Source organism: Akebia trifoliata, chromosome 8 (assembly GCF_017979445.1).
Source record: "Akebia trifoliata isolate Shusen 1 chromosome 8, ASM1797944v1, whole genome shotgun sequence".
Taxonomy (NCBI): domain Eukaryota; kingdom Viridiplantae; phylum Streptophyta; class Magnoliopsida; order Ranunculales; family Lardizabalaceae; genus Akebia; species Akebia trifoliata.
This window is the reverse complement of record NC_141382.1, coordinates 126,908-248,803: the sequence shown is the minus strand read 5'-3', so window position 1 is coordinate 248,803 and position 121,896 is coordinate 126,908. Positions and strand designations below refer to the sequence as shown.

Here is a 121,896-nt window from a genome sequence, read left to right as displayed (position 1 = left end):
ACAAGCGTTAGATGATGAAATTATAAGATCTTTGACAAAAGAATTTAAAAATACATATTAATTTTCATTATTAAATTTTAATTTTAGGTTTTGAGAGTTTTGGGAGTTTAGTAGCATTCCATTTTCAATACCTTGAATGATAAGTTCAATTTTTATTTTTAATTTTTGAAATTTTTTCCTTATATATTTAAGTTTTTCTTTGAAATTTAGAAGATTATGTTGGATTGCCAAAGTGGTAATCCATGTAGGCCCAACGACCCTTAATACGATTTATTTATTTATTTAATTTAAATTTTTTTTGCAAAGTAAGCAAGTATAAGTACATCAAAGAAATGGGAAAAAAATATTACAACCGCCTCGGATTTGGAATTCTTTTTTAGATAATAGTATATATATTAACAAATAGTTTTAGAGAACTACTAGGTTTTACTTATTATTCTCCAATTTCTTAAATTATCTATCATAACCTAATTAAATAGTACAACACATTCTTCAAACATAACTAGAGTTTGGCTCAAATTACAATCTCAACATTATAAAATGTTATAACACTCGTTCAATCAATGTCGACTATTGTTTATAATTATGATTTAGCTCATATAAAATCCTAAATCCAAAAAAATAAAGTAATCTAGCTTAATAGAAAGTGTGTAGGAACCATAGATGCTTTTCATAGAAATATAAGTTAGATCTCAATGAAAAGTATGTATGATTCCTACACACTTCTACGTTAGAAATGTCCCTCATGATATCTATCCACAATGTTACTTTTACATTATCCTATATTTTAATTAAGTTGTAATAAGTAGAAGGTGGAGGATTCAATACAACTAATTTTTTTAAAATAATATTGATTTTTGAATTCAACTTGACAGGAAAATTCAAAAATTCACTGATGTGACATGGACAAAGAATCGTAGATTCTATCCTTTGGGATACACAATCGACTTGATCAACCTAACATCTTTAGTTGTGTATCCCAAAGATACAATTGTGTATTTGAAGCAAAAGAATCAATGATTTTTTGCACATGACACGAGGGTGAGTTTTGAGTCCGATTGACCGGTTGAGTTAAAAAATCATTAGTCTTTTTTTAAAATTGATATAGATGATTTTGCTAGTTGAATCTTAAAAGACGAGACTTAAGGCTCAAATCGATTTTGAAAGGGGCTAATATGCAAATACAAGTCGAGATACTGGGTGGGTTTGAAAAAAGCATGATTGGAGATAGTGAGGTAGGAGTAGGGTAACATGCGCGTGAGGTGGGGAAGTGGGAAAACGTCACTGTCGCGAGTCCCGACACGAAATCGAATTCCTAGGTCTATAAAATATTTAAAATAATCGCTTTCTCTACTCTCTAGCGAATATATTCCCAAATTGTCCTCTCCATCCCCCTTTTATCACCGATGATGGGCCTCAAAGGTTTGTTAGGTAGGATCTAAAGCAGGGGAAGACTGCCTACACCTTCCTAGGGAGGATGGTAACACCACCCTAAAAATGTCTCCGTCCTATTGCCTCTGTTAACCCCAATTGATTAACATTAATCATCCATTATTGCTCTTGTTTTTTGTCGTGTACCTTTGCTTTGTCTTATCGGTTGACTGTTTTAGCGGTTGTTGGACGCAAAGCGTCCACCCAAGTTGAACCAAAACAACTTGAAATTATTTTATTTCTTTATTACTAATTTTACGATTTTTTTTTTTTTTTTTATACTTAAACTTGAAATTTTCCGTTTCAAACTTGAAAAATATTATCAATTTACTTTTTACCATCTCAAAATTTACAGCATTGCAAATATTAAGAAATTTTTGGGGGTCAAGCAAATATCCGACATTAATTAGAGATATGCATGTATAGTAAAAGAAATTATTGTAGTGCCTTGGGTTTGGTTTTGATGTTTCGATCAACTAATTCTCACCTCGATTTGAGTTCTCTGGGCGACAATGGTTACACCTACAAATCACTCAAAACTCCATTATTTTCCATGTCATTGGTTTTTAGGGCCATAATTCCATTAAGGGTATGTTTGATTGCATGGAAAGTGACTTTCCATGGAATTTGAAATCCATGAAAAAATAGTAGTGGAAAATAGGTAAGGTTGAAAAATCAAATTCCATTGTTTGATTTTACTTGGATAAAATCATGAAAAAAATATGAGAAAAAAGAAGAGAAGATAAGGAGGAAAAGGGAGGGGGGAGGATGTGGCGGTGGCGACAACGACGGAGATGGTGGTGGTGACGGCGACGGCGGCGATGGTGGCGGTGGAGGTAAGTAAGGAAGAAGAAGGAAGAAGGTGATGGTGATGGTGGCGGCGGCGGAGGTAAGTGAGGAAAAAGATGCGGGGAAAACGTGGTGGTGGAGGGGATGAGGGATGGAGAAGAAGAGAGAGAGAAGGTGGCCGGAGATGATGATGATAGAGACGGCAACGACAACGGCGCCGGTGACGGTGACGGCGACGATGGTGATGACGATGACGATGACGATGAGGTTAGTGTAATGGTGGTGATGGTGGTGGTAGGGAAGAAGAAGATATGAGTGGAGAAGAATTGGGGATGAAAAATATGGGTGGATTTCACTTTCTCACCCATATGGGTGGGAAAGTGAAATCCATGTTTTGGTGGACTTTTTGATTAGGGTGGAAAATGAATTTCCATTTCCATGTGCAATCAAACACTTGAAAAATGTCATTTTCCATGGAAATTGATTTTCCACCCTATTTTCCATGTGCAATCAAAATACCCTTATTGATCATTATCTCAAAATTCTAAATTCCTATCATGGTAGTGATTTCCCAGATTATGAAACTGGTGTGCAATTGCTTGCAAAAGTTTATAAATGACAAGAGTGGCCAGTAGTTTCATCAGTCTTAGACTTCGTTAATAATTCGGCGTGCCCATCTAATTGTATTTCTAACTTGAGCTTCGACTTGGGAAGGGTTGAGACTAAACATCATACTCAATTGTTAGCACACTCAGACTCCAAAGAAGGGCATCAGATTTTGACCTCCTACCTCATATCTTGAGATGACATGTGTTACATCACAAACGTGCAATAGTGAACCACACAAATAAGTACAACCGTCATCTCTAATTGGCTGAGAGGAAATGCAGAGATAACGACCTTATGGGAGAAAGTGCACAATTCTTTTGAACTTTTCTAGTTACCCTTCTGATTTTGAGTTGAATTGATTATTAGAGTCGATCGTTGGCAGTGACACCCAATTGATGTTCAGGAATGAGGTTAGATTCTATTGACCCATAATCTTGATGAGTGATTATATTGTTAATCATGTCTTACTAAAACAAGATATAAGGTTACAATTATCTTCGGCTAATAGGTCATGATCTAAATTTTATGAGTATCTCAAGGTGACACATAGCTTGTAACAAATACAAGAAAGCTGCATCCCCATGTATAATGTGGGGGAAATGGATTGGTTTTCAAAGATATGGTCATCCTATTAGAAACGTCATTGTGGGTTTGGATCATCAAACATATGATATCTTGCATGTGCCATTTAGCTTAATTGGTAGAGTCTTTTAGGTGATGATATTAGGGATCTGGATTCAAATCCCGTCAACACTGAATTACTAAACTCCTTGAAAACAGACTTGTTGATCTAAAAAACAATTGGATATCCTCGTGAATCTGTAAAAGAGAAAAAAAATAAAAAATGAACTAGTTCTTATTTTACTAGTGAACCTAAGGCCCCATCAACAAATAACAAAGAGTAACTTACCCTTTTGTGCTGGAATATGGAAAAATTCCAGTTTTGATACACTGTTCATTTTAATTTTCAGAACACGTTTCTCAATGTTAAAAATATCAAGGGTATTTGACTTTAACATTACCTGCGATCTCACTGATAATAAAAGTGACCATCTCCCTGGAAAACATGTTTTGGGAATTAAAATGATAGTGTATTGGAGCTGGAATTTTTCCATACGTTGCGCATGTCTACGAATATTTCTCAATTACTAATTCTTATTTATAACTCCAAAACACCTTTAAAAATCAACCGTTTTCCATGTTTGTACTGCTATTAATGAGTTTCAGTTGGGCTAGGCTGAACTTCGTCTAGCTATCCTGCTCAAGATAAGCTTAGATTAAGACACTATGTTCTTGTATTTGATCGGATCAGATTTTTTTATCTGATCCAATCCAATCCATTGACGTCTCAACCTTTAAGTCTAGAAGAAATTAAATAGGAGATGATTAATATTAAAATGTTGTTGCAGAAGAGGAAAGGCATATAAAACCAACCATGTTCGTCACATGGTCTCTGTAGCATTATTAAAAACAAGATTGCTTCCTCTATTGGACATGAAGGGAATCCGGCCGGGTCCACAAACAATGGGTCAACATTTCATATGATCTTGATTTTTGAACCGATGGCCCTACCTCTCTCTTAATCTTTAGAGGGTGTAGGGACGAGTAACTATCAAATGCCACTAACATTGTTGGGTGTATATTTTACTCCATTCAACCCATTGGTAATGAGTGAAAAGGCCTAGAAACTTATAAAGAGAGAAATAAGGCAATTTGTGTCCAATGTGTGGGACTGAACTCAACAAATAAACATCTTAGAATATCTGTAATTCGTTAGAAAATTTTGGGATTCAGAGTTGATTATTCTCTAAATCCTGCTATAAAGATGTTTGGATCACTACATTAGCAGAGATATTAAGCCATTCAGATCTAATAGAGGAATTAATTTTTTAATTATTATTTATAGATTTGAGGTTTAACATAAACTAATTCAAGATTGAATACAGTTGATCTTGTAACAAATTCAGGAAGAAATACAAGTAGAATTGGTGGGCTATTAAGAGTAGGCTGCCAATGGATTGATGAGAACCAATAACAACATTATTTGATTGGATATACAATTTTAAGTTTCGGAACCAATCTATTCAAATAATAAAATAAAACAGGGACTAAAGGTTCATTTGAATCACGAGTAGGGCTATCAATGGGCGAAAGCTTGGTTGAGAGCCCTAAAATATAAATCTGAAATTGATTTCTTATAAAGTAAAATACATCTATTTTATTTTAGTTTCTAGTGAGGTGTGCGCCCTGCCTTAACTACCGATGAAATATGATGTTTTGAAGACACTCTTGAACTAGAGCTATTTTTGAAATGTTACTCTGGTTCCCTATCCTGCATTTGTCTCTATAATACTCGAAATTAGGTTAATAGCTCACCAGAGTCGTGCAGCTGGTCATTCTTAGGTGAAATCCATGGTTGCACCTTAAGCGGAAGCCAAATTTGGGATACTCAATCTAAAAGAAAAGATGGCAACTCCTTTCCGCGGAAGAGAATAATAGAGAGCAAAACCAAACCAAACCAAACCAAAACTAAACTAGGATTTAGGTAGGGATGTACATTTTACCCAGATAGAAAAACAGGACCAAATCCACTCGGGTTAAAATCGAACGGAAACCAAAACTGAAAAAAATCGGTCCGAGTCTTGCTTTACCCCTCCAAAACCAGACCGAACATGAAATAAGGACCGAAAATCGAACCAAAACCTGATCTATTATAATATCTTTATTTTTAGTAGTTTTAGCACAAATTAACACTTGGCAAGTTAGTGACTTAGGGGATCTACCAAATCTAAGGTTCGACACCCCTAAAACTAATTTGTATAAAAGTATATAAATCAAAGTTCTACCCGAACCATAAAAATACCCGAAAATTTCGATTTGATCTGGGTTTGATTTAGACCTTTGGAACTTGAACTCGGATCGAACCCGAGATTTTAGAGTTGGTCTTGTTTTAGCCATACCTAGACCAAAGCCAAAAATTCAATTCGATCCAGTTCAAATTTACCTGAATGTACATCCCTTGATTTAGGTTTGAGAAAGGTTTAAAGAGAAACCCAAACAATAATCTTTTTACTCAAAGAATCAATTTGTTATTGTTGTGGACATAGACACACTGCCTAATAACATAAATGTGAAAAGTGTAATGTTCTCTGGTTGCTTTTATGATTTTATTTGACATGGTGAGTATCCTGTCCCTTAGGGTGGGATTGATCCCATGGTCATATGCACCACCCCTCGGAAAGTCATGTGTGTAACAGGTTGAGTCAAGGGTCAAGAGGACCGTGGAGGGTGGTCCCAAGAAATTCATAGCTTAGTGGGGTTTCAAACACTTGACCTTCAAATCATAAAAGTAAATGCCACGTCAGTCAGTGACTCTATATTTTTAACTTGTAATATTCAACTTCATAGGGCATAATTAGTCTTTATCAATTGTAAATCTCGAACATAGTAATATGAGAACAAATGTGAAGCTGAGTAAAGGCTACTTTCTTTTTGAATCAGGATCAGGTAAGGTGTCCCGTTCATATAAGATAGAAACGTACGTGGTACGTTTTAGTTGGAGTCTCAAACACATAGGGCTTGTCATATGGAAACTGTATGTTTCTTATAGGAACGGGACACAATTCTGATTGCTGACTCTTTTATTTTTTCGATTTTTTTTTACTAAATTAATTTGTAGCACAGTATTTACATTGAGGGTAGATGATTATTTGGTGGAGAAGATCAGTCTAACTCTAGGGTGGAGTAATAGTTTCCCAAGGATTGCACCTTCTGATTCTGACCTGTAGAACACTATCCATTCTCTTTCCCTCCTTACGGTTAACAATCTCGCAGCATTGTCTACGTGGTGCCTGTTAAATTTACCCATCCTGAATTATCAGACCAAAGATGAATTATAAACTACAACCAGAAAAACAGAGAAATGGGGTTGAAGTCTAAAATATTTTAAGGTAGCATTTGGAAACATGTTCGAAGGTTCAAACTATTGTTTAGCAACAATCTGAAAAACTACTTAGAAAAGTGCAATTGAGAAAAAATAGAATTTACCACCAATTTCTGAAAAGAAAATAAAAAAATCTCAATTTTCTGACTCTCCCCTCCGACATACTCCCCCTCTACTCTCCCAACGTGGCATGTGACAAAACCATTGATTTTCTTTCCATGGGATACACAACTGCACATCCCCATAAACATGTGCAGTTGTGTATCTTTAGGAAAAAAATCTATGATTCTGTTGCACGCCACGTTGGAAGAGTAGAGGGGGAGTATGGGGGCATCCCCAATTTACGATGTATTCATTTTCCTCAAGAAAAGGAGTCATGCTGAGTAACATTAAAATTGAAATTGTTTCACACATTGCCGATGGGGAGGTGCGCACAGATACATAGATGCTTTTAACCGGTATCTCAATGAAAAGCATCTATGAAAATTACTAATTGCTTGTTCGATGGAGAGATGGAAAACTGCATTTTGCTTTTTGAAAAGACTAGTTTTAGAGTGACCGTATTATATACAGTGTTTCACACTGCGTTGTGGTGGAGGGGTGCACAGAATCATCCATATTTTTTACTCGTATCTCAAGGAAAACATCAACGGTTCCTTGCACACCTCCACACAGTATGAAACAGTCACTCCAGCGTATTTTCTTTGAAAAACTAAAAACACACCTTAATTACAATATATAAAAAAACAACAAACTTAGCAAAAATGCTTCTACCCTCAAGAGTAGTAATTAATGGTGTCAAACATGGTGCGTGTGTGCTTGGGTCAAACTTGGTGTTTATAAAAAATATGGACTTCTCTAACCACAATCCAAGCAAACGATTGAGATCGAGACCAAAAAAATAGAAATATTTATGAAAATTTTTTTACGGACCCATTATGCTTGAAGAATCATGAATCGTCAATTTTTTTATCGTTAGTTTGTAAGCACTTTTCATGGGGTTAGAAGTTTTAGAATTGACTGATTTTTTGTGAGCATGATATTTTGTTATATATATATATATATGGGTAGCGTTCAATGGCTAACTTTTTAGCAAAACATTTTTCAAAACATGAGTTAGAAGTTTTGGAATGGGCTTATTTTTGGTGATGATGATCTCTACAGTGAGGAGATCATCATCACCAAAAATCAGCCCATTCCAAAACTTCTAACCCATGTTTACAAGTTGAAAAATCGTGGACCGTCCATTTTTTGTAAACTATTTTTGATGGGCTGATTTTTGGTGAGGATGATCTCTACGTGAACCATTTTTGTCCTACATGGGTTAGAGGTCTTGGAATGGGCTGATATTTGGTGAGGATGATCTCTACGGTATATATATATATGTATATGTATGGGTCCCGTTCAATGGCCAACATTTTGGCAAACACTTTTTCAAAACATGGGTTAGAGGTCTTGGAATGGGCTGATATTTGGTGAGGATGATCTCTACGGTGAGGAGATCATCAGCACCAAAAATCAGCCCATTCCAAAACTTCTAACCCCATCAATAATGGTTTACAAAAAATGGACGGTCCACGATTTTTCAACTTGTAAAGTGGGGTTAGAAGTTTTGGAATGGGCTGATTTTTGGTGAGGATGATCTCCTCACCGTAGAGATCATCCTCACCAAAAATCAGCCCATTCTAAAACCTCTAACCCATGTTTTGAAAAATGTTTGTTGCTGAACAAGACCCTGTATATATATACAGGGTCTCGTTCAGCAACAAACATTTTGGCAAAACATTTTTCAAAACATGGGTTAGAGGTTTTGGAATGGGCTGATTTTTGGTGAGGATGATCTCTACGGTGAGGAGATCATCCTCACCAAAAATCAGCCCATTCCAAAACTTCTAGCCCCACTTTACAAGTTGAAAAATCGTGGACCGTCCATTTTTTGTAAATCATTTTTGATGGGGTTAGAAGTTTTGGAATGGACTGATTTTTGGTGATGATGATCTCCTCACCGTAGAGATCATCCTCACCAAAAATCAGCCCATTCCAAAACCTCTAACCCATGTTTTGAAAAATGTTTTACCCATTTTGGAATTGGCTAATTTTTGGTGAGGATGATCTCTACAGTGAGGAGATCATCATCACTAAAAATCAGCCCATTCCAAAACTTCTAACCTCATAAAAAATGATTTACAAAAAATAGACGGTCCACGATTTTTCAAGTTGTAAACATGGGGCTAGAAGTCTTGGAATGGGCTGATTTTTGGTGAGGATGATCTCTACGTGTAGAGATCATCCTCACCAAAAATCAGCCCATTCCAAGACTTCTAACCCATGTAGGACAAAAATGATTCACGTAGAGATCATCCTCACCAAAAATCAGCCCATTCCAAGACTTCTAGCCCCATGTAGGACAAAAATGGTTTGGCAAAATGTTTGGTGTTAAATGCCCCCTTATATATATGGGGGCCGTTCAAGGGATATATGTAAAAACAATAGTTTTTCAAAATATGGGTTAGAGGTTTTGAATTGAGCTGATTTTTTGTAAGGATGGTCACTATGATGAGAAGATCATTCTCATAAAAAAGCAGCTCAATCTGAAACTTCTAAATATATCAAAAGTGATTTACAAATTATTTATAAAAATTAACAAAAAATCGACGGTCCACATTCTAAATCACTTTTAATGGGGTTAAAAGTTTCAGATTGGACTGATTTTTTTTTTCCAGATGATCTTCCCATCATAGAGATCATCCTCACAAAAAATCAGTTCAATCCAAAACTTCTAACCCATATTTTGAAAATTTATTAATGTTACATTGTTTTTACATATGTTTTTTCATATGTCCCTTGATCTTGACCCTATATGTATAGGGTCGGGTTCCGTAGACACATAAAGCTACAACGTTTTTGTCTTATATGGTTAAAAGGATTTGGAATAGGTTGACTTTTTGTGAGGATGATCTCTATGGTGAGGGGATCATCCTTGCAAAAAATTATCTCATTCCAAAACTTATATATATATATATACGGTTCAAGGGCCATATGTAAAAACATATGAAAAACAATGGTTTTTGAAAATATGGGTTAGAGATCTTGGATTGAGCTGATTTTTTGCGAGGATGGTCACTATGATGAGAAGATCATCCTCACAAAAAATCAGCTCAATTAGAAACTTCTACATTTATCAAAAGTGATTTACAAATTATTGATAAAAAATCGACGATCCACATTCTAAATTACTTTTAATGGGGTTAGAAGTTTCATATTAGATTGATTTTTTTTTCGGTTGATCTTACCATCATAGAGATCATCCTCACAAAAAATCAGCTTAATCAAAAACTTCTAACCTATATTTTGAAAATTTATTAATGTTACATATGTTTTCTCATATGTCCCTTGAACCTGACCCTATATATATATATATATATATATGGGAAATGTTCAGCACCAAACATTTTGATAAAACATTTTTCAAAACATGGGTTAGAAGTTTTGGAATGGGCTGATTTTTGATGAGGAAAACATGGGTTAGAAGTTTTGGAATGGGTTGATTTTTGATGAGGATGATCTCTACAGTGAGGAGATCATCCTCAATAAAAATCAACCCATTCCAAAACTTCTAACTTATGTTTTGAAAAATGTTTTGCCAAAATGTTTGGTGGTGAATATTTCCCTATATATATACAGGGGGGGCGTTCAATGACTAACTTTTTGGCAAAACATTTTTCAAAACATGGGCTAGAGGTTTTGGAATGGGGTGATTTTTGGTGAGGATGATCTCTACGGTGAGGAGATCATCATCACCAAAAATCAACCCATTCCAAAACTTCTAACCCCATAAAAAACAGTTTACTAAAAATGGACGGTCCACGAGTTTTCAGCTTGTAAACATGGGTTATAAGTTTTGGAATGGGCTGATTTTTGATGAGGATGATCTCCTCACCGTAGAGATCATCCTCACTAAAAATCAGCCCATTCCAAAACTTCTAACTCATGTTTTGAAAAATGTTTTGCCATTGAACGGGTCCCATTCAGCAACAAACATTTTGGTAAAACATTTTTCAAAACATGGGTTAGAGGTTTTTGAATAGGCTGATTTTTGGTGAGGAGATCATCTTCACCAAAAATCAGCCCATTCTAAAACTTCTAACCCATGTTTACAAGTTGAAAAATTGTGGACAGTCCATTTTTTGTAAACCATTTTTGATGGGGTTAGAAGTTTTGGAATGAGTTGATGTTTGGTGGTGATGATCTCTTCACCGTAGAGATCATCCTCACCAAAAATCAGTCCATTCCAAAACTTCTACTGATGTTTGGTGATGATAATCTCTTCACCGTAGAGGTCATCCTCACAAAAAATCAGCCACTCCAAAACTTCTAACTCATGTTTTAAAAAATGTTTTGCCAAAAAGTTAGCCACTCAACGGGACTCATATATATATTATATATATATATATATATATATATATATATTTTTTTTTTTTTGTATGGGTGGCGTTTAAGGCATTAAAGAGAGTCAAACATTGTGTTGAACATTTTTTATTTTTTAAATGTATATATAGATGCAAGAGAGACTAACCTTCAGCCACTCGTCAGGCTCCATCTTCGAAGAAGAGACACTAATGGTGTGCACCGCCAAAGCTGGTACGTACTCAGAACGGTTACAGTCGTTTCCGGATTCGGGCCCAAACCTCTTATAAGATGTGATTGTCTCACCCTCTCTAACGTCATCAACGCGGTCCAAGAAATAAACAAGCGGTCTCTCGCACGGTTCCTCACTCATGGGCCTCGTATTAAACGTGAAGGGCTTGTTACTCCAACTCCTCCATGTCTTGAAGGTCTGCAGTGGGGTACCAAGTTCCTTCGCTGTTAGTAACGATGGGTATATCTGGATTGTGTAACCCCACGACACCGAAACGGACCAATTACGCTTACGATCGTAACAGAAACTTTGCTGAATGGTTCGACCCGGATCTGTCTGGTACACACTCATCAGCATTTTCAACGATTCCAACTGGGTACCGTTAGGAAATAACGGCTTCACAGCGTCGAGATGGTGAAGCGAGACAAGTGGCGCCACCGGATGCGCCGCCAGTAGTCCGTACGCATCCCCTCTGATATCAACCTATGTTACAAGAGTATTCAACTTGAAATTCAAAATTTTACTGTCCCAAAGGCCACATGTACAATTAGTGGGGGTCCACATTAGCTATAAGCAATGTTGACGGCCATAAATTTTCAATGGTTTAATCAAATGACGACATTGTTGGCCCACCTCGCTAATGGTAAAGTTTGTGCTCATAAACAGGTGGCGATTTTTTAAAGATGACACAGTGTTTCTGGCAATTTAAACAATTCTTAGACAATCCTAATATACAGCCGTGCTGGACACAAAGCGTCAAACGAACGAATGAGATATGAACACGTCAGAAGAGAAACAGATTCCGTGGGAAACCTGCCAAAAATAGAAAAGGGCCCCCCTAGTCTTACTAAGGTAGTAAGGCATTTCACTTTACAAAGAGTCCTAGTAATTAACTCTTGGCACAAAAATAAAAAAAAATTGTAGTGTCAATGATCTGAAATATACCCGATATCCAAATCGATAAGATCCAAATATATATATATATTAAAAATTGGATTTTTGGATTGAAATTTTAGATTTGAAATAATTGCGGATTAGTTTCAGATCTGATTAAAAAAAAAAAAAAAAAAAATCCAATCCTCGAGATGCATAACTGTACATATTTATAGAGATGTGAGAATGTGTATCTAGAGGCAAAATCTACAATTCTAGCACATGCTGCACGGTAGAAGAGAGTATTTTGAGTATGCCACGTGGGGGAGTCTCTTTATGAGTATCTTCAACTCACGGCACTATCTCATCCGTTATTGGGCACCTCACCAAGGTCATAAAAAACGGGGCCCGGGGAGACGATTGCAAATAATCATAACATAGTGACGCGTGGCTCATATAAAAGCAGCTGATATTGATAAGCTCAAATTGTTGGTAAATGTTTGCTAGAAAGGAATCTCTAGAGACTATCCTCTCATCTCGGCTGTTCGTCAGAAGGACGTCCTACGAATAAGATAAGAACACATGTCTTACGCCAACTATTTCACCTGTTTAGTCGTCTTTCCAAACTGAAGTCAAGGGTAATCTTCGTTCCACACGTCACTATTTTCCTGGTCCACCACACGAGAAATTCCAACGCTACAACTTGTGATAGAGATGGAATCAATTCATTTGTCCACGTGGTGGGATGCATTACCAACGGAAGGTCTACGACATGAGTACTCTACTCTACAGAAGACTTGGATTTACATGAGTAGACTTACAGAAGACTTGGATTTACAAACTTTAATGCGGTCGAGATGGAAGGTTATTCTAATAACATAAAAAATAAAAAAAATCTATTTTTTTTTTCCTACCATCATCTCAGCCGTCCGTTTAAAAGAATGCGTCAGACGAAGTGTTTAAGGTTTAGGAAAGAAAACCACATACCTGATGGAAGCCAAGTTCTTTGGTGATTGTAACGCCAATCTCGTTCACACAAGCTTTGATCCTCTCATCTGAGCCGTAGAAATACGTATAGCGATCAATGCAACCGTCCAATACCTTAACAAGTTGAGCCACAAGAGGATAACTAATAGCGAATCCAGCACCACCAAATGCCATATCATACGAATGAATCATGTTCTGTTCGACACTCTCTGAATTTCCCCCTATATAATACATCTGATTGTAATCGTACTTCGATAGCACAGAAATTAAGTTATCTGTAAAAAAAACGGTATCATCGTCTCCCATCACGAACCATCTCACGTTCTGCAAACCGAGTCGATAACTCTCTAACACAACTCGAGCGATTCGAACCGCTGATGGCGATCCGTATTTATGTGTGTACTTGAACCTTGACGAGTCTTCCGATACTCGGTACGGAGGCGAATTTTCTGGCCATGGATCGTTCTCTTTTGGCTTCTCGTCCAACCAGACGAAGCCACGCGTCACTTGAGGTTTCCACCATAACTCGCTGTAGTGCCTCCGATTCTTCCACGTCTTCACAGAACCTCCGATTCCGAAGAGAATGTGAGAGATGTTGGTTTTATCGTACAACTCATCGGAATTATGACGAATTATACCGGAATTTCTGATGACACCATCGCAAACTGGACATCTAAACCATCGAGATTGGCTAGAAGAAACAGAGATGAAGAAGATGATAATGGAACCAAGAAGAAAAGCTGAAAGAATACCTTTCATCAGATGAGAGGTTTTTTCTTTTTCTACTGGAGGTTCAAAGAATTTCGAGCTTTCGAAGGATTCCTCATTTGTTTCTCGATTCTGAGACATCTCTATCTCTACTAAAGAGGAATTGAAACCCTAGAAAAAGGCGAAAATTTAGAAACTCTAGTTACGTAAAAAGGAGGGTCTTTCGTGGTAGAGCTCTAATAGATCATGTAATCAAGCTTTCTCTTCTCACCTGGAAATCTCCTTTTGTACCAGGAAGCGAAATTTTCTCTGTTTCCCCTTTTTTTCTTTTTTTAATTTGCCTTTTCTGAAGATCTCTCAGTTTCAACTCAACAAGAAAGACTCGAAAGGACGTATATTTGGGATTTAAAAATTTATATGATAATGGCAGCGTCTTTTTTCCCGAAAATCGTTAAAGAACTAGAAACCAAAGAAATCGGAGAATTCTGTAACTAATTTTGCAAGGCTGCGAAAGTTTCCCAATATAGATAGATTTACATTACAGAACAACCCCGATTTTATATTATAATTACGAACATACCCTTCATAGACATGATGCGAACTAACAACTGGATTGATGTGGTAGGTCGAAACAACATAAAGTCAAGAATACAAAAGGATCAAGGTTAGATGACTCGTTAATACACACATGACTTCGATCTTTCAAATAGGTAATCAACGGTCATTGGAATATGTCTTATTATCATCATAATAAGTTGGATTTTGTGTTTTAATTTAAGAGTCATGATAATTTGACTACCCCCACGTGTCAAACTCAGTGATCTACCCTCACATGAGTACATGACAAGTTAAGAAAGAGTAGATCAGCTCTCCTGGGGATACAAGATGCACTTCCCCATAAAACAATGGACCTCAAGAGAATCATGTAACCCCAAGAGTGTAGATCTACTATTTTCAAAGTTGTCACATCATGTAGTCGATTGAGTTTGTCACGTTGGATTGTTAGATTATCACAACTTTGAATTTAATGAATCATGATAATCTAGTCATCCCACGTGACATACTCAATTGACTCCCCTGACATGATAAATTTGAGAAACGTAACTTTTCAAGATACACAACTACACTTTCCCATAAAAAAAATATATCCCAAGGAGTATAAATATACTATTGCCAAACCTATCACATTAGGAGAATCAATTGAATATGCCACGTGGGATAGTCAAGTTATCACGGCTCTATTTTTAAATATGAGGAAGGCTGAAGAATATGGGTTTCTGAAAGGAAAATGTTGGAGTAACATTGAAATTAACATCATTTGGGACATTGCTGACATAATGTACTTATGGAACTATATATATTTTTCATCGAGATGCGAGTGAGAAGCATCTATGGTTCTATGCACATCAATGTCCCAAATGATGTCAATTTCAACATTAGTCTAGCACGACTCTTTTTGAAATTCTTTATCATTCTTATAAAAAATTAGTCTAGCAAAAGTTCTACCACTAGTGGCTAGTCCACTACCAAGTACCACTTCCATATATGAAATGGATTTGGGTGATTTAGATATGCCTAGGGGCAGAGCTAGTAAGGAGTTGGTGGGGCAAAGTGCCCTCACAAAACTTTGAGACACCCCTATATTTTCAGCTAATTACATGCCCCATTTGCCCTCACACACTCACCTCCCTCCAATTTTTTTGCCCCCCCCCCCCTGAACTTTTTGTTGATGACATTGCCTCTTGACTTGACCTTCTCATATACTAATTAGAAATGACCTAAATATCTTTTTCTTCAACTTCTAATAAAAAACCTCTAAATTTCTCCCTAAACCTATTCATCTCCAAGTTCTTCAACTATACAATTAACCATAATTTCCCCCCACTACAAGAAAATCCTGGCTCCCCCCCTGCATATGTCCCTCATTTTTAGGTGAATATTATAGATACCCCTATATTTTGAAACTTATGACATGCCTGTCATGACTTTAATCTTCATTATAGATTAATGGAAAATACCCTGGTCTTCTGATTCTATAAAAAAAAAAAAATCCTTGTTTTGTTTTCTTAAAAACAGTCATCTTCTAGCTCTTCAATCTCTATGATACATTTTTCTTATCTAACTCAATCATATATTCAATTTGTCATTTACAAGTTATCATTGAGCCCTTTATTTGAAATCTTGGAGTTTTCTAAAAAAAAATTCCATCGTTTTCATCTTTCCCAAAAAATACCATTTTATCATTCTTCATAGATCAGTCATCTTCAAACTCTTTGATAACTTCAATATATTCAACATTGTCTTCAATCCGAATTTTTCCACCGCGTCTTAAGCCATTGCATCGAAACCTAATTTTTGTTTACCCTAAATTCTATCAATTTACACTATAACAAATATCCTCTCTTTTTAAGGTTAGAAGGTTGAAGTAGATACAATCTCAAAGTTGAACATGATGGTTAAAAGTTTTATCCAAAGGGATTGAGGATGTCTGGTTTAAAGAAGAGAAAGCAACGAGCTTTTGGTTCACTAGAGTTTGAAGATGAGGGCATTTGAGTCTTTTCCTAATAGTTTATTAAGAAGACTGAGCTTAAAACATGTCATCAGTTTCAAAGCACAAGTGGTTATCTCTAAATCACGCAATAGATTTTGTTTCCTAACGGCTTTTTAGATGAGTCATTTTTCACGATCGTATTTATATTTGAACAATTGTAATTTTATTTATTTACATAAATTTGGAGATATTTAGAGTTGTCCTTACTTATCAGCACAAGGTTAAGTGGGTAGAAGAGGGAAGGTAGTATGTGTAGAAACATAGATTTTTTCCTCCAGATACAAGAGAAATAAAAATCAATGGTTCTTTCCACGTTACCATGTCAGTTGTGTCTTTTTTAACTAATTCAACGTTTTTCTTTTTCAAATGCATTATGAGATTAAATCTTATACCTCTCTTTATTTTCAAGATGATGATTGAGATGAATAGGACAATTTTTATTAAAATAATAATTAAAAATAATATATACGTTACTTGTAATTATATTATTTTATAGAAAATTATAATAATTTCATGTAAAAAATTGAAAACCAATTGTCTCAACCAACTGTTCTTTAAGTATAATGATGACCAGAGGAATGGTTGTGAATGTAAAAAAAAATGCAATTACCTTTAAAAAATGGAGTCGTGATAACTCGCCATGTGGCATACTCAATTGACTCCCTGACGTGGATAAGTTCGAGAACCATAGATTTGTATGCCTTGAGATACACTTTTTTATTTATTTATGGAGAAGCACAATCATGTATCTTGAGACATACATAGATACCAGCTCCCAAACTTGTCCATGTCAGGGAGTCGATGTAGAGGTAAAAATAAGAGGAATGAGGATAGAGGTAAAAATATGCAATCAATCTTGATTATATACATGTCTCCTCAAGATTCATTCTAACCAAGGTACAAGCACCACCTATGTTGCATAACACGAAGCAAGGGAGAATAAAATTGGTACCACAAGATGAGATGTAATATACCTACGAAGGCATTCTTATGCTCTGGGTAAGACCAATAAGTACTTATAAAGACAAAATAGAAAACAAGATGAATATGAATTCTCTTGATCTAGATGATCACAAAGAACATACCTGTTACCTGCTCGGATTGTAATGGTGAAAATGAATGAAAATGGACTTATGACATAACTAACAACAAAAATCTCGAATATTAATAATTATAGATCTTTTAGATTCTTGAAAGAATCATGAAGAAGAAACTAGTAAAATTTGAAAAATTGAAGGAATGATTGTAACAACAGTGGATTAATAAAATTGTCCTGGCACGATAGGTTCTTCCAATCATAGACATTAAATTTTAGACATTTTTCTAAAAATTCATAAGATTCTCTTAATAAAGAACCAAACGACCAAAACAACAATTTGATGATCGTTGAATATGGTAAATTTTATTTTTTTTAACATTCAAATCACAAAAAAGACTGTAAAGGTTTAAGGAACTTGAATATGTTGGATTTTGGGGGAAAACCCATTCCCCAAAATTTCCCAACTCTATTTTATGGAACTTTTACTAACTTATCCAACTGAGCAAACTCAACCCTTTGGAAGAATTACCGAAACTCTGTTACTAAGGTTCCAGTCAGACTAACTTAGAACAATCGAATCCAAAGACGATTCGAATAAATTTTTTTTAATAGATAATAGAAGTATTAATTAAGTTTTCTTTAATATTTGCTAGCCATAATACCTTCAAGCTCTCACGTCTTTTCTTATTATATATCGTACGAGTTTACAAAATGCTTGTCGTGCATTCCTCAACAAACTTTGAAGCCTTATAAAACTTATAAGCGCCAACATCTATATACATTGTGCCACATGGTGAGTGTGAAGACAACAAACCGGCCGACAGTTTGCAGGATCTGCAATCTGCACTCCATCCTAGATCATCATCAACCAAAGTGTTCGCTTACACCATCAAACAATCCTAGTAACTAGGGGTGCACATTGATTGGCCCAAACCGAGAACCTCAACCAAATTAAGATATTTCGGATTGGTTTGATTCGATTTTTTAGTTCATTGATTCAATTCTGATTTATATATTTGAAAAATCGATTGATTTTGATTCTCAATTTAGAAAATTCAAGAACCGAACAAAATTCATTATATATATAAATAATAAAAATGAACTCTCACTCTACTTTCTGTATTCTAACAAATTTAGTCATCAAACTCAATGGTACAGATGACATGGTCCTAATCATCTAATGAGTTTCAATTTTGAAAAAGTCATTCATATTATTAAGTAGATAATTTACAATATAGAGATATTAATATTATATTACCAATGTCATTCTCTTTGTTGTGTTTTTTGATTGAAATCATTGATCATGAGTTTTTTAACTTTAATATTTGATAATTGGTGTCTTGATATTTATGTTTATGAGACTTAAGAATCAGATCAAACCGAATTAAGGTTGGTTTGGGTTGATTTGATTCTAAGGATGGTCGGTTCGATTGCAATTTTGGATTTGTAGAGCCGATCAAATTGGTTCGGTTTCAATTTTACTCCCAACCCAAACCATGGGCATCCAAAATGCCACGTCACATATATTTTTGGCTCCACCAGCAGGCCAATGAATGTGAGGCCTGCATCCTCATTTGCAAATACTAAAGGCCCAAATTACGGAATGATTATTTAGAATTATGATGACCATGAGCCATTGAAAATTCAATACTATAGAAAGTAATTTGAAGTAACTTCAAGTGGTCCCAAACAGTGTCCGACATGAAATCCCAATTGATCCATTATCAAACACAATTTGAACTTCGCTATAATGACTTAATCTATAATAATAAAAAAATGATTAATTTATGATACTTTATAAGGGTAAAAAAAGTATATGCAATCCTCTATTAACACACATTGATGTGATTTTTGGCAAGTCATGCCTGATTTCAAAAGAAATAATTCGAAAATGGACAATGAGTCGAGTCCATCACCTCAAAGCCAGGAAGGCTACAAACACACGTTTCTAAGAGTGTTAATTTTCAAACATGCAAATCAACCTTAGAATCCGAAAAAGAGGTGCTGAGTCCAGTGAATTAAAATTAGCCACCAAAGCCATCTGAATGTATGTGGATACAAGTTAAAGCATATTCTTCTAACATAGCTGCAGAATAGGTGATAAACTCTTCCATGTGATCAGGGGTGGAGTCAGGATTTTCTTGTAATGGGGACAAACTATGGTTAGCTGTATGGTTGAAGAACTTGAAGATGAATGATTTTAGAGAGAAATTCAGGTTTTTGGTGGTTAGAATTTGTAAAAAAGGATATTTAGATCATTTCCCATTAGTATATGAGAAGGCACAATCAAGAGGCAATGTCATCAACAAAAAATTGAAACAAGATAGGGGGGTGCAAATGGGGAGAGAGGAGAGAGAGTGGAGACAAATGAGGCATGTAATTAGTTGAAAATATAGGGGTGTGTCGAAGTTCTGTGCGGGGACAATTGCCCCTCACCAACTCCTTACTAGCTCCGCCCCTGCATGTGACACTGAAAATGATACGATTGATGTGATAATTGTGGTCCATACCATCTCTTCCAAAACAATTATAAAAGGAGAGTTGATCAAGCTCTAGGTTCACAATTTTCACCTACTCCCAAATCCTATAATCTATTAAATGAAAAAAATTGACTTAAGTATTGGAGTGTAATTTGCAGTAACCCCCTATATCTTGTGAGTGAACTAAAGGTGATCAGAGAAGAAGATTAGTTCCCCATATGTTGTATTGGGAGGATTTTTACATCGAATCCATTAATGGATCCTCGTCTACCCAAGGGATATCGTATAACAAAACGGGCTAGCTTCAGGCTTGAATGAGTACTACACAAGCCCGACCATGAGTACTAGGCCCAAGTTAAAGCCCAACCCAGATCAAGAATAGATTTAACGGATTGGACAACATTTAACACCGAGTGCATCTCTAGAACAACCCCAATAAAATTATTTAGCAGATTTTAAAAATATGTCAAGGCCCATGGTCCAGCCATTTAGCTCTAACGCTTCTTGCTGTCCCATTAACAACCCTAATGCTCTTAGGCCATTAATCCGATTTGATTCTTATGTTTTGGTCTTTTTTCTAATAATTACATGACTTTGATAACATTTTCCACTAAGCTTATGTAATTGGACTCATTTTCTTGCACTAAATATAATGGTCAAATTCAACCATCTTAATCAACATTCCACTTGATCATTTTAAGTAAAATTTCCACCCATTATTAGTCCTCATTTGACTTTGAATTTCTCGCTATTCTACAAAGAGTCCCAAGAATTAAATTTCTCTACCATCACTAATTAGTAATTTTATTTTTCAAAAGAATGATGGGATTAGGCAGATCTTAATTGATAAACGATGATGACTTCGGGGGTTTAAGCAGCCGAAGACATTATGAAAGTCTTTTCTACGGTTCAACAATGGACACTATATGATGAATTGTGGGAAGAGAAATACAGGTTGGTAAGGCAATCATTTTCCCTTTTGGGAAACCATGACTCCATGAGAGGAAAAGATTGAATCGGAATCGATTTCCTAGGTAAACTGTATTTCTCTTCATAAATGTCCAAGAATGGAATCAACCATTGGCAATTGGCAAATGGGATTCATAAATTGAATGTAGCAAAGATGAGGTGGGTGGGATAAATAAATACAAAATGAAGAAAATTAAAGTTAGAAATGAACAATTTTCTTAAAATAAACGATTCAAAATAGATACCAACTGAACTGAGTGGGCAAGACTTGTGAGGGTAGAACGTGGATTTAGGTATTGAGAACAAGTATGAACACTTCAATTATGAATTTGTAAAGAATTGAATGGGAAAATTAAATATAATTTTTTTGATTGAACTCAAAAGTTTTGAGACTTTGACAATGATGATTTATGACATAATGACTGAACTCATAAGTCACAATCGACTTCATCCACAGATTTTTAGATCATAATGTCGAGGTTGGATCCCCTTCTCATTCCATATCCCACATGGATGATCATCTTTTAGTTCTTTCTAGTGTAAATTTGTATAGAAAGAAAAAAAAAAAAAAAACTCTAAACTTATTATCATTCACTCTTTGCTTACATACATCTCACATCTTGTGTGCTTTGAGAATTGAAGCTTCAATGTAGAATAAAACTGTTTTAACTTTCATACTAGAGCTTTTAAATTAATCTTTTTTTCATTTAACTCTATCTTGAGCAATATCTTCTATCACGGTGTGTCTGCAAAAAAGAAAAAAAAAATTCTATTATGTCTCAGTGTTTTCATGTGCACAATTATATATACCTACTTCCTGGAGATGAATATTATAAACCTACATAAACTTTAAAAATCAACATCCATAACCATGTGGAGGAGCTATGCAACATATTTTAACAGGTAAAATACTCTTTTTGATAACAAATTCCAAAATGAATGTTAGAACACATGCTCAATGGGTCCCATGCATCTAGCTCCCATGATGATTATGAACAAAATAATCAGTAATTAAACTGCCTTAACCAGCAATATGTTAAGGGTTCTAGTTGTAGAGATAGATGATGGCAAACTTCCTTCTCTTTTAGTATCAGGTTGATGTGTACCAAAACTACAAGGCACTAAGTTCTACAAAAGAATCAAAAGCAACTCATAAAAGTTAGGCATAAGGAGCATACCAAACACAAGAACTGCAATTCCAAGAAGAAAATTGAAATGCTAGAATCCCAACACCAAGAAGAAGAAAATTGAAATACATGATGTAAAATAACAAGAGAGAAAAATAATTATGATGTGCGGAATGACCTAGAACCTGATTTCACAGTGAGGTTATTAGGTGGCTAGTATTCACTTGATAACACAAACAATGGTTCTAATTGCAACAAAGTACCTATAATAACAGCTATAGATAAGCTTCTACTTATCATTCAGGAGGAGAGTATTTTCAATTAGTTTTCTTATTAGATGTTTGGAGTCCTTAACAAATCCTCCCCAAATTGCGTTTTGTATTGAGTTATTTTAATTTATAGCTTGTAACCTAACTAAAATCAACCTTCATTAATTTATCTATCCATGACAACACCTTGAATTTTTATTAAATATGAGTCAACCTAGTATATACTTTGCTCATCATCCATTTCGATCTAATGATAATTTGTCTGTCAAGTCTATACATCTAATGTATCTTGCCATTTTCAAATATGCTAACCATGTACAACAGGGTATTGCTTTATGATCCTGCCAGTGTCACCCACAACTTCACTTCTCAGCTCGGCGATTCGCATGAGACCACCAATTCTATATTTTGAACAAACCCCTTCACCTGTCTCTACTTTGAAACTTCTTCTCTACCTTCAGTTATGGAAATTTGTATGTCCTAAACCATTTTCTTCTGCATCATGCATGATAACGTCACCCACTTCATGCTACCACTCCCATGGTGGCTAACTAAATTCCCTTTCAAGTAGCTGAGAAAGCAAAGGGATTGAATAAATACAAAACACGAAAAATTCCAGGAAAAAAATGAATTAAAAGATCATCCTATACTTGACGGAAAACATTGAAAGAAAACAAAATCTGATAATGAGTTTCCACAAAAATGTCTAACCATAACACGAACCTATAAATTAGCAAAATGACTTGACATATCTAAGATGATTGTCTTCTCACTCTGGATTTTTTCCCAATTGGATTCATTAATAACTCGTCTTTAGCTCAGCATGAGCCTTCCTAGTAATGGGAGTCTTCTCAAGATCCTAATTAGAGACGAAATATAAATAATGGAGCTCATGTTCTTTAAAGGTATCATACTTGGGATCTGCCTCCTTCTCTATTGAATATATGACTACAAATTAAGGCCGCGTCTTGTGGTCAAAGGTACAAACACACCACAAGGTTATATGGAATTGTGGCATACAATTGGCCCTTACATAAGCTTGATGTTTGTAATGGTTTCCTTCATGGTGAGGACATCTGTCTAATTCCTCCTGATTTTTCTATTAAACTCGTACGAGTGTGCTAGCTTCAGAAAAACTTTATGGTTCAAAGCAATCCCCTAAAATAAGATTTTTCAAACTTTATGATGTCTTTGTACTAACTGAATTACAATAACTTTTATATACTACATTTTCTAGATAGTACATCAACCAATATATTGAAATTAACCTAGTATAAAGATCTTGATCAACCTTTTTTTCTTTGGCTAAGGAAGCGAGGATTGTATTAATAAAAGGAAAAAAGATCTTAGTCAACCTAAACCACTCCTACTATTTAAATATTAAACTAAAATATGCTAATCATTTTTCATAGGTAAGCTGGACTTGTACCCATGACCTCAAAGTTGCTTTGCAATGGGACCAACCAGCAGAGCTATGGGTCTAATCCCAAAAGAAATATGCCAATCATCAAGATATACTTGATAAAATAGAAGATATACTATTTCAAAAATACTAAATATATACTTATCCATTACAACCTGTCATCTGTGATAAGATATACATTGACAATGATACAATATATCTCATGCATCTTTATGTATTTCATGCATCTTATTCTCCGACACTTATGCACTTGGATGAACCTTGTCTTTCTTTTTGAAATTATAAGGAATTGTGTACACATGAAATATTAACTACAATATAATTTCGATATTAAAATTTTTGGACTACTGCCACAGTACTTTCTCGCAGTCTTTAATTCAATTGTTCTCTCCCAATATAGGCATTTTCCAATTTCAATGTGCTTTTTATCCCCTTTAACTTCCATCTATATATTTAGATTCTAGGACTGTCCTTTATGCTATTATTTATTTTTTCTAAGTCTATTACTGGAGATCTTTTGCAATGATCCAATTAAATATTGAAAACTTGTGAAAATCTTTAGTTAACTCACAATCACCCATTTACCTACTTTGCAGTTATTATTTTTTAATGATAAGCAATCAAGATGAATAAAATAGATAATAGAAAATATTGTACAGTGTGATAGAGGACATGCCCCTTAGATTACGTAACCCAAAAGCCCCAGAGCCCCATCAAGTCTCCTACACATATAACCTTCTTTTATATCATTTTAAGGTATGTCCTCCAAGTGCTTCTAGATCTAGAAGAACGAGTAACTAGCCACAGAATCCACAACTGAGTTCTCAGCGTTAGATGATTTAGTATTGGTTCATTCATTCCCATCCAGTCAAATGAGTTGATTTGTTTATGAATCGCAAGAAAAAGGAAGATTTTTCTTATAAATTTCATCCACTTTTAGTATTTTTATTATTGTTGTTTTTAGTATCCATATGGTCCAGTACTCACATCCACCTTATTTCTAAGACAAAAATTAAAAATTCTCCAACCAAAATATTTTCTATCAGGATTTTTATATTATATCAATATAGAATTTTCCCTTAAATAGTCACTTTTCTAAAGACATGGTGAACAGCCCAATGTGAATCTTTCAAGCAGTCCAAACAAATTATATCTCACCCATTCATAAATCACCCACAATTATTTATTTCGATGCATTCAGAGCCCTAATAAGGAGAATATATGGAAGATTTAATTCCCATATTCCAAGCAATGTAAAATTAGATGATTTAAGCCATTTTAACAAAGCACGAAACTCAAACACATTAGTAGAAGCTAGGTTGAAGGACATACTACAAATAAATCAAATAAAAATAATAGAAATAAAGTGAAAAAGAGAAAACAATATTTTACGTGGTTCGGAAAATTGTCTACATCCATGGGTTTCATGGGAACCATTCCACTATCTTCTGTATTCCAATATTTACCCTTTGACTAGCCACTTTCCATCTCTCATATTTATGCAAATCCCTCTTTTCAGTTTCCCTTTTACAATTGTATTACCCTTTTAATAAAAAAGAAATTCTAATCTAAAAAAGAAAGCATAATTTTTATCGGATTGTAACTGTCAAATTTGGTACATTTTTCCAAATATAGTAGTTATCCGAATATAATAATTATCCAAAGAGAAATAATATTTTTCTATTGGGATTATTTTCCGATTAGTTAGAATCAAATCTTGATAATATCATATGGCATGATTATATGTCTTGAGATGCGTGCGAAGTGATACAATATGGACGGTCTGGATGTGGGCATTTTTACCCCTCCACAATATTCAAGGGCCAATTCTTTGGGATTCAAAATTTCTAAGTGGCTTTCTCTTTTATATGACAATTCAATTTCTCTTTTATGTGATAATCACATATTATTCATATTTCTATGACAAATCATCTTGAAGTTTATTATAATTTCGAATGTGACAAAGTCCTTGATAGACTAGTGTACACAACATATGCCACGAGTAAAGATCAACTTTCTGATATCTTTACTAGAGTTCTTCCATCATGTCATCACAGTGTAACGTTTTCAAGCTTCCAAATTGGAAGCTAAATTAATCTTCATCACCTTTGCCAGTTTAACTTATATAGTACTGTTTAGTTTCATTAGATTTCTAAACTCTAAAGTAATATCAATTTAGTTTAGTACTATCTCTATATAATTAAGATACAATAAAGAGAATTATAAAAATGGGTTTATCTCTTTTTCTCATTTTTCTTTCTTTGTTATTATTATTTATCTATGTTTTTGCATAAGGAAAGAAAGGTACAAAGAAATCACAAACATAAATTCTTTGAAAAATAGAAAGAACTAGTGAAGAGATACTTCATTTTGCTACATAAATTTTATACTGTGTAAAAGCTAATCAAAAGTAAGAAAAAGGTGTATCCATTGAACAAAGAATTAGGTAGAAGGAAGAAAGAATCCAAACTATCGCATGAAATCCAAATTCAAAATAATTTTACCCATTGTGGTTGATTTGTCGTGAGGCTCGGGTCCTAGCCGAAGCTCTAGGTCCAATTCAACCCCATCAGACCCACGATTTCCTGATTTTCGATCTTCGATTCTTCTTGATGGTTCATCAACAAACAATGGAAGCTGCCGGAGTGCTTCTACGAGGCTTTGATCTTCAGCAGCAACAACGATATCATCATCATCAGGAGGAATAATCGATGGGCACTTAAGTTTGCAAATTTTTTCTTCACTACTAAACTCCAATTCCGATTTGGATTTGAATTGGTCCGGACGATTGGAGGGATTATTGTATGTGATATCCAAAGAAAGCTGGCAATCAGTGGAGTGTTGTTTTAGCTTTGCCTTATCTCTTCGATGGATGTTCATGTGACCACCAAGTGCCTGTGCGTTGGAGAAGCCTCTCCTACAGAAGGTGCATTCATAGGACCTAACCTGGCTTGGACCATGGTCTTCTGTGATCCAGACCACTTGGTCTGAATTTTTCAAGCTTGGAGTATCAGTCTCCATTGTCAACCTACAACCTACGATTGCATGAACCAGAGAGAGAGAGAGAGAGAGAGAGAAGTGTTAAAGGGGTAAGAAGGGTTGGTCAACTGGTCGGTGTGTGGATGTTTTTAATGAGATTGAGAATAAGAAATGGCCTGCTTGCGAATTCAAGGATTATGACCTTTCTATGTACAACGTACGAACTACGAAGATGATACAATTTATCGGCCTAAAATGACAAAATTAACCTTACACAGGCCTAATTGCAACAAACCCTTTTTGAGATTTTAAATGTTTAAAATTTCCCTTTTCATGTGGAAGCTAGGGTTTAAGGGACCCCACCCTTTTAGTTAAATGGTTAAAATTAGGCAATGTGAGCTCCTCTCTTTGGGTAATCTTCTTTACTCATGCCCCTCTTTTAAAGAAGGATATCAATATCTTATATATATATATATATATGTTTTAGTATTTTAATCTTCTATTTCATTATTATTGTTAATTGTAAATTTATCAGTTATTTTCGTCATTTCCTTTAAAAGAAATTTTTTAGTTGATTTTTATCACTTTTGATCCCCTTTTCCTCCCTTGAACCCAGATTGTTAGCATCAATGTTGCCTTATTTTTTTTTTTATCTTCCTTTTCAATAATAAATTCTATTTTCGGATTTTTAAGCTTATTCAACTTTTAAGATTCTTTTGTTTTTAAGATCATCCAAGATAAGAAGATAGCATACCCATTCACACGTAGGTATCCATTGTTTTATTTCATTCTTTTCGTATTCTATACAATATGTGATACGGTAAGACGAAGACTTATATTTCATAAGAAAATATATATAATAAAACACAATGGTGGGTCCTATCCTTTCCGTCTCAAGATTTATACCCATAAATAACGTATCTCGAGAATATATATATATATTTTTTTACCTTTTCTCTTCTCCTTCTTTCCCAAAATACACCTAACTTTTTTTTTTCTTCTACCTTTTTTCAATATTACCCATACAATTTTATTGTCTTTTCTCTTTCTCCTTAATTTTTTTTTTAATAATACATTTTCAATTTTGTTTTTCCTCTTTTAACCCATTAACCCCAAAGATTTTTTTAATAATTCTCGCCAATTTTATTATTTTTTCTCTTTTACCCCCTAACCCCAAAGAGGATGCCCTTGTCGTGTAGGCACAAGAAAACTCTAGTAATATAATAAGGAAGCTTAGTAGATGCATATTGTAGAAGATTTTCAAGATCCAGAATGATGAAAATAGATAAAAACATTAAAGTCATAATTATCACCTTAACCTCAACAAGATACAAACTTGTAATCTTAGTAGAAACCACCACCATATATTCTCAAATGTGTGTGTATGTATATATTCCCGAGCTCACTTCATTATTTTGGCAATCAAGTATGCAACCTCTGAAAATCAAGAAAGATGATCTTACATGACTTAGAAGCATGCCATGAAAACTATTGTATGTGGCAGGAGGGTAAATTCAAATATCACGTAATTTGGAAGTTGTAGTTTAAAAGAAAATTACAAATTGAGGGATAGATCGGATATAGGAAAAAATACGGAGGACTTTTTTTGGTAAATAGGGGATAAATCATGGTAAAGGTACACAATTTCATTTGAATACTCACATTATTACTTTACAAAATTCCTTATTAATTTGATTGTTAGAGTGTTTTCACAAAGCCCCCCATAGTATAGGAGTATTAATTCAAAGATTGAAGAAGAAGAGTTAAAGGATATTGAGATTTTATATCTCCCTTCAGATTATCTTTTATTAATAATAATGGGGGTAATTTCATCACTTACTTTAAATATTAAGTTATGTAGTGAGACTATAAGAGGGATAAAACCCTTATTTACGATAAGAAAAAAAATGTTCGAGTTCTTTCGATTCTGTGCTCAAAAATGTGCTAACTGACAGTATTCAAAGAACCATAAAAATTTTCCTTGAGATAAAAAGAAGGAAAAAAAAAAAAAAATCAATGGTTCCATGCACGGTACCACATAAAGGCAGTGTGGAAGGAAGTCAATTCAGCGTTATCCTAAGAAAAATACTAACACTTGAAGTAGCACTTAAAATGTACTTAAATGTGTAAAAAAATCATAGATACTTTTTCTTGAGATACAAGTGGTATATACTCGAGAAAATTGGATGGTTCTCTGCTTGAGTGATACTTTGAGACAATTTAACAAGGTATTTACATGGGCAAATTACTAAAACCATTCCCTTATTATATTTTATTTTAGTAACCTTAATAATCTAACATCAATCTAGGGGTAATTTGGTAAAGTTAGAATATCGATTATCATAGCCCTTTATTGGTGGACGCTGACCTAATCGTATTGTGGGCACGAGATGCCATTTGGCCTTTTTTTTCTTTGTAGTGATCGTAGAGATTCTAAAGAATGACCAGTTTTGACAATTTCCAACAAAGCCCTCGAATTATTTTCGGCCGCCCTCTCATCCCTTTCTTAAAGTCAACACTTGGCCTTCTTACAGACACTATGGTAATTGGACGGCATATTAATAAATAAATTAATGTAAAAATAACGAGTCGTGATAATCTGATTATCCCACGTGGCATAGTCAATCCATTATCTGACGTGATAAGTTTGAAAAGAGTAGATCTGTGATCCTCGAGATACACAGTTATCTTGAAATACATTTTTTATATGGGGGAAGTACAGCTATGTATCCCCCGAAGCACAGATCTATGATTTTAAAACTTGTCACGTCCGATAGTCACATTATCACGATTTAAAAATAACTGCGCTTGCAAAAGTTGGAAGCAAATCCGGGTGGGTTTGATTCACATATAGACACCTCACTAAAGGCGTTTATTTATTGCTAATCTTTTGAAACAAAAAAAGTCAATTTGATGTTCATTCCTAGAAAATGCCTTAATTTGGATACCCTCAACTCGGTCCTACACCCTTAAAGAGTGATCTCTTAGTGGAGTAATAGCAGTCTAAGTCAACTAGATCCGTGATTTTTAACTATTAATTAGATTATTTGATCATCTTTCATAAATATTGTTTAATAATTACTTTTATATTTTTGGTACTCAAATTTAATGCCTAAATTATGATAAATTTTAAGAGATTCTATTACCACACCAACTTTTGCTAAGAAAACCCTAATTTATATGAAATCACCAGAGAATAAGCACACATCTTGGGGTGCAATTAGTAAAAATTGGAGTGACAATAAAAGCTCTCTAATTTTTTATTTTTTTTAAATTTCTTCGTAAGTCAAAAAAGAGATTACTTATGGTTTTTGTAGGCACTTTTGGGTGAGACACAATACCATTTGAGAGAGAACATCAACCTTTAATTTTAACGAAAATAGTAAATTATGTGTAAGTTAATTAATTGTGTGGGTGTGCTAAAACGAGAGTCAGATTTGATGAAGAGTGCTAGCTAGGTTTTCTTTTATAGGTTATAAGATCAATTCTTTCCGTTCTTATAGGTGAGGGGGGTTGGGAGTATTGTGTATATTTTCCTCCACTATTGGATGTGTCATACCTATATTCATAATTCTCCTCCCTCCAAAAGTTCATTCTTTTGGAGTAGTTAGTTGGTTAACAAGATCCAATTTCAAATTCAAACTTGATTTACTTCTTGATTATTCTTTGTCCATCTTTTTTTATAAATACTCATATAATCAAAGTCAATTTCAAGTTAGACAAAATTTTGGCAAAAGAAAATGATGAAGATTTTATACCTTTCTTCACATTGAAATCTTATTTATGGATTTTTTTTTTAAATGCCTAATTGAATCATTTATATTCATGGTCATATAACATTATCTGATTATCCACTTGTTTTGGCATCTCATAATTGTTTGTTTACAAGTCTTGACACAAGTAGGTTCATGTCTTTCTAGTGGTTACGGTGGTGAATCTTTCAGGCGCATGTGCGCGCAGTTATGACCAAATGCATGGTGTTTATGTTAGTTCATGCACTTTGTTGTCGTAATCGTTTGAAGCCTTATCATGAGTTATGATATCATGTCTTGGGGTGACTTCCAAGTATATTACAACATTTATCAGATTCACATTAAAGAATTATCTCCTATAGTCTTGGGTACCAAAGAATTTTGACTCGGATTCAGATATGATTCAACTATAAAAAAATGTATCCCCTACGAAGATATGAGTTTTTTTTATGTGTCTCAGGGCTTGTGTTTTACTTGATATTTTTATGCGAACTTTATTGATAAGGGTATTTTTAAAGAGAGCTTCCATTACCACACCGATATTTACTTAGAATACCCCACTTCATTTGACACCATTAAAGTACTCTGACCATATTCTAAGAGTGCTGATAATATGACATCGTTTTTTGTGCATGCCCTTAACGCTAGAGGTTTCAATGGGTACCCATTTAACCAAAACTGAACCGGAATTGAAATCGAAAACCCCAATTTTGGATCCCTTTTTATTGGAACCAATTAGAACCAGGTTTAAAATGAAATCGAACCAATAGGCACCGGAACCATTAGGTTCTATCCAATGGGTACCTGCGGGTATCCATAATTGATTTATTTTGTCATTTCTTTCCATACTATAGATGATATAAGGTATTTTTTATTTTAAAATAACTGCATGTTATATAAAATTCTTCAATTTTTCATATAAATCATGGATTGAAGCTTAAAATGAGTTACTCTTCTAAAAATTTATTACTATTAACAAAGTTATATATTTTATTTTTGAAAAAAAAATCATTAATTTATATCATTAGTATAACAAATTATAAGTTTAATAATTTTATTGCTAATATGTTGATTTTTTAAAAGGAAAAAAGATTTGTAATAGTTTGAAATACTTTTTTTTTTTCTCATTTGACTCTTGAGAATGAAACCGATGCGATGGGTACATGTGATTTTTTGTGGTTCCGATTTCAGTTTCATTTATTTTGGAACCGGACCTGGAACCAACAAGAACCGAAATCGAATTAAATATAATTGTTATGGTTCTAAGTTCCTTAGGAACTGAACCGGAACCAACCCATTGACACCCCTACTTGATGCCCCCTACCGTGTTTGCTCACAGTCCAACAAATGTTTGACATGTGGTGCGAATGACATCAACAATAAGGAGAGCTTCTCTCTTGCTTGTTGCCCACAATTTTATACTTTTAGATTTCAAATTTTAAAAAAGGTCGTTGGGCCCACATTGATTATCGCATTGACAATCCAACAGCACAACCTTTTAGATTTAATGAAAATATTGATATTAAAAAAAATATATACTATTTTTCGAGCTTGATCCAAAGTGTTGAAAATGGACGGCCACTGAGCACTCAAATTTAAAAATAAAATTCAATGGTGAAAACAAACTAATTTTTTTAATTTTATTTTTTTTAAGTTCATATGATTTTTCCCTTTATAATTCCTTTGCATCGGATCATGTTTTTGAATGTCACAAGGCGATCAGATAGAAATTTTCTTTTTTTCACTATGGGTAGGAGAGAGAAAGGGGTGTGCACCAAAAATCACATCATATTACCAAAATTCATATTCTAATTAAGTACGTTGATTGTATTTTTGGGGTGCATCACTTTAATTGGTCTTGTTCACACTTGTACACCATATTCTTTCATAATAAAATCCTTTGGTTGTTTAGCCAAAAAAAAAATGTTATAAGTAAAAAAATTGGTGTGTCAATATAAGTTTTCTTTAAAAAATATGTTCATTTATTCTATTAATAATAATAATAATAATAGGGCTCCTAACTAAGTTGTACATGCAGCCCAACTTGTTTATTCTCCAACCGTAATAGTTAGATAGCAACTCTAATAATAAAAATAAACTGGAGATGACAAGGAGGTACATCGTGTGCCTGAAATTATGGCTCGTGGGAGAAGACCTAGTTGTTTATTTTCATTATTCTAAACTTTTAGATGACGAATTAGGTAATAGTGCATGCATGCACCTTCACCAGAACTGTTCAATTAATATCTTAATTACGTGGCTCGCAAAATGTATCAAATTAAGGGGTCGCAATCACATTTTTGGGAGGCATGACTTAAGTCGAAAGCAATGACGACCAAAGATGTCATAATGTGATATAAGTAAATATAAATTAATAAAGGAGTTACCGATGTCCTTTAATTTGTTTTCTAGTGCATCTTTAACCCAAACTCATGATCTGATGAAGACAGGAGACGCCCTGATATCATCCCCTAGCGTTGAATAGCGACTCTAACTATGGCATTAATACAACTGCGTATAATCCTCAAACGATGTTTGATTCGAGATGGATCAGGATATACATTTATCATCCCTAGGAAACTGATCTAATCCCTAGGCAATTTGTGTTTTTAATTTCTTCCGTCTTAGGGTGTATGTTTGATGCTTTTATCAAAAGTCACTTGAGGTTTGGATATATAGTCCTGTAGTTTGGAGAGTAGGGGAAGGTACTTACTATGGGAGCGGATCCTCTGTAGTGCGATTTGTAGTGATAGTAGATGATTAAAGGACAGTCATGTCACATAGCCACAAAATCTGTTTCGTTAAAAAATTGGAGGTTATGGACCATCTATCTTCAAGTCTTCATCAGATTCAAAGAATTCTATTTTTTTATATAAAAAAAATTAATTCTGATCTACACCATGCTCCATGCAAGGCTGAGTTGTCTGGTTTTGTGTTTAAGATGTCAATCTCTAGTAATTAAAAGGCACTACAAGGAACTCAGGGAAGACACACTACAAAGGATCCGCTCTCACTTACTATATATCTGTTTAAATTAGATTTTAGATTTTACTTTAAGAAAAAATCGCAGTTGAAGTGTTGTTTGATTGGTGTTTGGGAACCATTCAAGTATTGTTAGACTAGATTACTATTTGAGAACCATCATGGATTCTTAAAAAAAAAAAATTATTAGAATCTCTATGATAAAACACAATTGTTGTCTTCCCCCAATGTTTATCCCTCGTAAAAGGCGGTTTAGATTAAATTTCATGAATGAATAATTTTAACTTCATTTCTTTTCCTACTTTTTTTCCTCCTCTTTTAAGAATATCCCGTCAATTTTATTACCATTATTTTTTTCTCTTCTACCCAATAATACCTCTCCAAATCTATTCTCAATTCTCAATCTCATTTTTCAATAATACCCCTCCAACGTTATTACATTTACCCTTCTACCCATTTTCTAATAATACCCCTACAATTTATTGTATTTCTCCTTTTACCCCTAAACCCCAAAGAGAATGTTTGTGCCTAACACGAATAACTTTAGGAATCAAATAAATCATCGTTTATTATTTTTAACAATCTTAAGGAAATATTATGTTATGAAACTACATACTATGGGTCACACTAATAAATAACATAAAATATAATAAAAATTTTATATATAAATTAAGAAAACTTAAACAAAAATAGCATAGATCTTGATATGATTATTGGATCTAATCAATGACCAAGATCTATGATCGTTGAAGATTATCATGGTTTTCACTCCCCCCTCCCCCCTAACAAGAAAAAAATTCAATTCACAAACCTAGATCTTGGATGTCTGTGATGCTCAAGATTCATACGTTATCATGTTGGATAATCATAGTTTTCACACTCCGCTCACCAATCCCAAAAAAACCACAATCATAGATCTTGATCATCTGTGATGTTGATCAAGATCAAGATATACGATCATGGATTACCATAGCTTTCACAAGGTTTTCCAAAACAAAAAGAAAAAGGAGAACTTTAAATTCATGAGCGCATATCTTTGCACATATGTGATTTTTTTTTGGATAGTTCAATAACTCGTTGTTAATTGTTGACAATATTTTAACCTAGGTCTTTAAGTATCATCACCCAAATACTTTACCAACTAAGCTAGCTGGCACCTACAGCATATGTGATGTTGATCTACATTTGTAAACATTGTTTAACATCTAACATATGATCAAGATCTAGGATCATTGTTGATCATCTATGTTGTGAATTTTGGAGATTCTTATTCAATATGATTAGTAAGAAAAATAGCAAAGAAAAGCAAGAAACAAAATAAAAAAAACACCAAGATTTACATGGTTAGACAAAGATGCCTATATCCATAAATTCAATCGTCTTCACCAAGAAAACAAAAGATAACCATAAAAGAAATAAACACTCAAATTTTAATCCCAAAACCAAGCCTTGAAATCCTTGTACACCCCTCTTGTTAACTCTCACAAACCTAGAAGAAGAAAACCCTAATATACTTAAAACATCCCATAACATAATCATTTATATGGCTCCCACAAAAGGAACTTATTTTGACTATGAGATTAAAGCCTAAGCTAACGGCAGAGACAAAAATCACAAATAAATAAATAACAATCTAATAGACAATCACTACCATATATCAATTTTCCATGTTCTTGAATTTGTAATTAATATATAAATAAATAAAATAATTTATTATTGACAAGGAAGGAAAAAAAGATAGGTGGATGCAAAAACAACGAAATTTCTAGGATGTTCGAAGAGGAAGGAGGGTCTGAAGATGAAAATAGTGTTTGGGGTATACTTGAAATTACAACATTTTTTTAGTGAAGTTTAAGTCACTAATTATCCTTTATTTATTTATTTATAGGAATTTGATTACCAAAATGCTTGAATTTGGAACTGCCCATTCGTGCACACTTCCAACTCCTAACTCCTACAGGATGCTAGATGTGGAGCTCAATCTAATGCATTCAATAATAATTATAACTTACCAATTTATGATTTAGACTATATCCACCATGTTTTTGTGAATATTTGAAATAGATCATAAGCTTAGTGGTTGTCTTCAATAAGATATAATAGAAAATGAATTAAACGCTTTTATCTTCAATCTTTAGCCAAAAATCCTTGATTTTTCCAATGGTTATGAACACGTAGTGGTTACCCTTTATTTTAAAATATAGTTTTTCTTTAATAATAAATTTAAAATAGAAATCATATAAACTCTATGAAAAAGCATTGGGTAAGTAAAATAATTGGTCGAATTATACATTTTTATGGGAAATTTTTTGGCTCTTTCGATAGTTTGAGGGATACAACAACCTTTTTAAACTCCGTATAATGGACTATCAATGTGGTACTTGCCAAAGAAACTTTAATGCATAAATCAAGTTCAAAGTAATTAGATATTTGCTAAGTAAAGATATATCTTTCTTATATATGCTTATTCCTTCTTTGGAATTTTTTTTGGCATCCCTTATGTCCTTAATTTTTGGTGATCATAATAGTTCTATTCACAAATCTTATCGTAGTTTACACATAGATATGATATTCTCGATCTATTGTTTTCAGACTCTGATCCCATATCCATTAACTTCTGCGATGGTATCCCTCCAAGGTGATAGATACTGCACTAATCCGATGAATATGTTCTTATTTTTTATTATCAGTATTTAATTGTTTTAATAAGTTTAAAGATCCAATTAAACTGAATCAGTTCCAACCAATTTGACAAGTTTCCAATCCAACCTGGGCTTAGTTTAAAAAAAAAATATATTAAGAGGACAGAGGGACACCACTATTCAAATATACCGAGTTGTCAAAACAATTAGAAACACCCCCTACTCAATTTCACTGGATTTTTTTGTTCTTCATAATTTTCACTAATATATCAATACTATAGCGAATCCCAAAATGCCATTAAACTATGAAACACACACCAACCCGAATAAGTCCTCATTCTCTTACTGAATTCTATAATTCGGAGAACACATTTGATGCCCATGTGCAGCTCTGCACTCTCCATCAGACCTCGTTAGCTGTACCGAAGGCAACCGACCCAACTCAACCACCCCAAGCAAGACAAACCCTAACCAATCATCTTTAAGCCTTACACTGAGGTAGTAGTTCGTAGAAACCAAAGCAAACAATCTCACTTTCTAAGTTTAACCCTAAGTTTTAACACTCTTACACTAAACTAGTACTCTCTGTCTCTCTCTTACAATCCACGTAGAAAGCAAAACCCATCTCCAAGAACACTACAAATCATTAAAACAATCTTCAGATCGCACCCTTTAATGGAAATTATTTGTTGGGTACAACTTAAATTCCCCTTCCACCTCTATTTACAGCTTTCCTCTGCAAACTCATTAAATCAAAAGCGACGTTCCATCAATATTCCTTACAAAGAGAAGAAGAAAAACAAGAACTCCCTTTTTTCGATAAACGAAATTTTACAAAGGAGTAAACTGAGAAAAGGGAGCAAATACACTTTAGATATGTTGAGAAAACCTAGTTAGGAGAAGGAAATACAACAAGAACCATAGCAAACCCAAAAGCACAATCATACCCCAATTGAAAACCAAGTCTTTAAAGAATATCTCTACAATCTTTGAAGTGCTTAGACCGATGAAAAATCAAGGCTTTGAAGTTAATGGAAGGAAATAACATTGTGAAGGGTCATTCCTTTATTTATTTACCTTATACTACTAGTTTACTACCACAAGGGTTGGGATATTTAGGGTTGAAATGGTCATTTTATTAAGATCTTTAAGCATCTAGGGTTTCACGTCGTGAGATATAGTAACTAATACAAACAGAAGAAGAAACAAAAGACGCGTAGATAATATTCCTTTTTGGGATTAAATAAGGGTTTTAAGAGTAATACTTAAATAGAATGATTCTGAAGAGTTGGTGGAGTTTTTTTGGAGTGTTTGAGAATGAGAGAAAAGGTGGGGAAGAGATCACAAGCGAATGGATTTTTATTAGGAGATTATACTATTGTTACTGTAATATAGATCTGATCTGGTGATGATAATAAAACAAGTTAAAAGGGAATCGATGTTTGATGCATCCGACTTATTCGTCCTTGGAAATCCATCCGAGGGTGTTTTGTGCATTAGTTTTACTCCACTAATCTGAGAGAATGTCAGTGAGCCTACTAATGATGCATGCAGTTCAGTCAGTTATAGTTTTACTCTCTCTCTCTCTCTCGATATATATATATATATATATATATATATATATATATATATCCTTGCACTCAACCGATAGTATTTTCAGTGTAAAGGACAAAATTTCCTACTTCCACTCCATTATTAGAAGTTTACTGTCTAAATAAGGTCTTTCTACACTTCATCTACATCAATCCGATCAGTTTCACCTTAGAATTGTTAAACCTAAACTTCTATAACCAGCTTTTGTCGGTGCAAGTTCAGAAAGTTTTTTTTTTTTTGTTGTTGTTGGTGAGGAGGGGTGGGAATAAGTAAGCTTTGATGCTAAGGGGAACCTCTCCCTATATATTAAAAAGATATAGAGAATTACAATTTTCATATGAAACCTGAGCATCTATGCCAATCAGAAATACATAATCAGAAGGAAACAAAGAAAAAGAGTTCCAATCGGACTACACTTAATGCATTATATTTCGATTGGCCAAGAAATCATCTTACTGATTTGCCTCCTAGAATAACAGAATGAAATATTGTGAAATTTAGTCCCAAGAATATCAATTTCAGAAGCCAAGAACATTTCCACTTTGTCTTTTGAAAGACTAGCAATAATTTTTAAAGTAAACATGCAATTTAAATATTGGAAACATAGAAATCATCTACCTCGATCTCTTAATTTAAATGATTGAACCGAATTGTGGAGATCGCTGGAACCTGATGAACATGTCCTTATATGTGTCATATTTGTCTCATATCTCTCAAGGACATAGAAATCATCAATCTCCTATATCTTAGTCTTCCAAACTGAGATGTATTACACTTAAGTACAAGTGCAACATCTTCTGTACAGGAAAGATGAGGTTTTCATTCTATACTGTGTTCTTCAATATTGTATCATTACAACCTGTGATTCGAAGACTCTCAATAGATTCAGACATAAAATCAAATGCAAAAGGAGAAAGGAAATAGGAAAGAAAAACGAGAATAGAAATGAACATAAGTACACATATTCAGTCAAGGACATATGTTATGCAATTCTAGTTCACCTTAGGAAGATTTCCAAGCCTGAGCTCAAGATCTAACTCCTCCATAGAGCTTGGGATTAAATTAAGAACCTCTGATTGCAAATGACATATATCAATTGAACCAGATTTACGAGAGAAAGGTAAGGGCGATGAATCGATCTTCCGTCTCTTGTTACTTAGACTCCCAAGCTTTGAATCAAATAAAACCAAATTCAAGCTTACAGCTGAATTGGTCTTGACATACTCCTCCTCAGACTGATATCCCGGTTCTTGTGCCCTTGATTTCTTCTTATCTCTTCAAGCTTTGAATCAGAGACTTGGAGAAAATTAACATTGACTGCTGGGGTCGACTCGAACATGGTGAATGGGAGAAATAAGGAATCCCTTTGGGTGTTGTTGAACAATAGTGGGTGAACAAGGAGAGCCCAAGGTCTGCTCATTGCAATTATCTTGAGTAGATGAAGTAGAAACCCTAACAACACTAGGGTAGGGTTATAAACTACGGAGCAAACCTGAGATTGGTTTCCATCACCCAACGCTATTGTCACAGGATTCTGATGATGATTTTGGTGGTGATGTTGAAAATTTTCGTTTTGGGGACTTGAAGATTGCTTAAGCCTAGCTCTGTCCCTCCTGACATACTCCTCCTCAGACTGATATCCCGGTTCTTGTGCCCTTGATTTCTTCTTATCTCCTTCAAGCTTTGAATCAGAGACTTGGAGAAAATTAACATTGACTGATGGGGTCGAACATGGTGAAAGGGGAGAAATAAGGAATCCCTTTGGGTGTTGTTGAACAATAGTGGGTGAACAAGGAGAGACCAAGGTCTGCTCATTGCAATTATCTTGAGTAGATGAAGTAGAAACCCTAACAACACTAGGGTTAGGGTTATAAACTAAGGAGCAAACCTGAGATTGGTTTTCATCACCCAACGATATTGTACAAGGATTCTGATGATGATTTTGGTGGTGATGTTGAAAATTTTCGTTTTGGGGACTTGAAGATTGCTTAAGCCTAGCTCTGTCCCTCCTATGTACATTCATGTGGCCACCTAGGGCTTGAGCTGACTTGAATTCTCTTCTACAAAAGCTACAAGAATATGATCTTGGAGGCCATATACAGTCTCCAAGTATCCCAGCTGAATCTTCTGCAAAGGCTTGCTCTTCCCATGAGTCCTTATTAGACGACTCGTTGAGTTTCCTTCTCTTCCACATCCAGTGCCTGTATTGCTCCATTGTACCACAACCTGAGTTTGATCAGTACTTGGAGGAGTACTTGAAAGAAGAGAAGAAATATATGGGTTGTGATGAGGAGAGGTGTAGCTAGAGAAGGAAGAGAGGTGTCTCTCTCTCTATCCAACTTGGAGATATGAAAGCTACATGAGAATCTTAGAGGGGGAGAAAGAGCTCAGATGAAAAAGTCTCTTCGCTAACTCTAGGGTTTTGTTAATGGAAAGAGAAGTGGTAGGCGCTCCAGTGTACATATTTTTAGTGAATCTACTCTTTTCTGTTTTCAGCTGGTCTACTACACAGGCACAGTAAGAAGGAACAATGGATCATTTTCTCGGAATTTCTCGGGAAGAAAAGCTTCATCATCTCGTAAAATAATTGATCATCACATGAAATGCTCGTGAGCAGTATTCCTATACTTCAGGGAGTTGAGTAGCTATCCTATTCCCTGTATTGTCTGTACGGCATGTGGCAAAGTAATTTGATTCCATCGACATTTTATCATTCGACCTCATGTTACAGAAATTATATTGAAGTTCTTAAATTTGGGTGAATTACTATTTTGTGAGCTGAAAATCAGTTATTTACAATTCCGGCTTCTTTTTGGGTATATATTAGATTGGACTGATTGATTGTCATTCCATATTGCTGGATCTTTTCAATTTATATATACCTAATGGCTTAATGTAATCATCATCCTTAAATTATTTATTTTCCACTGGGAATGAATAAATTGGTTATTAGTGCTAAATCTATATATGATCTTAAGATGTTATTTTCATTAGTCATATGAGTTTTCTTGGAGAGAGAAATGGAACTTTTAGCCAAAGAGAGTGATTCTTCACTGAATTTTCATTTATATAGATCCACATTCAGTCCCAAGGGAATTATCTGTTGTATTTCATGATGATCTTGTCTGTAATTGTTTTGGATGTAGCTCCTATTTCTAAATTAATGAATAATGTGATGCTCCTTATAACCCCAACTAATTAATCAAAATAATTTATAGTTAATGGATTGGGTTTGGAATCAAATCAGAAGTAATATGAGACTAATCCGATCAAAATTGTATTGGATCTGGAGCCTATCTTATACTTATTGGAATGGGTGATTATTTGGATAGGATTCTTATCAGCTCTCAAAATTTCAAGCAAAACTCCAATCTTATAACATGATTGGATTGAGTCTCAATTGGATCAAATCTTAGTTTGAGGTTAAGGGGGATAAAAGAGGAAAGATGATACAATTGGAGGAGTATTATTGAAAATTAAAGGGAGCTTAATTTGACAAAGGGTAGAAGAGAAAAAACAATAAAATTGGGGTATTCTAGAGAAAGAGATGGGAAAAAGTAAAGTTAAAAGTTTTCCACGAGATACATTCTTTATGAAAATAAAGGTTGAGACAAAAGAGGATAATTGTCCTTGTTTTATTATATAAATAGATACTCAGTCATATATCTATATAAATTATGTAGTATAATAACTACAAATTTTTCTCAAATATTATCAGATCAGGTCCCTATTGAATCAAAATATGGTTGATCAAAAACCAATCAACATGATTATCAAATTAGATCATTATCAGATCAGATTTCTATCAAACACAAAATCTTGATCCTAAACCAAAATGAATTATTACAATAAAAATGTTCTTGATACTAGTACTTACTAGTAATATATATTTAATGTATTTTTACAACTGAAAGTTGCTTTTATCTGGAAGATTTTCAATAAATGTTATAAATTCAATAATATTTCAGTTTCCTACCCTATCATACCATTGTTGCCTCCTCATTGCAATAATTACCAATATTTCATTACAATCACCCACATCTGAGTATTTAGAACTGACATATATTTTAAAAGAAAATGAAGTTAACATGGTGGATGGATTGATAGGTTATTTAGAGAGAGCACATGTTTAAAATTTGCAAACCACAATACAATATTTTAGAGCGGAGTTTGGAGAAAGCTCAACTCCCAAAGTTTTGTAACGAGGTTTGGGAAGGAGAGTGGCACTCTTAACAAAAGGATCTACAATGTTACTGGGCATCACACACATGGGTTAGTGGGTCCAAAATAATGAGCGTGGTATTTTTATTTTGCTAAATGAGGAAGTTATATATTTAAAATAGGAAACTGTATAACGGGGAATTCCCTTAATTAACTTACAAAACGGAACGTAGGAAGAGCAAACCTATCCCTAGCTAAACATTCTCTAGAAATCAAAGGAAGGCTTCTATCATCATAGTTAATTATTAGCAATCCAATTCCATCTACTTTGCAAGATTTCAGTTTTCACAAATTTTGATCCTAGTGGCAATAAACATCTGGCCATTCCCAAGAGTGGATTTACTTTGAGGCAATTGTCCTCACATAAATTTTTAACAGTTATAAAGATTTAGTAGTTATTGCGACAGATAACAACAATGGATAAAAAAAATACTTAATTATTGACCCCACAAAAAAAGTCCAAATTTTTTAAGTATGTTAGTTTGTCCCCATGTAGGCAAAATTGCGGCTCCGTCCCAAGCCATCCCAACTTGAGTTACGCACCAATACAAAAATAAGCATGATTGATCCAGATTTTCATCATGGGCTTGAAACCAATATCGGGCCTCTTCACAATTAATCCAATGAGTAGGTATCACCAATCAGACTAATTTTAATATGAAGGGTGTGGTGGGGGCCACGTGCATTCAAAAGAGTTGATGAGAAGCGGGCTCTTGTATTCACGTGGTGTATTGGTCTTTTTATATATATGGTTAGTTGGTGATAGGGTTCACCACTTGAGTCAAATACCCAGTAGAGAGCTGCTTGAGTCAAATAACCCAGTAGAGAGCTGCTATAAACCCCCCCCCCCCCCCCCCCCCCCCCCCCCCCCCATTATAACTTGCAGCTCTTGTTCAAACAATTTCATTAGTTGTTTAAAATCCTAAACCAAGAAAGAAAATAAAAATAAAAAGACAAACGAGAGAGCATCCATTGGCACCCTTTACTTATTTTCTCTATTTTAAATTGGGGGTGTAATAAGTAAAATTAGTTGGGTTGCCAATAGCAGCTCTCAAAATAAATTAAGGATTCCTTAAAAGAATACAGACAATTGTTTCTTCTTGCATGGTGTGTCTTTTGACTTCTAACACCCTGTGTTTTAGTGTTAGAGGGTTTGGACCTATGGGCCAAATAGGTTGGTAACTTCCAAACCCATTTAGAAAGGTAAGCCACAATGCTCCAATCTATGTACTTTTGTTATTAAGGCCTACCATAAGGTCGACCAATGTCTGCCACGTGGTGGTCAAAGAAAATTGAACTTTGTTTGCAAATCAACTACAGGAAGTTACATTGACTGTTTACAAAATATATAATCATAGATATGGTAGCTTATGAGCGACATCTAAAGTCTGAAATCAAGAAATTCTGTATGTGTCGTTAATGGATACTTAAGGCCTAATCTAAGTTTAATAGTCAAAGCTCCGTATTTGATTAGCAGGAATGGCGGCTTCTGATTGGCTAGGAGCATCTAGGAGGAGATCCTAACTCCTTGTCCATGGCCCTCTCAAGTCTCAAGTCCTTAGTTTAATATGAAACTCTCTCTCTCTCTCTCTCTCTCACTCACACACACACACATATAAGAAGTAAAGAAGTCTCTAGCTGACATTAGAAATGATAAAATTGGGGATAAGTTTTTAAAAAATAAAAAACAATAAGTGTGTTTTAATAAGATGAGTAATTAAAGGCAGAAGACAAGATCAGATGTGACAAGCTCTTGTGGATTAATTAAATAGAAAGATTGATTAAATACAATTAGTGTCATTTATTGAGTGTCCCATCTGCTTAATCACAGAAAATGTCCATGCAAATATTCAATCATTCTCTTTAATCTAAACACTAAAATATTTAGTAGACAAATGAGAAAATGTGTGTATAAATACTGATTGCTGGTTTTCTTTGTCAATCTTGTGAACGTGTTTGGAATCTCTGAGTCATGCCTTCAAGATCAGGTCAATATTCAATATCAGGAGTCAATTAAGGCATTTCATTTCCCTTTTAAAATTTGCTATATCTTATTTTTATATCTTCTTAATTAATTGTTAATTTTCTTTTGGTAAGATGGGGTCAAGTCAATGACCTTGGCATCGTTGCATACACCCTAACGGTCTGACATGCGAACAACTTGCACTTTCCGAGCAGGTAAGAGTGGCCCCAGCTTAGGATGTTAACCTATATATCTTTACTATTACAATGAGAGAAGAGTCAGTATCGTTGACGTAAATTCACATTCACTAATTTTTTTAATTATAAAAATGTCTTTACATTACATTAAACTGTATTAGACATTATAAAAATTAGATTATCTATTTAAAAGTTTAAAAATAATTTCTTAAATTAATGCTAGTGGTGGTGGTGGTGATATTACCAGACCATTATAATATGAACTCCCACCATAAGAGATTTTATTAAAAAATCACATTGTAAATAAATGCTACAGTTAGAAATTTTCATTTTGTGTGGTGTTTTTTTTATACTAAAATCACTTATGGTGTGAATTCACATTATGTTAGTAATATGGGGAGTGTTCGGTTGACAATCTTAAGGTGACAATGTTAGTTGACAAAATTTGTTCTATATGACTAAATTTTTTTTGGATTGGACTGATTTTTTGTGAGATGATCTCTACTAAAACTTCTAGGTGTATCAAAAATGATTTACAAATTTTTAGTAAAAAAATGACCTTCACAATTCTAAAATAATTTTGATGGGATTAGAAATTTCAAATTGGACTGATTTTTGGTGAGGATGATCTCTTCACCATAGAGATCATCTTCACAAAAAATCAGTCCAACCCAAAACTTTTAAATCATATAGGACAAATTTTGTCAACCAACGTTGTCGTCCTAAGATTGTCAGCCGAACACCCCCTTACATATATATATATATATATATATATATAAATAAGACTGACTCAGTAAATGGGAAAAATACTAATCAAAATATAAATGTTCAAATTAATATGTGAAATACATATGGAAATCACTATTACTAAAAAGGAAATAAGACACTTAGATCTATGTGGTAACTGGTAAGAGACTTTTGATTCACCTCCAAAGAATCCAGAAAGTTAGACAAAAGAGAAGAGAACTATACCTTCCCCTGAGGACTGAGGACTGAGGACTTAGGACTTATACTTCTTCTTTATCAATTTAAATTAGTAGTGAGATTGTCCTTTGTTTACGGGTTCTACCTAAACTGTCTTCATTCTCCACTTGGTTTTTTTTTTTTTTTTTTAAAGATGGTGAATTTGGACTTAAATTATTTTATTTTATTTTTGGGTAACCAAACAACAACAATAAGAAAATAAAATAAAAATAAATGTTTGAGATATAATCAAGCTTAAGAAATAATTAAATACTCCTGCCGACTGCGACGCAGATAGGAATCGTATAAGATAGTGGGTACGACATGACACTAGGTGACTGAACGAAATGTTACATTAGTTTAACATATTTTGCAGGAAATATTAGGTTCCATACTTGTGGAAAATGTTTGTGTTGCCCTTTAATCCCCACCACTTTTTTGTCCTTTTACGTGGTGTTTTCTCTTTGTTTATTAATTAAGATTGGTATTATCTATTGCCATACAATTACAAGTATTTTTAAGTTATATCTGTATTTTAGTAAATGTAATAAACCAAGGTCAAATGACTTGAATTTCATGCAAGATAAAAAAATTTGTTAATCGCGGTCAAGATAGACTTGAGATGTTCATGCAAGATAAAAAATTTGTTAATCGGTCAAAGTTTATGTTCAATTATGTTAATAAACTAAGTATAGCAGGGATGAGGATGTTGAGATGGATGATTGAAAATATATATCAAGAAAGATAAAATTAGAAACGAATATATAAAAATAAAAGAAACTCCATTAGACTATAAACTAAGAGAAAATCTGCAGAGATGGCTTAGACAGGTTTAACGAAAGTCCATTACAATCTTGAGTAGAAGAAAATTTTAAGTTGAAAGTCCTAAAAATGCAAAAGAAAGATTCAAAAGAATGTTGATGAAAGAAAATATGAAAATAACAGAAGACTTAATCCCGAGGGGTTGGCTCAATGACAATTTCGGATCGATAAGTCGTTAATGCCTGTAGGGTCGTGAGTTCGATACCCAATATGAGCATTAATTCCTCAGGGGCCACTTATGAGGATGCACTTTCACTTATTTAGTGCGTTTGATGTGCGGACGTTGCATGTGCTCCAAAGACTAATCCTTAGCTTTAGACATAATGGAATTGAGGACTTGGATTTGATGGGATAGATGAGGATTTGTTATGCTTATTGTACACCTCAAAAGGACTTTTCTAACTTCAAATGACATTTGAGATTCTCCATGAAACCAGCTGTTGAGATAAGAAGTCAAAAATACACAATTTTTTCCTAGAGAGGAATAGTATAAATGTGTTAGAGAGACATTTTTTTCTTGCAAATCCTTGTTTGTTTAATGGATAGACTCGAATTTCATATGAGGCTAGTTTATCCCACTGAAAAATATTTGAATCAAACATATTAGTCTCAATATTTAATGAGGTCTATGGTCCTACACTAAGATTCCGATTCATATAAATATTAAAAGACTGATAAGGCACACAGGTAGGTGAAATTAGGTCAGATGGTTCAAACTTGACACATTCTACTAATCCACATTAAAAATAAATAAAAATGGTGACACAGTCTTAAATTTAAACCTCAATAAGCAAACGTGAGAATCTAAGCCTGTCGAAGAGAATTCTGACATCATATGGGTTCTTGACATTTGGCACACTTGGTCACCAACTTGGGCCCTCCACGTGTTAGGTTGCCCATTGACCCAGGATGGTACCACCTTGTGCAGAATTTGGGTCCATTATGTTGAATTATAAAAATCAAATATGATTGTTTTAAATGATGATTCAGGACATGCAACTCCTGCAATCTGTACAATTCGTTCATGGTTTACGTCACTTGGTACTAATTTGGTGGATTGGAATAACTAATCTGGGACCACTTCAATCAGAGTAGTTAGATGAGTTTTTGGTTTTTGTCCATGAATAAAATTTGAATGAGGACTTTTTCCTATGGATGAGTTTCCTATACTATCTCAATTCTCAACCGTTAGTTGGACACGAGAATTTTCTTTCTCAATAACACTTCCATGGTTGTTTTTCTCATGTCCGGCCTAAGATCAACATTTGACCACTTTTCTTTTTTCGGGATAGAAAATGGCCTAAGAAAACCTTCTTGATTGATGTCGTCTCAATCACATATGTTTAAGGTGCTACTGGTGACATCAACTTCAGACTTCAAGAAACTTACAATGAAGACTAACTACCATCTTAGGATTGCTTTTTTTATTTATAAGGGTAATAGAAAATAAAATGGATTTAGAACATTTCTTGTGGACATGTTTGAGGAAGAAGTAAAAGAATAAGGACTGCAACAATTTTTTTTTTTTTTCTTTTTTTTAGATTGTAATATGTATATGGGGTGCAGAAAGATTTTTTAAGTGATGGAGTGAAATCAATACTAAGTGATCTGTAACTAGTCGGTCTCTTGAAAAAACCCATCATCTACAAGAATATCAGCATAGAGATTCATCCTTCTGATAGACTGCCTTTCAAGCATATTATCATTACTGTTTTTTATAACTTCTAAGTTAATTGAAAAATTCCAGAAGCCAAATTTATAGCAAAGGAATATCATCCAACTTTAGGGTGTCTATTATTATATAGAAAATATATTATCAGGAGAATCAATTCCTTGAAAAGTGACATTGAGAAACAGGATTCCTCCAGAAAATGCTTGTCAGTTTTTTTTTTTCAATGAAACTATCAAAAGAGAAGTTGGTTTCTAGTTTGAGGATGGGGATGATCGTGATTTTCATTCCAGGCAAGAATATCAAATTACAAAGGACAAAGGAGTTCGATTGAAGTTTTTTTTTTTTTGGATACGTAAATGGAAGAATATTTTCCCTGGAAATTGTGCAATCATAAGTCTGCAATCTTCACTGAGAATCATTTTCCCATGCAATCAGTTCAGTAGGTTCCTTGAGTGCAGGGCAATAATGTTTCAATTCCATTACACAGTCACTAGTGATGATTGGTGAAAATCTAAACATCTTCAAAAATGACAACTTTGGAGAAACATCTTGTTTTTTTTGTTAAAGAGTGAGTTAACCATTTCTCGAGGAAGTCGAATTATTTTAATCAGATCAAGCTGGGATTGTATAGTTTTTAAAGTAAATTTATTTCAACTGCTAGATCCATAATTTGAACTATGAAATGAGGAGGAAAAGTTAAATGGCATGGCAAAGAAGATGTTTCTATTAATGTAGGAAGCAGGAGGGAGCACAAAAAAAAAGTCCATAGGAAAGCCATCCAAAAAATTCACATAAAACCACGACCTGCCTACACTATAAAATAAACTAACAAATACACGAATTGTGAGGAGGGTGAAGGGAGACCTCTTTAGATGCCCTATGCCACATAAAAAAAAAAAAAAACGGTCGAACCAATAAAAAAAAATCTCTTTCTTACTACATTTTCTTGACACCAACTTCGGCTCCACCATTTTTCAGTGCCTTTAATTTCCGGTAACCTTTATCTGTACCGAATATCCTGACACAAAACACGACAAGACAGAAGTGAGTAAAAAACACTTTCCTTTTAGGCAATATTAATTATTTTTGAGATTAATATCAGACCCAGTGGTCGATAGGTTAAATTCTCAGAAACCATGCCCATGATACTTCTCAATCAAATTCGGAAACCAAATGGAATTAAAAACAGAATCAGAACCAATGTACAGACGTGGGTGCCAACATTATGCGCAGAACCAAAAATATTCCAGTATGAGGGCACCGACGAAATGGAACTTATCATAGTCCCAACATCTGAGCTCCATAGCTTAACGTGCAAGTCCAGTCTATTTTATGAATAATGGTAATGCTTGTCACTAGTGAATTGTAGTCCTTTGCCTATAAAATAAAATCTCTAATGATTGATTGACGTCAAAAGAGAATTAATAATTTTCAAAATTAGATCCATCCTTCTCTTTTTCAACAATAACCCAGTTCGATAACAATATAGTTCTAAATTTTAAACATTCTACTGATTAGAAAAGGCATCAATTTTAAACCATTGGCCATTTCACAGATGTCAAAACTTATAACAAAATTGTAGTACATAGCATAGTAGTAAATCGGAAAAAAAAAAAAAAAACAGGACCCAGAAGTTATAATACATACATATTAATGTCGGAAACAATGAGACTAACATTTACTTGACAAAAAACTATCACATGCTATTTGTTAACAAATGGTTTCATGGATGCAAAAAAAGACAAGGTTAAAGATCTAGGACAAAATAAATAACACAAAAGAGGATGCAAAACTTACCAGTCCATGTAAACAAAAGTCGAAGAGTAGTTGCCAGACTTAGTGTAAAGCAAACGGTGGTGATAGTCATGAAAATCAGCTCTGTGATAAAAACAAATATTGAAGACATCAAAAGTTGAAATGGACCCAAAAACAAAACAAAATAGGCTCTTGACCAGACCAACAAGTAGAAAGCCCCTATCAACTTACCCTCCATATAAAGGAATAAAATTTGAGAGGCTCCATGGGAAATGATACCCACAATGAGCTTCTACTGTCTCCAAGACTCTTAATACCATCCATAGCCACAGAGTCAACAGATGAGGCCCAGTGAGAGCAGGACCGACGATTGTGGCAAAGCCCAGAAATAGTATCTCAACAGGGTGAGCGTATTCAGAAGTCAGTCCAAATGGTGTAGCATATCTGCACATGATGTAGTTGAACAATAAGAGTCCCAAAAAGAAAGGAAACATTTGAATTGGAGTTTTAAAAACTAAACATTTTATAAAAAACTTCAGCAAGGTCACTTACTCATGATGGACGCTGTGGACATGCTTGTACAACCATTTTGAATGTAAAACCCTGTGCCCCCAATAGAATATAAAATCCTCCAGGATGAGGTAGAACAGTATTTGCAGCAAAACTACTTTCCTGAAGGGAAAAAAAATAACAATCTAAAATCATTCCAAGAAAGAAAACACCCCCCCCCCCTGCCCCGGCGTTTGGCCAGCAGGTGAAGACAGGTTTGAATCCCTGATCAGTGGTATTACAACTTCAATTTACCAAGCTAGATCTTGCAGACCATTATCTATGAAAAAATATAAATATTACAATTTTGAAAGGGATTGGTACAGCTTGTATAGAAAACTTAGAAATAGCATCTAAAAAGCCTAAAATTACCAGGATGGCAGTGGCAGGCTACTTCGCATGCCCATATAAGTAAAGACAGGATAGGAGAAAATCATAAGTGGCAAGTTCACACCAAAATGATACAACAATAGGCGTGTAATACATTTCTCCTGAGCAGCAGAGGTGTTATTTTTAGTCTGCAAAGAACCATAAATATCTCATCATACAAACAATAAAGCTCAAGCACGATGTCAATAAAACTAGCACAAGCATAAACCAAGATGATGAGATGAAAAATATAGTAAGTCAGGTAGTAAATTAGCAGAAGCAAGAGGGCCTGGACCCAAAGCTCAGAAGTTGACATGTTGCAATGCCATTTGGAGGTTGCAGATTCAAGTCGAGCTTTACTCTCAAAAAAAGATTAAAAAACATGGAAACAAAGGAAACCATGTAAGAAACTCTTTTTTTATGGATATGTGTAAGAAATTTTACTTCTATGTTATATTCAAAGTCCTCTTCATTACGTGATGGAGGTAGACCAGATTCACCGGGTTCTAGTTAATAATATGATTCCTTAGTTTTAAAAAAGATGGGCAAATGCCTAAAAATGGATTAGTAAAATAGGTTGTTAGAACACATGTACAATTTGCATGCAGGGCGGAGCCAGGATTTTCTTTTAGTAGGGGCAAACTTATAGTTAATTGGAGGGGAAGGGGGCAAAATTGGAGGAAGATGAGGGAGTGGGGGCAACAGGGTCAAACGGGGCATGTCAGTAGTTCAAAATGTAGGGGTATCTCAAATTTAAGCATAAATTCAAGGGTATCTAAAATGCCCAAAAAAGTTGAGTGGGGGCAATTGCCCCCATTGTCTCCTTAGTAGCTCCGCCCCTGTTTGCATGCTAGAAAAATCATAAAGTCCCCTTATTAAATGAACTCCATAGTTAATTCCTGAACTTCGGTAATCGTTTTTTTATACTGATAATCGAACTCTCTGCTGCCACAAATTTTGTGATTTAGAAGGCAAATTTAAAAAAATAAACATATAAATTGTGTTACAATCTCTTTGGGTTTCCAATGTCTTTTGCAAAAATATAGCATCGTAATATTCCTTGATCTTATCTCCAAGGCTGTACAAACTCCAACTTGATATTGAACCAATGAGGGGGTGTAAAACTTTGATCTTATAACAGTCTCAGGATTGGTTTAGGATGTCTGGTATGAGGAACAATGTGGATTAGCCTCATATTCGAGACCCCAAAGAGCATCTTGGCTGGTGGTAGTGGTGTTGCGCCACAACCAAAGTACGAGGAAGAAGAGAGAAGAGAAGCCAGGAGAGGGGGGGGGGGGGGGGGCATTCTGATTTTTACAAACCTAATGGGGTATATTTTTGGTACCCACAGCACACTCTTGGACTTCCATAAGTCCAATATTTGGCAAGATGATTGGTTTAAATGGTTCTCCCTTATCCCTGGGTGGCAGTAGCACATAAAGGGTTGTGATACAAGGACAGACCTGAAGGAAAGAGGGGGGAGGGGGGATATTTTTGATAACCACAACATACTATTGGACTTTTCTATGCCTCATGTTGGCCAAGATGATTGGCTTCCATGTTAGATCTTATCGAGTATGACGTTTTTCCAATTGAATTAGAATTGGATGGCTAAATTGGAAAAGTATTTGCAAATAAAAATGTTGTAAGATGACACCAAGGCAAGTTATGCCTCCTGAAATAGAATGTGGAATGATATATTCATAAAATTAATGCATCCAAAATAAGGATGTTGAGATGGATTAGCGGAAAAATTAGAAAAAATAAAATAAAATCAGAAATGCGTGCATTGTGAAAATGCAAGAGTGGCCCCAATATGTTATATAATAAGGGCATAGAATAAGGAACTAGAAGTAGATATGCAAATAAGTCAGATAAGGCTTTGATAACGATACGTATTTGTGGCCCAAAACTATGGTAAAGAGATAATAGAGATGTTACTCTTTACATGGAAAATGGTCGCTCTCTCCCATGCTATGGAATCTAAAACCTTTAAATCCTTTTCTCTTTACATACAGTGGTATCGGTATTTGTTTCACATCAAATTTGGCTCAACTATAGACCCAAAAATTTCATTTTATTTATTTTTGATAGGTGCAAGTACAAAGGTTGCGTTTTCATCCCATGTATGTGGTATTAACACAGGCTTTACCACCTCAATGATGTGGCACCTTCAAAATATTTAAGAAAGCACACACACACACATGCACCGAGTGTGTGTATCTTAAGTCTTAAAATAAATGTTAACAATGCAGTTGGGTCCATCTGCTTTGATAAGTGGGGTTCAAGCAGTCTAACATCCAACGCATACCCAAGCCCCAACACTGCACCTGTGCCTATATAACATAGTTGTCATGGCCACTAGGTCAGAGCATTTACACATCAGAATGGCACTGAAATGCATGCAGTAGAACACATATTGTTGGTTTAGAAAGGCTTGGCAGAAGGTAATCCATAATTGGTTTGAATTTCAACCATAATGTTGGTTAGTTGCTGCTACGAATTTAAGATAAACAAAAATGAAGAAAGAGAGAATTCAACTATTAAAACCAAGTTTTGGATTATGAACTGGATTAAGGCTCATTGTATCAATAAAGGGGTGTAAATAAAAAAGTTGTACATTAGATAATGATGTAAAGAACTATATAATAGAGCATTTAAAGAAGCCTTTTCCTGATCCAGACTAAATATTTATGGGGCTACGAATCAAATATTGATACGGCTAGTACATGACTTTAATTAACCAGCCTTTGGGTTGTGCTTTTTTTCTTTCTCTTTTATGCTGTAATTGTTGCTGGTTATCTCAAGCAGTCTTTTCAATGAAAATTTCTCTTTACAGAACAAAAAATAAAGTAGCCCTTTTTCTAAATTGGGAGCATGCATTAGGTTTTAGTGAATGGAAAAAAAAAAAAAAAAAAACACAAGGCACAAGAATGAAAGCCACATCACATTAGACTAACCATCCATGAACCTATTAACTGTTTAGTGTGTGGGGGCATCTTATTCATAAAGTACTCTGTACAAGGAGTTGTGCAGATTCAAGTCTTAACTACAAAAGACTATCTAGACCAGGTAATGATCTGATATTCAAAGAAATTGCCAATAACCTGCATCAAGCGATAATTTTAGCTCATTCTTAAGAAAGCAAGACAAAAGAGAAAACCTGAATCTTGTACTTGCTCAGGTATCCTGCCCTTTCAAAATATATGAAAGGAAGACCTGACAAGAAAAAGACACTTTCGTGAAGAAAGAAACTTCCCAGAGAAGCAAGCTGGAAATCACTGAAATGAGTGATCAGATACTGCACCACAAACAAACAAAAAGATTAGTTTACTACAAACACATAAAATGCATATTAGATTATGGTTCCAAAGAAAATTCAACTCACGCACACCAAAACCATCAACAGACAATATTACTGCCATCCAAAGGGGAAATATTAACCAGTATTCTTTTTGACAACATGATTACAAAAATATTATAGATAGGTCTTTTGAATACGCATGTCGAGGTCTTCGCAGGCACGTGGACACCAGCCAGTCGTTCCCCTTGGGCATGCCTTGCCATCAGGCGCCTTGGGCCGAATACAGCCCGACAAGACCCTTGAAGCCAATGGACCCCGACAGACTTTCAACTTGCACAAGACATAACTGACAATAGACTAAAAGGGGGGAGTCGTTCGAGGTTAGGCATTGGTGGGGCCTTTTGTGTGAGAGACAACTAAGGTGGTCAGGATCTGCAATTGGCAGGCTCTGGGGATTGCCGGATCTGCGTGATGGTAGTGTCAGCAATGCTGACTCTCTCTTGTGGATCCCTAGGGGATCATTGTTATCCCAGGTTGACCTTTGCTAACACTGACAGGCAGAAGGGAAGGTCAGACCCCAAGTACCTACTGTCTGACACCCTAGCTGGCACCCTCTATCTGAACTAGCTGAGGGAAAGGGGGCCTCTATTTAAAGCAGCATGTTCCCCTTGACGGGACATTAGTTCTCAATCCGAAGAGCAAAACTCTGCCCAAGCTTTGACTGATTCTCTATCTCCTTTTGTTGCTACTCACACTCCCTCTCCACCACTTAGCCTCACCTCACCTCCCCTCCCCCCTTTCCCCTACGGGGTTTGTCAGCTCCGTCTTGTCTTCTTCCCTACAAAACAGTGTTCTTGGGCCCATGCGTTGGGCCTCATGAGCACTGGATCCTGGTCAAACCCCCGAATCTAGCCACGTAATCTAAATCCTTATCCGTGGGCTGTTCTTACAGTGAACAAATACTGACTAGAAAAGAGTGGGAGAAAAACAAGAAATTATGGATTTAGTTAATTCTGTGAGTGAGGGCTGGGGAGCATATGAGTATAAATTAACTAGATTGGACTCGATTATTAGTTGAAACATTCATTTCCATGTGAGAAAATTGAAATTTTAGTACTTGTGTTCAAAGCATTATTTTGACTAAAATGATAACTAGCAGATTATAAATATCTATCAATTCTCGCTGATTCCTTTGTCATTACACAAACAAAATTCAACAATGTAAACAAAGAGAAATCCAATTAAGTCTACAAAATATTTCATGCCATTATCGACACTAAAATCAAAAACTTCAAACTCAAGAATATAAAGCCAACCTTATTCAATGATTCATCCCCCATTACACAAACAAATTTAACAAAAGCAAGAAATCCAATTACATCTACCAAATATTCTACGCCATTACCGACACTACAATCAAAGCTCCAAATTCAAAAACACAAATCCAACCGTATTCAATCATTCATCTCCCATTACACAAGCAAATTTAACAAATAAAACAAAGTGAATATCAAATTGCGTCAACCAAAGATTCGACGCCATTATCGACAATAGAATCAGATGAATAAAAAACTAAAGAACATATATCCAATCATATCCATTAATTCATCTCCCATTACAAATAGCGAAACCCAATTATGCCACCATTATCGACACTACAATAAAAGCTTCAAACAGAATAACACGAATCTTGAACTCGCAATCCAAAACTCAAACAGAACCTCATCTATCAGTAAAGAACATAAGCAAAATTTAAAAAAAAAATAAAAAATAAATAAAATTGAACTAAATCTAATAAAACATCCTGCATTCTTGAGAAGAAGAAAAAAAAAAAGAATAGTAGTAAGAGTAGTAACAGTACCAGCCAACAAGATTCAAGAAGGGGCGCCATGAAAACCATAGAGAGAATCTCGACCTCCCACGAGTGATTCAGGGAAGACGAGAGAGAGAGAGAGAGAGAGAGAGAGAGCCCTATTTGCGTCGGACACACCAACACGACACTAGCATTACCACTGGCGTGACAGACTGTCCATGTGGGGGAAATATAACTTTCATATATAAATATTAGATTATCCTCTCCACTCAAGTCTCCAAACCCGGCCGCTACATTTTCAGGAAAAATAAAAATAAATAAAAAGATATTGTCTCGTTCCGAGGAGGAGGAATACTTACCTATATCTCTAGCCGTTCGATTTTCCTCGATCAAAGTATTCACTAACAAAATCTAATGGTAGAGATATAAGGTAAACGTTTCACTTGGGAGGACAACAATGTTATAAGCTTTTGAAAAAGAATTTCTATTGGCACTCCACCTTTTACTTATTACATTATAACTAAATTTAAAAAATAAAATCTTTAATTGAATGAGAATCTCATTCTCCTATTTGAGGATATTTTATTCTATTTGATGTAGATATATGGAAGAGAGAAGAACACGATATCAACATCAAAATATCATAATAGATAATCATCGTTAATATCAATTTGTTGTTTTTGATGGGTTATACAATTGATAGTGACAATACTAACTTTTTAAATTGTGTGTGTGTGTGATGGGAAATAATTTCAATAATTGGGTGTAATAAGTAAAAGTTGGGGGTGTCAATAGAATCTCCGCAGAAGTTATGATTAACCCCCAATAGTTGGATTACTGCCGGACTCTCAATCTTCTTTACTTGCCACTTCATTTTTTGCCACGTGCTTGTTAGTCATTACAATTTTAACAACTAAGTACGCCGTTGCAATCATACTCATCAGATCTTTTGGTTCCAATCAAATGTCAAGAAAATGCTCTAAATCTATACTTAATACTTGCCAATTATTAACTTTATTTTTTTGTATTTAGATTAGATTTATTAAAGGCTAAGCCATGATCCATGGGTTAATAAGTCAAAAGAATTGGACATGTGGCATGTTTTAATACCCTCCCAAAGGGATCCACGAAGAGAATGTATTGTTGGTTGTTACATGATCACATGGACCTTTAGGGACCCAACGTTGATTGGTCTCATTATTTCTATGATAATTACTTAAGATTCATAAGTGAAAAAAACAAAATCATATAATTTAATTCTATGAATGTTATTATGTTATGTACTTGACCATATGAACACATCAAATGGGATTAATTCAAGTACAAACAATGACCGCTAGTTCATGGGTCAATTTGAGTCATGTGCTCCATGGGTATTAGATAAAAATATTTTTTAAGTATGATTAATTAAGTTTCTATCTTATGTTGTATGACTAGAGTCTATCTTTGCCTATGACATAATCATCATCTTCGGGGTTAAGAAGGTAAAAGATGAAAAACAATAAAAGTATAAGAATACTATTGAAAAATGAGAGAATAATAAAGAAAATAAAGTTGAATGATTTCATTGGAAAATGGATAGACCGAAGAGAAAATGCAATAAAATTGAAACCATTTGAAATAAGTGTGAGATTGAAGTTATTTGAGAGGGATAAACATTGAGGTAAGACAATGTTGTGTTTTTGAGTTTTGTTAATGCATGCCCCAAGTGCACATGTTAAGAGGGAGTCCAACTTTGAAGTGGCCAAGTCATTTCAAATTTTTGGAGCAATCCTCGTATATAATTGACATGTTGCGACATTTCTTCTACATTTCTAAGAATATTTGAGATTCTTCGGCAAGTCTTCAAACAAATGACATGTCACCCTTGACGTTGGTCTCATCTATAAAACTAATGAAAAACCCGTATCAATATTCTCATCCTCACCATTATCATCATAACTACCACCATCACTATATCATTGACATCATCTCCATGACCATCATCATCGTGATTATTTTTGGAGAAAAAAATTATAGATTTTTAAATCATTTTTTGTTTGTTTATAAGAGAAGACCAAGGTCAATGGGTATTTCATAAATTTGGAAACATAAGGTATCTCAAATATTAATTGGAACGTTGAGGTTCCACGCGTCATTAAAGGAGGGTTCCTTCAAAATTTTGAAACGGACTAGTCACTTTAAAGTTTTTTTTTTTTCCCCCCATTAAAATGCATTTAAAAGTTAAAATACCTTGAAAATCGTTATTTGTGGTTATTTTTGGGAAATCATTTTTAAGGCATTTTCAATTAATAAAAATAAGTTTTAGAAGTGTATTTAATGCATCGTAGCGTGTGCCTTAGTTAATAACTCCCTTATTATAGATGGGTCTTGTTAATGTGTACCCTTAAAAGTGCAATAAATAGGCTTTGGAAATTGAATTTAGTATACAAAAATTCTCTTAAAAAATATTTTTTATCAAAATACCCTCATATGGTTATTCCTAAGGTTTAACAAAACCCATTATATATGATTGGAGAATGATTCTAAATCTTTATTTCTAGTATCCAAAATAATCCTTGAAAAATCTTTATTTCAAGTAGGTGCCAAGTAACTTAGTTGGTAAAGCCTTTGGGTGATGATACCAAAGACCTCGATCTAATTCCCGTTAGTATCAAATTATCGAACTCATTAAAAATATGCTTACCAACCGGATTAAAAAAAAAAAAAAATCTTTATTTCTAAGTCCACTTGTTTCACAAGTGCCTAATAATAGTTTATAAGAGTAAATTTATTTCAAATTCCATATATTTTTAAGAGTCCTGATAATATGACTTGCCAAGGTGCATACTCAATCGACTTACATGGATAAGTTAAGATTTGTACACCTTGGGAAGCACAACTCCCTTGGGATACATTTTTTTTAAAATGGGGGAGAGCAATCATGTATCCCGAGGCGTATAGATCTATGATTCTTGAACTTGTCAAGTCAGAGAGTTGATTGAGTATGCTACTTGGCGAGTCATATTATCACGACTCTATTTTTAACCTAGGAGAGTCTGGTAGAAATAGCCATGACATGTGTCCTCATGCATTTCAATGATATTTATACCCCCATAAGTCGTAGGGGGACCATGTGCTTGTCAAGGAAGCCTCTCCATGCTTTTCCAGGCTCATATAGGATCGAATCACACTCCCTTGCCCACATTTTTTAGTCTTATTAATCTCATGCTTACTCCATATTTTATTTACTTACAAAAGTATATCATCATCAAGAGTATCATCACGCTCCTGATCAACTATACTTGTTGCATAGAGTGATTCATTGAATCTTATAAGATGAGTATTAGTTCCTCGCCGGCATCAGCTCATTGAAAAGTATAAGTCAATGTGGTCTTTAGGACACCAAGCATTGGTCATACCCCAAGTCAACTAATTAATTGATAATTGATTTTATTCTTCGTTCTTTTATTTTAATATATGTGGCATGTTACTGTGGTCCATGTGGGTTTATGCATTTCAAGATGGAACCGGGTAATCTAATTATTATTTTTTATAATTAAATTAAGAATAATGTTGAAGTAACATTAACATATACATAGATTGTACATTCTCATGTCGTGAAAAACACATCTGTTTATGTGTGCACTACCACATTAGAATGTCAGAATCGATATACATTTCACTCTTAAATTAATTATTAAATATTCATTTTTAATTTTGAAACTCACCCTGTTTTGGGATTTTTACTTTCTACACATAGAATAAAAAGCCCTTAGTGTCTCAAGTATTATAAATAAAAAAAATAATAGTATTTTATAAAAAAATCAATAAAATTTATGATTTTATACAAATAGTGTTGTTCTTGAGATTTGAATGCTAAAAAAATTAAATTTAAAATAAAGGGTTAGAATATAATCATATTCAGTAATTAATTAATTAATTAATTAATTAATTGTGAATTTGCACTGGCCCTTATTGGGAGAATATACTCTTTAAAAAAAAAGTTTAGAATTTTGTGACTATGCTCAAATAGGCTAATCTCGAGGTGTTGTAAATTTATGCACGTGTGTGCTCGTGCTCGTGCGCTAGATAATAGATATTCTATGCAGACGTATGAAGTATGATTCGTTCAGTCGTTGTTGACTTGGACTCGACCAACGTCGTACGGCTGAATTCGTAAATATAGCAACCCTAGTCAGGCATTTTCGTAATTTAAACAAATTCCCACTTTAATATTTTCCCACCTCGCTCGCTTTAGTTTACACCTCGTTAAAGACAGAAAACCCTCCTGACTAAGTAAAGTCGCTTCCTCTTCAACAACTACTGTAGTAGAAAAGAAAAAGTTGACGACCAACAGTTATAAAAGTAGAAGGATCCAACGGTATCTCTCTTGAACTCAATTGATTTCTCTCAAAAAACTACACTAGGTAATCTATTCTTACTGTTATTTCGCGTTCATGAATTTCCAAGTAATTTTTTTGCAGATTGTTGTGTTTTTATTATTATTTAGACTTGATTCAAAGTCGGAACATTGACTTTGAATCGAATCGGAGCTTTATTTTCTGAAATTTTTGTGTGTATGTTGTTTGAATTTGCTGATGTGCGAGTTAATTTCTTCTTTTTTAACATTGTTACGGATCGCAATTTTTTTTGGTTCTTAGACTTTGGTTTTGCTAGAATGGTCGGACTCTTCATGAAATCTTAATTGAGTCAACGAAAAGATCGCTTAGAAGAATTTAGGGTAAGTTTTATTTATAATTAGATTATCTTTTCCTTGTTGTGTAGGGCATTGATTGATTTAATGAAATGATCTATTAGAAGAATTTACGGTAAATTTTATTTATAGTTGGAATATTTTATCTTTTTTGTCTAGGAAATGCTATCCGTCCTTTAGAGTTACTTATAGGAAACTTTCTGAACATATATCATGTTTAATTACAATGCTCATTAGATTTTTTTTTAAATTTTTTATTTTTCAATTTTTGTCCCTTTCTGTTGGTGTGAACTCCTTTTCGATCGTTCAAGGTTGTCTTTAGTCTCCCATGATCTAGTGTGTTGAAATTCTAGTTGGGTAATGTCATACAGAGGAAGAAATTGCATGCCCCTTGCTCCAAATAGTCCCCCCTCTTATAGACCTCTCCATTTCTTGTGCAATAAGTTCTCTATCTTGTTCTCGAGAGTTGACATGTGTATACATCCTACCATAACTGCATTGCTTATCATGAGGTGACATGAGCAGACGTCTTGGGGGTGCCTTTGATGATAGCCCAGCTGCTTATTTCACATGGCTACTCTTACAAGACCAAATCAGCTGTAAGTAAACTAATGTGGTCAGATAACCATCCTAATAGGGGTCAAATTAGTGGTAGGTGACAAGCTTTGGGGATGGTACCAATATGAGATCCCCATGGGATTACTCTTCTCTAACTACCTCGTCTTCTAGCTACATCTTGGTGCTTGGGTACAAGGAAATGGATGGTTGACTCCTCGCCTTAAGTGCTGGTCAGGCCTGTTGCCGTTATTTTTTGGTCCATCGAGTGGCTAAATGGTCCCTACATGGGTGAAGATTTTTTCTAGTTTCCATACTTTCTAAATTGCGTTGGTCTATGATTTTTTTTTGTTGAACTTAAAAAATAAAACCGCATTGGTTTACACCATAATGAGGTTTTGACTCTCAAGGTATAGTCTAACATTGCATATGGAACTGCTCGCCTGCCAGACTTGTATTGTGAGCTTGCCTTTTCATATATTGAGTATATTTGAAGTGTCCAAGCATTTTACTAAGGTGATTTCTTTAGTAATTGCTTGAAATTTCATTTATAGATTATTATATATATTTTTTTCGGTGTGCAGGGCAAGAGAGCAAGTTGTTTAGTGATTTCAATTTCTTTTTTCCATGTGATTTTCATTATTTACACCTGCAACATGCAACCCCTGGGGTAAACAACTTGTTTTGTTTTGATTAGAATCTGTTTTCAATGGATGGTTCACTTCCAACTTAATTGTATAACCCAGGGGTGAAGCCAAGTAGGGACCCCACTGAACTTTTTGAAAGAAAAAAAAAACTGGTGATTAGTCCCCCCCTAAATTTTGGTTCATATTAGAGATACCTCCCATACCTTTCAAATTGACAACATGCAAGCCTCCACTCACCTCAAAATTTTGATTCATATTAGAGATACCTCTTATACTTTTCAAATTGACGACATGTGAGCCCCCACAAAATTTTAAAAAAGATTGTATTGCATTTTTATTAAAGAAACTCCCTTCGAGTTTTGAAAACTCTAAGGAACCTTGCTTTATCAAAGTTTGTTAAGTAACAAACCTTTGAGTGGGCCATATCATTTTAAAAGATTTGATGTCTATAATACCCTCAATTTTTTTGTGTGGGTAAGTTAGACTTGAACCCACGACTGCGAAGTTGCTTTGCAAAGTGTCAAACCAACTGAGCTATGGATCTATGCCCTATAATATCCTCATTTCTTTAAATCAAATACCTATTATGTCTTCTCTTTCTTTCCCAACAACTACTCTCTCTCCCAAAACCATGGATCAAGCTCAAAAGTTTTTTATTTTATTTTACAAATTTGAGTTTTACCATGAAATTTACGTGGTTGTAGTGTTGGATTGCCAATGTGGGCTGAAGATGTTTTTGGGTGAAAGAATGGATGTTGATAGGAGATAGAATATAATAGGTATTTGATTTAAATAATGGAGGGAATTATAGGCAATTAATCTTATAAAATAATGAAGATCCCACTGCAAGGTTTGTTGAGTAACAAACTTGATAAAATAAGTTTCCCTTAGGGTTGTCAAAACTTCAAGGGAGTTTTTGTAATAAAAATGCACCAGATAGGTCTCCCCGGTAAATCTCTCTTTAAAAAAAACGATTATTTAGCCCCCAAGTTCTAATCAATATTAGAGATACCATGTGTTCTGCAAATTGATGACATGCACTCCTTGGCTCAACCTTCTCAAACTCTGACTATTTAAAATTATTTAAGGCCCTCACCTTCAAATGTTATTCAACTTTTTGAAAAAAAAATTGGTGATTTAGCCCCCCTCACCGATTTTGATCGGTATTAGAGATACTTGTGTTTTTCAAACAAAAGACATGCATCCCTTACATAGGCCCATTGAACTTTTTTTAATAGAAAAAATCAGTAATTTAGCTCACTACATTTTGATTGAAATTATAGATGCCCCTTGTGTTCTCAAAAAATATATAATTGATGTTTTTGAGTTTCTAAATCCATCATCTTTAACTCCCTACAAATCCTATGAGATTTTAATGTTGAAGGAAATGAAATTGAGAGGAAAAGTTAAAAAAAAAATGTTATTCTATTTAGCAATTAGTTGATAAATTGTTGATTAATTCGTCCATACGCAGATTTAATCGGCTAATCCTTTATTTGGAGATTTTTATGAATTTTTGGAAAATTAGGAGAATTTTGTGGCTATGTGCGAAACTCTTATTTTTATCCCCAACACCAATCATCTCTAATAGTAGGGTAACTATTTTAATCATCCACTTTTTCAACTTTGAGATTCTTTCTTCTTCAACCTTCAAACCTTAAGAATAAGATTGGATTTTCAAGTATCAAAATCAGGGGTTTTTACAAGATATCAAAAAACTATGGTTTTAGCATAACCAAGATTTCCAGTCGAGCATGGTTAGCACTTAGCCCCCACTAACCAAAAATCCTGGCTCCGCCCCTGGTATAACCATCACTTTTTCTATTTACTTGTCATCTCAAATAAAGTTGCAAACTAGGTTTTAAATGCATGACAAAATATATAGCTATATATTCGTGTTATTCTTATTTTTTTGGCAAACCAGTCATTATACATTTTATATTGTGAGTCATTCAATTCACAACCATATAAACTATTGAGATCTTTCTAACTCAAGATTCTTTTTGTTCTACACCCTTCTTGTCATAGTAAGGCATTCTTTTTCGTGGATGAGGATGAATTGTTGCATGAGTTGTATGCTCACGACCCTTTGGATCATGTTCTTTGGGCTGAGGTGTTATCCGGAATTGAAATTGCGATTATTGAAGGCGCTGTAAGAAAAGTTTTAGTCTTGAAATTCCTTTGGTTGGTTAGCATTTAAAATGGGTAGCCTTTCAGAAGAGTTCTTTATCATCGATAGAAAAGAGGAAGTTGACTATCTTGGATGGAAAATTAATCAGAGAGTGGAAGCTAACGAGTATGCTTTGTATCTCAAGATGGAAGAACCAAGTTGGAATCAAAAGTCTAGAGTGAGTTGGTTGAAAGGTGATAAGAACACATTTTGTCCATCGTGCATTTTATGTCCCTGAAGGTGTGTGAAATATTTTTTATGCTCTCATCTTATTACCAATGAATCCTTTATTGCAGAAGATGATATGTTCAGAGAGACCATGGTGAGCTTTTACAAAAATATTTTATGGAGGTACACCCTTTTTTACCCACCCTAGGGCTTGTTTTTCAAACGACTGCGTCATGCTCAATGTGAGTAGTTGGAATTGGAAAGGTCTGTTGAGGAGGAAGAAGTCTAGAAAATAATGAGGGAGTTGGGTGGGGATAAGGCCATTTTTAGGTCTAGATGGGTTTTTCAAGTATTTGCTTTAAGAGTTGGTTGAGATGTTATGAAATGGTTGGAGGCCTCTTTGATTAAGTTCCCTTGATTAGATGATTGATTATGCTCTTATCATGTTAATCCCTAAATAAACGGTAATGAAAATCTTAAGGTTTTCAAACCCCCTAGCTTGTGTGGAACTTCACTGTAGCCAGATTTTGTCTTGATGTGCTCATTATCAGCTTATAATGGTGCTTTCATTTAGTGTTTTGTCAAGATCAATGAGCCAGGTCAATCATGAGACCTATGTCTTAGAAGAAATCCCAATGACTGGGAAATAAATATCAAGGCTAATCTTCATCAGAGAATAGTATTTTTAAAGTACTAATTACTTAAAGGACTGAAGAAGTTGGAAGACATCTCAAAATGGGAAGTTTTCAGTTAAATCTTTTTTGGGGTCATAAATTCCCAAGTCAAGGATCCCTTTCTGGCAGAGATGATTAGGAAGTCACTTACTCCATCAAAGGTAGCTTTCTTTGTTTGGATTGCACGTTAGATAAGGTTTTCACCATTGATTACCTTGTGAAAACGTTTGTCCATGCAAAACACGTGCTTGCTTTGTAAATCTGCCGATGATTCGGTCGATCACTTTCTCTTACATTTTTCCTTTTCCCAGGAGCTATGGGAAGAATTTTTTCTTGAGTTTCAATACTTGCCAAACACTTCCGTAAAGTGTCAAGGATCTTTTGAAGGTTCGCATGCAAAAAACATTTCCTCCAATAGAATGGCACTATTGAATTTTCTTCTTTGTTGGGTTTGATGGTTTGGGGAAGGAGAAAAATAAGGGATTTTTTTGACAACCTATAAAGATCAAAGTGAAAGCGCTCCTATTTAATAGTGGTCATCAGTTATGAATTATGGACTTTTGAGGGTTCTGGTTTGAAGATTTTGCTTTCAGGTGGAGATTAGCTGTCTTCCTCTGAGAATTCTATTCTCTTTTATATCCTTTTCCATCTGATTTTACTACTTCCTCTCTGCAGTATGCTTTGTATTGTTGAACATTTTTAGTTTCTTCTGTAAATCCGATTCTACCAATAAAATGGAATTTGATTACAACTGGCAGGGTTTATTGTGCTAAAGAAACTTTTGTCATATTGAGCCATGCCAACTTGTTTCAGTATGATTTAGAGCTCAGAGATGAGTTATAATGGTGCATTGGAGCTTTCTCTCAGAGACATCCTCTTTGCGATCAAACCGTCAGAAGATGATGAGCGAACACGAGTCCATGTCATTAATGAGTTCAGAGCTGTCGTTGAATCGATGGAAATTCTGAGAGGTAATCGGTACTGAATTTGCTGATTTTTATTATGTTGTTGCCTTGTTGTGTGAAGGATGCATTATCATTGTGTTCTCATATCCCATTTCCTGATAAATAACAACAGAACATTTAATTGTATCCATTATTTAGTGACAGAGATCGTGTTCTCCCTTTTCTTCTATTGGCATGGAATAAGTAATTAAGTATACATTGCAGATCAATTAATAGTGCATCGGAATCTACTTCTATTTCTTCCATTGCCTTTTTTTTTTTTTTGAATCACCACATTTATCCCCTCGAAAAAAGAGGGGAAAATATCAATGCCATTTTCTGTAGGATAAGTTCGCAAGATATTGTAATTATTTATTGCTTGTGTACTGATGTTTCATCTTGAATTTTTCTTTTTCTTCAAATTTATTGTGTTTTATTGTGCTTGGTGATGCTTTGGAAATTTTTTGCAATGATGGCCCATCTAGATTCTTAGGAAATTCAAGTGAATGGTTTATAATAAAAAGTGCCACAAACCATTTGCAACCATTATTTGAGTCCAGCCCTATGCATTCTCTCATCTCTCAATAATAAATACTAATGTTAAAATTAGTGATACTAATAATGATGAAGATGACTTTTAATATGAAAATTACCAAGTCATCATAATTCTTTGGCTAATTTAGACATACCCCTTGACTGAGATCTTTTCTTGGAAACTAAAAGAAAACGACCTAAATGCCTTCATCTTCAACCTCTTGTCAGAAACACTAGATTTTTTCTTCCAAAGACCCATTATCTTCAATATGTAGGATAAATATTTTTTTCTCTCATCTTCGCCTCTAGATTCTACCTCCTTCAAACTTCAAACCTCAAGAACAATATAGGATAGGTTGAAGACGTGGATTTTTGGCTAGAAAAATTAGAAATTTCTGCCAAGAGATTCAAAATGAGGTTGAATTAGTTAAAAATTTTCCTAAATCTTATTTTTAACACAAAATCACTTTTTTCATTACTAAAATCAACCAAGCACAGGTAATGATTTTTCAGGAGATTTCCTGGTTTCCACCAAGCAGTAGTAAATTTTGCTCTAAAACAATTAGAATGCAAATCATTTGCAGAGGGATATGCACTGGAGTACCTTATCCTTTTTTGAACAGGTTAACCTTGCCAACATTGGACAAAATAGATGTTCTTTCATTCTCAAGTTTGAGCGGGGTTTTATAAACTCATATCGAGTGTCTAACATGAAGGGTCATGTTTTTCCATAGTTAGATACTTAACATTTACTTGTGGGAATGCAGATTCTGCCTGTGGGATTATTTGTATCTGGTCCCAACGAAATTAAATAATTGAATGTTAATTGATCCTTTGCACATTCATGTTTTCGTTGATAATTCCAATCTACAATGGGTTGCTAAATAAAAGCTAACCAGGAAAAGGATTGCCATTTTAATACCAATTGCTATTGTTCATAAAACTCGAGCTTGAACCCAAACTTAGCTTATATATTGAAAGAAGGGAGCATGACACACTCACATTAGAAAATCTTAACTTATATTACACTTAGAGAAGTAATGCTTTTCATTTCTCATGATATATATTAACTCGTTGGGATTTCTATATATAGTTCACATGGGTAGCAGGGAGTTGTTGCTATTGCTAAAATATTTTTATGATTGACAAGGCATGTTTGCAACTATAATAATGTGAACAGGTGCAACTGTTGAACCATTCGGATCATATGTTTCTAATCTCTACACAAAATGGGGAGATTTGGATATTTCCATCGAGATACCCAATGGTTCTTTTATTTCGTCTCCCACAAGAAGAAGCAAGCAGAATTTACTTAGGGATATAAAGAAGGTTTTGCGAAGGAGAGGTAGTGTCTTTTTATCCATGTTTCTTATGCTGTAAATCGTTTTTTCATTATGAACTACGATCTTTTAGCACCAAGTACTTTGTTTTCTGTGAAAAATTTGTATTTCATGCATATATATGGACTTCGTTATGCAATTGAAGGCTATTATGATATATTATATCATGAAAGCATCCCATTCTAGATATTACATCATCTACTTTTCTATGATGTGTGTGCAAAGTTATTTTTTGGAAGCATGAGCTCAGGTAACTGCTTGTCTGTTAGCTTGCATTGGGGAAAAATGACATTTAAAATCTTGAATTGATTGCATTATTGTTGCTGTCTCCTGAGTTGCATGATGAGGGTTGCCTCAATTATGGTTTTTATAATTGTTGGATTTATCCTTCGCGGCATTCATTAGTTTTCATCTGGTCTTATCGGCATATTCTGAATTTTTCATTCTTGGAAAATATTGGTTTCAGGTGGTGCTCGTTCTATAGAATATATTCCCAATGCGAGAGTTCCCCTTCTTAAATTTGAGAGCATCCATCAGAATATTTTTTGCGATATTTCAATTGGTAATCTGGTGGGACAAATTAAATCCAAATTCTTTCGCTGGATCACTGAGATAGATGAGCGCTTCCGTGATATGATTTTACTGGTCTGTATCAGTATAATACCAATACTTTCTGGTTTGTATCAACACCTGTAAAGCTTTATGTTTGATTCTTGCATGCAGGTCAAGGAATGGGCTAAATTGCAAAATATTAATGACCCAAAGAATGGAACATTGAATTCATATTCTCTTTCTTTGCTTGTTATCTTCCATTTTCAGGTGACTGAATATCATTCTAGCTGTACCTATTTTCTATATTAGTTATGAGGAATGCTCAAGTCAGGATACGGGGAGTGGAAGAACCATCGTCATGGCATCTGCCACATCTATGGTGGTCAGGGCTCACCATTTGATGGGTTGCAGTATGAAGATATTCAATGTCAAATTTTGTCCCTGTTGGCTCTAAATAACCAACCATCCAATCTGTAGACTTTTTCATGATTATTGCCATATCTTTTACAATTATCCAAGATAAAAGTATTCGTCTGAGGACTGGGCTCATTCAATCAAATTGTTTTCTTGCCAAGAATATGTGCTAGGTCAGATCCCCCTAATGGATCGTCCAACAACCCTGCATCTATGCAATATTTCTGGTAGAAGCGGGGAAAATTTCTTCTTCACATCCTCCTATTCTGACTTGAGTACTTTTTGTCATCTTTTTTGGGTTTCCATCATCAATTTGCTTTAGTTTTATGCATTTCTTGAGAGTTAATTTCAATGTGGTTGGTTTCCAATAGTAACATTCATCTTTGCTCTGATATTCTTGTTTCTTATTTACTATTTGCTTCAGACATGCGAACCTGCGATCTTACCTCCACTTCAGGAAATCTATGAGGGGAATATCGTTGATGCTCTTACAGGTGCATACCATCATATTTTTCATTAATTTATGGGATGGGCCCTAGGGGTGCACATTGGATTGGGTAAATCTGATAACCGAACCAATCCGAAGCCTTTTGGATTGGATTGGTTTGGCTTGAGCATGGTTTGGTTCGGGTGCGGATTGTATATAAAAAAATCCGATTGATTTGGATTGGTTCCGGATTAGTGGTATAATAGAACCGAACCAATCTGAGAACCGAACTAATCCGAAGAATCTATTATAATATATATGTTTATTTATTTAAAAATAAAACCCTTTCTTAATTTCGTTCTTCTATTATCTATTTCTCTTTTTTTCAATTTCATCTCCTCTATTTTTTTTCTAACAAAAACTCATAAAAAAATGTACACAAATCTCTCTCTCAACTCTCAAATGGATCAACCTATTTATAGAAAAAAATATTTCAAAAAGTTTGATTCCTTGTTTTTTTACGAGAACCTTTATGCCGTGTTTGTTAGATGAAATATACTAGACGAACCTAGACTTAGATTCGTTAATCTACGATTTATGGATTAATTTCCTCACTAATCCATTCAAAATACCAATTTTAAAATTGTAATTTCTTTTTTTTAGTCTCATCGAGCTTCCTCTACTTCTCAATTTATACAGATTTCAGTCAAAATTTAATCATAAAATCATTTTCATTTTAAAAATAAGCATTATTTATGATCTGATCCAAAGGATTCCTCTTTTGAAAGAAAAAATACTAGTTTTTCTATTTTGAAAGTATGAGAACCGAGAACCGATCCGAACCAAGGTTGGTTTGGATTGGTTTGGTTCTATAGGATAATTGGATTGGTTCGGTTCCAGATTTGTACAACCGATCATGTTTGGTTCAGTTCCAATTTTGCAAAAATCTGAACAATGTGCACCCCTAATGGGCCCTGTTGGATTCTACATTCTTCATGGTACTTTGCAGAAATCCACCAACAATAGTGTAGATTTGTCTTAAGAAAGAATTTCAAATATTTGTTTGATTTTTGATATGAAGGTAACAAATTCTTTTTATGACTATTGGGCCCTTTAATTTGTGGAAAGGTCTTGATAGAGCATATGTCGTCATCTTGTTTCTGTAGGTGTAAGGACCATTGCTGAGAGAAACATTCAGGGGATATGTGCTGCAAATATAGCAAAGTTCAAAAGACACAATTCAATTAATGCAAATAGAAGTTCTCTATCTGAACTACTTATTTCATTTTTTCAAAAGGTAATGCATCAATTCAATGAATTTTACAGATTTTCTGTAATGTTGCAACTCCTTGGGAACATTGTCTCAAGGACATCCAAGTTTTGTTTTTTTGTGTGTGTTGTATACATATTAGCCAATAGATCCATAATTCTTTCCTGCTCTAATTTTATGATTGAGTGCTATTTATTATCTGGATTGGGTACATGTTCTTTTCTATGTATTAACAATAAAGTAATGGTTTCAATGGTAATAATTTACATAGCATGGAGGAGCATGACACTTATTCATTTATTTGCTTTGCAGTTTTCTAGAATCAATGTGATGGCATCAGAGAATGCAGTTTGCACATATACGGGGCAATGGGAACGTTTAACTAAAAAAGTCAGATGGACATCCAGAACTTATTATCCTTTACTTGTAACAATCTTCTCCCTTAGTCTCTGGTCTTGCTGAAAGAATTCTTAAATGAATCTCTAGAGATATTTACTGTAACATGGACATTCTTCTGATTGTTGTATAGATTGAAGATCCATTTGAGCAGCCGGAAAATGCTGCAAGGGCTGTTAGCAGCGTTGAGTTTTTTAGGATATCTGAAGCGTTTTCTGGAACCCACCGGAAGCTGTCCTCTTATCGTGACAGGAATTCTTTGATTTCCAGTCTAGTCAGGCCTGAAATCAGGTCCTCTGTACATCGTCGTCCAGAGTCTTCCAGCACAGTGCTACAAAATCAGTTTCGGAACATGAGGTTGGAAAGCAATCCTTCTCCCAGTATAGGCTTTTCTCAAAGACCAGGATCATCTGCTCAAAGTCAAGGCCAGCAAAGGTGGAGGGAAAGATACAACAGATGACGGATGTTGAATCATATAGTCTGTAAATCTTTGCATCAGTATGTTTGGTTTTATGGTTATTGATTTGGGTTGTGCTTAAAGATGCTGACATCTGTTTGGTTCCGAGTCCCTTAAGATGGTTATAATCTATTTAGTGCTTTACCAAAATACAGAGGAGAGAAAAGGGGGGGTGGGGTGATTTGAATTGGCTTTTTCTCCTGTTACATTAACCTTCCCATTAATGTATCCCTCTTATTCCCTTTAGTGTGGGTTGCATGTTTCTTTTTCCTACCTCTCAATTCTCGTGGTGTGTTTTTTAGGTCTTTGATTTTTCTTTTTGTGAAATTCTTTCCTCTTTGGTTTTAATCATCTTAGATAGACAAGTATAGGCATCTAAAATACTCCAAAGAGGAAAGAACCATAAGCAGAGCTTTTATTCTTTCTTTTCAATTCCATGAGCCATGTTGTAGAACCCTTGTACCTGGGCGAGGTGTAGCAGTTCAGTTTCAGAAAAGAAAAAAAAAAAAAAAAGGATAGAAAAGGTAAGGTTAAGATGAACGAATGAAAACATCTCAACTCACAGTGAGAGGCTCCAGTAGTAATGGGCAATGCAAGGTGAATTGCAAGTGACGTGATCTTATCATATGGTCCTTTGCAGGTAAATGGGTTTGTGAACATTTTCCCCAGGCCTGAAGAGTGGTTCTGTCATTCTGTGAAGTGCATTAAGAAAATGAGAATATTAAGAAAAGTTGTACCACAAAAGAGGGAGGAGGGTATTTGGTTGGTTGGTTGTGATTTTAAACTTTCGTGGCATTAAGAGAGAGAAACGAAAGAAATAGTAAACATGCGATTGATTCTCTTGATCCAAACAAAATGAAAAAGGTAACGAATATCAGATAATAATACATAGGAAGATTTACATCTGTTTTTTTTTTTTTGTTGATGATTCAGGCAAATTAATATGAAGGAAGGAGAACAAACACAACACAAAGAAATATAACAACCACACTGGAATGAAGTAGTTGAGAAGGAAGAGATCACCGACAAACAATTTGGTTATTTCGATGCCGCGCCGGAAGACACTGGAAGCTTTTGATAGAAAGGAGGGATGCCGCGCCGGAAGACACTGGAAGCTTTTGATAGAAAGGAGGGAACATAGTTGGAACTTGGAATCACTTCCTAATGAAAAAAATCTTTTTTTTTTTTTTTTTTAATAATGAAGGGTATCCGGGCCAGCTTGCGCACACCAGACTAGTCCCTACGCCCTGCACTCAGGCTATACCCCACTACGTGGAGTGGTGTCGTATCACTTTTTCCTTCAAAATTCAAATTGATGTCATCATGGGTTAGGTTTTGGTGAATATTTGAGATACCTCCCTATATTTACAAATTAAGGATAAGCCCCTTAACCTTGGTCTTCTCTTATTGACTAATGAAAATGACCTCAATATCCCCCATCATCATCATCATCATCTTATGGACGATAATGTATGTGGATTTCTCTCTTCTTTTTTTTTTTGCATCTTGTATGATAAATTTTATTCTGCTCAAAAGAATAAAAGAAAAATGATAGTGAAGGTGGATGCTGACTATATTGGATAACAACCATTATGGAATTTGAATTCCATGGAAAATTAATGGTGAAAAATGGGTAGAAGAAGAATAGGAGAGAGAGAGAGAGAGAGAGAGAGAGAGAGAGAGAGAGAGGGTTTGAGGTAGAGGGAGGAGGAGGAGAAAGAAGAGAAAGAAGAAAGAGATGGTTGGGGTGGAGAGGAAGAGGGCTAGGAGGAGGAGGAGGAGGAGAAAGAAGAGATGAAGTTAGGGTTTCGATTTGAGGATGGAAAATAAGGATGAATTTCATTGAGTAATTGTAGCACTGATGACATAAGTAATAATAATAAGAGAATTGAAATATTAACATGTAGCACTGATGATATAAGTAATAATAATAAGAGAATTTTTTCTCTTGCCCATGGTAAAAAATCAAAATTTCCTAATAAGTTCATCTTGTCATATTCAAAAATATGATCCAATACATAAGTATTGTAGAAGAAGATGAAATTCTATGAATTTAAGAAAACAAATTTTTTAAAAAAAGAAGTTATTTTTCACCGATGCATTTTTATTTAAAATTTGAGTGCTCGGTAGCTATTCATTTTTTAACACCATTAATCAAGCTCGAAAAAATTTATTTTTTCTTTTGTTTTATCTTGAAGTTTTTCATTAAATCTAGAAGGTTGTGGTATTCGATTGCTAATATGATAATAGATGTGGATCCCACAATACTTTTTAAGATTTGAAATATAAAAATAAAGTTTTCTAGGCAGTGGATGTGTGGGCAGGAGAGAAAATTTTCTTTCTTATTACGTCATCAGTGCCACATGCCAAAATGGTGTTAGTCTGTGAGCAAACAATCACTCGAATTTTATTTTTTTCCATGGGTATAAGTTAAAAAAATGAACTCCAGATTGTGTAGGACTTTTGAATGAGGGTGAAAAATCTTTTTTCCATTTAAAATACAATAAAACACATGAAAAATGATTTTTCATATGCAATCAAACTCTCGATGACTAGATCTAAGGCTTTGAAAATGGATGGCCATCAAACTCTCATATTCAAAATTAAAATTTTCTTTCTTTAAATATTTTTAAATAATTTGTAATTTCAATTCATGTGGCATCCGATAATATTTTTGAATGCCACATGAAGATGATGTGGTCAAGGAATTCTCCCTTCCTAACCTAGCAAGGAAATTGTATTTTATTTTCCTAATGTCTATTTGTCAAATTAATCAAAATTTTGGTGAAAAACTGGTCAAATACGGATAATTTCAAATTTTGATGTGTCATTATCGTTGACATTTGAAGTTAGGATCAAGATGAAAGTTTTCAATCTTTTTCTAATTAAATTACTTTTTTTTTTCCTTGGTTACTGCTTACGCCACCATCAAGCAACACAACAAACAAGTGAAACAACAGTTATCTTGCAATTGAAGGATTTGGATAATGCAGTCCCAAAAGTCCAAGAAACAACTTCAATACTTATTTTAATAATTCTATCAGAAGTTTTCAACATAAATTAAAACATTTTGAGAAGTATTTCAGTCAATTAAAAAATGTGGTGACATTGTTGTCTCCAAAAAAGAAATATAACTCAAAGTTTTATCAGATTTTTTTTGCAAAAAATTAAAAGTATATCTAATCCACTTTAATCTTATGTCCCTTTTCAGCTTCTTGTTTATGCAGGAAGCAATTTTTAAAATCTGTTTTTTTTTTTTTTTATTGATAATTTTTAACTTCTAATACCGAACAATAATTTGTTTTTTAAATCAAAAAACATTTTTGAGAACTCGAAGCAATCCCCAATGCTACCTATGTTGGGTGGATTTACAAACGTGATCCACTTTAGCTAGATATTGCCTTTGGTGTTGAGTTTCCACTTAACAATAATAATCGCCCAAACAATAAGGAAAGATTTTGCTAGTGCTATCTTGTATATTTTGCAAATAGCTTTTATGGTGCAAAAAATATCTTAATTTACTCTAAAAGAGGCATTAAACTAATAATTAATTAAAATTGTCAGTAAGTTTTCTACCTCTTTGATTTGCAAAAGGTTTCACACAAACAAACACATAAGCATGCCATGTTTCATAAAAAGTATTTCTAGATTATTATTTATTCTTTATACCCAAGACAGGCCCATTGATCAACGCCTCATGATAAATTCATTATAGTCTAAATTCAGATAAATTATGTTTCAGTTTATTGGGTATGGGATCGAATAGTAAATCAAAATGGTACCAAGCTAATCCGATAATTAATCTGATCCAAAAATACAAACCGAAATCCAAACAAATGGATTCAACAATATATATGTTAGTTCAATCAGGAGTTCATTCACTACTTCAGAGTGAAGCTTTTAGAAATCTTTCTAATCATGGTTTTTGAGATAAATACGTGAATTTGCATGATTTATCAAAGGAAGTATTTGAGTTATATCTTAATTAAAACAAGATTTTACAATGCTAATAAAGTCTCTTATCACAAAGATTTGGGGTCAGCCAAATTAATCTTGTTCTTTCATTCCATTTTGTTCAAAGCTTTGTCTTTTGGCGTTCGGTCACTTATCTAATGTGTGTGATGTGTGGGTGTTGCATGTGCCCGGGGGAGGGTCCCATATGCTTTGGTTCACGCCCTGGCTCATCCGGTCCCCTAGTCGGACGAAGTCCGGTCATCCCCGTTAAAAAAAAAAAAAAAAAAGTACAGCATCACTGATGATGATTAGTTAACTCCTCTAAAAGCATATTTCTTAATTTATTATATTATATTCTTTCTTGTGAGTTAAGATTAACTGACAACCTCCATGATAACGATAATCACATTTAAGTCTTAACTTTGAAACACATTTTCATACCATGATAATAGAAAAAATAATATTTCCAGGCATTTTTTATAAGACCAAACACATTAAATGCATCACATATAATTATATAAAACAATGGTGTACACTACACCATTTTTAGAATTCTCTAATGAGTCGTGCCGGAGTGACCTCAAAAAATTGGACCTCACATCATCGCGCATAGTGAGGTCACTTCAGCATTATTCATCTCTAATAGACAAATTAACAAGTAGGAGAGGAAATTGGAGACAATGACATGTAAGAGAGCAAAGTAAGTATATTGGATCAACCGACCAACCCTTTTTAAAAGAAGAGTCAATTAATTACCAAATACCAAACCAAAATAAAATAAAATAGCAAAAAAAAATATTTTAGTGAGATTTGGTAGGGGGTTTCAAAGTGGCTATGGTTTGAATATAGCTTTCATATCATATATATCTATATATTTCAAAAGGAGGATTTGTGGATTGCGTTGAAGTCTCTATTGTCATCCTATGTGGCTTTACGTAGAGAGCTGGACTCCAAACCTACACTCCACGTCATCCTTCTCTCCTCCTCTTTTAAACCAACCCCCCCACTCACACCCATTTTCCAATCAATTAAGAGAAAAGAAGAAAATTCTCTCATGGAGGGTCTCATACCTTTAGTTTATAGGGCAATACTACAATATAAGACTGGTGGGCAAGCTCCTATGGCCGGATCATGGTTCGATGAATCGCCTTCGGCTTCGTATATAAGACTTCCAGGCGACTCCGGGAGGTTCCAGCCATCTGAGAACCCATTCTTCCGACCGGACAGTTCCATGCCATCTACATCTACATCTCAGTTAATTCTGTCTTCAAGGGCCCAATCACCTCTTCGTCATTCTAGTTCTACTTCACGTCGTCAACTTGTCTCGTGATCCTAAATTGATTATGGTTGATGAGATCTGATTGCAAAGAAGCTGTTGGATTTAAATATGGGTGTGGTTAACTTGGTAACTGTACTTAGATATTACATGTGGTTGATTATTTTCTAGTTTCTTTATTGGGTCTTATTAGTTGAGGTGATCAATAAGAGAGTGGGGGCATCAGTTGTTAATGTGAAATGTAGAGATTTTAAGGGGTATGGGAATTGTGGAGATATTGGTGGTTTTGATTGAGAGAAATCATGTTTCTAGGCCTAAAGAGGCCTATTAACTGTAAATTTACTAAATTCAATCTGGGAACATGTATTGTTAAAATCTAAACGCCTCTGTGTTGTTGTCTTTTTCGGAATTTGGATATTTTCTCTTAGTCCACTAAATCTCAAGCATACTAACCTAGTTTGGATTTAACAATTATTCAGTGGGTGTTCGATTTAATTCCAGAAAGATTAAGAAGAACTTTTTTTTTCCAAGGATCATAAAAATGATGTCTTGACCTAATAAATTAAGTGCAGTGCGGAGTTTGGATTTGGGTTTCATCAAAAAATGGAGAGAGGAGGCCCTCGGAATTTATTATTTACGATTTTTCAATTTATTTGAGGAGTCTTGGATTAATTCCACGAATTTTCGTTTATTGAAGTTTTCCTAAGGTGTCTTTGAGATAAGAAGATATTACTAGGGTGTTAAAAAACGAATCCTCGGAAAGTTTATATTGGTCACTAGGGAATATGTATGTTTGAGTCCACTGATTAATTTGATATTGCATAGGGGCTGTGGATGTCTATAGTTCGATTTCGGTTCTCAAATCAATGAAACTGTAAAGAAAAACACCTTCTCTTAAAAGATTCCAGCTCTTGGTTTTAATCAGTTTCCTATCAGTTTTGGTTTTCAATCAATTTGGTTCCAAGTTCCTCAACTCTAATTGGTTCCAATAAAAATAGATCTAGAACCATCCTATCCATTCCTATTAAACGACATCCCTACCTCCAAAACTTCTAAATCCAACTCCTTTTGACAATTTTCCTAGGTACAGTCGAAAAACACTAACAAACAGTTTTTGGAAAAGGTTTTTCTCCTAATCATTTTTGTAAAAAATTGATTTTCCCAAGAAAGCATTTTCTATGTATTAGTTCAAATACTAAGAAAATATTTGATGGGATCCTTTTCAAGGCTCAAGCAACATCATGAACATGGGCCTAACCCAACTGACCTGCTACCCATAAGGCCCACCAGATTGCCAAGAATCTTTTCTACCTTGACTCTTCCATTCCATCGTGCTGCCCACCAAATTTTCATGTCTGGCGATCTCTCTTGACTTTTGGGCTTTATTTGCTGGCTCTGTGATCAATTAATCCTAGTGATACCTCACTAGTAAAAAGGATTAGGTAAAGTGCCCGCGTTACTAGCGCTCATGGTTTTCAAATCCAGTTTGGCATCCTTCGAGACTGAGTTGACTTGTTCAAGATATGTTAATGTGTACGTATTTATTAGTTAATCGATGTATTCAGAATCGATCAGCCGATTTGGGGTTTGTCATGGTGTACCCAATTATTTTTGAGTGGTGATAATCCGACATCCCCTGTGACATATGCCCCCGTACACTCCCATCACAAAATTGTAGATCATTTGCCTCGGGATACACAAGAGAAAAGATTTATGATTATGTGTATCTTGAGACAAATAATATTAAGTTCTATGTTAAGGGGGGGGGGGGGGGGGGGGGGGGGGGGGGAATAAGTTAGGTTAAGAGTACTTAGACAGAGAGGGTGTCCTTTAGAGCAACTCCAACGCAAATAACAATACTGGCTAGGAAAATTGGTAGGCATTTTATTATGGAGAGCAATTTGGCATATTCAACGGATTTGCACTCCAATCGTATTAGCCAAAACAGCTCTTCACAATTTTATTTTTTTTAATCCTACACAAAATTAATCTACAATAAAATGGTTTCCAACTACCATCATTTTTTACTGCCAGGAGATAGAGAGAATCTCATTTATTCTTTTGTCTCTTTCTCTCTTCAAAAAATTTTAAATAATTATCCAAATACAGAGTACGTTGGAGTCCCTCCTTGAGGCTTTGACTTTGCAAAACGATAGTTGGGGCAGGGGCGGAGCCAGGATTTTGTCTTCGTGGGGGCAAATTACAAATAGAAAATTTCTGATTTTCTATGGGGGCAAAGTAGTAGAATGTTAAAATTTGTGGGGGCAAATTACAAATAAAAAAATTTCAAAACTTCTGTGGGCAAAGCAGTAGAATGTTAAAAAAAATTTAAAATTATTAATACCTCCTTATGGATTTTAGAAATTCTTGTGGGGGCAATTGCCCCCACTGCCCCCACTGTAAATCCGCCCCTGGTTGGGAGGATATGCCTAGCCCAAGCCTGAGTGCATTGGAGTTACTCATAGGTATTCGATCAATATTTAAAGAGACCGGAGCATGGTTTCAAAACTCGGTTCAACATCTTGCTTCATTCATACAGGATATTGAGTTGTTTTAGATGATTCAACTTCTCTTGGACGGGACAAACCCTTTAAACCATTTTACAATTATTTATTCATAAACATTTATATGAAAATATGATTGTTATAATTTCTTTTAGGAAATAAGATAGATTAGAAGATGTTAAGTAAATAAAATCATATTTTATTTGAATAATAAATATTTAAAATTTAATTATTTAATTAAATATACAAAATCCCTATTGAGTCAGATGACTTTTAATGTCTCAACTGAGATTTTCAAAATATCATTTGAGTCATCTCATTTGTTTCATGAGATTTTGCACAGTTGAGATGCCTTGTCTATCCATCTCATTCATGAATGATACTGAGATGAATTAGGCAAGTCATCTAAGTCTTAGATGAGATTTGAACCATGGATTGGAGGTGGAAAGTAGATTTGTTTTAATTGTAACTTATTTATAAGGACATTAAATATTAGAGTTGTGATAATATGACTCGCCAGGTGGCATACTTAATCGACTCCTTGACATGACAAGTTCGAGAGCCATAGATATATATATGCCTCGAGATACATTATTGCACTTTCTCATAAAAAAGTGTATCATGAGGGAACCATGTATGCCGAGGCATACAGATCTACTGTTCCCAAACTTGTCCATGTCAGGGAGTAGATTGAGTGTCATATTATCAGTACTCTAAATATTAATCAATAAGGAAATCTAAAGAAAATGATGGCTAGAAGATGTCATTGTTGGCATAAACTATCATGTAAGGAGTAACATATTAATCCCCTTATTTATTTATTTTATTGGAACAACAATTGAGATTTGTTTTGATTGTAGCGATGATGGCTGTGGTGGAGTAATAATACATGGTGCACTGAGGGAGATTGGTATTTAGATTAGTTGGTCATTAGTTTCTCCATGGATGATTAGTGATAAGTACAGTGATTTCTTATTAAATATTAATTCAATTGGCTCAGATTTTTTAAGAGAATTGGTCATCTTTTGTCTTTAGACAATTTCAAAATTTGTCCAAAAGACTAATTCTTTTAAATCTTGTCCCATACGTCTCGGTATCATCCACCAACAAGACAGATAGATAAGTAAAACGTATTAGATGAGATTTAAAATCATAGGCCATTTTTTGCATTGTTGAACGAGACGACTCAAACTTGTCGAAAAACTCATCCGAGATAGATCGACTTTTAATGCACGTTAAGAATTTGGCCAACTGCTCACAAAACCCCTAAACCACATATTGGGTGAAGATGTCGAAGAAAACCTCTTGGAAAAAAGCTTTTTGAAGCAACCTATTAAGCCCAAACTCATACGAGTCTATGAGCCGATGTCCTTTATTCTCTAAGCCACTGCCTATAGATTCATCTAAATTTGATCCAATTTCACTCGAACCTGGTGAGCCCATTTAAATAAAAGAATAAAATAAGAAAGAGAGAGCAAATTAATCGAAGTCCAAATTGAGGTCAATAGTCGAGTTTATGATCAAGTCGTTTTGAGACCAACTAAAATCAAGAGGTATTGGTTAAGATCAAGTTCACAATCTCTCAATCATATTTGAGTTGATAGTCTACGTTTCTCCTATAATTTCATCTAGAAGTTTTATTCGACAACACACATAACGGCACATGTTAACAAAACCTTTTACTGAAAGATTTCTGAATTTATTCAAATTAATCAAAATGAATCCTCCACCTACCTACAATTTAAAGTATTCTCTTTTAAGGATTTAAGATTAAAAAACTTAACTTGCCAAAATTTCTATTTCATTTTGTATTTATCATTTTATTATATAAATATAATTTTTTGTCCATAAAAAATAAATAATATTAGACCGACTAGTTGCATTCCACTCATAAACAATTACTTCATTACTTGAAAAATCCTTCACTTCATTCCATTTATATGATTGTACTGAAAAAAAAAAAAATTACAATTCTTTTTTTCTTCCTCTTCTACAAACATACCTACAAGAATTATTATTTATTTAATTTTTTTTTATAAAGAAAAGATGGCCAATTTTTTTTATCATGTTCATCAAGGATCAAGACATGCTTCTATTAAAGAAAATCATTTTAACTCAATTGTAGATGTGCAGTTGTGTATCCCAAGAAAAAAGATCTATGATTCCATGTCCGTGCCACATCACCCAAATGAAGACTTTCTAGTTAGAAAATCATTATTATATAAATATAAGTCTATTAATAATAAAAAAGAAAGTATTTTTTTTAAAGATTGGGAGATTATATAAATATAAATCTATAAAAATAAAATAAAAATGTATTTTTTTTAAAGATTGTAATGCATCCAGCGGCCAGCAGTGGTATTCAAGTCCCTAAAAATAATTTTTAGACTAATTAGATTTGAATAAAAAGAAATATATATTTTTTTACAATACTTAATTAATATATTAGATGGTTTTGGTGCCAAAATCAACCTCTTACCTAAACAATTCAAAGTCTTATCCCACACGAACTTGAAAAGCAAATCCGCCTAAAATCCGCCAAGTATAAATTCTCTCGACCCGCCAACACAGAAAAGGGCAAAACCAGCGAGAGAGGTCAAATTGTGCCCAAATTTATTGTGGGAATCGTGTTTTTCAGCTAGATTCCGACCGTGTTTCAGGTAATATCCAACGAGATCTCCGCAATCTCTATTAAAAATTTAACCTTTTTTATTATTTATTTGATTTTTATTAGATTTGTGGTTTATGGACGTTTTTGGAGGAATTAATCATTCAAAGAGGTTCTTTTATCCTTTTTTTTTTTTTGGTTGTTAGATTTAGATCTCTAGAGGAATCGAGCAATGTAGTTAAGATCTGATTTTTTTTTTTTTTTTTTTTGTAGAATTTCTTTGAATTTAATGAGATAATGGATCGATTATTACATTTTAATTTATTCTTCCTTTGTTGAGTACCATATTTGTTCTAATTGTTCAGTACTTTGTTAAGATCTGGTACGTGGTGTTGCTATTTTATCAATTGCTTTGTGTGATTTCGGTCTGTCACTTTGATTTTGTATTCTATGCTGACATGTAGCTTTCTTAGACCCTTAATCAAGTGAGATTGTAGTTCTGAGTGATCAATCAGGCAGTATTCTAATTGATTTTTTATGCAAAATTTTAAATATTTGGATTTCGACATCGATATCTTATCCTTAGTTCCTTATAGTTTTAGTTTTAATTTTTCTAATTTTTTGGAAAAATTGTCTTCTTGAGGAAAGTAAGTATCCAACAATTTCTTTTTTAGCTAGAACTTACTATTGGAATAACTAGAACCCATATCTGTAAAAGCGAATCAAGGTATTTTACATGTTATTATTATTATTTTTTTTTAAGTATAAGATTATATAAATGAAGAAAAGGAGAGAGGGAGGCTGAGTTAGCCCCCAAACAACACACGAGAACCAACAAAAAAAGAAAGAAAACAAAAATAAAGAAAAAATACAAGGATTGACACTAGCTATTACAAATGGTATCCCAATTAAATAAGAAGTCTTGGAACCATACTCCCTCAAACGCTTTGATCATCTTAGACCAAAGGAACATAAGCCCAAATATCTCTAAAGTCACTGTGTGTAACGAGCTCTCCTTGCTATGAAATACCCTGTTGTTGCGCTCTTTCCAAAGACCCCAAACAATGGCCGATGGAAGGATACCCTGTTATATAACGAGCTCTTCTTTTACATGTTATTGTTCTTAATTAGACTATTGTTTTGTTCAAGATTCAAATCCTGGATCCATTGGCTATTTTGTTTATATATTTGAAGATCTCCAATAGTTACTGCTCTTAATTACTTTGGCTCAGTCTCCAGGTAGTAGGACAGGAATTCTTGTATGACATTTAAATTTGTTCCGATCTCTACTCTCCTAAGTTTGACTTATAGGTAACCTGTTAATTTTGTTCTAGTTTAATCGCCTACCCATTAAAAAACTCAATGGGTTTGTTGATCCCTGTTTAAAAACCCATCCCATGGTTTAGCTGGTCTGTGTGCCTTTCTTCCAGCTAAGTGAGATACTCGCATTTCATCTTACTGTTATGGCATTAGAACTCATCTTTTGACACCTGTTTGGCATCTAGCTTTGCTATCTTGGACTGGTGTTTATCTTTTTCCAATGCATGTATTGAATTCGTGTGAAGTTCATTTTTACACCCAGCTGTTAACATTCGGCAGCATCGCTGTTACTTATCATGCCGTAGTGTCAACAAATGTCATTTTAGAGTTCTATACAATAGCATCTGTCTGCCCTTGGCCTGGATAAATACTGGAGGGATGGGGATATGTTTGCTTATCCATTCCTTAATTAATTATTAGTGAGCTATTCCATGTCAAATCTGATTGTTCAATCAAAACAGGAGGAGTTTACAAGATGAAGGCACTTATTCTTGTTGGAGGGTTTGGAACGCGGTTGAGGCCATTGACACTCAGTTTCCCGAAGCCGTTGGTTGATTTTGCTAATAAACCCATGATCTTGCATCAGGTTTTACTTTGTAAACTTGTCTTGCTGTATACACATTTAATTCTTGTATATTTATTTTTGGTGATAATATATCCATTCAAAATAGGTTTGGATTCCTATTCTGGTTATTTGTTTACTTTTATGGATAACTTAAATCAGATCCTCTATATTGTCTTTCTTTTATATGCTTGAATTTGTATCAGATTGAAGCTCTCAAAGCTGTTGGGGTTACCGAGGTTGTTTTGGCCATCAATTACCAACCAGAGGTAAAACAAATAGAGAACCCCCCTTCCCCCCAAAATATCAACAAAGTCCTTTAATATCCTGTTTAACACAGTTACAACTAAATTTGGAGCACCGTGTGTGGAATTCCTTGCTTTGCAGGTGATGCTGAACTTCTTGAAGGATTTTGAAACGAAGCTTGGGATTAAGATCACCTGCTCACAAGAAACTGAGCCCCTCGGCACTGCAGGTCCCCTGGCTTTGGCGAGGGAAAAGCTGATTGACAAATCCGGTGAGGCATTTTTCATCCTAAATAGTGATGTCATTTGTGATTACCCACTCAAAGAAATGATTGAATTCCACAAATCTCATGGAGGGGAGGCTTCCATTATGGTAACCAAGGTAATTTTTTTTAATGTATATTTCTAACTATCATTAACAAATTATCTGTTCTATCTTTCTAGGAGAGGGTACTCCATTTTCCCTAGTAAAATTCTTATTAGGTAAATGATAGAAATTGTTTCTAAATTGGATAGGTGGATGAGCCCTCAAAGTATGGTGTTGTGGTTATGGAAGAGGCAACGGGGAAAGTTGAGAGATTTGTAGAAAAGCCAAAAATCTTTGTGGGCAACAAGATAAATGCTGGGATCTACCTGTTGAACCCATCCGTTCTTGATCGGATTCAATTGAGGCCTACATCGATTGAGAAAGAGATCTTCCCCAAGATTGCAGCAGAGAAAGAGCTCTATGCAATGGTCCTACCAGGTTTTTGGATGGATATTGGCCAACCAAGGGATTACATCACAGGCCTAAGACTCTATTTGGACTCACTGCGAAAGAAATCCTCGTCCAAATTGGCCAGTGGAGCTCACATTGTTGGAAATGTTTTGGTTGATGAAAGTGCTGTAATTGGAGAGGGATGTCTGATTGGTCCGGATGTGGCTATTGGACCGGGATGTGTTGTTGAGTCAGGAGTGAGACTTTCACGTTGTACTGTAATGCGTGGGGTTCGCATTAAAAAACATGCATGTATCTCCAGCAGCATCATTGGCTGGCACTCCACTGTTGGGCAGTGGGCTCGGGTTGAGAACATGACCATCCTTGGAGAAGATGTTCATGTCGGTGATGAAATATACAGCAATGGAGGAGTTGTCCTACCCCACAAGGAGATCAAGTCCAGCATTTGGAAGCCGGAGATCGTCATGTGAGGCTAAACCTCATAATCATAGCTTTCTTTCTAGTGTTAATATTAGAAAAGTTTGTTTCAACTGTGTTTGTTCTCTCTCTTTAATTCACAAGTTCAAGACTGTAGTTTTATTAAGTTCAGAATTGATGAGACAGATGATGATGCTCAGATTTTCTCATTTAGGGTGTGTTTTTGTTTTGTTTTTTGGCTATGAGATGTAATCTTCAATGTAAAGTAATAAATTCCCAGTCATGATTCTTCTTTATTTAGTTTGAGTAGCCTCTACAATCAGATTTATATCCGATTATTGGGGTTCTTACTAAAATCCTTCGAATGTATTTGGTTCTGATCTTGTTTATCTGGGCAGATAAATATGGTCAGATGGACATAAATTCTGACTGTACACAGTAGTATGGATTAGTGTGTGATCCATGCTCTGAATTAAAAAAAAGGAGAGATTAGTAGTTGGATAGTACCAAATCCTGGCCATCTGATTAGACTCAGAGGCTGGAGATAAAAGGATGAAATGTAAATAAACAAATTATTGGGTATTTTAAAGCCGATGGATAAGAGTGAGCATTTGATCGAGAATTGGATTCTGGAGAGAGAGTGAGAGAGAGACTTGAGAGGTGTCTGGTTGCCTGCCTTGGGATGCTTTGGCTCGAGGTCTGAAGCTATCCAATTCTCAACATTGAAAAACTTGAGCAGTTCTTTTCATTTGCAGGTTAGCTCATTTTTCAAAATAAGTTTCCTTGCATTGTAAATGAACTGGGACTATGTTAGACCTGATTATTTTTCATCTGGTCGGAGTTTTCGTGGTCATCTTCGGCCTACAAGTATGCAATCTAGTATTTTTTTTTTTCAGGTCACCATTTGTGCACTTGTGCACATTTCTACATAAGAGAACTAGAGAGCAAAGGATGATCCTGTCCTCTTGGACCCCCTTAGATTCCTTGGTCGATGGGTAGGGTAGGGTTGTTGACCCGACGTGGTTGCTGATCGGGTCCAAAAAGTGGACTGGGACTCAAGTAGCAGTTATGGAGATGTCTAGGACTAAACAGTACGTTTCACTTTGAAGATTTCAACAACAACAACAGCAGCAAAGGTAAGAGATCAGAGAAAATTGTGTTAAATCGACTAAACAGAAGTAAGACATTAGGCAAAAAGTGGCCTTCGTTCACACCCATGTGAGGTATAAATCCGAGATTTTGCACCCTCTGCAAAATTGTGTGTTAAATCGACTAGAGTTGGATTTTCCTCTTAAGCCCCGTGAGCCCTCCCATTACTTCTATCAACTTTAAAGCTATTAGAAGTACAACTATTTAAGAATTGTCGATGTGGGACTAAAATTACATAAGACAAAATCAATACTAATAACTAAAGTATAAAGCATAAAGCATAGAGCAATAAGTTGGGATTGATTTACCCTATGGTTTAAACCCAATGTATATTGAAGGGTTTTCAAATTGAACTCTCTAAATTCCAACAGAGTCATCCATTGGTTATGTCGCAGTCAACATGATGAAGTCTGTCTCTGCCATACTCACTTTGAACTGGAACTTAAGTCTAATCCGAGGTATTCTCGTATCCAACCCAACTTTGAACTTGTCTATGCATCTAGAATCAGAAAGAAATAGAAATGATTCAACCTGAGCCAGACCTCTAAAGCCGATTCCTAGTCTGATTATTTTGGTGTGTAAGTTGCAATAGATTTCATTAAAAGTAGTGCAAATTTTCAAGAATTCTTGGAAGTCATTGGAGAAGTTCATCAAATTAAATAATTATCACTCAAAAATTTGTTCTCATTTTGAATTGTGATCATTTCATACCTAAACATGAGAAGAGAAGAGCATATGGCAAGTCATTTTCATTCAACGACCATATTATAAGCAATATAAGTAACCAAGCGTAAAAGTTCCATCGAGAGGAGGTCATGGACTGCTGCTGAAATGGTTCCTTATGACATTCAAAGTCCCCTCAAACTCTCTCATAATCAAATGAATGTAGGCTGATTTTATTTTTATTTTTATGGGTTTGAAATAACAAGATTTTAGTGTTCTGTCACAAGAGAAAGGCATGAGAGTTGTACAAATTGTTGGGTGATCAACCTCTTTAACTATAAGAACATAAGCAACTTGATTCACGAGAGAGAGCCTTTTACAAATTGTTGGGTGATCAAATACTTGTCTCTTGTACTTTTTGAACTTGGGGGGGAAATTCCTCATATCTCAAGGTAGCAAGGACATAATAAATTATTTTAGTAGAGAAAAAAATAATGAAAATCTCTTTGTCCATGAATGATTGGTCACGTTCGGTGGTAGTCTTGCAACTTACTTGTAATATATTGTTGCAGTTAGTGAATAATCGAGTTGGCATTTGTCCTCGCACATTTTCCATTGTCAGTTGTGGACCAGATAAGGTTGAAGGAGCTGCCATATGATGCTCTTCTAACATTGTAAAGAGGAATTAGGAAAGATTTATGGACCTGGAGAAGAAAAGACAAGATTTAAGACCTTTCAAGAAAGATTGGAGTGTGTACTAGAAAAAAAATTCATATAGATCATCTATATGTGGTTTGAACTTTAAACGTTTTCTCTCTTATTTAATGATCATAATAGCGTATCTGTTTCGTATTGACCCTCTTATTTAATCATGATGTGAAGTTTTTGGTTCATAATCTTAAATTGATATTGTTTCTTGATCATCTATTTCTCATATAGGTGGGAAGGCTTTATTACAAGTATTTGGAAACAAGAAGGGAGCAAATAGTCTACCTCTTTAAAAAGCAAAAACAGCTTCTTTTTGTTTTTTTCCAAAATAGATTTATTTTTTATAAATTAAAATAATATTAAGGAAAAATTACTTAAAGGATCCTCATAGAAGGTTTTCTTTCTAAATAGTCCCTAAATTTTAAAGGTTGCTTCGCAAGACATTTAGTAAAACATTTCTTTCTAAATGGTCCCTCTTACTGTCGAGTTCACAATTTTTATTGTCGAACTCAATGTTTTTTTATTTTGTGTCGAGTTCACTTTTTTTATCGTCAAACTCACCACTATTTATTGTCGAGTTCACCACTTTTCATTTACAACGCTTTTTTAATCATTGTTGAGTTCACTTTTTTAAAACTCACCCATTGGTAAATCAAAAAGTTGTGAACTTGACATTGGTAAAACCCACCCATTTTCAATTTTTGAGTTTTTATGGAAAGATTGACTAAAGATAATGACTTGTTTAAATGATTTCAACTCAAAAGAATTATTTTTGGTCAATTTTCATTCAAAAATTTGAAAAAAAATGAAAAAATTATTATTTTTTATATACATCTTCAAAATATTTAAAAAAACTGTTCGAAAATAGCTTCTTCTTCTTTCTTAAATATTTTATGACGGGATAAAATCTTCGAAATTCGATTTAAATGTCAAAAATCCAATTTTTGGATGAAAACGATGAATGCAAATGATTAAGATATTCAATAGAGAGACATGACATGTGGGAGAAATGTGAGAGATGAGGTCCTTCAATCATTTAGAAAGAAAAAATTTACTAAAAAAACCTGGGGATTATTTAGGAAGAAGTCCTTCCATAAGAGTCCTTTAATTAATTTTCCCTAATATTAATTAGGCCTCTTTCGTGGTTTGGTTGTGAAGTTGTAAGAGTTAAGACTAGCCTCACTAGCGAGATTTATCTTACTAAGGGTTGTTGGTCCCACATGAATCGCCACATCTACAATACAACACTACAGCCCTCAAGAATTCAAAGAAAAACTCAAGCTCAAACCAAAAAAAAATAGAATTTTTTTATTTATAGATATCCATTAATCATCACGAAGGACTTGCCATATGCTGCTCACGTTTAGGTATCAAATGATTTAGATTAACAAATCAAAAAGAGAATAAAATTTTGAACTTTAGTAATGTAATTTGACCAATTTCTCTAATGTCTTGCAAGAATTCTTGAATTATTTCAGAATTTTTAATGAAATCTATTGCAACTTAAACACCAAAATTTAATTCTTCTAGAATTTACTATCTATATATATATATACTAATCTGTCCAAAAATGGATCAAAAAATAATGTGGAGGATCGAAATAGATTTGAAATCTGATCAATTGAGGTCATAAAAGTTTGGATTTGGATCTGAATCAAGGATCTGATTCAATTAGATATTAGATTCGAAGTTGGTGGTCTGATCAGTTGTAGATGATAGATATGATTGAATCCTACCAAATCGATCCCAGAACCTAATCCTAGTGTGGACATTGGTCTAAAACATGTAAATTGATTAGGCAACGCTAGCTAGCTTTCAATCGGATGGCTATGAATTTATTAAAATTTAAAAACTGTGGAAACTCGACGACACATAGGATTACTAGCTGGCAAATGGCACATGAATCTCTCCGATTTTTGCTCGACTGAAGTCGTCAAAATCTTGATTCTTGACCACGAACAAGGAAGGAAGGAATGGATCATTTTTCTGATTTTAAATCTCAATTAAAAAGCCTTTTCGTAAAATCATCCACATTTTCTTCTCTCTCTAAAACTCTCTTGCTGTTATTAGTTTACCTGAAGAGCACACACCAAGGTGATTAATCTACCATTATCTTTATTTTCCTTAAATCTCTTTTAAAAAATTAGAATTAGATAAATTCTAACGTTTTTTTTTATTATTTTTATGAATCGAGGAATTAAATCATTATTATCATCCCAAAGTATTGGGGTCGATAATTTGAATCACATTTCATCGTTTAACTTGCATGTGGATATATAAAAAAATAATTTTTTTTTTATATGTATGAAGGTTTATTTTTTATTTTTTATCACTCTTTGTTCTGCAAAATTATGGGTTAATTATGTTTGATTTTTTTTTGGATGGAAGATGGGCAGTAAAAACAGATCAGAATTTGGACCATTATATTTTGAACTTAATACGGGAGCAAAAATCCCATCAATCGGATTGGGTACATGGAAAACTGATCCAGGTGTCGTTGGAGAAGCTGTCCTTGCAGCCGTCAAGGTTCTTAAATTTTGTTTTTTCATCCGTGGATATAATTAGGAGAAATTCCAACTATTCTTGAGAATTGCATTATGAGTCGTGCTGGAGTAACATTGACATGTACATTCTGATATATGGTGGCGCACATATAAGATGCTTTTCACTTGTATCCTTGCATTGTGCATTAGAGTCGTCTGATAAGATGACTCTCCCACATGACATACTCAATTGACTCTCCCTGATGTGACATATGCTAGAACTGTAGATACGTATTCCTTGGGATACACAACTGCACTTTTTATGGGGAGGTGTAATTATGCCTCCCAAGGAGTACAGTTCTTGCACATGTCATGTTAGAGGAGTGGATTGAATATGCCATTCGTGGGAGTCATTTTATCATTATTCTATATATTAATATAATAGTAGTACAAGTACCAACATGATTATGAACAATACTAGTAACCAAGAGACTAGGAGGAAAAACTGTAGATGAAAGTTAACAATGAATGTTGGAAGTGGAAGCTCAAAAAAATGGGCTGCTCTATTTGGGTTTTCAAGAAGGTGCTGATCTGATCCATCGTTGTGACTTGATTTTACATACCCAATTGTATTGTTTCTAAGCGAAACATTTGATTTCAACAACCAATTATCAGTAGGAGCAATGGCTCAAATGCATGTATGTCATGGGGTTGGAGTAATAGAACTCAACCTTAACACCCTAAGGGGTAGAGAAAAACTCCTACTGTCGGGATGATTGAGATGGTTTAGATATGTTCAATGATCGTTGATTACATACCAATTAGAATGTACCTGCAAATTGAAGGTTCTAAAAGAATGATAAGAAGACCCGAAAGAACATAGATTTAAATAGTAAAAGTAGACATGAACCCACTTTTAACGATAGAAGATGTGGTTATGAATAGAATCGAATAGAGGAACATGATTCGTTTAATCCACTCGGCCCAAATCATTGGTATAAGGTTTCAATGTTTCTACTAAGGAGATGAAGGTTATTATGATTGCCAATGGAAAATTAGCGGGAAAATGGATTTACCATGGAAAATGTGATTTTCAGGTGTATGATTGCACATTTTCGTAAGAAAACAAAGTGGAAAAAGAGAGCTAGACTTATCACAAATAAAGAGAGAGAGAGAGAGAGAGAGAGAGAGAGAGAGAGAGAAGAGGGTATTGGATAGGTAGGTTTCCCACCTTGAATTCCAATATTTTCACATCTCTCCATTTTGGTGTCATCATTAACACCAATACAAAATAGGAAGGAGACTCTTCTTAACATTAGCTTGCAATCCTACGAGTTGTCAAAAGTTCCGAAACATGTCCTTGGTGGCTCAGGCAGACCTCACATCACCAATAAAAGGAAAATAAAAAAGAACAGAGAAAAAATGGGTCATCATCAAAACATAAATTTTTATACAGTGATTTCATTTTATCTTTTTATTTTTAAATTTTTAAAACAGATTATTAGTCAAAAATCAAGTTCATTATACTTAACGGATCCCGACCCTCTACATTGCACATATAAACCTATCGACCATTGAGTTGGTGGCGTGCAGGGTGGACTAACACTTCACCTGGCTTTCCATAGGTGGCCAACCGGTTGATTTGTTGGGTGAATCTGTTGGTGCCACTTATTGTGCTGTGGTAGGATAGGATAGGTTCCATTAATTCACATTGTTACAGTAACCACACATATGAGTTGTAACAGAGTTTCTGGTATTTGGTTGGTTGGTTGGTTCTGATTTTCAGTATTTGCACAGGCTGGCTATAGGCATATCGACTGTGCTCGAGCATACGATAATGAGAAAGAGGTAAGACTAAAGTGGGTTTCTCAATTTTAACGCCAGTTTTCTAAGAAAAGATTTTACTATCACACCCACAGAGAAGATGTATTTGTTTAGACACTCTTCAGTGCACATTTACAGTCGATTAGAAACCATCTTTCCATCAAGAATATCAAGATCAGCTTGCTGAATACTTCCATAAAAAGGGAGTTGCTCTGTATTCTTATGCACATTGTTTTCTAGTTGACTTTATGCTAATGTCTTGGTTATCTTCTGTAATTTGGCATGATGCAGGTAGGTGCAGCTTTAAAGCAACTATTTTCAACTGGTGTTGTGAAGCGTAGTGAGATTTGGATCACATCCAAGCTATGGTATATACTTATATTTATCTCCTTTTGTGTTCTTTTTCCATCTTTTTCTCTATTCTTTGTCTTGAGTTAATGAAGTACATTATTAGCTCATGATAGACCAGCTAAAGTAGTATAAAATGGTCTTCATTATAGTTAGTTATCCAGTTTATTCAACAAGAATTTAAATTTTTTAGGATTCAAGTTTTTTTAAAAACACCCATTTTCCAATCTATTCGGTAACTTAGCTACTTACAGATAAACCTATGTTTCTCCAGGTGTAGCGACCATTCACCTCAGGACGTCTCCAAGGCACTGAGCAAGACTTTAGAAGATCTGCAACTCGACTATGTTGACCTCTATCTTGTATGTTTATTCTGTTGTTTCTTCTTGGCTCAGTTACAGATCCCCTCATAACTTGTTCATAGATCTCTTAAGCACACATTAAGCACTTTGTTCCTCTTTGTGGCACTGGTTTTGGAACATTATCTTTTGTGGCAGATACATTGGCCATTTCGGACTAAGCCCGGGTCACATGGATTTGAACCAGAAGTGATGGCTCCTCTGTGTCTTCCAGAAACATGGACTGCCATGGAGGGCTTGTATGCATCAGGGCAAGCACGTGCGATTGGGGTCAGCAACTTTTCAACGCAGAAGCTGCAGGACCTTCTCACCTATGCCAAGGTGCCGCCTGCTGTCAACCAAGTGGAATGCCATCCTGTCTGGCAGCAACCTGCACTACACAACTTATGCAAATCAACCGGTGTCCATCTCACTGTAATTTTCATTACGATTTGTATTAGCTGGTTTAAAGATCAGGCTCACCAAGATTTACTTCATTTGTTAACACAACGTAGAGATGATGATTTAACATTTGGTGGAATACTATTGCAGGCTTACTCTCCTTTGGGGTCTCCAGGGTCTTGGATCAAAGGTGAGATATTGAAGGACCCCATACTAGTTGAGATTGCTGAGAAGCTTAACAAATCGCCTGCACAAGTAGCTCTCCGCTGGGGAATTCAGAGCGGTCACAGTGTCCTTCCCAAGAGTGTAAATGAGTCTAGAATTAAAGAGAATCTCAGTTTATTTGATTGGTGCATCCCTCCAGAACTATTCTCAAAATTCTGGAATCAACCAGGTAAATAATCCACCACACACGCACGTACACAAACGCAAATGATAAAAGCATATATACATATGTATTCAGTTATGTGACTTTTTGTGATGTGTGGTGCAGCAAAGGCTCCTACGAGGGGATTTTGCGGTTCACGAAACATGTAGTCCATATAAGAGCCTTCAAGAGCTGTGGGATGGTGAGATATGAGACTATTGAGTTTGAAATTTTTTCCAACCATGATACCCAGAAGCTTGTTTAACCATGAAATGTTGTTTTTGATTTAAAATCCAATTGTAAGCTTGGTGGAATTTTTCTCCTTAAAACTTGGCAAATAATGCATGCTTTGTTGGGGAGCTTTGGCTTTAATTTATTTCAACGAAGAGATGCTGTTCCCTGTTTTTTTATTTTATGACGGGGATTTCAAACCCATAGGCCTGACTAGCAGGGACACGGCAACTGGCCTCTTAGAGCACCCGAATTCCCCAGGTATATGCATTACCCCACAAATCACAAATACCAGGTAAACAGAGATAAACCTGTGGATGGCCAATTTGGAGGGATGCCTTGGCCACTACGCCCAACATTTGCTTGTTATGGATAGCAACTGTGCTTATCAATTCTGGGCCACCCAAATGTTTGGACGGATTCCTAGAATGGACCAAATACAAAATTCACACCTCATTGATTAGTTTAGGGCAAAAAAATTGCTCAAACTAGGGTTATTAATGGATTGGATTTGGATGGGATTGAGGTTGATCCAATTAGATAACTTTGTGGGATAAGGTTTGGATTTGATTTGATCCAATAATACATTCCATATATATTATTTTGTTAATTAGTTCATTAAAAGAGATACCCTTACTTGAGAAAAATGTGCATGGCGGGGCATCTACACCCTTAGTGTATATACTTTCAAATAGTCAATTGAGTCTATCAAATGACAACATGTTTGATCCAGAACAAATCATATATCTTATTGGATTTCAAATTATCAATCCATATCCTCAATTAACACATTCAATCATACCAAATTTCATCCATGAATGAATTCTATTGAAAATTTTCAGGGAGAGGTGCTTCATTAACAGAAAATTGAAAATTCTAGTTATTATCATCATATGGAAGCTTAATACAAGACCAATTTTGTTTGAATTCGTGTGTTCTGATATTGGTCTTATTGTCCAGATCATCATCTTTTGATCATATTCTCTATAAAATTAAAAATCAATTTTCAGCTTGCGTGCTCCCTCTAAATAGATTACTTTTAATTACATCAGTTGTACATAACCAAATCATCTCAATGGACTTCCCTAACCCTACGTATACCATAGTGGACAATTTACAAACTTATCAAATATGATCTCAACATTGTTAGTGGCGTGTACCAACTGGGTATAGTCGTATGACTAATTGAATATTAGAAATGTACCAAAATGGATCTGAACCAAAGCAGTCATGTCCCCATGCATGGGTAATCAAATCAAATATTGGATCTAGTAATTATTAAGGAAGAATGTGTATATTAATGATGCATTCACCACCATCTTCGCGCCTATTAAATACTGACATTATCTTCGTCCACATCACTTCTATCTATATCTTACAAATCTCGAGGTTTTTTTTGATGGCGGATGAGCCTTAGTAAGGTGTTTTTTTCCTTTCCAGCACACAATGGTTACTACTCCAGTGGTCCCTATTATATTATATTTTGGATCTCACCTCACCTCTCTAAATGCCATGCTCTTTCAATTAATTCAGGCACACTAACCCGTCATTCCCCATTCATCATCTTATACTCAAATCAATCTGATTGCTAATTTTTAACATCTAGACTTTTAATTAATCAATTTTATCAACAAGTCCATGACTGGTTTGGTTGGTGTCGAGACTTATAAATTTTGGATTATAAAGGGAAAATTATTAATAATAAATAGAAAATAAAAAAAATTGAAATGATTATAAATGTAGTAAGCTAACAATCATATAGATAAAACTAGTTTTGGGGAGAAAAAAATAATAAAACAAATAACGAACCAGTTGTAGTTGAAGATGGTAAAATGAATGATCAAACACCAGTGCAACCACCAGGAGAAGCACCGCCATCACAAGTGCAACTATCACCTCCGCCTTGTCTTCTTGGTTCAGTGTTGAGACAGCAGCAAAGCAACCCCACTAATATTATGAAACACCAAGCCGACGCCAACGCTTTCACCCAATTCAAGTGCCTATCCATTCCTCTCATCATCGACTATCTTTGTCTGTCGAACTCTTAGTAACTTAACTGAGAGAGAGAGAGAGAGAGAGAGAGAGAGAGAGAGAGAGTTAGATATAAGTAAGAAGGGGTGGGTGCACAATGCACATGGGAGCTGAACCAGAAACAGACCAAAAAATCTTGGGGACTACAAATACAGCCTGTGAAAATGAGAGCACGGTGGTGCAAACGCACTTCGTCAACTAGCAAGCCAGCTGAGTCAAATTGAACCTCCATTAGTATTAGCCACCCAAATATTATTATTATTTCTCCTTTTTTTTTTTTTAAATGTGATTGAAAAATAAGATTTTCAGGTAGGCTATGATGCTGCCACTTGTACAAATGATTTTAAAAATCCTTTTGGTAAGAGATTACAGGTTAGAGTCGGGACCCATACGGTGTCAGTCAGTCTTACTCTTAAAAGTATTTGACAATGTTTCAATGTTATTCAATATAATGTTTCAACACTTCCAGTGGCATGTGTGGGGGAAATTCTTAAACATGGACACGTGGCTCGAACAAAGTCCAGAAGTAACAATTTGAAACTCGGATAGACTACTATATAGGCCCAGTTGATTAAACTCTTCGGATGCACGGATATCCGGTCCAGACCTGAGTCACCGATCAATTAAGTAGCACGGACAACGACAGTATAAGTCGACAAGACGAATCTGATAGATGTGCCATTGATTGACAGCTCTAACAACCCACATCATGTCAGATCAACTCTGATTATCCCAGAAGTGACAGGGCAGTTGTAACAACTCCTGCAGCTGACATGTTAGAAAGTGAGCTAATCACCCTGAGAGAAAGCTAACTACTTTGGGTCTTTTCAACAAATGGCACAGACAATGATCAAGTGGAAAACTTATAAAAGGAAGAGGATCATGAGTAAAAGGGGTTCGAATTCTTCTTCTCTCTTAAACTAAATTAACACTGATCAACTTATCTAACTTGATCGTCGGAGTGGACTAATTTGCAGATCCGCCCGAACTAGAAAGAGAAAAAGTGTAGAGCTAATTTCAGCATCTACAGCATGTATATGTGATGATGGTTTTCTACACCCCATAACAATGTCCTTGGATCATAATCCATGTATACATGTATATCAGGCAGTTGATCAACGCAAAGTGTCCCCCAAGTTGACGCTTAGTAGACCCTACATATGTTACTTGTGTGCGTGGTGTGTAGGTATTAATAGGCAAATCACTACCTACAAGTAAACACATGTTTAGCATCGAAGCAGTAATGAGCATATCCTACTCGATAGATCTTAAGATGCAAGGGTCCTAGGAGAGTCAACTGATACCCAGTTAACAAAATTTCTTACCATGCGCATGTCCCACATTTAGTTTTATTCTCTTAATAAAATAAAGAACTTTTTTTAAGGACGGCAGCGCACCAATCCAATTCCAGACAGTTGTCCATCTGAAGAGCCTTTTAAATTGATCCAAAATGAAGATAAATTTTTGTTTTTTTTTTTAAGTTGGCAAATCCTTGAGTTTCACCCTACAAAAATCTATTGAACTGTAAAGAGAAGAAAAACCCCTGCCCCAGCTCACTTCGGCTTGCAACGTTACATCCTTAGATTTGGGGGAAATATTAAAAAAAATTATGATAAAAGAAAAAGAGAGAAAAAAAAAAAAAAAAAAAAAAAAAAGCTACTCTACAATACATCAACCTTTACTTTCCCTCCACTAGCACACGAAAAAGAAAATAAGGGCTGAAAAAGAAAAGCTTCCTGTACAAATTTTGATTTTAAAAAGAAATTTGAGCAGAGTTTTTCTTCTCTTTTCAAAAGCCAACCAAATAAAGAATAGATGAGATCTCTTTTGCTCGTATAAGAAGGCATTGGCTGTATTTGCCACAAGTTGCATTTAATCAAAGGGCCCACACCTATCTTTGACACAAAATATTTGACGACAATTAGTGACTGCCCACCTAAAAGTGCTACATGGGTCATCCTTTCAAACTCATTGACCACATGAATTATTGGTCCATCTAGAGCTCTCTCCCCACTGCACAATGTGATTAGCTCCAAACTTCAAACCCGAAAAACTAAAAAACAAAAAAAGCTACCACTCGATCTCTAAAACACTAAATTAAAGACCTCAGAGAATAAAAGTTTTCCCGATAGATAATGAATTATAATGAGGAATTCAGCTTACAGAATAATATCCATCTACCAATCTTACTTCATAAAAAAGGTACACAAATGAGAACATTGGTTTTGCAGAGATTATTACTGCAAACAATTTACAACCGGATGATGGTCTACCCAAAGTTGCATCTTTCACCTACATACGATGGTGCCCGCAACAACTCTTTATATGAATAGCAGTTCCAGCAGCAGCAGCAGAAGCAAGGGGACAATGCATGAGCTGAGGATCCCTAACACAGAAAAGGCAAAGACATTATATCAGATAACAAGGAAAGAGAGACCATCAATCACTGAATGTCATAAACATGTCAGTTAGAAAATAAAAAAACAGAACATGACAGCAATCGATCAGCGAGACTCTCGTTGCTTGCCTAAACTTGGTTGACTGATTATGGGTCCACAAACTGTAGTATGATAGTTGATTTAAACATCTAAACTTGTAGAGACCAGGGACAGGAGGACAATGACTAACAACACAGACAACAATAATGTTAGCTGTCAAAGGAACAGCGGCAAAAAAGATTAAATCCAATATCTGATGGTAATCTGAAGTCATTGGTAAGAATCCTCTCGGCAGAGATGCAAGAGCAAGGTTGAAAAATATCACATTCAGCCAAAGACTAGGGTTTGCAATATTAATCCGAATTTGCCATTCACTTCATCTTGTGCTGTATCCGATGACCTAGTGTTAGTTGATGTCAGAGAGGAAGTCAAAACAAAATCAGAACTTTGGAGAGTTGCTTTAGAGTCCAAGGGCTTCCAGGTACGATCAAGATTGATGTCCAAGAAATATACCTTGAAGCGACCATTTTAGACTCCTTTGTTCTATTAGCCACAAGGACGTGGCAATTGAGGATGATGTTTCTCGAAAAATTAGAATTAGATGGTTATAGTGAAAATTTGTTCCTGGGGTAATATTTGAAATGATCCATCCAAATAAAATTAATAGGAAGGCTATAAGATCATCTATAAATAAAAAATTTGTAGTAAGATCAATTGTGTTTTATGGAACTGAATGCCTGGCAATCAGGGAACATGTTCACTGTGGCAAAGATGAGGATGCTGAGATAGATAAGCTGAAAGATCGAGGTGGGTAAAATTATAAATGAATGCATCCTAGAGAATGTTGGAGTAGTCCAACTAAGTAACTAGGGGAAAGTCCAATGAGATGCTTTGTTCATGTGAAATAAAGACCAATTACCACACAAGTCAGAAGGAACGTGCAAGTGAAGGTTCTAAAATGGCGAAGGAAATACGAAAATGGATGGGGTTTGACGTATAGGGAGCAGATGTCAACACATGTGAATTAACAAAAGCAGGATGATGCAAATACTCTCCTGTGGATAAACACGAGAACCCTTGACCGTTGACTTGATTTGTGTTCCGTATTATTTAGGGGTTCAAATAATTGCCTTACGTGTATGGAAGGGGAGGAGTCAACTGATTTATTATTCATTGCCCTTATACTTATCGGATATGGGATCATCTCATAGGTTTGTTAAACTCTTGGTTTGCTTGCCTCGATCAATTTAAGGTTTGTTCAAATTTGTCTATCATGAGTATTTTATTCTTCTGGTGTAAGTTCTTTAAAGAATTCTAAGAGATTTTCTTTGATGACTTCCAAGGTAGGTGAGTCTGGGTTTGTAGTGTGTCTTTGTCTTAGTTGTATCTTATCAATTCTCTATCCTTTTATGGTCATCTAGACCATTTAATAGTAAAAAAAAAAAGTAACTTCTGCAATGAAGTTGGAGTAGATGTTCAGCCCTATAGATGTAAGCAATTCTCACTTTACAATTAGCCATCAAACCGCATCAAGGAGCCTCCAATACCAACCTATTTCGTTGGCTGGAGCTTATTACCATCAGTGACTATGTTTCTACAACCAACTGGTCATAATACCTATCCAAAATAAGCCAAAAACAACAGCCCATGTGTAGGTTGGCATGGATAGTTTTATCCCTAGAGAGCACATAAAGCTAACTCCTAAGTCCCTTGTGGTTTGTGCAACAAGCGCTGATCCATAAAAGGAAATATATGATCATAGATAAAAGATACCAATACCCCATTAAGGAGGAACCAAAGAAGAACCCTTTCAGTCTCCTCCTTGATAATATCCTGATTAAGGAGAATTTCACTGTGCAATAAGAACTAGTTAACCAAGACCAACCGTATCTTGTTAGTACTGAAAACTTATTGCCTCAACCTACAAGAAGTTTGAATTGAAACATTTATACTGCTTAAAAGGAGTGAGAGAAGGGGCAGCTCTGCACATAATTATCTAAGCATGTGCCAGCCACCTCCACTAATATAATGAAATTTTATGTTGTGTATGACTCAAGGATTACAATTTCATGCAAACATCCAAAATTTGAAGTTCTTTTAGTTTCAGTCTTAAAGTGCCAGAATCATGGTTAGCCTGTCTACACGAACCCAACATGATCGGTTCTACAAACTTGGAACCAAACCAATCCAATTACCCTATAGAACCGAACCAATCCAAACCAACCTTGGTTCGGATTGGTTCTCGGTTCTCAGACTTATTATTTTTAATAATAAAATTAAAATAGTTAAAACTTAAAACTGAGTAAAATAAATATTAAAAAAAGCATCACGCATAACACATATCATACATAAACAAAGGGATTTGAGACTTTGAGTATTGTTTGAATGTTTTTACCTTTTGTCTTTTAAGATGATATTTTATTTTAAATATATATATATATATATATATATATATATAAATTGGTTCGGTTCTCAGATTGGTTCGGTTCTATTATACCCCTAATCCAGAACCGAACCAAATCATTCGGTTTTTTTACAATCCGTACCCAAACCAAACCATGTTCAATCCGAACCAATCCAATCCAAAAGGCTACGGATTGGTTTGGTTCTCGGATTTACCTGATCCAGTGTGCACCCCTAAATTTTATTGTCTGAATTGGTTCCATTTAATCAAAACCAATTTATCTTCTCACCTCTTAGAGAACGTGAGAGTTTTAAAACAAAACTATTTCCTGTTTAAAAGGAGAAAGACGATATAATCTTCGATGTCGGAACAAACCAAAACCTGAAATCTGTGATACACCCACCATTGGAAACTAGAAAATCATCATCACATTGAAGCCTCTTCTAAAAAATTTGGGGTTGACTATGGGAAATTAGAAAATCAAGACATAATTAAAAAATAATCAATGGCAAGATCATGTTTTTTTTTTTCTATGGTCTACTTATGTGATTTGAAGTGGTTACTGGATTGCCTGTAAACCTTGGTAAAATTAAGATTTTTGGGGTGGGTTCGGTTCAAAACATCCAATCTCTTGGTTGGTGCATGGGTTGCTAGGTGGAGTCTTTCCCCTCATCTTATTTGAGCCTTCCCTATGGAGCAACTTACAGATCCCAAAGTACTTGAGCTACAGTCATAGAGCCTGTAGAGCAGAGGTTGGGATAGTAGAAAGCGAATACCCATCCACAGGGAGCGGGCTCAACTTTGATCAACGGCTCAGTGCTGACATTCTTATCTACTTCCTGGGGAATCCGAGGATCATACTCTTAGGCGGTGTTTAGTAAATCTTTTAATAAAAGTTTTTACAATTTAAAACTCAAAAAAGTAGGTTAAGTCCCCAAAACACATTTGATTAGATTATTTAAAAAGTGTTTTAAATAAATACTTTAAAAAAAAACACTCAAAAGTAGAAGTAAAAAAATATTGCTTTTTTTACTTCATTACTTATGCGGGAAGTAGACATTACCTCCCTTTTACCGTATGAGAGAATATGGGTTCAAACCCCTTTCCTCTTCATTTGGGTTTTATTTATTTATTTTATTTTAATCTGTAAAAAAAAAAAAAACCTAACGTCTCAAATCTCACACCTCAAGAAATCATGATTATCACAACCCTCTTCCCAACTCCATCACCATACCAGGCAGGTTCTGTGTGTGTGTGTGTGTGTGTGTGTGTGTGTGTATTTTGTTCTATTTGATTCTTTATGTTCTGTTAAGTCTCCTCAATCCTCTTGACTGTGATTGAAAAGTTTTTACACCAGTTGAACACTTAAAACCGCTAATCTCATGACACCGTCACCGTTAATGTTAATAGGTGAAAGAAGATTAGATAGTTTTTTGTGGCGTATCAAACAAAGATGGTCAAAATTGTGACAGTGACCTTTACATGAAAACGTAATAAATTTGTTGCACCGCTATAAGAGCAAATATGGAACCTCCATGCTTCTCATATTACCACATGTCATAATACCCCAAGCAATGATGTTCTCTTTTAATCTGAAATTATTGTTCCATCTTCAAATATTTTTTATGGAATCCGATAGCATCTCTGATAAAAGAGAACAGATCCTGTACCTATGGGAGTTGGTTTGCAACACTACTTCCAGTCTCCTATGGATGCAAAAAGGCACTTTGTCAAACTAATTACTGACCTAGGAATGTATTGGCCATCTACAATTTAAAAATCATGATGATTGTAAGCTCTAAGAGCTTGGTTAGAGCATTTAGCATCTATGGGCATCTCCCCAAACTATTGGTCAAAATAATGATCTAATCCTGTGGTTAGAAATAACTTATTGGACTACTGAGATTGAGGGCTATGGGTTGATATCAGATTCTTAACTCTTGGGAGTCTAATTAAGGCTTTTGAGCTATTTAATTTATTTGGTATTAAAATCTCCACTTTGGATCATTATGCTTAGTTAATTATAATGTATAATGATCCGAACTAGAGATTTTCAGAGTTGAATTCAACTACTAAAGTATTTTTCATTTGATTGTATATTAATTTCTTTATTTATTTCATTTTTGCTTAATTTATGTGAAAAACTTGTATATGAATCTTGTTTCAATAGTTGTTTGATGTTAGAATTATTGCAATGTTGTTTTCACCTTTATTGTGCCTTTAGTTAGAATTGTGCATATTAGCATTGTTATCAACCTACCATAAATTGAAAGATTGAATTTTATTTTTTCATGATCAAAGAAAATTGATTTCTTAGCAATTGAATTTTCGTTTCTTATGGTTTATTGAATTCTAGGAAACAATGGGGACTCAACCACCTAGGAACATAATTAGGACAAGTACACAACCAATAAGAACTCATGGAGGAAGCAGTGCAGGACATCTACCCATTATAACTCAATCAAGGGTTACTGAACAGAGGAAAGAGAAGGCTATCTGGTCACCGAGAAAACACAGTCTTTGTCAAACTCTGCATAGATGAAGTTCTTAAGGGAAATAGACCTACATCGTGTTTCAATAGAAAATGTTGGAAAGATATAATAGAGGGATTTTTCAATGAAACTAATATAAGATATGATCAAAAGCAAATGAAAAAATCACTTTAATAACACAAAGGCCCAATGGTCATCTTGGCAGTAGCTTATAAAATATACTGGGTTAGGTTGGGATCCCATAACCAAAACAATCACCGTAGATGAGGAGACATGGGCTGATTTCATACAGGTATATTTATTTTCTTTTTTGTACAATTCAATTCTAGTGACTACTTAATTTGATAAAAATATAATAATATTAATCAACCTATAGGTGAATCCAGATGCTTCTCACTTTCGTAGGAACCCACTAGCACATGCTGACGATCTAGATATATTATATGGTGGAACTGCTACCACTAGTGAGGAACATTGGCTACCCTCATCAGGTAATCATCTAACTTTCAATTCAGAACCAACATTTGAGGAAGAACCCCTACATAATGATGGATACGAAAATAATGAATCAGATCCTATCACTCCACTTGAGACGCAACCATCTCAAGTTGATACCCAATTTGAGCAAGAAGATAGTGAAGGGGATGATGTGGAGTTTAGACGTTGACAAAAGCGTGGACGTAATATTGATGGATCTTCTCAACGTCGGCAAAGAGAGACAGTAAGCAAGCAAGTTGATAAACAAATATTGAAAATTTGTGAGGCCTTCTGGTCAACTAACAATGTGACTCAAAAATCTACACCATCTATGAAAGATTGCATCTATGTTTTGAATGAGACGTCAAATTTAGAAAAAGGGGAGGATCTCTATATGTTCGCTACTCATTTATTCATAAAGTCTGGAGAATTAAGAAAGACTTGGATGACATTGGATTCACTTGAACTACGTATGAGATGGCTTGAATAGATGAAGAAGCAAAATGCATAGTCACATTTCTAGTAATTTTCATGAGATTAGGGTTTTTTTTAGAAGATTAATGATATTTTTAATTTTTTGAAAACTAATTTTAAATATGGGATTGTAATTCTTATGATTTATGATGGTGATTTATTGGATTATGATGGTGATTTGTTGGACTACACTTGGATTTGTGGTAATTTTATTATTTTTTAGGCATTTATGTGTTTATTTAAATAATTATTTATAATACATATATGACGTTGCTCATATGTTTGTTTTTGTGATTTTGTGAGACATGCTTATTTCATTATAATAATTATATTCTTTAATACTTGACAGTTTAATGGATCGAAGACATAGGTTATTTCTTCTAATGTTAGCATTAAGAATCATAAAGAGAAAATCTTACTTACGTCTCCCAAGAGAACCTTGTAGAGATTCAATCCTCACAGGACATGCTTTTGTATGTGAAATCCTAACGGGAAATCTTGTGAGATGTCAAGAACTATTTCGCACATGTATTTCAGACACTGTGAAATTCTAGAAGTAAAACAGTATCTAAGAAACACACAATGGATGTCTATTGAGGAACAAGTAGCCATGTTCTTAATGACTATTGGCCACAATGAACGAAATAGAATGATACATGTACGATTTCAACATTCTAGTGAGACGATTAGCAGACATTACAACAATGTGTTATTGGCGGTGTCAAAGCTCTCAATGGAACTAATCAAACATCCATCATTTGATCGAGTTCCAGAACATATTCGTAGGAATTGAAAATTTTATTCATTTTTTAAGATATTTGTCAATCTTTATAATGCTCCATTCTTTTTATGATTTGTAAAATTATTTTTTATAATTTTATTTTTTGTAATCTTATTTTGAAACAGAACTGCATCAATGCGATACATAGAACTCATATTAGTGCGATTATTCCATCGAATCAACAGATCCCTTACCGAGGCAGAAAGTCATATTGCACATAAAATGTGATGGCAGCATGCCTTTTTGACATGATATTTACTTTTGTTGAAGCAAGATGGGAAGGCACAACAAATGATTCACGTATATTGTTGCAAGCCATTCATAATCCATCTTATAATTTTCCACAACCTCTTTTAGGTAGAATACAACATCATTTATCTAAATACTAGTGTTATTCATCATACTAAAATAAATCAGTTTATTATTAGGAAAATATTACGAGGTCAATGATGGATACCCCAATGTGAGGTTTTCTTGCACCATACAAGCACACGCAATACCATCTTCCAGACTTTCGTCTTGGTTCAAGACCCAGGGGACGGAAAGAATGATTTAATCGTTTGCATTCATCCTTGAGAAATGTTATAGAACGATGCTTTGGAGTGTTAAAGGCACAATTTCCTATCAATGGCTCCATATTCCTTTTAGAAACAGATGTTTATAGTCACCGCTTCTATGAAATTACACAATTTCATTAGAAAAGAAGCAGTAAGTAATAATTTTTTCATAAACGTTGAGGATGAGGATATGGTGGTAAATAAGGGGAACGTGATGGTTAAAAATGAGACTACACCAAATGAAGAGGTGGATCCAAATCATCTTTTAGAAATGGCAATAGTTAGAGATGAGATTGCTAATTTCATTTATTTGTCATAGTTATAGTGTTTTGCATAGAAGATGGATTATTTATATTTTAATGTCATATTTTAACATTTTGGGATATTTCTACATTAAATTATTATATATCTTATAATTTTCTATCCATTGAAAAATGGATCATTTATTATGAGCGTTTTGTAAATAAATTTCAAAGTAAAATAATCATAATTTATCTATGAAATTTTATTTTTATAATTGACATTGCCAAACGCCTATTATTTAGTTTAAAGCATTTTAGTTCAATAAGCTTTTATCATTAACATTACCAAACGGACCTATGCAGTTCAAAAACATTTATTGAAAAGTTATTCTCAATAAATTGTTTTTACAAAAGTTACTGAAAAATGGCAAAAGTATTACCAAGCACAAAAAGAGGGTGGGTCTATAACATCTTCTCTCACAAAAAGAGGCAAGTGTGGACTATTCTTCCTCTGCCCATAGTTTAGGATCCTTGGAAAGAGAGAAACAACAGGGTGTTTCAAGGTAAGGAGAACAACGCGCACAAGGTGTATATAGAGATACTAGGGTTGATGTTCTCTTGGGCTAGGTTGAACAAGGAGTTTTCCGGGGTTTTCTTCAAAGATTTTGTGTTTAGATGGGATAGCTTGTGTAACTCTTAGTTTTGCTTTTGTTTGTTTTTTTGTTTTGTTTTTCTCCTTTTCTTTGTGTTTTTGTTGTTTTGAGGCTATCTCGGCCTCCTTTGTACTCTTCCTCTCTTTTGATATTTATAAAAAAATATTTATACTTATCAAAAAAAAAAGCATGGGGTTATGCCTAGAGAAGCTTGTAAGGTGCTTCTTATGAAATGACAATGATGGTAATCGTAAATTTTATTAGGTCAAGTGAAAACTGGTTTTTTATCCCAAGAATAAAGGACGCCTTGGTTTTAGGAACTTTTGATTAATATATATTGCTATGTTGAAGAAATTTTGAAGATTTGGGATCGAGTAGAATAGTTTATTGAGAAAGATTATTAAGGCCAAGTATGTTAAGAGCACCTTTGGATGGGAAAGTGAAGTCATTATGGTTGTAGTGTTTTGGCTTTGGAAGGCTATTTATAAAGCTAAACCTAAGTTTCTCAAACGATCGTCTTCAAAGTAGAAAAAGGTAATCCAGTGCATTTTTGGTGCAGTTCCAAAGATTGCCAGTGTTGAGCCTTATGATTTAGGATGGGGGGGATATTATGGGATTTCAGTTTCAATGATTGGGAGGTCTAGGAAATTGCTAGTCTTGTAAATCTCATTTCCTTTGTTCCCTGGTTTCCATCAGTGAAGGATCGAAGGGTGAGGCCTGTAGCCAAAATGGTAAGTTCTCGGCCAATCACTTTAATTTAGGCTTAATTCAGTAGATGATCTTCCTTTTCCAATATTTGTTGTATAGAGAAAATTTTCATCCAAAATAGTCTTCTTTTTGTTTGGATCAGGTTTGGATAGGGAGTTATTTTAGTTTCTTATGCAAATCAGGTGAGGAATCTGTCGATCATCTCATAATTCACTATGATTTTTCTCATAATGTGTGGATTCAATTTTTATCCTTGTTTCATTATTCTGGTGTTTTCCTTCCTTGCCGTTTATCGTGTCTCAAAGTTGGTATACCAAGGATTTTGTTGAAAGAGAACCTATGGAAACTTTTGCCTTTTGCTGTTTGTTGGGGCATCTGGAAGTACAGGAATAGCATGATTTTTTAAGGGAATGAGAACTTATTTCAGGTCATTATTTCCATTTTGGGTTTGTTATTCGTTTGGTGTAAATTGTATACGAAGTTCAAAGAGATTTCTTATTTAAATGGGATTGATGTATAACTAATTGCAAGTTTTGTTTGTTTGTTTCAGATGTCTCCTCAACCTCCCTCCTTTTCAATAAATCTTTATCTATAAAAAAATAACCGGCTGCCCAATAAAATTTAAGAAGGTACAATAACTTTGATTTTTTTATTGATGACAACATATTAGCTGATAATAATGGTGATTGTGATAAGATGTAGAATATGAGTAATTTGTAAAATCACCAAACAATGGATGAAACTATACTTGTTATAGTTTCATCCATTTTCTGCTGATTTTACAAGTTAATAACAATAATAGAGTTCACTCACATTCTGAGAACTCAAAATGATGCACTACCCAGTTACAGTTCACTATAATTGCGCCAAACTGCACGAAATTCCTCACGGAATGTATTTAAACGAGCCTTCAGGTTAGGTGTTCTAAAGCTTGCGTGAAGGATAATGACTGCAAAACCAAAGAAAATTGTGTGTGAGAGAGAGAGAGAGAGAAACAACATTTATAAAAGAGAAGAGGTGTCAAACAATTCTAAAATAAGCAGGGTTTAATAACATACCAAGAAGACCAATGACAAAAGCCCATAAGACAGTTAGGAGACTACAAGAGGTGAACCAAAGGAAGCAACTGCCTATACAAAGGAAAAGAAAAAGGTCCCAATCAGTTAAAAGTGATCAACAGATTATCAATTCTAATGTATCAAAACGTTGGTTTAATTGCTGAACAAAAAGGAAAAAAGCAGTGACTTCAAAAATTGTAAATACCAGCTGAGAATGCCAACACAAACATCCATCGAGGCCTTCCACATATGTGAATCGCTCTTTTAGCCGATGGACGCCCTCGAATAACGGGCCTGCAAATAATGATTAACAAGATTTTCATCTAAGCAACAGCACAACCTGCTTTGCAACCACAATAAGGAGAACGTAACTTCACTTACGTTATTGGTGGCCTCATCTTTGCAGCTAAATGTGGAGAGAACCGTCTCACAGTTCTTGTTACCTTCTCATTAAAAGTAACTGCAAAGCTGTATTTCCAATCCTCAGTAGCAATATATGAAGAGAAAAAAATCCATATGGTTGCTAAAAAGAAGATCAAACGTAATGGGAAGAAATAAGTTAATGACCTTATACTTTGTTTGTCAACATCGTTTTCATTTGAAGAAAAATAGTTTGGACATGTGAATACCACAGTTATGTCTTACAAGCAAAAGAATGAACTACAAACAAAAAGTATTAATGATACTATAGAATAAATCCTTTTTTCATCTTTTCTATTCTCTATTTGTGTTATTTGCGCTCAAAGATGCTACTATCAGCTAAACACATAGTGATCAAGCAAATGGCATCGATAGCAACATTAGTTTAAGATACATGATTGGGAGATCGATGTCATCCCTGATTTGTTAGACAAGCTAACTGCAATATTTTTAACACATTTAAGCAGATTCAAGGATTTGGAGATGGACAAGAAGTTGTGAATTCTTGGTCAAATCATACGACAAAATTGACTTTTGACGATCATCCTTCATTTACTTAGAGACTACTATAGGGTGCTCCCATCCCTTAAAAAGTAGGTTTCTTTGTTAGAATAGCAATGCTTGAAAGGATACTTGAAATGACCACTTGATCAATATGGGTTAACAAATCCCTAACATGCGTGTCATATGCAAGAAGGTGGGTGAGATGGTAGGTCATCTCCTCGTCCATTTGTGAGTTCACTAGAAGAGTTTTGCCATAGATAATTCTTTATACAGTTTCAAATTAGTTGGGTGCTTCCAAAATGTATTTTGGATTTCTTGAAGGGATGGTCTTCCTTCCAAAGTGTTCTTATCCCAAAGATAATTCTCCATAGAAGTTGCTCCCTTCGCAGTGGCATGGCCATGGAAAGATTAAATTGACAGTTAAAAAAACCAAGAAGACCCCATAAAGATAGTATTCTTGAAGTCCAAGACACTTACACATAAATGTTTCTTTCTCTTCTTTGCACATTTAAGGGCATTCGATTCAAGTGGGCATATCTAGTTCGACTATCCTCTCGGCTCTCGGAATTTTATAAGAATCTATTTCGCACTATTCTTTCTTATTTCTATTCTAGATATGTTCTTTTGCCCATTGCATAGTATTTTTATTTTATTTTTGATAAATATAAATTAGATTAAATAAGAGAAGAAGAAGGGGAGGCTGAGGTAGCCCCCTAACAACAAGAACAAATACAACATGGAAAACAGGAAAAGAAAACAAAAATACACTCCCAGCGGGATTCAACGAGTTACAAATGGTATCCCAATTAAAAACAAAATCTTGAAACCCCACTCCCTCAAAGTCTTTACTCAACTTTGACCAGAAGAATAGAAAACCCAAAATCTCTAAGATCACTGTGTGAGACGAGCTCTTCTTGCTATGGAATACCCTGTTGTTGGGTTCTCTCCAAAGACCCCAAGCAATAACGGAAGGCAGGATAGCCCAAAGATGTCTCTTCCTAGAAAAGAAGATATTGAAACTCCAACCCTTTAAAAGTTCAAAGAGAGATGAAGGAAGGACCCAATCCACTTGAAAATGAGATAAGAAAAACATCCAAATAACCCGAGAAAAAGGACAATGAATAAGAATATGGTTGACAGACTCTCCATCCTTAGAACAAAAATAGCAAAAATTTGGAGTAATCCACCCCCGATAGATCAAATTATCCAAGGTGAGGATTCTACCCAAAAACGCAAGCCAAAGAAAGAAGAACACCTTAGATGGAACAAGAGCAGACCAAATAACAGAATGAGAGAAAGAAACCTCACCCGACGGCAGCAAGCAAAAATAGAAAGACTTGACAAAGAATTTCTTATCCTTAACCTTGAACCATTCTCTTCTGTCTTGCTCGTTTTCTCTGAGTTGGATTGAATTAAGAAGATCTAGAAGAGATGTAACCTCCGTCAATTCCCAATCATTGAAATTCCTCCTAAATCCCAGATCCCAAGAGTTCGTGTTCCCATCCCGAATTAGACATTGCCTTACTGTGTTATATTTTTTCAAAGAGCAAGCGTACAAGGATGGAAATTGAGTAGACAGAAGTGAAGTTCCACACCATAAATCCTCCCAAAATCTAACATTGTCCCCCATCCCAACTTTGAATCTGATCTCTCTTTCAAACTTATCGACACTCTTCATAATGCCTCTCCACACACTGAACCCGTAGATCCCTCTAGCCTCCTCACTATACCAACCAAACCTCTTCTCACCATATTTAGCCTGAACCACTTTCCTCCACAAGTTATCTCTTTCTTCCCCAAACCTCCAAAGCCACTTGCCTAGGATTGATTTCTTAGGAGTGCAGACCAAATGATACTTTCTACCATCATTATTATCATTCCACAGAACATTCTTCATGAGTCTTTCAATCTTAACTTCCACTGATGGAGGCAAAGAGAAAAGTGATAGGAAATAAATCGGAATACTCGTTAGAGTACTCTTAATCAACGTAACCTTACCCCCTTTTGAGAGATACTTTGCCTTCCACGTACTCAATTTCTTTTCCATTTTCTCAATAACTCCCTCCCAAATGTTTTTACTACAATATGGAGCCCTTAAAGATAAACCTAAATAGAGGAAGGAAGTGTATCGCTACTACACCCCAAAATAACAGCTAAAACTGGAATATTCGACACCCTACCAACCCCAAACAACTTGCTTTTCTGCAGATTGACGTGTAGACCTGAAATTGCTTCAAAACAACATAATAAAATCCGGAGAGCTCTCACTTGTTCTCTATAAGGATCTAAGAACACTAAGGTGTCATCTGCGAATTGCAAGTGCGAAATCAGCGGCCCTCAACAGTCACTCTAAAACTGGATAACCTCCCTACCTCAACCCCCCTCTGAAAATTTACCCAAAGCCTATGTCACTATAAGAAATAGAAATAGGAATAAAGGATCACCATGTCTCAAACCCCTGGAGCTCCTAAAATACCCTGCCGGACAACCATTGACTAAAATAGAAAAGGAAACCGACGTAATACACTTCATGATCCACCCAATCCACCTAAATCCAAATCCCATCCTTCCCAGCATATACTTCAAAAAATCCTAGCTCACATGGTTATAAGCCTTTTGCATATCAATTTTTCCTATTAGCCCCGCTTCTTATCTTTAATCCTAGAGTCAAGACATTCATTAGCCATCAGCACACCATCCAGAATTTGTCTTCCCCTAATGAAAGCACCTTGTTTAGGACCAATTAATTTCTTCATAATTTCTTTCAATCTGTTAGCCAACACCTTAGAAATAATCTTATACACCAATCCTACTAAACTAATAGGCCTGAAGTCACTCAAGTCAACCGCCCCCACTCTTTTGGGAATTAACACCACAAAGGTACTATTAAGGGCATAATCCAAGCAATTCTTTTCCAGTAACTCCCAAACCACCTTCAATGAAATCATCGGATATAATTTCCCAACAATGTTTGAAGAATTCCATTGTAAAACCATCTGGCCCCGGCGCTTTATTCCCACCCATTGAAGCAAGACCTAGTCTCACTTCCTCCTCCCCAATATTCCTTTCTAACCACACATTTTCTTCAAGAGTTAACGTATTGAATTTGAGATTGTCAACAACTAGTCCCATATATATATATATATATAATTAATTTTATCAACTCTAATAAGAAACTATAGCCACAATTCTACAATTTTCCATGAATTAGTTGTATGTTCTAATTTTTAGCAAATAATTATTGTAAAAAATTCTTCCTTAATAATCTTAAATTGATAAATAAATAAAAATCCATTTTTTTTTTTTGCTGGGATAATTAGGGGAGAATAAAAACAGTACCTATCATTTAGGAAAGCAATGCTTATGCCAGTCAAGATAGCTGCAACAATAGCAAGCGGCCTCCTAAGAAATCCCACACCTACAGTTAATAAAGGCAATACTATTAAAATTAAAAATAAATAAATAACCATTCTCTCAATCTACAAGCTTTGAAAGAAGAAATTAGAGTTTCTTACCAAGAATAAAGATTATCATGATGAAGTAGTTTGTCCGATAACTGAACACAACACATAATCGAACAAAATCAAATTAAACTATAACAAAAATAACGTAGTGAAACTGAGTAATCTCACATATAACAAAAAAATTAACCTAATTTCTGGAAGACAACATGATCAAACAATAAAAGATCATAATATAGAACAATAGAATTAGGGTTTCTGATTGGGATTTGAGGGGTAGAGATCAGATCATACTAGTAGAGATTGCATTTAAGGCGGCTGTTCCATCTGGAATAGGATCTAGGGATAGTGAATCTGGAGAAGAATTCTGTGAGAGGTCGAGGAGGTGATGACCAATCAACTTCACGAAGAGCGTCCATCATGTCTTCTGCTGTTACGTTTCCCCAATCCATCTCTCTACCTGCCTTGCTCAGTCAAAAACCCTAGAAATTCAGAGATGGTTCGCTCAATTTCACAAGAAGAATTTCAGAGATGGGGAACCATACAAAAAGAAAAGAGAATCACAAAGAAAATTGATTTCGAAGTTGCAGAGAAAACGCCTTTCTTTCTATCTTTCGCACTTTCTTCCAAGATGAGTTGAGTTTTCGATCCAACGGCAACGCACGCGCACAGATTCTTGATTATTATTTCTATTCGATATTTCGATGTTAAACGCAATTACCTATGTACCCATTCATCCGGCATTCACATTAGAAAAAAAAAATTATTTAGAACAAAATAACATTTGTCTGAGCCCGGGTTCGAACCGGGGACCTCTAGTGTGTGAGACTAGCGTGATAACCAACTACACCACCCAGACCACATGTAAATAAAAAGAAAATTTTAGTTTATATCAAATATACAGTTATTTGACCCTGGACGAATCCTTAAAATCATGATGGAGATTTCCGGATGACTAATTTAATGAAACATTAAATTCCTAAAAAAAATTTAACATTACAATGAGAGAAGACCTATTTTAATTAAGATAGTTTCTATCTTCAAATTAACAAAATATTTTTGTATCTTTGATTTTTTTTTTTTAAAGAAGAAAGTAATGAAGTTTAATTGTTCTTCCACACTATCAAATTTAAAATTTTCAAAATCTATTTTTTCCTCTCTAATTCTTTCATTGTCTATTATATTATCTCACTTATTTTGAATTCTCATTTTTCGTTATCAAATTAGATCATGTCTTCAACTATGGTGGAGACACCACTAATAACAAACCTTTAAGATTCTTCAAAATCTATAATATTCTATTTTGTTTTTATTCACATTTTCATCTTTATTCATGTATCCTATTACAATATTTTAAAAATATTAAATATCATTCCAAATAATTTTGCTTTGAATTCAAATCCATGTTTCACATTTCAATGTAGTAAATTGCTAGAATGAAAAATATAGGAAGAAATTTATTTGGTGCACGTCAGGACCATCATCCTCAATTGGCTTCCAGCTCTTCGCAACCTTTAATGCAACTCAAGGGTGATAAATGGGTCACCTACCGTACGTATTACCTAAATTGACCACAGAGCACAAGCTGCATAATACACGCATGGAGTTTCTTAGAAATCTTTTACAAGAGTAAGGTTAGTCGCACCCACTATTTAGTCTCTCCACATACTCACTCTTTTTCACCTTCATAAAAGTCCCTCAAATCTCGACATATTCACCTTTTTTTTACCTAATTACTCTTTGAACCGACCGCCCCCCCATTCTTCTTCTTCTCTCTCTCCCTCTCTCTCTCTCACACATACTCTTCTTCTTTGCATCTACAAGGATTTTGCAATACAAGAAGCATATCATTAGAACTTTGTATAGCATGTTAGAAATGATTATGGAAACCTCAACTTCTAGACTAGGACTCATCTTGTGGCATCCAAAAATAATTATTTATCACTGTTGAATTTTAATTTAAAGATTGGGAGTTATGTGAAAGTTCAGTAACCATTCATTTACAAAACTTTGAATCAAACCCAAAAGTAAAAATAAAAATAAAAATAAAAAAATTTCTTTGATTCAAGTTTTTCGATGAATTTAGATGAATGTGGTGTTGGATTGCTAATATGGAAACCCATGTGTGCAAAACGACAATGAGGCTTTTAAAATGAAAATGTTTCTCAAAAAAAAAAATCAAACAAAGGTTCATTTAGTAGTTTATTACCGAAATCACCAAAAATAGTGTGTGTAAGACTATGATTGATTTCGAATGGGCTTGACTAACACTATGAATGTTAGTAAATGGAGTTTGACCACAAAATACCTGTTGGACTATTGGTTAATGTGGTTTGACCGTGGATCAACCATGTTTAACAATTCTCCAAAAGGTGTTCTATTGGTTCTCGAAGAGTTGCAAACTCTCCATAAGCCCAGAAAAGGGTGTCTCTTCACCCAAATGTCCATTAAATGGAATATAAAAATATCTGAGCCATCATCCAATCATGACTATTAAGGCAAAGAGTCATGAATTCATGACATTTACTAGAGCATGTAATGTATGAATCATGAAGAAGAATCGCTATAATGTTTTTTTATGAGTACAATGTAAGACGTGTTATTGCATTTTGAAAAGTTTGTACTCAGCCCATGTCAGTTGGATTAACACACTCAAAGGTATGTCCTCAGCCCATTTTTGAGATACCCCATGTAGCTAGCCCAGGTGACATTTTGGTTACAGGAGACAGTTGCACTCTCTCAACAGAGAGGTCTCCAGCAAGCGATAAAGCCATTAAGTTGGCAGGGAAGGAACCTTTCAACCATGTATTTTTAGAAGAAGAATTCATTCAGGACATGATGAAGTCAGAGGCTGCTGGGGCTGGTGATCCGGATAAGGTGACTTGGAAAGAAGGAATTGCAAAGACATTGCCAATCAGAGGGGAAGATTTTATTCTGGTCCAAGAGGAAGCCACAGTATGTAATCAGTCAGAGGGATATGAGGTGCTACAACAGGAGATGACAAATGGGCAGAGGTGGGGAGAACAGCTTGCATTGGCATAGGTAGGATTTCTACAGCTACTACAATTGGTCGAAGGCTTGGATCTTCAGAGAGATGGATGCCACAGTGGGGAGCTGGGTTTTGGAGGAGAACATCCTAGCTCTGCTACAGAAGGTGTACTTCAACTGGAAGCTGAACCGGATATTACTCCCTTAGCTATGGTAGATGTAGGAGAGAGTTCGAGGAATTGGGGAAGGAATTTACCGAAAAATCAGATAGTGGAAGGTCTAGCTGATTGGATTATTCGTAACATGAGTGAGATCAGTTGGAATGCTGGTTTATCTAAAGAAGGTCAAGCAGAAGGAGCTGGTATTCTGTTTGAATTAGCACTTAAGAAAAGGAACGAGATCAGTGAATGTTATGCTTCAGTGATCAGAGAGGATGATCCGGTGGATGAGGAACAAGCTTTTATCTGGGATGAGGTGGAATTAGTTCTTAGGAAAGAGATTGATCAAGAACAGACAGGACAGCAAGGAGGCCTGAGTAAAGGGAAAGGAGTGGAAACAGTAGATGATACTAAAGTGAAGAAATTAAAAGCTGGATTGGTCAGAGAAGTTCAGGAACTGCACAAATCAGGGGCTTTGGTCAAGGCTGGACCATCCATAGGGTTAAGGAACGGGAGAAAACTTAAGGCTGTTAATGTCGATTAGATCCATTTCTTGGAACGTGCGTGGACTCAACAATAGGGCCAAAAGGGCTTCGGTTAAGGCAATATTAAAAGCCCACAAACCACACATTGTAACACTTCAAGAAACTAAACTGGACCATGTGGATAGGGTGGCAGTAAGAGACATTTGAGGAGGGCGTAACGTGGGTTGGAAGCACCTTGCATCAAATGGGACAGCAGGGGGGGTCTGGGTGTTATGGGACAAGAGATTGATCGAGGTGGAGGATTCTTTAGTGGGAGCTTTTTCTGTATCTATTTTGTGCCGGTGTGTAGGGAAGATAGACAGTTGGGTGTTCTCGGGAGTGTACGGACCTACGAGAGATTGGGAGCGAGAGCAATTCTGGGAGGAGTTAGATGACATGGGCAAGTACTGGAACCGTCCGTGGTGTTTGGGAGGAAACTTTAATGTCATTAGATTTGCTTGTGAGAAACTAGGAGGATCGAGGATAACAGCCAGGATGAGGAGATTTGGGGACTTCGTGAACCGAAATAATTTAATGGACATTCCACTTCAAGGCAGAAGTTTTACTTGGTCTAAGCCCACCCTCAACAGATTAGACAGGTTCTTGGTGTCTGATGATTGGACTTCAATCTTTTGTCAGATTTCTCAGACGGCTATTCCAAATCCAGTGTCTGACCATTGCCCTATTCAGTTGGTAGCAGGGCCACTCAGCAGGGGCCCCATCCCGTTCCGTTTTGAATTGATGTGGTTGAAACATCACAACTTCAAGGAGTTGATATCCAATTGGTGGAGGAGTTTTTCATTTGCAGGAACAGCAGGGGAGGTGTTCAGAAAGAAGTTGAAGGCCTTAAAGATGGCATTAAAAGAATGGAACAAAGAATACTTCGGTAGAGTGGATGCGCAGAGTAAGGACATTCTCTTGAGAATTGAAGATTTGGATCGTAGGGAGGAGATGAACCCGATTTCGTTTAACGACAAGACAACGAGATTAAACCTTCGCGAGAAGTATCAGCGATTGGCACTTATGGAAGAGATCAGTTGGAAGCAGAAATCCAGAATTAGATGGCTTAAAGAAGGGGATGGTAACACGAAGTTTTTTCATCGCATGGCCAATGCCCGAGACAGAAACAACCACATCACGAGGTTGTGTGTGAATGGGGAGTGGTTGGAAGGGGAAGAGGCGGTTGCAAAGGGGATTGTAGATTTTTACTCGGAACTGTATACCGATGGAGTTAATAATAGACCGAAACCTGATCTGCTACAGTTTGACAAGATATCTGAGGCTCAAGGCGATTGGCTGGAAAGACCTGTGGAAGAAGACGAGATTTGGGATGTTATCTCAAGCATGAAGAGCGATAAAGCACCGGGACCCGATGGTTTTCCTGTGGAGTTCTACAAAATTTGTTGGGAGACCATCAAGTGTGATTTCATGGCTCTGATTGATGAATTCTTTAGGGAGGGTATGCTGGACCGTGATTCCAATTGTACCGTCATCGCTCTGATCCCAAAGGTAGTTGGAACGGAAAATATTAAAGACCTGAGGCCCATCAGCTTGGTGAATACTAGTTACAAAATTATCACGAACATCCTGGCTAAAAGATTGAAAGGGGTCATTCAAGGGCTAATAGGGTGTAATCAGAGTGCATTTGTCAAAGGCAGACAGATCCTAGATGGAGTTCTAATTGCGAACGAGTGCATAGATTCCAGACTAAAATCGGGTAAAGCGGGTGTGGTGTGCAAGGTGGACTTTGAGAAGGCCTATGATCGAGTCAATTGGCAATTTTTGGAATACATACTGGGGAATATGGGTTTTGGTAGGAAATGGATAACATGGATTATGGCGTGTGTGACTTTCCCCTCCTACTCGATCTTGGTGAATGGAACGCCTCACGGATTCTTTAGGAGTACGAGAGGCCTCAGGCAAGGGGACCCTATATCACCTTTCTTATTTATCATAGTGGCAGAAGCATTTGGTAAGATGATGGAAAGAGGGGTAGCAAGTGGGTCATTCTCAGGGTTCTCAGCAGGGGCAGGCACGGTAAACATTTCACACCTTCAATTCGCTGATGACATTTTAGTCTTCTTGGATGACTCCATAGATCAGACAAGGAGGCTAGGAGGATTGCTGTGTTGTTTCGAAGCTATTTCTGGCATTCCAGTTAACACAAGAAAAAGTAAGGTGTTTCCGGTTGGCTCGGCTAGATGTGCAATTCTTCTGGCAGCATCGTTGGGATGGCAAGTGGGCAGTTTTCCCTCGTCCTACTTGGGGATGCCTCTAGGGGCCCCCTATAGGAGGGTGGCGATTTGGGACCCGATAGTGGAAAGAATAAAAAGAAAACTAGCAGGGTGGCAAGCGAATTATCTTTCGAATGGAGGTAAACTGACTTTGATTAAAAGTGTTCTTTCTAGCATTCCAATATATTTTCTTTCTCTTCTCACAATGCCTCGAAGTGTAGAACTAAAGTTAGACAAGTTGTTTCGCGACTTTCTATGGCATGACAGAGTTGGGAATAGAAAACATCATCTTGTGAATTGGAAACAGATTTGTTCAACTAAGAAACATAGAGGCCTTGGCGTTAGGAGACTTGGGGAGATGAACGTCGCCTTAAGGGGCAAGTGGTTGTGAAGATTTGGGAACGAGGAGAATAGTTTATGGAGACAAGTTATAGAGAGTAAGTTTAAGTTGAACAGGACAGGGTGGGAAAGCGGTTCAACTAGACAACCATATGGATGCGGGTTGTGGAAGGGCATCATGAAGATCATCCCATTATTCAAAATGAGAATAAAATTCAGAGTGGGTCAAGGTAATCGAGTGAAAATTTGGGAAGACACATGGTGCGGCAATCGGCCCCTAATGGAGGTATTCCCAACTTTGTATTCTATATCCTCTAAGAAAGGGCAACCAATTACAGCCGTCCGACGATTTATGGGTGGAGAATGGGCATGGGATCTTGGTTTTCGTAGGGATATTGATGACGTGGAAATCCAAGAAGTTGGTAGGTTAGTCGGTGAGGCTTCAAGTATCGTTTTTCGTATGGGAAGAGAAGATGAGAGAATATGGACGGCAAGCAAGGACGGAAGATTTTCGGTGCACTCCTTCTACCAATCCTTGTGCAATAATGGGGACCCGTTTTTTCCTTATGCCGCTATTTGGGGTCCAAAGGTGCCAAGTAAAGTTGCTTTCTTCACGTGGACGGCGGCTCTAGGAAGGATCCAAACGACGGATTTGTTGATGCGGCGGGGATGATGCGGGGCGAGTTGTTGTGTACTATGTATGAACAATGGAGAATCTTCAGATCATCTCATAATCCATTGCAAGTTCTCGCATGGCATTTGAGCTCATTTCTTTAAGTTATATGGGGTCTCAACATGCTTACCGGAATCAGTTAAGGATATCTTCATTGGTTGGTCGTCAATTGGCTATTCGTTCGGCGGCACAAAGTGGTTGCTTTGGACTATTACGCCATTTGCAATTTGTTGGGGGGTGTGGTTTGAAAGGAATAGGCGCATATTCGAGGGGAAACAAAATGATTATTCAGACACGATCATGTCTATCTTGGGTCTTATATTCTGTTGGTCCAAAGTGTATAAGGAGTTTAGGGGTCTGTTTTTTGAGGATTTTTTGTACAAGTGGGATGGGGTTTGTGATTTCATTCGTAATTAGCGTCATTTTGTAAGGTCCTTCCTCGTTTGGTCACCTCAACCGACTTGGTTTTTTTCAGAAATATGATACTATTTATCAAAAAAAAAAAAAGTTTGTACTAACAAATTACCCGAAGGACCCCACTAAAAAAATTAAGGGGGAGCTAATCTAAGCTTCCTGGCCAGCTCGATCCTTACAAGGTGAAGCAGTACACTTAATCTTCAAAAGGAGAAAGTCAAAGAACCATTTGACGAAGAAGCAATGTTTATTATTACACGGGAAAGTTTCCAGTCAAGTGAATATGATCCAGTGTCCAACGTAAACCATACATATTGACAGCTGCATTGGCAGCTCTGAAGCCCTCACCGTAGGCTGTAGAAGTGTCATGAGCGATCAGATGCAAGAAGAACTCACCCAGCTTCTTTTCAAGTTCAGATTTTCTACCCTTTTTAGATGAAGAGGACGTTGAAGATGCCATTGACGTAGAAGGCATGCTTGTTGAACCTGGCATGACCTCTAACTCGAGTCACATGTAAGAGAGCACCTAACAGATGCCTTCCTCCACCTCCGGGCTTAGATTACGGTAACCTACATCAATTTCAAATAATTACAAACCGATGATGACAATGATGGAAGAAGCGCGCTCATATAATATAGACGAGAAAATACTTCTAAACAGAAGGAAGAGAGGAGTATAGTACCTTTGAGACGTAACCACCCATGCATCAACTCATGGGTAAGAATGGAACCTGTTTGTAATCTGCATCCAGCGAGAGTACCCAAAATATAAGGCTTTGGGCAAGGATTGATCTTTCTAACAGAAGATACTATCACCTAGCAATCCTAACTAATTAAATCATAGTGTGTTTCAAAACAACGCAATTATCGCTGATAACTGTTGCACTAAAATTTGGTAGTAAAAAAATAAAGACATAGGAGGAATCATACATTAGAAGTGAAAAAGCAGTAAGAAATTGGTTTCCTTCCTAGACATAAGAAAAAAGTTGGTCATCTTTGCCACGGCAAGTTGGGTGGAGGCACAAAAGGGGTCCATTTCATGGACATCTTCCTCTTTCCTTGTGGCAAGTTTCTTTTTTCTTATTTTTTTTTTATAAATAGCATTTCATTCATTAAAGCAGAACCAAGTCAGTCGAGGTGACCAACCTAGCAAGTCCTTACAGCAAGAAATTACTCACGAGTAATACAGCAAATCCCATCCCAATTGAAAATAAAATCCTCGAAAAAGACTCCCCTAAATTCTTTAAAGACTTTGGACCAACAGAAAATAAGTCCCGTAATGGATAAAATCGTATTTCTACAATCTTCCATTTTCCCCTCAAAGATGCGCTTGCTTCTCTCCAATCACACTATCTGGCATATTGCAAACGGTGTAATACTCCACAACAGCCTCTTAGCGCCGCCAATCGGTGTAATGCGCTTGTGGCAAGTTTCTGCCCAAATAGGACTAAAATAGGCAGATTTTTTTAATCTTTTTTACTTCCTTGTATTATATTATTTAAAAATAGAAGCATGGCCCCTGCTGACAGCAAGAACATGCTTCTTTTATCCATGTAGCAGAAGGCAATTAAATGAAATTTTGCCAAGGTAGAAACGAAGGTGGAAGACGAGAAGCCAGCATTCAGGACCAGCTTCTCAGCTGCCACATGTAATAAAACCTGACACTGGAGATTTCTTTCTTGTCTGTAAAGAACCCGTCCCAAATGCAGATATCTTTTACATAAGCGAAATTATTAGGATGTCATCTTGCACCATTGCTGGGAAAACAGAACTATAAAATTTAATTTTGACGTTACATATCAGTCTATAATTCCTGTTTATACTTCCGCTTGTGGGGCTCACATGGATATAACATTGGATTGTCAAATCGTATAATGAATTCTCCATATAGTGGATACCTTTTTCAAAATAGATTAATTCATTCTGATTTTCCTGCTGCATGAAAGTTGACTAAAAAGATCTAGACCATTGGATTAAGCCATTACTTAAATATATGTTTCATACGGTTAGTAATGTTGTTGGAAGGGAGCCATTTTCAGCAATGATGACTATCTTGGTAGAGATCACCCGCCTATATGGTTTGATTGTCTAACATGATATTCATGTGTGACCAGGACAAATAAGGAGTAAGAATAGGGAGTTATCAATGGTTAGAAATTCATTGTGACAATGACAATTGACAGCTAGCTAGCTCTGGATAAATGAGGACAAGCTAAAGGTGTGCTACTTTGGAATCAGTATGGAAGCTCTCTGTACCCATGGTAGAACCGCCAAGAATTAAGTTTTAAACAGCCTGATGGTAGAAGGGATTTCAGATTCACAAGCATAAACTATAAACAAGGACCCTATGTAGCCAATCCTTGTATCTTCAATATGTTGGGACAAAGAACATATCTGTTTACTTCAGAAAAATTTTCATTTAAATATTTCGAAACTTAAAAATGGCCAAGTATGTTCCTGCAAACTCTATGTTCTTTGAGGGACATCAGACATTGTGCAGTTTTGCGCCTCAGGTTTCGATTTTGGCCAACCCAATGGTGGTGGAGAAGACGACTCTTCCGAACTCGAACTACTTAGAGGCCGCTCCTCATTAGCCATGGCATCAGACATCGTCGTCGAAGTATTGGTGGTTGAACTGCTCTCTCGAAACCCCTCTTCAATCATCGAATCCGTAATAAAAGACTCACTACCACCTCACCTCCATTTGAATCAAACCCCCCCCCCCCCCCCCCCCCCCCCCATCATTCATTCATTTTTTCCTATTCCCTCTCACCCTTTTCAATCTAAACCCGAAGGAATCAGAAGAGAAGCAATTTTTTTTTTCCAATAGTCGACTCGGTGGGATGAGTCGACCCGATCGGACACCAAGTCGACTCAGTGATTGAGTCAACTCGACACCCGAGTTGACTCGTTTGGCCGAGTTAACTCGGTGGTTGAGTCGACTCAGTGGTTGAGTCAACACGGCTACTGAGTCACCTCGAACACTGAGTTGACTCGTTTGACCGATTTAACTCGGTGATTGAGTCGACTCAGTGAGTTGAGTTAACTCTGATAATGGGTTAACTCGAACACTGAGTTAACTCGTTTGACCG

At 35.2% G+C, this 121,896-nt stretch overlaps 8 protein-coding genes and 1 non-coding gene across 21 annotated transcripts; 3 read left to right on the top strand and 6 right to left on the bottom strand.

Annotated features, from left to right (window-relative positions):
* Positions 1 to 6,164: 6,164 nt before the first annotated feature.
* LOC147395209 (uncharacterized) lies at positions 6,165 to 14,479 on the bottom strand. 2 transcript variants are annotated; one of them, XM_086450583.1, is made up of 3 exons: positions 13,272 to 14,479; positions 11,349 to 11,894; positions 6,165 to 6,698 (listed from the first exon to the last, which is right to left on the bottom strand). In XM_086450583.1, exons 1-3 carry the CDS (start codon positions 14,118 to 14,120, stop codon positions 6,690 to 6,692), a joined length of 1,404 nt encoding a protein of 467 aa, XP_086306709.1. In that variant the 5' UTR covers positions 14,121 to 14,479; the 3' UTR covers positions 6,165 to 6,689. The 2 variants fall into 2 exon arrangements, with proteins under 2 accessions (XP_086306709.1, XP_086306708.1); XM_086450582.1 differs by having other exon boundaries at positions 6,165 to 6,680; positions 13,272 to 14,476.
* Positions 14,480 to 26,306: 11,827 nt separating this feature from the next.
* Positions 26,307 to 26,858, bottom strand: LOC147395208 (transcriptional regulator TAC1-like). Its single transcript, XM_086452237.1, has one exon. The coding sequence runs from the start codon at positions 26,856 to 26,858 to the stop codon at positions 26,307 to 26,309; it is 552 nt and encodes a 183-aa protein (XP_086308363.1).
* A 12,399-nt stretch (positions 26,859 to 39,257) lies between these two features.
* On the bottom strand, positions 39,258 to 40,000 carry LOC147395207 (uncharacterized). The gene is made up of 2 exons (XM_086452216.1): positions 39,367 to 40,000; positions 39,258 to 39,277 (listed from the first exon to the last, which is right to left on the bottom strand). Exons 1-2 carry the CDS (start codon positions 39,998 to 40,000, stop codon positions 39,258 to 39,260), a joined length of 654 nt encoding a protein of 217 aa, XP_086308342.1.
* Positions 40,001 to 48,324: 8,324 nt separating this feature from the next.
* Positions 48,325 to 55,656, bottom strand: LOC147395206 (methylsterol monooxygenase 2-2-like). The gene is made up of 7 exons (XM_086450791.1): positions 55,462 to 55,656; positions 53,460 to 53,597; positions 50,300 to 50,445; positions 49,931 to 50,050; positions 49,610 to 49,822; positions 49,421 to 49,501; positions 48,325 to 48,641 (listed from the first exon to the last, which is right to left on the bottom strand). Exons 1-7 carry the CDS (start codon positions 55,498 to 55,500, stop codon positions 48,560 to 48,562), a joined length of 819 nt encoding a protein of 272 aa, XP_086306917.1. The 5' UTR covers positions 55,501 to 55,656; the 3' UTR covers positions 48,325 to 48,559.
* Positions 55,657 to 59,619: 3,963 nt separating this feature from the next.
* On the top strand, positions 59,620 to 70,930 carry HESO1 (Nucleotidyltransferase family protein). 7 transcript variants are annotated; one of them, XM_086450230.1, is made up of 9 exons: positions 59,620 to 59,776; positions 65,137 to 65,294; positions 66,982 to 67,146; positions 67,608 to 67,786; positions 67,865 to 67,960; positions 68,532 to 68,601; positions 69,701 to 69,831; positions 70,117 to 70,230; positions 70,334 to 70,930. In XM_086450230.1, the coding sequence occupies exons 2-9, from the start codon at positions 65,156 to 65,158 to the stop codon at positions 70,658 to 70,660; spliced, it is 1,221 nt and encodes a 406-aa protein (XP_086306356.1). In that variant the 5' UTR covers positions 59,620 to 59,776; positions 65,137 to 65,155; the 3' UTR covers positions 70,661 to 70,930. The 7 variants fall into 7 exon arrangements, with proteins under 7 accessions (XP_086306356.1, XP_086306354.1, XP_086306357.1 ...); XM_086450228.1 differs by having other exon boundaries at positions 59,638 to 59,776; positions 65,082 to 65,294; XM_086450231.1 differs by having other exon boundaries at positions 59,670 to 59,822.
* A 9,948-nt stretch (positions 70,931 to 80,878) lies between these two features.
* LOC147395204 (mannose-1-phosphate guanylyltransferase 1) lies at positions 80,879 to 84,557 on the top strand. The gene is made up of 5 exons (XM_086450841.1): positions 80,879 to 81,051; positions 82,781 to 82,905; positions 83,088 to 83,150; positions 83,269 to 83,508; positions 83,643 to 84,557. The coding sequence occupies exons 2-5, from the start codon at positions 82,795 to 82,797 to the stop codon at positions 84,312 to 84,314; spliced, it is 1,086 nt and encodes a 361-aa protein (XP_086306967.1). The 5' UTR covers positions 80,879 to 81,051; positions 82,781 to 82,794; the 3' UTR covers positions 84,315 to 84,557.
* Positions 84,558 to 88,733: 4,176 nt separating this feature from the next.
* LOC147395203 (NADPH-dependent aldo-keto reductase, chloroplastic-like) lies at positions 88,734 to 92,790 on the top strand. Its single transcript, XM_086452402.1, has 8 exons — positions 88,734 to 88,875; positions 89,170 to 89,307; positions 91,062 to 91,112; positions 91,380 to 91,456; positions 91,711 to 91,798; positions 91,934 to 92,209; positions 92,327 to 92,570; positions 92,670 to 92,790. Exons 2-8 carry the CDS (start codon positions 89,170 to 89,172, stop codon positions 92,711 to 92,713), a joined length of 918 nt encoding a protein of 305 aa, XP_086308528.1. The 5' UTR covers positions 88,734 to 88,875; the 3' UTR covers positions 92,714 to 92,790.
* A 4,126-nt stretch (positions 92,791 to 96,916) lies between these two features.
* Positions 96,917 to 112,173, bottom strand: LOC147395202 (PRA1 family protein A1-like). 6 transcript variants are annotated; one of them, XM_086452405.1, is made up of 9 exons: positions 112,020 to 112,173; positions 111,769 to 111,938; positions 111,529 to 111,569; positions 111,353 to 111,452; positions 107,471 to 107,557; positions 107,295 to 107,383; positions 107,090 to 107,161; positions 106,845 to 106,980; positions 96,917 to 97,191 (listed from the first exon to the last, which is right to left on the bottom strand). In XM_086452405.1, the coding sequence occupies exons 2-8, from the start codon at positions 111,924 to 111,926 to the stop codon at positions 106,877 to 106,879; spliced, it is 651 nt and encodes a 216-aa protein (XP_086308531.1). In that variant the 5' UTR covers positions 111,927 to 111,938; positions 112,020 to 112,173; the 3' UTR covers positions 96,917 to 97,191; positions 106,845 to 106,876. The 6 variants fall into 6 exon arrangements, with proteins under 6 accessions (XP_086308531.1, XP_086308533.1, XP_086308532.1 ...); XM_086452407.1 differs by having other exon boundaries at positions 112,039 to 112,172; XM_086452406.1 differs by having other exon boundaries at positions 111,769 to 111,934; positions 112,020 to 112,165.
* An 86-nt stretch (positions 112,174 to 112,259) lies between these two features.
* Positions 112,260 to 112,333, bottom strand: TRNAV-CAC (transfer RNA valine (anticodon CAC)). Its single transcript has one exon. It is a non-coding gene; the product is annotated as a tRNA-Val (tRNA).
* Positions 112,334 to 121,896: the final 9,563 nt, after the last annotated feature.

Excerpts from the sequence above, each read along its gene's own strand:
- LOC147395209 (XM_086450582.1), bottom strand. The coding sequence starts at position 14,120 with ATGTCTCAGAATCGAGAAACAAATGAGGAATCCTTCGAAAGCTCGAAA. Across the intron at positions 11,895-13,271 it reads AAGAACTTGGCTTCCATCAG|GTTGATATCAGAGGGGATGC; the intron begins GTATGTGGTTTT and ends CTTGTAACATAG. Across the intron at positions 6,681-11,348 it reads AGCCTGACGAGTGGCTGAAG|GCACCACGTAGACAATGCTG; the intron begins GTTAGTCTCTCT and ends TAAATTTAACAG.
- LOC147395208 (XM_086452237.1), bottom strand. The coding sequence starts at position 26,858 with ATGGAGACTGATACTCCAAGCTTGAAAAATTCAGACCAAGTGGTCTGG.
- LOC147395207 (XM_086452216.1), bottom strand. The coding sequence starts at position 40,000 with ATGGAGCAATACAGGCACTGGATGTGGAAGAGAAGGAAACTCAACGAG. Across the intron at positions 39,278-39,366 it reads TAGGCTTAAGCAATCTTCAA|GTTTGCTCCGTAGTTTATAA; the intron begins GTCCCCAAAACG and ends AACCAATCTCAG.
- LOC147395206 (XM_086450791.1), bottom strand. The coding sequence starts at position 55,500 with ATGGTTTTCATGGCGCCCCTTCTTGAATCTTGTTGGCTG. Across the intron at positions 53,598-55,461 it reads TTCTTGAATCTTGTTGGCTG|TATCTGATCACTCATTTCAG; the intron begins GTACTGTTACTA and ends TTTGTGGTGCAG. Across the intron at positions 50,051-50,299 it reads AGCCTGCCACTGCCATCCTG|GAAAGTAGTTTTGCTGCAAA; the intron begins GTAATTTTAGGC and ends TTTTCCCTTCAG.
- HESO1 (XM_086450230.1), top strand. The coding sequence starts at position 65,156 with ATGAGTTATAATGGTGCATTGGAGCTTTCTCTCAGAGACATCCTCTTT. Across the intron at positions 67,147-67,607 it reads GAAGGTTTTGCGAAGGAGAG|GTGGTGCTCGTTCTATAGAA; the intron begins GTAGTGTCTTTT and ends TATTGGTTTCAG. Across the intron at positions 67,961-68,531 it reads TTGTTATCTTCCATTTTCAG|ACATGCGAACCTGCGATCTT; the intron begins GTGACTGAATAT and ends TATTTGCTTCAG.
- LOC147395204 (XM_086450841.1), top strand. The coding sequence starts at position 82,795 with ATGAAGGCACTTATTCTTGTTGGAGGGTTTGGAACGCGGTTGAGGCCA. Across the intron at positions 82,906-83,087 it reads AACCCATGATCTTGCATCAG|ATTGAAGCTCTCAAAGCTGT; the intron begins GTTTTACTTTGT and ends AATTTGTATCAG. Across the intron at positions 83,509-83,642 it reads CTTCCATTATGGTAACCAAG|GTGGATGAGCCCTCAAAGTA; the intron begins GTAATTTTTTTT and ends TAAATTGGATAG.
- LOC147395203 (XM_086452402.1), top strand. The coding sequence starts at position 89,170 with ATGGGCAGTAAAAACAGATCAGAATTTGGACCATTATATTTTGAACTT. Across the intron at positions 89,308-91,061 it reads CTGTCCTTGCAGCCGTCAAG|GCTGGCTATAGGCATATCGA; the intron begins GTTCTTAAATTT and ends GTATTTGCACAG. Across the intron at positions 91,113-91,379 it reads CATACGATAATGAGAAAGAG|GTAGGTGCAGCTTTAAAGCA; the intron begins GTAAGACTAAAG and ends GGCATGATGCAG.
- LOC147395202 (XM_086452405.1), bottom strand. The coding sequence starts at position 111,926 with ATGGATTGGGGAAACGTAACAGCAGAAGACATGATGGACGCTCTTCGT. Across the intron at positions 111,570-111,768 it reads CTTAAATGCAATCTCTACTA|TTATCGGACAAACTACTTCA; the intron begins GTATGATCTGAT and ends TGTTGTGTTCAG. Across the intron at positions 107,384-107,470 it reads AAGATGAGGCCACCAATAAC|GCCCGTTATTCGAGGGCGTC; the intron begins GTAAGTGAAGTT and ends CATTATTTGCAG.